The sequence below is a fragment of the Lissotriton vulgaris genome, chromosome 7 (genome assembly GCF_964263255.1).
Source record: "Lissotriton vulgaris chromosome 7, aLisVul1.2, whole genome shotgun sequence".
Classification (NCBI taxonomy): domain Eukaryota; kingdom Metazoa; phylum Chordata; class Amphibia; order Caudata; family Salamandridae; genus Lissotriton; species Lissotriton vulgaris.
Window position 1 is genome coordinate 1716277331 of NC_141695.1, and position 144179 is coordinate 1716421509.

At 44.9% G+C, this 144179-nt stretch overlaps 1 protein-coding gene across 1 annotated transcript; it reads right to left on the reverse strand.

Annotated features, from left to right (window-relative positions):
- Positions 1 to 872: 872 nt before the first annotated feature.
- Positions 873 to 67234, reverse strand: MRPL51 (mitochondrial ribosomal protein L51). Its single transcript, XM_086932886.1, has 4 exons — positions 67099 to 67234; positions 22889 to 23021; positions 18212 to 18319; positions 873 to 1166 (listed from the first exon to the last, which is right to left on the reverse strand). The coding sequence occupies exons 2-4, from the start codon at positions 22968 to 22970 to the stop codon at positions 970 to 972; spliced, it is 387 nt and encodes a 128-aa protein (XP_086789012.1). The 5' UTR covers positions 22971 to 23021; positions 67099 to 67234; the 3' UTR covers positions 873 to 969.
- Between the last annotated feature and the right edge of the window lie 76945 nt (positions 67235 to 144179).

Below are 144179 nucleotides of genomic sequence, written 5' to 3' on the forward strand. Positions count from 1 at the left end.
AATGAAACAGACGATGCAAGAGCAGTGGAATAAACCAAGCTGTGTCAAACTAATTAGATGAGATGGTAAACAATTTGTGTTTAAGGAAAGGACACAAAAATCCAATGAAAAATGGGCTGTACAAGAATAATACGCAAGCAGATATATTCCTGCTAATGTGCCTGCTAACCTGGTTCTATGTACCGCCTGCGGCTTGCAATGCACACTGCAGAGCATCCTTCTTTCTAAAGGTATTTTCATTACAGCTCTTTCCAGTCGACTGACTGACCCCTCTCCATCTCAGAACCTTCTGACTTACACAGATTTCAGGCAAATCTAGCACAGCTGCCTGGTATATTACTTTGCTCACACTAAGCAAATTAAGAGGGAGGCCATGCCTATGTAGACCAGCAGGTCACCTATATGCTGCTAAGGAATACAAGTGCTTTATCCCAGCCCGCTTTGCCAAACGCAGCACTGCCACCTAATGTGGGCTACAACGAAGTCACAACATCCTGCTGATATTCAAATTTCCTAGAATGACCCGCAGAAGTCGCATAAATCCCTGCAGTCACACAATATGGAAGTTGGGCCCCCATGCTACAAACCTCAACCAGGATCTGGGTATTTATTTAAAAATCAGACTGCCTGTCACAGAGGTGACATTTGTGATCCGCCTGCGTCAGGCCTTGATACAGCACTGCAAGAATCCGATGGACCCTAACTATTAACTGTGGAATATTTCATTCTGTATGGTATTGTAACCTGTGCATTTGCATTGCTGACGTTCACCTGAGAGTTATTTTATGCAATTTTGATTTATTGTTTAATAAAAAGATTTATATAAAAAAAAAAATCAAGACTGCCATCAGTAAAAGCGGAATACACAAAGCTGAGAAAATAATCTCTATTTGACACAAAGATCCCTCTTCCCTTCATTCCTCCACTTTGGAACTTTCTGACAATATCACAATCTTCCTCCTGCAAAAATCAGCGGTGTTTGCCATATCGGTTGAAGCGTTTGTACAGGAATCGGATGCGCTTGTTGAGATTGTGAAGGTCTTCTGTAAACATACGGTAGCCCACAAATTTCTTCTTTCGGATGCAGCGCTGCAGTTCATTGCCTTTCCAGGCCTTCAGCCATTTAGGAGCGACGATGAGATCCTTGGGGTGCGCCTTGAAGTCTCCTATATGGGAAGAAGGGAAAGACATATAGTCATCATATGGGAGGACTAGATGTACTCCATGGTTTCGTTGCATGCTTCATTGTAGGTGCAGATCCTACAGGTTGCAAAGGAACAACCCCAATAAAATGCATTTAATCTGCTTCGGGGGAGGAACCTCAGCGAGGATATTACTTACCTGTGGTCAAATGATATCCTTCACCTGGCTGCTTTTCCTCTTCTGAGGGACAATTTATTGTGAGGGATAGGATTTGAATTTCCTTTGTTAAATGTGGTTTTGTTAAAATGTCTAGAATTTGTAAAATGGGGCAGATCTGGAGAAAAAAAAATGTTTTGCCATCCTTTACTTCCATATAGAAGAATAAATAAAAAATAAATAGTATTGACTTGTTGTAGGTGTGATGTTACATCATAAGCACAGATTTTTAGCTTACATGTTTTTAAGCCACGCCCTTAGTTACATTGGCCACACCCCTTTGAGAGACTAACTCCCCTCCCCGCCCCAGTTTTTTCATCCCACTTAAAGGCCTGCTTACTCCCAACATATATCTCCTCCTTTTAGATTCATGCTCTCCCCAGCCACACAGTTCCACTCCCATCAGGAACAACATGCCCTCCCTGCCCCCATTCAGCAACATTACCGCTTGCTGGGTTCATTCCGCTCCTCCTCACTTATTTAACCCGACATATCAATCAACATGCATGTTACTGTGTGCTCCCTCCAGAGACACCACTTGGACGTCCACAATCTCATTCAAGATGCACATCTGAATCTCTTCATCAAAGAGGCTTGGACTCATGAGGCACCTGCATTCGACCAGATTTCTCCACTCGGTTCTAAAGCTTTGCACCTCCCTCAACTCAATAAAAGAGGAAAGGTTTAGATGAAATTTTAAAAGCATCCTAAACTGATTCACAAGACGCATGATCCTTTACTGCATGCAGAAATGATGGGCACCAAGATCACCACTGCTCCTTCTTGCTCACTTAGCTGCATTCTATCTCTCCTGGGTCTGCTAGTAAATGTTGCAGTCTCTTAGCGGAGTTCCTTTCTACAGTCATACTGCTCTCGTAGCCGATTTCAATATTTGGGCAGAATATCCGCCCGCCTAGAATCTTCCACCCTTGCTGACTTCACACCTTTGAGATAAGTCCAGCTTATGACTGGTGACAAACTCTGCCCACCTAAACTCAGTTGATTGAAATTCCCTCCAGCTCCCCAAACCATGGACTAATCACTTAGCCTTTATCGGCCTCTTCCCACAAATTCAACTTTCAGAACCCTCTGTGCTCTTCTCTTTCGTAACTCTTTTTTGGAAACGTTTTTATTAAAGAAATAAAGCAATTTTCATACATCAATATTGGCATGACAAATACAGATCACATTGTTTTGAATATATGCATTCACTCCTTCAATTGCAGAGGTCCACCTCCAGGCTGTTTTAGTCCAGAGCCCCTCTCCTTCTCTTGCATGGTGGACATAGCAATTAAAACAAAACCATTTAGCTGCTCTCATCTGAGTCGTAATTCTCAGGGAGCAGTGGTTCGCAGATATCACCTTGGTAGGAGTTCCAGCTCCCCCATACCCTTTCCCACTTTTTGGGGCATCCCCGGTATATAAAAACAGACTTCTCTGCAACCATTGCTAGGTCCATGTCTGCACACCACTGGGTTAGGGTAGGACTGGCCCCGGATGCCCATCTCTGCGCTATGGTTCACTTCGCCACAGTCACTCCCACGGTCACCCACCCCTGCACCATTGTATTTAAATCTGTTGGTTCCCAAATATTTATCAAGCAGTACCTTGGCTCTGGTAGTACCGTGATTCCCGTAACCAGGGAGAGCATCCTCATCACTGCCATCCAGTATCTTCCTATTGTGGGGCAGGGCCATATAGTATGGGAAAAGGTCCCTGGCTCTCCACACCCTCTCAAACATTGCGGTGTGTCTGCACTTCCAATTTTATGTAATAGCACCCTTGTGTAGTATGTGCGGTGCAGAATTTTGAGTTGTACAAGACGTAGCCTTGACGGAATTGCCGCCTCTTTCGGGGAGGCAAGTGTCTCTTGCCAATCCGCCTCATCAATGTCTCCCACATCCTTTTCCCATGCAGCCTTGACTGTTCCTGTAGGGTCAGGTCTCTTATTTATTATTTTTTATACGTCATTGAGATCGCCTTTTTTTTGGGAATGATCGGTCAAAAGCCTATCCTCTAACGGCGAGGACTCCTCTGGGGCCGCGCCTGGCGGTAGGACTGATTGCAGGGCGTGCCTAATCTGCATATAGCGAAATCGCTCAGTTTCAGTTAGGCCATAGGTGGTCTGCAGGTGTGTGAAAGGAACTACCTCCCCCTTCTTCCACAAATCCCCTACCGACAAAATCCCTATAGTATCCCACTTCCTGAATCCCTTGGAGTTGCCTAGCTTACCAAGTTTTTTCGTGTCCAATAACGGTGTTGCCTAGGTAACCACTCCTTCCCATCCCAATGCACGCTGAGCCATAAACCAAATGTGTATTGTGTGAAGTGTTGGTCCGGTAATCGAGTGCTTTCTCCTCTTATTATATAGGGCATCCAGGATACCTGCCGGCTCCAAAAGATGTCTGTCAAGCCTGAACGCTGGCTCCTCTTGGGGGACATGCAGCCACTGGTTGATCAGGACTAGGTGCGAGGCCCAATAATAGGCTCTGATGTCAGGGAGAACAATTCACCGTCATACCAACTCCTGTTTAATTTCTTCATAGCAATGCGGGGCGCCCTCCCATCCCATAACAGAGTAGTTATCTCTGCCTCTACTGCTCCGAGATACTTAGATGGGACCAGGTACGGGGTGCTTTGCAATGCATATAGAATCGCGGCAGCGCCACCATCTTAAAAAGCGCTGCACGACCAAGGAGTGTAAGAGGCAGTGTTCGCCAGTGTTTGACATCCTGTCTGAGCCGCAGTAGCGGCTGTATCAAGTTTCTATCAATAAATTGCTCCCGGTCATGTGTGATAAATATTCCTAGATATTTGAAGCCATCCGTGACTACTTGTAGTGCGCACCCTCGCAGTAGCCAAGGTGGCGAGCCCAGCAGGACATATAACAACGATTTATTCCGATTTTATCGTGTATCTGGACACTCTGCCATATGCGGCGCAGATGTCCAGCAGACAATGAATAGACCGCGCTGGGGAAGTAAGGTATAACAGGATGTCATCTGCGTATAACGAAATTCGGTCTTCCCAACCTAGTGCCCAACGTGTGCCCCTTATTGTGAGATCTTGTCTGACCCATGCCACCAGAGGCTCCAAAACTATTGCAAAAAGTAGGGGTGATAACGGACATCCTTGTCTCGTCCCTCTACCTAGGGTGAACTCTCTGGAGAGACATCCGTTAACCACCACTCTCGCCAGTGGTTGCTTGTATAATAGTCCGACCCATTTACAGAAGTTGGGGCCAAAGCCCAGATGCTGGAAAACTGCGAAGAGGAAGGGCCATTCCACCAGGTCAAACGTCATACGCGCATCTAAGGAGAATATAGCAGCATCTTCACCTAAAGACTCTCTACGCTCCATCACACTAAGGGGCCAATTCCAATACTGGAAAAATAACGTCCGTACGATTTTGATTCGGAGCCATCGCCGTACGAATCGTACCCGTCTGTCCGAGTCGCGTAGTACGATTCGTAGTCCGTCAATCCGTCCGAATAGTCGCAATCCGTACTTATTGCGAGGCTGAAACCGTGATCCGTACGACTCGCAAACATGCCGTATGACCCGACGAGTACGATCCGGACCGGGGCATGAGGACGCGATTCGTATGGCCCACGTCAGGTAAGGGTGATTCGTACGGAAAAGCGCACAATCACATACACACTGTACGGCGCGTACCCCCCATGATCACAGGAGTACGGCGCGTACCCCTGCGAACATGGGGGGTACGCGCCGTACACCCATCGCACATGTGGGACGCGCCGTACGCCCAGCGTACATGTACGGCGCGTACCCCCCATGATTGCAGGGATACGGCGCGTACCCCTACGATCATGGAGGGTATGCGCCGTACCCGGGGGGGACATTCCGTACCTGTTTTGGGGCAAACTCTGCTTTTACGGCTGTTTTCAGCTCCCGTAGGAAAAGGGTCAGACAGTGCGTACCCGACACGAATCGTACTTGCAGGGTCATAAAAAGCAGCCACGAGCCGTACAAACGTCGCGTACAGCGGGTTCCGGGGGCGATTCGTATGGAAATTCCATTTATACGGTTCCTGGTACGATTCGTACGGATGGCTGCATTGGGGGTGAATCGTACTAGGTTGTACGTACGGGGACGATTACGGGTACGATTCGTACTGGAAAAAAACGCTCCGTACGACGATTTGGAGCGCTTTTTACAGGATCGGAATCGGCCCCTAAATAACCGCCGCAGATGAAGTGCTGTGTTGCGGTGTAGCATAAAGCCCGACTGGTCCGGGTGAATTATTTCTGATAGATAAGGTTGTAGTCTCGTAGCTAAAGCTTTAGCTAATATCTTTGCCTCTGCGTTTAGCAGAAAAATCGGCCTATATGACACAATCCTGCGCTGGGATACCAGGCTTGTGTATCGCACCGATTGTGGCGAGACGTTGGTCCCTAGGTAGAGCCCCAATTGTCAAGCTTTCTTTATACATGTCCAGAAGTTGTGGCACTAGATGTGTAGTTCCTAATTTATAAAATTCTATCGGGATGCCATTTGGCCCAAGCGCCTTCCCAGTGTGCAGCGCCCTAACCGCTTGCGCAATGTCTTCCTGTGTTATATCTTCCTCTAATGCTGAAATAGCATCTTCCCTAAGGGTAGGAGTTTGTATATCGTGTAAAAATGTCAGGTTTTCTTCCACCGTTGCATCCGCTACTGGTGTGTATATCAATTCGTAATGACATGCAAGCTAGTCTGCGATCTGCTGTGGGGCCTGGACTAGCGTGTCTTCTCATGCACGTATCTGTGCAATCCAATTATTCGCCCTTTTCTTCTTTCCTAACCAAGCCAGTAATTTTCCTGCCTTATCCCCCTGGCCGAAGATAGTATGCTGAGTTTTTGTGAGTCTATCAGAGACCTCCACTCGTGTGTATGCCCTATACTCCTGTGTTGCCAAGTTAATACGTGTGTCGTGTCCTCCGAGGTATCTAATGCATGCGCTCTTTCGGCCCTCGCTACAGCCTCCTCTAGTTCTCCTATATGCGGCTGTTGATCCCGCTTTTTACCAGTAATCGCCGTCTTTCCTAACTTTTGGTGCAAACTAGATAAAGTCGTTTTACCACCATTCTCAATATGGATCTCCCTGCAGCTCACTCTGCCTATCTCCAGTGCTATTATCGTTATTAACAATTGGATCCTTCACTTGCATGATGATCAAATTCCTCTCAAAACTTCTCTTAGCCACTGTGGTGTAGCCTCAGCCCCTGGTTTTACAAGGACCTCAAGCTGTGAAAGTCCTTTACATAAAAGCAGAAACAGAACGGTGCTCTTACTAGTCTACTAAGTGCTTGTTGGGCGTTTTAGAAGTGCTTAGATCCTACATAAAATCCATCTACCAGGAGAAATAGTATGAAGATTTCACCATTCTGCATGCAAACTTCACCAGAGATCTTGAAAATGGTTTCATCTCAAACTAATCTGGCTTGCTCTAAGATTCATATTGAACATCCAAGGCCTTTCCTCCGCCTATCACAAAATTATTACCAAAGTTGCAGTAATCTCTTGCTCTTTTAAAGGATAAGCCATTGCTTACCTCCATTACCAATTAAGTAGTTTCCCAACGCCTACTCTATTTTCTTCCCATACCTCTTGACTGGACATTTAAACATAGGCATTCCTTTAAGTATGGCTCCACTCTTAACCCGCGCCAGCCCTGGTTTCCCAACTCCTAGCTAAGACAAGCAGACCCACTGACTAATCTGTCGAAACTTTCTATGGCCAGCTCTTCTCTCCCCTTTGACTGGAAACAAACACTTGTTTTTCCTACTGTTAAAGAAACACTCTGCCGATCCACCCATTTTAAGCAACATTCAACCCATATCATTCCTTCCCTTTCAGAATAAAATCTTTATAAAACATGTGTTGTGTTCCTTTCTGGAACCCAGTAGCATTGTAGAGTTCACTCTAAACTTTTTCCTTCCACTGCACAGTAAAGGAAACAGACCTTGTCTCGATCCTTAACAAATGGCAGCATGTATTAGAGGGATTATGCAGCACTGATTTTACTCAAACTGTCCACGACCTTTGATGATAGCACTCAAAATCCTGCTATCACGTCTACATCATGTTAGAGTTCAAGAAAAGTCTCTGGCTTGGACTATTGACTAGCTCAATTTACGACCCTGGTACATATATTTTCCACCCTTCCACTCTGCCTTTAGCAAACCCAAAAATGGTGTCCCTCAAGGCTCATCACGCAACCCTACAATCTTCAGTTCCTATGTAGCTTCCATAGCCTAGCTAATTCGCTCTTTCATTTCTCTTTTATACCTCATCATGCTATGGCTGGATGGTCAAAATTCTTAAAATTGCACCAATTTTCAGAACTTTCTGACTTCAGTAGTCACCGAGATAAGTCAAAACTCGTTAAAATCAAAGACGACAGACTTCAACCCAAGATGGTTGTGGCACCGGACAGACTCCTACAGCTCCAAACCAGACAGTGACTTCTGCTGCTTTCCACCGACCAGACACTGTGCATGGATGATGCCAAGAGCCCGGTAAGATGAGGATGAAGCTCCCACACTCTTTTGCAGAGGGAAAATGCAGCATCAGTAGGCTGCAGGGTGTGCACAGAGCTCCACAACAGAGGAAGCAGTGAATAGAAACCACTGGGACCGACCCAACAGGCAAACTAGTGCTAGACTGAGGCTTCAGCTGGGGGAAATGGAGTACCCTCCCCGAGCCAACAGAACAGTGGCAATATCATTGGTGTTGATTACTAAGAGGGTGCATGTCAAGGGGTGGCAGCATGGTGCATGGAAAGCCCATCAAGGGAAGACTAAAGAGAGAAAGGGGCAAAAGAACTATATGCCCAATACAACCTCGTCACCTTCGAGGAAAAATTGCAGGGGGAATAAGAGGGACATGTGCATAGAGCAAAGCCCCCACTGTAAAAACCGAAGCAGAGAGACGAATGGGACCAAGACAAGGTGCAGAGGAGGACCTATATTTGGCGGAAACTCAAAGGTCTCAAGGGAGATTGCACCCTTGAGTGTACATCCAGGCCCTGCTTCTGTGACCACACACAGATGATAGGCACTATAGCCGGCAGTGATTGAGCCAAATAGGAGTGGGGATGCTGTATGGCAGAGTAGAAAGCTACAGTGGGTGTTTGACACTGGAAAAACAGCCCATTGTAGACATGAGCAGCTACCCAGTAGGTAAAAGCCACTGATTTTGATGACCAAGCCTCGAAAGACAAAAGAAACTCTGGGGGGATGCTACAATAGCATAGGATGCAAAGGACCTACTTTAGAGGTGAATCCCTCAAGTAGGACGTTCAAGCAACTCTCTAAGTGTAAGGAGTCTTGATGCTCTCAATATACAAAACAGTTTATACATGCTCTTAGATAACGGAACCAAGGTATAATCGGTTTTCAAAAGACCATTTACTAAGAGTGGATCAATTCTGAATGAACAATAAAAATTATCCACTTCAGTTTTTAGCACAAGATTGAAAACTGCTGGGGTGGCCATCCTTTGCAAGCAAAAAGCTAAAATAATGCCTAAAGGTAGCAAGTGAGCCCCTGAAGTGAGACAGATAGTGATCAGTATGGAGCTACATGCACAGTGTTACACAATTATAAATATAAATGTGCCCAACAGACAGCATTCCCAGAAAAGATTGGAAAGGAGCAGGTGGGGAGGTCCGCGGTGATCCTGGTACGGGAAGGAACCACAATATATTGTGGGACCTGAGCTTAAGGAGATCGTCACAAAGCTTACACAATGCCAAAGTAATGTCCAAGAGACAGCAGGAAATGATCCTAGACCAGTGTATGATGGCTATTTGATGCTATTCTCCCAGTACACAAATAGACACAGTCTGAATTACCTCTCTTGTACTCAAACCACTTCTTAGTATACTGCATAAAGCACACATGGCAGTTATGTCAACCTTGGACCAGTCCCACCTAAAGACAGGGGCGTAACACAGGCCCCCGCATCCCCCGCATTGCGGGGGGCCCTGCGCTCCAGGGGCCCCGTCCGCAGCCAGGCAGCCGCGCAGCCTGCACTTATATAGCTACCTTGCTGCGGCCTCTTTAATAAATTAAATGGTGTGCAGCGCGCACGTCTCTGCATCTGCGCAGTGAGACTGGTAACCACTGTCATGCGCTTTGTGCAATTGAAAGTGCGCGTGTGGGGCATCCCTGAAACGAGAGGAACTGTGCAGCCGCCGGCCTTAATTTAATTATTGCTAGGCCCGAGTGCCCCCTTGGTTGTACGTGGTCTCGCTCTGTTCAACTGTGTGTAAGCCATCGCAGCCGGGAGCTCGCCTCTGCTGCAGCTCTCATCGCATTGTGGTGCATGGCTGCATGGGGCCCCTAGCCTGCTAATGAACACGTGGAACCAACCCCTGGTGGACTCGTGGCCTATTGCCTTGGCACTGCAGCCTGGCCCCAGGTATGTAAAAGTAAATTTAATAGCATGCCAGTCAGAATATATTTGCGTTTAAAATGTAAACGTGCATGGTATCAAAGACAAGGCCTCAAAGTAAGAGTGTGCACGTGTCTGAATTGTGACCTTTTACACACTCGTCAGGTGAGAGCGCTTGTGTGCCCAGTGCTCACCTGTCAAGATGCTGCCGCCACAGATCACACAGTCGCAACTAAGCATCGGCACTCTACAGACTAACATATGGAAGAATAAACAAAACGGCAGTGCGAAAAAGAGCGGTTGAAATACAGAGCAGGGTTCACAGGTGCAGGAGGAGCTGCCACTTGGAACCAGTGCAAGAGTAGAAAACTTTCAAAGGAAGTGAAAGATCGAGAAGGAAAACAGCGGAAAGAGAGGAAAGTAGTAGGAAAATGGGCATGAGGTTCAGATAAAGAGAGTGCAGGTGCATTTGCCTTGTGGCTTGGTCTGGTGAGGTATGTTCCACCAGAATAAAAAGTGCCCATGGACCCAGTTTGTACCCAAGGCACCACCCCATTGGGGGCCAGCAGCGCGGTCACGCACTTGGCAGTTTGGCTCCAGGTAGACAGAATGGTGGGTGGCAGCCTAGTTTTCCTTTGCAGCGCTGGCCATCAGCAGCCAAGCAAGTGGTGCATTCTGTGCCATTCAACCTCTTACAGTGTTTTGGGAAGGGTCATAGTGCAGGGTGTTGGTTTGCAGCCTGCTGGGCCCTGCCCTACTAAGGCCCCAACCAGGCTGGCCACATCTTGCCACAGAATGTAATAAAAAAACATCAGCTTTGCAGCCCTTTTCCTCCGATCCCGTGGTTTCCGGAACGGGGGCACAGTGTTTGTCCATTCTCCTTAATCCAGCCCTTTTTCCCGTCTGCAAATCACATGTTTTTGAGCGCAACCTCGAGCAGCCCAGGTTGTCAACAACTACAGGTGAGGCTTGCGTCATCCCCCATCCCAGAAACAAGGCTGGCTGCACTGTAAACCTGGGAGACAGTACAGCCAAGTGCGAGGATGCGGCCAGCCAGCAGCAACAATTTGGCAACGAGTGGTGATAAATGTGCAGGGCACTGGCTGGTGGCGCTATACAAGTTCTTCAGAGATCTCAAAACTGCGGTCATTAATTTGGCTAATGCTATTAGTTGCAACACTTTGAAATCCCAGACTAGTGTAAACATTTTTTACTGCACAATTCATTTGCAGCTCAATTTTTATACACGGGCCGACACTGAGATAAAACAGTTATTTGGTATAGATTACCAACTGCATTTTATTTAATACTACTATCAAATAGTAGAGGAAGGTGGGGTACGGTGGGAAAGGGTGCAGGGTAACTTCACAAATCACAGAATACCCCATGTCAGGTGTGAGTGGTGTATTTAATCCAGGTACTACACTGCATTTACTAAAACAAGATTTTCTTAATCCACTGCTAGTTATAAGGTGTCGCAGATGAGATATGAATATGTCACTCATAGGTGTCTTGAAACATAGAAATGTCACTCGTGTGTAATGAAAAGTTGGCAGCTATGTTTGGGCTGCGCCCGTAAGGATCGGGTGACTATGGTAAGTGGTGTTGGAGATAGTGTCACTCATAGTTGTTGAAGGTCACTCATAATTACACTTAAATTATGAAAATGTCACACATGAGCAATCTGAAACCTTGGCAGCTATGCTGGTGAATCACAACATCTCCGTTAAAGGTAATCCCCACCTGGGGCGTGAGGCTTGATGTGGTCGGACGTGTTTACAGGGGGTTGGGCACATCAATGTTTCAGTGAGTTAAGGGGGAGTTCAACTTGTAACTACACCAAATAAAACCAGGAGTTAGGTTGGTTTGTTAATTTTAAACGGGTTATTTGAAGAAGCAAAACACATTTTTAGGATATTTATTTAATATGATGCTAAAGCTCTGTTAAATGCTAGATATGGCTTTCAATTGCCTGCACCCAATTGGCACGCTATTGAACCCATCGCCTTCCAAGCACTTTAACAATGGCAGGAGGAGACCAGCAATCTGATTCAGATCCCAGAGATTAAAAGGTTTTTTTTCCTTTCTGTGCCGCTCCGTCCCTAGTAGATCCGTCGTCCTCTTGGGCACACACTACAGAGGGGCACCTTTGCCTTCACCTTCAGCCAATGGCAGGTCGGGATAAAATTAACATTCCTGATACATTAATCATTGGTGGGGCTTGGGCCCCAGGGGATAGCATAACCTGGTGCCTGTGCTTAGTGAGAGATGACTTACTCCACGTTAACCCTCCCAGCCTTTCGGAATTAGTTGTGTTTCTGGAAAATTAACCGCTGTCGCGACAGACCAGCCCAATTCTTGACATATTTCCGTCAGAAACCTTGTTTTGTGCGTCAGTTGCTGTTTGGATTTTATTCTCATATCATGAGATGTCGAAGATTCAAATAGCCTCCCATTGTACTACGTCTCCTCCTCCTACGAACCATTTGTGTCTGAGAATGTGAGGGAACCATAAACAAAACTGTGAAAATGACAGAGAAATGTACAAACCGAAGGAAATGTGGGGGAGGTCGCCACTATGGACTCTATAGATTGCATAGTGCTTGCATCCCACATCTCTAGGGGCGTAGCGAGACCTGACTTTGGAACGTGAACTGTGCACACCAATGCCATACCCTAATGCAATGTAAAATAATCCTGTAATCATGGGAACAAAATGTTGTTAAATAAAAGGAAAAGAACGTAAAAAATATTAAAATGTTTGTTATTACAGATTAGTACCAACAGACAGGCTTACAAATACCCTTAGATACTTAAACACTACTTGAGTGTGTGGATGGGGTGGGAGGTGGGGACGGCATCACCCATTCTATGCCCCCCAAGGAACTGAGCGGAACATGTCCCACTCTGAGGGACACCGATCGCACACCCAGAAGGCTTAAAGTCCAAAGGCAGTGCTGTAGATGGGGAAGCACTGTGAGGTTCTGAGTGCCTGCACTTTCTTTGATAGGCAGAGAACCTGAACTCTCAAGAAGGACCCATTACTATCAATGGGAGAGCACCAGCACTTCTCAGTGGGACAAGAGCACTCTAAGGTTGTTAACATCTGCACTTCTCTCCCGTCATTTCACGCACCAGTCAAACCCAGTGCGGCTGCAAATATGCAATTCTGGTGCCCAAGCACTTTCTGCAAAATGAACTTGTTCAGAATCTACGATACGTTGCATAACCTCTTAGGTGCTGCGCCTATACCAACGGCCGACGGCACCACTACCTCGGGAGTGCTGCCGTTGGACGTTCGAATTGCACCTGCGCAATGGAACATCCAGCACTGGAGCTGGACGTTCCATAGCTGCTAAGGTGTTAATTTCAACAAAAAGTATTTTTTTTAGCTCAAAAGATTTAGAAGTGACTAAACAGTATCACATAGGCTGCCTTGCAGATAAAGACACCTTGTAAAGGTAAGCTGGTCACCTTTCTTTTGCTGGTTTGTTTATTCATATTCCACAGTTGTATGTCGGACCATCTTGAACACAAATATCACCTGACATAAATATTGTGTTTTGAATATAATTTACAAAAATATTGTTCCATTACAAAAATATCATCCCATTGGGTGTGCATTCTATTATTAACTCCAGTGGGGTAATGTTTTTATAAATGCTATTTAGCACACAATATTTATATTATACGATACTCTGGTATCACACAGTTAAACTGCTACTACTGAAGTATTAGTATGTATTGAAATGGCCAAACACGGCCACAGAATGTTACTGCATAATGCATATTTTGCCTTTTGTGGCCACTTTATTTAATGAACCTGGCAACCTAATTTGATCCCCCTTGCATTATAATTCTAGTGGCCCTGGTCAAAGACCAAGGGGACTTGCCGTTCTTTGCCCTGAGATATATCACACCGGCCACATACATATATGTATCTAAAAACACAGTCATAATTGAGGAGAAAACTGTATTTTACATTTCCAAAATCACATCCATTCACACAAAGTTGTCATATCCAAGAGGAAATTAGGTTTTAAATTTCCCAAAAAATATTTAATTAATTTTTAAGTTACTTTTGAAGGCCCCCATTATACTGGTCAGATTGCAAAAGAATTATGAACAGACTATATTAATTAGAAGAGAGAAACTGGTTCTAAAAAAATGGCATGATGGTCTTAAACTTTTTATTTGCAATCTGGGTCAAACATTCATTTGTGTTTTATTTGTCCATTTAATGCCTTTAGAAGGCAAGAGAAAGACCTCTCAGACATGTCATACCCATAGTGCAGACTTACCAGAGTCTTCATCTTCGTTATGTTAATCTGGAACGAACACCAGGAGATGTCAATTATCCAGAGGTACCCTTTTTATGTGCACCAGATTCAAACCAGAGCAAACATCAAACTGATGTAGGTGGCTCTTGGAGCGGCTCCATATCAGAGTGGCACAAGAAGGCGTGAGGGATAAGGGCATCAGGCTCTCACACTTCAGTTTTGAGCCAACTTGATCATTTGATGCCAGGATCTAGCTTGCCTCGTCCTGGCCATGGGTGGCGACAGTTCACTCCCTTACTGATTAAATACTGTGATACTAGATTAAAATGGCCAAAAGCGGTGATTGGTTCAAGAAGCATAAGTTCTCACCCCATAGCTATAGGGGCGGTGTTGTCATTTAAACACTAAGAGAAAAGCGTAAGTGGTCAAGTTGGCGCATGCGACAACTAAGGAGGGAGAGCAGGTGGAACACAGAAAAGGAGTCACATCTCAAAAAAAGAGCACCAGAGAGGTACAGATCAAAAGAGGTTTGGGTAGAAAGCCATGCAGAATTTGTCTGTAACCCTAATCATTTAAATGCCCAAAGCTCTTTACCAGACCCAAGGTGTGAGGTAGGATCTTTGTCCTCACAGTAAATTGCAACTAGCTTGACTTGTGACATTGGAGCCCAGTCATTGGTATGTGGTTGGAGCCACAACTGTAACTGCATTTGGACACTAGTCCTTGGTGTGAGACTGAAGGCCAGTTGTCAGTTTGAGACCGGAGGCCAGTGCACAGAGCGAGATGGAGCTCATACTTGATTTACAGATGGAGTTCAGTTATTGGGGTGAGGCTGCAGATTCGCTCTGGTGTAACAATGGCACCTGCAGCCCCTGCAGTGCTGGGTCCCGAGCTCCAGGGCGCTCCGCTGGCACTGTAAATGGCTGGCCATGAGTGCTCCTGAAGGGGTCCAGAGGCATGGGCACCCCCTCCATGCACTTTGCAGGGGGGCCCCCACAAGGTTCGTTACGCCACTGCCTAAAGGTAGAACGGGTAGGAGGAGAAAGACATAAATCCTAAGGAAGATGTATGCTGTGACCCTGGGGTACTGAAGGACCCAGCCACAAGATCAGAAATGAGCCAGCAGATCAGAAATGTAAAGTAAATGACTCGCTAGACCAGTTGCCCAACAAACTGAGGGATGCATATAAAGCAACAATGAGGGTGATTGCCATGGCCCTATCAGCTAGGAGAGAAAAGAGGAAATGTTCCCAAAATCTCAACTTATGAAGGAACTAAATGAAGCGGAGTACAAAATAACACTGATTTAAGCAGTTACCCCAAAGGAAGATTTGCGTGAGGAAGGAGTGTCAGAAACTTAAACTTCAGCGGAAAGTTTGGAAGATACGTTTTATACTCTTAGCCATGAACAACATACAGCCATCTAAGGCCCCAGATCCAGATTGGCTCACAGCCACTTTATAGAGAGTGAGGTTGAGATCATGCTTATGCCAAAACCAAGGAACAATCCGGAGAAATACTAATTCTACAGACCCACTGCACTGTTGAACTATTTACTAAGGTCCTCATAAACAGACTGGACAAAGTCTTCTCATTCCTAGTCAAACCAGACCAAGTGGATTTTGTGCAAGAATACTGGAATTATACGGCAGGAGAGGGACAAATTAAGTGGCAGGGTGGAGTAAATTATGTGGCAAGAAAACCCAAGTTATGTGGCATTAATGTGGCACATTTTGTGGTTGTATCACTACACTAGTTAGTCATTTTTAACCTGGAACACTGTATGGGCATGGGCTGCACCTCACTGGTACCAGTTTAACACCCAAATATAGCAATAAGCAACAGAAAGATGACCAGTCCAGCTTTGCAGAGAACCTTCCACTGTACAGCAAAACGTGTTCCTGAATTTTTAGTAACCTATGAACAGTTTGAGCTACACACCATTTTTTGTTAAAACCAGCAGATTATGTGGCATATCATGAATTTTGTGGCACATCTACAATTAGGTGAAAATCGCCGCTCCCGCCCAATCATGTAAATCCAGTTGCACTGGTTTTGTGTAAGGAAGACCGACAAGATAATGTCTGGAAAGTTACCCATTGCACAGGGAAACCTGGCTTTTCTCATGCCTTTGGATGCAGAGAAAGCATTTGATAGGGAGAGCAGGGACATTTTTGAAGCTGTACTGTGTGGCATATAATTCAGGCACAAAACGAGGGGGTAGATATTAGCAAAATATTCACCAGACGCTAACATTTGTTTTAAGAGAACATTCTCGGATAGGACCAGGGACATCTTAAGGATTTTGGGGGCACAGGGCTAAACATATTTTGGGAGCCACTCTTTAGAACAGCTTTGAATTTATTATCCAATTTCAGCTCTGTCATGCCCTCTGTGCCCAGATCACTAACAGTGCACAGGCACACCTGTCCAAATTCTAAATGTGTTTACATCTAATATTCAGGGATGGTGACGTGTTTTCAATATGGCAACACAGCAGAAGCGGTCTAATATTTCTGTGGCACCCTCCCCATTTCTCACATGTGAGGTCCTGGTACGATCTAAAGTACTTTTTCATGGAAGATGCATGAAACAAACACATTTTTCAGCAAAATGTTTGTAAATAGATTCTCACACATCACCTACACTAAAAATACATTAAAGAAAAATGGTATTTAAAACGTTCTGTTTAAGAATTATTCAAGGTCATCAGGGCAAGACTCTCTGCAGAACAGATCTGGCTCTATCAGGGGACCCCCTGAAAGGCTGGGGCCCTGTGCCAGAGTCCACTTTGCCCATGTCTTAAAATGGCTCTGGTTGGGACTCCAAGGGGGAAAAGGTTTCAACTGATGATTCAAGTGAAGTAGGAAGCTCTGTCATATCGCCACGAACCATTCCCCCACAGAAAAAGTGTTCTACCCTGCGCCTCACTTTCAAAAACCTATCTCCAAAGTCACCTTTCATATAAAGGCTTTTTACCTGTGTATCTGTTATTTCCCGGTTGCTAGAGTACTGTATAGAGTTCCAGCTTTCCTTTCAATGTGATATGCAGATGTAGGTCTTTTCATATTGCAACATTTCAAAGAAACACAATTTCTCAGCTTAGAAGAAGTTTATTCAAATCTATTTCAATGAAAGTCAGATTGTGGTGTGTCTTAAACTAAAATAGACCATCCAATGAAAACTAATTAAAATGCCTTGAAAACAGAATTTTTAAGGAAACTATTTTATTTTGAAAATAAAAAAGTATGTATTTTTATATAAAATATGTATAGAAATACCTTAAACCCAAAATACTCCTAACACCAATCCTACACTTGGAACCCAGCCCTACTACATGCTTATCCCTAGCTTTATCTAAACATCGCACCAAACTCTTACCATAACCTTCACCCCATGTATTGCCATCACATAACCTAATCCTCATAGACTGCACCTTCATACCTACCCTTTCCTGGTTCTTTAATGTAACCCTGCCCTTGTCTCTTACCTTTATACTTTCTCTCACTGTTACCCTAACCAGAACCTTTACCACAACACTGAAGCCTAGTCCTGTTCCTTTACCCTAATCTTGATTCAGTCCTTCACATTATCTTGATTTTGGTTCAATGAGTTTCTCAAATGTTTTCCTATCTAAATGCTTTAACTGGAATCTCTCCTTTGAAACGTATTGGGATGAAATGACACGATACCAATTTGCAAAGGATCAACATTCTGAAATATCACCCATGTGCGGATTTGTATTACTATAGAACCCACTGCTCTTCTTGAAAGTATACATTACTGAAGTCTGCATTAAGCATCAAGTTGTGTATTGGCGAGGACCGCTTGGTGACCACACAGAGTGGCTAAGTGGCTCAAAGAGCACTTTAGTATTTCTATGTTTCTATAGAATGGGGTCAAAGAATTGGTTGGCTGAGGCCATCAGAAGTGTGGCCGTGAATCAAAGTCTAACAGCGCCTGTATTGGGAGCACCTCCGGACCCCTTGTTGGCCCACTAAGTCAAAACCTTCATTTGTCTTTGAGCCTTAGTGAACTTTTAGGTGCCTCTCAGCAATTTTAATGTGGAGACATCATTTTGTGCTATACCACTGTGGTCCATCAAACAAGAAATAACCAGCACCTTTTGGGCTCTGGTTTCAAGCTCTGGCAACCTCATGCAAATTCAACTTTACCTAGAATTCCAATGTTGTCGTAGACTCCAAACATCACTCTTTTCTCATTCCAGCGATCTACTACCTTTGGCTCGGGAAGGCAGCTTATGCGCTTCAGAGCAGAAGAACCTGAGAAGAAGAAAAAAAAAGATCAAAGCTAGTACATATCAATGGGTTCTGCAAACTGTGATCCCTCTGGTGCAACGTAATCTAGAAATCATGTCCATAGAACAGAAGATTAGCTACGATTATAGTTATTAAGAGGGTTCCTCTCTTCCGCCAACTTAACTTACCTCATTTATGCCGCTCTCCTAGCCAGAAGACCAGAAGACTTTCTGGGCCTATAGCGAACAAAGATTTGCTGACTGATTAAGATGAGCAGAAACCAAACCCACTCTAACGCAATCGCTGGGAGGGAGCACTGTAACAACAATTCCAGAAACCACCAATTTGAAAGCATCCTAAATCAGGTGTTTTTTCTGACAAAATCTTGGTTACAATTCAATTGGTTGAAGCATCAAATCAAAGGTGCCCTGGGAGTCTACCTTAGGGGATGAAGAGCATCACTTCGGAGAGCACTCAACATTAAATGAGTGCAACCTTTTAAGTTATCCCAAATTGAGTGCCCCCATTTTCTTTCCATCGTCTGCACAAGGTCCATGGACTGTTTGTACACAATCCCTAGAAGGGGGAGAAGTTTCTCTTAAATTAAATAGGATCTAAGGATTCCGCCTCCCTAGTGTTATACGACAACCACTAAGTACCCTGTACCCTTATCTCTGGGTAAAAACCCAGGTTACTTCCTGCTGACCTCAGTTCCAAAATCCTAATGGGTCTTATTTGTGACCCTCACATGCCCCATTGGTGTCAGATGGTCATTCATCATATGGTCTCATCCTGGTCCCTATAAACCAGGATGGGTTTTCTTTCAGGGAAACCGAGAAAAATGGACAAGAAAGTATGCTTGGAAGAACGAGGAGTAACAACCAGCGGGAAGTCCAAGGATCATCAACCTCAACCATGGACCAGCGGGATGTAAACCCTGTAGGGAATCTCACCCCATTTACTTTCTCTAAGAGCAGGCTGTTTTGAAGAAGGGCCTAGGCTTCCCACAAAACAAACCGATAAATTCAAGCTGTGATGTGAATATGGAGAGTTTTCCCCCAAAACTGGAGTAAGAACTTTTTTTAGAGATGCTCCTGCCACTCAGTGATGATACCCATACAGACCTCAAAAGACAGTCTCTCTTTAATCCTCCCAGGATGATGCCTCTCAAGGTTATAGCTTTTGAACAAGCAATGACATAGAAGCTTTAGACTTCGAAGAAATACATTATCATAACCTGACTTCAAAAGAGAGATCAGCACTTGAGAAACTAGAAAGGAGAGAAGATATTGTCAAAGCCTGCAGACAAAAGGTGGGGCAAAAGTTATACAGACTAAAGAGAATTATCTGTTTGCTTGCACCAGTGTGCTTAAGGGCCAGAGAAATTACAAGGTTCTTACAACAGACCCAAACCATACAACTAGAAACAAACATTAAAAAATGAGTCACCAGAGCGCATGGACAGGACTACAAAGGAGGCAGAGTTCCTTGTAGTTTCTAATCCACACATGCCATCGTTTTACTCGCTGCGAAAAATCACAAACAGAGGGACCCAGTTCCCAGATGCCCTACCTTTATCAACATTTGTTGATTGGTTTTGACATCCACTAGTAGCTGAATTGCAGATATTTGTAGGCACGAAAAGCTAGTCATAGCTTCGTGTTGGCAGGAAACATGGGGCAGTTGTTGCTCACAGGAGGAGCACAGTGCGAGTTACGTTTGGAGTCTGTAGCTAGGGATGTCACGTCGTCAGTTGGATTTAAGCCCCACACTGGCATGGGTGAGGTCAGCCCATGGTTGTGAGAGGACAGAGAACTATTCTTTTTGATGCAAAGAGACCAAAACCTCTGCATTTTACCTAGAGTACAGTTCTTGCCATTTTTAGGATGAAGGCATACACTCTGACAAACATCCAGGACCTGGGGAGGCACCTCTTGCGAGTCAGGCCATCAGCAGGGTCCAGGAAGGTAATTGGTGAAAGGCAGCTGGGCAGTTGCAAGGAAGGGCTCTGGAAGCTTGCTGTGTTCCTGTAGCTCAAAAAGGAGGTCAGCCACCTGACTCTTAGAGTCACTTCTAGGAGCCTTGGTCCAAAGCAAGTAAGTTTAGTCTGCCTTCGGACAGCATGACAGTCATTCTTCTGAGTCTTTAAAGGTACAGGAGTGTTCTGAGGAGAGGCTGTGAGGGAGCCACTTTTATACTCTATGCCAGCCCTGTATGAGGCGGCCACCCTCTTTGTCGAACCCTAAACTGGTTCTGGACAGTTCTGCCCTTACCCTTGGATTTGACTCCAATCTTTTTAGGGTGACAAAGGGCACGCAGGCCCAGGTGTGAGCAACATTTGCCAGTGACACAGTAAATAACTTCCGAAGTGAGAAATGGGTAGGACACAGCCTTGAGGCAACATTTTTGACGCTCAGGAAGAGTAAAATACACTCCTTGCAGGAAAACACCTTCCCCCACACCTAAGGCCTTTTTTGCCCCTGTCTGGAAGGAATAAACATCACACTACAGGAGAGCCATTAACAGTCATGTAACCCTCCAATCATGCCATGCAAGATATGGCAGGTTATAGTTTATGCTTACACAATTTTTTTACTGTTAAAACTCAAAGAAATGTTAAAGAAAAACAGACATGTGACCCTGAACACTGGCAGGAAGGCACATTTGATTATGCAGAAAAATGCTAACTTTCTAAAAGTGTAATTTTCAGAATAGTAATTTAAAAATCAGACTTTGGCATTAAGGAGGATTCAAAATTACAATTCAAATGAGCGGAAGACAAATTTCTCATTATGCTCCCAAATGAAGTTATTACTTATTAAGTGGAATATGGTAACCCAATGTTAGTCTATGGGAGAGTTAGCCTTGCTACAGTAAAAACGAATTCGGGAGTTTTTCACTGTCAGAATATGTAAAACATAAACACGTCATACAGTTTTAAACACCATACTCCCTGCTCTGTGAGCCTATAAGGCTTACCTTAGGGGTGACTTATAGGAAGTAAAAAGGAAGGTTTGGGCCTGGTAAAGGTTGTTTTTTTGGCTAGGTCGAAATGGAAGTTTTATACTGCACTAGAGGCTGCAGTGGAAGGCCTGAGACATGTTTGACATTGATACTTTAGTGAATGGCACAATGAGTGATGCAGCCTACTTTTAGCATTTACTTTACAAGTCCTGTGTACATGCAGTACCATTTACTACAGACAGATGAGTAAATTAAATGTGCCAATTGGATGTATACCAATTTTACCATGTTTAGAAGGGAGAGAGCAAGCACTTTAGCAATGGTTAGCAGGAGTAAAGTACACTGAGACCGAAACGCCAACCAAACAAGATTCAGCAACAGGAGGCAAAAGTCTGGCTCTACCCTGAAGAAAGGGTCAGTTCCAACATAAAAGGTTTTGCATTACTCATATATGAAAGTCTGAATAACTTTTATACATTGATACAAACCTTGTTATAGTGGCAGACAATTCTCCTTCACAGATCCATGCTACAGTACTGTAAACCTAGCAGCCAAAAGGCCTATGGTACTGCACATTGGGTCTACTTGGCCAGTGGATAAAATAAACATTACATTGTGCTATCTGTGCACCCGAACATTACGCATTGTATATAGAGCATCCAAACTCATCTCAAATATAACCGGATTGCAGCTCTGAACAAAACAGCCAATCAGTCAATTACTTTCAAGTTAAGGACAGAGCAGCGCTTTAATGATTGAAGAATCTCCCTGAAAATTAGATTAGGGGCTAGATTTTTCAGCCTATGATATAAAACACAAGATATTCAGAAACTAATAAGCATAGGATCATAATGAAATTTTTGTTGTTGCTTTCTTTATAAGCTAGCAAGCATAAATCATATCCTCCCTGCCCAGGCCCATCCAAGTGACAAGAAGCTGCCTCTCCTGAAAACCAAATCCCATAAAAAGTTTTTTAAAAGCCGAAAATAGAAGACCTGGTGTTAAATACCGTACTTACGAGTCAGGTACTTCTAGATGTCTCAAAAAGGGATGTGCCCTAGAGCTTCACAGAACCCATTGGGTGAAGGCAGGATCTTGCCCTATGTATGAGCAAGACGGGGTTGGGGGGTGGGGGGGGGGGGGTCCAATGATGGGGACATTTTAATCCAAGACCACCCTAGTCAAAGGTGGGTATTTCATGCTGGCAGAAATCTTTATATAGATGCATTGGGATGGGTTGATACAGCCATCTGGGTAGGGTGGAATGAGAATATCCACAAAGGCACACTGCTCTGAGGTCAACAGCAAATCCCCACATAATTATCAAAGGCACTTCTGAGTAAAACCTACAATAAAAATAAATTAAGAGTCCCACTTTTGCGTTTTCCTAATTTATTATCACATTTCATCATTGCAATATGATTGTATGGTTATGGTCTTAATTTCGACACCAGGAAGGTGGCTTCCAGCCAGAAGAATTTAGTTATTGAAACCAGAATATTTTGAACTAGAGATTCTCAGTAGCAAAGAGTGGTGGATCACAGTATAAGGGCAACAATGTGAGGCAATGGGTGCCCATGTTGAAGGCTATTGAGTGAAAGGAATGATAAAACATTAATTTTCACTTACCTAACGAAAAGGTCCGGCATGCGCTTGTCCAGGGACTGTGACATGAGGCAAAGCTCCGCACCAACTGGAAGAGTGTACCCATGGCCAATCACTAGGCCTCGAAGGAAGGAATAGTACAGGTAGAAGTGTCAAACTGTGGAAAGAAAGAGGAGCTGCATGAAATTACAATAGGCAGTATAGGAGGTGGTACTGTGCTTGCCCCACACACTATGTTCCGTATCCATTCACAACCACCCTCACTCACCTACCTCTAAACCTGCAGCTCCAAAGCTCTATCACATTAACCTCAAGTGCACCAACATTTCCATTCCCATGCGTACTCAACGGAAATGCCCAACATCCATACCACCGTCACTTCTATGCCCTATGCCAGTACGTTCAATAGCCTTCCATCGATACCCAGCATTTACAACCCGTACTCACCGTCTACTACCAGACCCTTAAACGCCATCTTCCCATAGACAAGATGCACTCATTCCATGTCTATTTCCACTACATTAAATTGCCCCCTCTCCAACCAGGCCATTCTCCATCTTACAACATTCAATGACCTCCTTTCTTTCTTCCTCCCCCCACTGTGATGATGATGGATTTATAAAGCCCTACACATACCCTGGGGTGTCTAGGCGCTGCTTTTAATATATACCGATTAGGATGGATTAAGGTGTAGAATTATGCCTTAAACAACCAGGTTATAAGGCCCTTGCTAAATTTTGGTAGGCTGGACTCTTTTTTAGCATGGTTGGCAGAGAGTTCCATAGGATGCCGGTTGTGGCCGTGAAACTCTTAACCATCCCACCTAACCCTGCTGACTCTAGGAACAATTACGTTTCCATGCTCTGCAGATCTAAGGAGTCTCGCAGGAGTTTATGGCTTCAAAAATTTCGCCAGCTGCATTGACACAAAGTTGTTAAGAGATTTAAAGGCAATGCATAATGATTTAAATTGGATCCTTTTGGCTACCGGTAGCCAGTGAAAACGGACTTAGGCTATGGAAACTGAGTCGAATTTAAAAATACCTAGCAGTATTCTTGCTGCTGCATTCTGAGCAGTCTAGAGTTTTAGGATACTGGGCTTAGGAGCACTGGAAAAGAGGGTGTTACAATAGTCCAGTTTTGAGGATATCAGCACCGATACCACAGTTTCCCTCAGGTTCATAGGTATTTCCGGAAGGATTTTCCTCAACATTTTCAAGATCAAAAACATGCCGGAGTGGCCGAGTTGATTTGTGCTTCGAAGGACAGCTTGGTGTCAAAAATAACTCCTACATTTTTGGCTTTGAGCACTGGTTAAGTTAAGGAGCCAAGCTGGACCGGCCACCAGCTATCTGTCCAAAATGATGGATTGTTCCCCAGCACCAACACCTCGGTATTGGATGAATTTAGCTTCAGACAATTATGTCAACCAATCAGCTATATGGCTCATACAGTCGTGAAAATTAATTCCCGTCTAAGTACTGCTCACCGAGACGACAGTCAGTGTTGTCCGCGTAAGACACAAGGGCAAATCCATAAATTCTTACTAGACTGGCAACGGGTGTGATGTAGAGGTTAAAAAGCGTTGGGCTCAGGGAAGAACACTCAGATTTTTCCCCCCCTGCTCCAGCTATTGCTACAGTCCTGCCGGAGGTGCGCTTTCACTGAGTGCACTTCTTCCCATCAACTGTGCTGCGGGCCGATTTCAACGCTATAGGATATTTTCCAGAGGATTGCCCCATCATCCTTTGCAGCTCTGGTGGTTTCCTCATCATGTCAGCGGCTGTGGGGAGCCAATCTGCAATTTTCAGATTAGCCACAATCATTGTCAACCACAGTATCTTAGCAATCACTAGCTCTTCATTTAATGCTCTTCAATTTCACACGGCACAGGCTGTTGTGTTAAAACTGTTGCAACATGTGCATTTAAAGTGAGTCCTCAGCCTGTTGAGGCCGAGTCCTGGATATTACAGGTACTTTAAGTCATAATACTTCCTGTTGGCTATATTTTGACATTTCACACCTTATCTACAAATAATTTGTTTAAATTGCAGTCTCTCATCAGATCACACAGCCTCCTGCTTTCTTGACTTCACCTGGCAAATCATGCATAAAATGGGCACATTGGTTCCATTTATTTGGGAACCATTCTGCAGCTATTGATGCTGGTGGTTATTCTCCAGAACATAAATTAGCTCTTTTGTATTGCAGTTTAGGATAAGCTGCTCAACAAATTTTTGATAATCTACTCGCTGCAGTAAGAACCTGTAGTCAATCTGGGTATAACCCTTGGAAAGGGTATTTGGAAGGCGTACAAAAGTTATGGAAATAAGTCACTGAGGAACCAAGTATCATTTTAGAAAGGCACAACTTTGTCAAACGCAAGCAACTTCCAGATGAAGGAATTGAGGAATACGTATTGTCTATCAGAACTTTAGCAACCACATGTGATTTTGGGTCAAATCTGGATACATCTTCAACTGTGCATCCATGAAGATACAATAATGCCTCCTAAGTTGCTGCAAGTCCACACTGTATGAAGTTTGAGATCTGGCTAAAAGCACAGAAAGGTCACTAATGTCTTCAAAAGCTTTAAATCCTGTACCATCAGTCAGTTCAATTTCAGATGTGATGTCTAACACTGAAACTGACACTTAGTGCACAGTCTACAACAAGGGCAGGTCTAATTTTCAGAAAGTCACTGCCAAGAAATCTCAGTCATATTGCTACTTGTGTGGGTCCAAGAATCATATTAGTAATTACCCTGCTTCCCCTGCACTTGGGAAAGGATGCATGTCATGCAAAAAAATAGATAATTTCTAGGCAATTTGCAGAAGCATCAAGACCCCTCTACGGATTAATATAGATGTAGAACTGGACACTGCACAGAATACATCAGCAATGTGGTTTTAACTCTTGACAGTAATTTGGTGTGTACAACTGTAAAGGGTCCTAACCGTGAAGTATTAATTGATGAATTTCCCTTGCAGGTCGTGGCGGACTCCAGTTCTTCCATCACTATTTTACGTGACAACATTCTTTGAATTGTGGGTTAATAAGGCACTTCACGCATCTGACGATAATCTGTTAGCATTTGATGAAAAACCCATTGACATGCTAGGTTGCTTCAATGCAAATGTACAATGTTTAGGTAGAGAAACACCTACTACAGTTTGTTGCCATCAAGAGTAAGAATATTGTTGGTTGGCAAGATTTAGCCAAGATGGGTTTATGCTTGGTACCTGGTTCAGACAATCCCACCAGAGTGGGTCAAGTCCACACATCTATAAGTAACATTGAGGAACCTAGATAAACATAAAGATCTTTTCTTAGATAAAGTAGGTACTGTGAATGGTTTTGTCCATCCAAACAAACTTAAACCTGATGCCAAAACTTTTATGAACAAAGTTCGCCAAGTTTTTTTTATCAGAGAGGAATTAAAATAACTACTTATGCCCTCAAGGTATCATAGAACCCATTGAATTTTCTCAATGGGTCGCCTCCATTGTGGTAGCACGTAAGAAATCCAGCGAGATCCATCTATGTGCCGACTTGAGGTTTCTTACTGCCAACATTTTAATTGTCACCCACTCCCGAGAATATAAGAAATGCTAGCCAATTTAGGAGCTGCCAAATGGTTGTCAGTCATTCATTGAAGGTCAGCGCACCATCAAATTGCTTTGGATCCCAAGTCTCAGGAATGGACAGCTTTTGTCAAACCCTTTGGTGCCTACCTTAGATTACCTTTTGGGCTGGAATCAGCTGCCTTATGTATTTATATAGTGGAGACCCTTGGGTATCAGAGCGCTTAAGTTACATTTGATACCTTGTTTGCAGATATGCAAGGTGTTCATGCCTACAAAGACAACATTTTACTTTTTGCCAGGCCCTTGGAGAAACACAATGTTTTCTTGGACAAGGTGCTGTCAAAATTCATGCACAAGGGCATGACAGTCAGAAGAGAGAAATGTAAATTCGCTACCCAACAATTAGAATATTTGGGGCACACCATTTCTGGGATTAAACCCAAATTCATCAAAATAAAGGATTTTTATTGTGCAAGCTCCTGCTTTATCAGCATTCAGAGAAGGTTGTGATTCTATTTTCACAGCAGATGCCAGCATCCGAGGTCTGGGTGCAGTTTTAAGCCAAAAGATAAATAAGAAAGAGCAAACTGCTGCGTTCACCTTTAGATCGCTTAGAACTTTTGAGAAGCAATAAAGCACGATAGAACGTGAGGCTCTAGCATTCAAAAGGGCGGGGAAAAGTTTTAAATGTACGTGTGGATAGTTTGAACTTCAAAGACCACAAACCTTTAGCTTACATTTTTTCAGGAGGCATCCACAACAGCATTTCAGCTAGATTAACCAGACTTGTATTCAAGCTACATGAATATACATTTACCATTACTCAAGTGCCAGGTGGGAAGAACTTTAGAGCCAATTGTCTCTCCTGCATGCAGTTATCCGATTTTAATGATGAATGTGAAATAGCAACTGTTGGCATTCTTGCTTTACAAGATTAGGATGTTATTTTCTCTACTGAGGAGTGCATATATTACTGGCCGTTGGCCCCTTGTTCGATGCTTAAACAACTAATTGAAAACTTATGCACAGGTATCCAGGGAACTTTTTGTGGTGGAAGGTTTGATCATGACAGTGGACATGCATGCTCCTCCTTCAAAAATGTGCCCTTTTAGTCTTGCCAAAGCACATAAAGGGCATCTGGGGAGCACTAAGACATGTATGCGAATCAAAGAACCCTACTGGTGGCCTTCTTTAGAAAACCAGGTAACGCTCACAGTTGACAATTGGCTTGAGTATCTAGTATCAGATAAACACTGGAAACTAAGTAAAGGTATCCTACATCCAGTCGCACTCGGAGGCACCTTGGGACAAATTCGTTCTTGACTTTTCAGGACCATATGTCAATTTACCTGGGAAAATGACATTTGTTATCCTGTTAGTGAATTCTTTTTCAAAAAGTTTGTACTGTTCTCTCGCAAACTCTGCTGCATCTGATTCAGCCATCAAGTTTTTATAACAGGTTTTTTCTATAGAAGGTTTGCCTAGGTCTCTAGTTACTGATAATGGCACACGTTTTGTGTCCGATCGGATGCATCAGTTTCTGGCCAAACGAGACTAATATTTGCGAGTTGCTCTATTTTCACCATCCTCCAATGGTCTGGTTGAGAGACGAAACAAGGTGATCAACGAAAGCATAAAAACGGCCATCTCAGACGGTTTGGATGTCAAATCCTTTCTTAAAGAGAAAGTCTGGGAATACAACTCTTCTCCACATTGTACCACAAAGGTTACCCCATTTCTTACGTTAAGAGGAAGGAATCCTAATTCTGCGCTGTTTCCTAATTGGTTAAAAGATCAGCTGGGTGTCAAAGAACCAATCAATCAAGTGTTTGTTTAGTATGACTACTCACCCGTAAGGGTCTCAAGGCACTGGGTGTGTGTGTGTGTGTGGGGGGGGGGGGGGGGGCTGGGGGCAGTTCCGGTCCATCAAGGAGGGGGGTCTGTCGAAGAGCCAGGTCTTGAGGTCTCTTACGAAGATGGGGAGCGATGTTGTCGGTCTGAGGTGGTGGAGTGGAAGGGCGTTCCAGGCTTTGGCAATGAGAAAGGAGAAGGAGTGGCCTCCCGATCTGGTTTTTCTGGTGTGTGGGACCACGGTGTAGGAAAGCTGGGCTGATCATAAGGGTCCTTTGGGGTACGTGGAATTAGAGTCGGCTTTTCAGGTATGCAGGTCCGATGTCGTGGAGGGCCTTGTGTGCGTGGGTGAGCATTTTGAAGGGGACTCTCACCTCGATGGGGAGCTAGTGGAGTGTGCGGAGGTGCTGGGAGATGTGGCACTGTTGACAGGTTGAGGAACAGTCTTGCAGCAGCGTTCTGGATGTTCTGTAGGTTGTCGGTGAGGTTTTTTTGTTTATTCCGGCATAGAGTGCGTTACCGTAGTGGAGTATGCTGGTGACCAGGGCGTGAGTGACAGTCTTTTGGTGTTCAAGGGGGATCCATTTGAAGGTCTTGCAAAGGGTGTGGAAGCAGGAGGACGAGACGGAGTTGATCTGGCGGTCCATTTTGAGCTCGGAGTCCAGGATGTTTTCCAGGTTGCGTGCGTGGTCCCTGGGGGTGGGCGGGTTTCTGAGGGCGAGAGATGCCACCAGGTGTCGTTTCAGGCGTTGGGGTTTGGGCCCATGGCGAGTTCTTCCGTCTTGTTGGTGTTGAGTTTTAGGCAGATGTTTTTCATCCATTTGGCGATGGCTTCCAAGCCTTCTCGAAAGTTGTCTGGCGGTGTTGGGTTTGTTGGATAATGAGAGGATGAGTTGGTTGGCGACTGCATATGACGCAATGTCGGCTCCGTAGGTTGACGATGGGGGTGAACGGAGCCATGTAGATGTTGAAGAGTGTCGGGCTGAGGGAGGACCCATGAGGGATTCCGCAGGTGATTGGCGTAGGGTCCAAGAGGAAGGGGGGGTGGGGGGCTGGGGGAGTCTGACCCACTGCGTTCTACCGGAGAGGATGGAGCTGATCCCATGAAGGGCCTTGTCCTGGATCCCTGAATCGTTAAGTCTGCATATTAGGGTGCGGTGGGAGACTATGTCGAACACCGCTGAGAGGTCGAGGAGGATGAGGGCTATTGTTTCTCCTTGGTCCAGTAGGGGGGCAGATGTAGTCTGTTGTGGCGAGGAGAACGGTTTCCTTACTGTGATTTTTCCTGAAGCCGGATTGGGAGGGGTCGAGAATGTTGTGCTCTTCGATGAATGTGGCAATTGGCTTTCTTGATCACTTTCGCAGGGAACTGGAGCAGGGAGATGGGTCTGTAGTTTCTGAGGTTGGTGGGGTCCGCTGAGGGTTTCATCGGGAGGGGGTTGACTCTGTGTTTCAAGTCGTCGTGAAACGAGGCGGATGCCAGGTAGCGGTTGAGGATGTAGCAGAGCATAGGTGCGATGGTGTTAGTAACTCTGTTGAAGATGTGGTGGGGCAGGGGTCCGTGGGGGCCCCAGAGTGGATTGACTTCATTGTGTCTTCGGTGGGGAGGGCTGTCCAGTTGTCAATGGTTGGCTTCAGGGTGTCTGAGGTTCCGTGTGTTGGTTGTCTTCGTCGAAGTTGTTGTAGATGCTCTTGATTGTGGTGAAACAAGGTGCTGAGGTCTTGTGAGGGAGAAATGACAGTCAACTCGCTGGTGGGTTGGGCAAACTCCTTGATGATTTTGAAGAGTTCTTTGATGTTGTGTGCGTGTGTGGAGAGAGTCTTCAATCGCTTTTTTCCTCATTTTTCTGATGAGTTGGTGGTGGGCGCTGGTAGCAGCTCTGAAGTTGTTGCGAGATTCTGTGGATTTGGTGTTCCTCCAGGACTTTTCAAGGCAGCAGCAGGTGCGTCTGGACTCTCGAAGTTCAGTGGTGAACCATTTGGCTTTCTTGGCATGGGTGTTTTTCTTGAGGGGGGGGCTATGGTGTTGGCGCTGTCGGAGATCCATATGGGCAGGGTTCGGGCTGCTGCGTTGGGGTCGTCATTTTCCGCAATGGTTGGGGTGGAGTTGCGGAGTGAAGAGGTAAGCTGGTCGTTCGTGATTCTGGTCCAGTTTCTTCGTGGGAGCAGGTGCTGGTGTCTGTGGATGATGGGTGTTCTGAAGGTGAAGTGGACGCATTGGTGGTCAGTCCATGGGAGTTCGGTGGTGTGGCTGAAGGTGATGGAGTTTCCTGTTGTGAAGAGGGGGTCATGGGTGTGTCCCGCTAAGTGAGAGGGTTAGGTCACGGTTTGGCCGAGTCAGATATTAAGTTTACTGTTAAAGAAAAGTTTTTACCCAGAGTTGAGATGAAACTAGCTAAAATGTCTCTGAACAAAAGCAATCCTAGCAATAATGTCAAGGGTTTCAAAATTGGAGACTGTGTTGATAAAAAACAGTAATGGTGAGAAAGGGGGATTTGGTCTTCTCTTTTCCAACAAAAGTGCTAGAGGTTGGTAAAGGAACTGCAGGGGTGGGGAATTCATATCGCCCGACGCCAGTACCAAGTGGATTTACGTAGGGGACAAGAAGATCAAATGTCTACTTTGTCCCACGGACAACTAGACATTAAAATCACGCAGCAAAGGAATGAGCTGAGACACTTTAGCATTCACAGCCAATCAATGTTACTTAAACAAATCTCATAACCTTTGGACATCTGCAAAGGCCTGTGATCGGAGGGCTGACTCAAGGCCCGTGTTGGCTAGGGAAAACATGAGCCCGCCTCCATGACAAACATTTGAATTTCCATTGGTAAATAAAGCATGAGGGTGGCCCTCTGTGCTGCTATTGGCCATAGGTAGCAGCATGATTCCGGGACAACACTTTCTTCCTTTGTGTCCTTTGTGTCCTTTGTAACAGAGACATCCTTCGGGGAATCTGAGACCATCTAGTGGCTGGAAGTTTCTTTCCCTCCCTCGAGTTGAACTTCTTTGAAGCGGAGAAGCCACACGGACGCTTGCACCCATTGTGAGTACTTACTACGGTGATCCTGCAAGTAGTATCAGTGGCGAGGTGGCTTCTGTGCAGGCCCGGCACTGCTGTGAACAAAAGTGCCTTTCGAGAGGAGCTGTTACTATGCCGGATGCTTTACTATTCCAGTTGCGCTGAGCTGCTGTGTAAAGTAAATGATTTAATGCGATCCCAGAACGTGGATTTTTTTTTCGCAGCGTAAGCCAGCACAATATATCACTGAAATTCTGAAATATTATTTGTTTTCTAATGCAAATGCAAGGGGAGAAGATGTGGCCCGTCGGCTCCACTGCCGACTTTGGTGCTGGAAACCAGGGTTTGAGCCTCGGGGAAAAATCACTTAATCTCCCCGTGCCTGAATCTGTAATGTAAACGGTGCTCATGAAAAGCGCTCCAATCAATACCTTCGGGTCAGAGTTCGCGCTATACAAGTATACCCCCCAAAAATGCATTCCCACAAATATTACTTTTCATGCCTTTTTCCAACGTAGACTGTAGTCGCCAATTAGTGTTCAGAATCAGAAGAACGTAAAATACATTAACAGGTCTACAATATCGGACAAAACCAGCAAGTGAATAATAAAAGCATGGCCTATTCTTTTTAGACGTGTCACTTAGTTAAACCACATATTAATATTTTGTAACACTCACTGGGGATTTGCGATGACAGATTTTATTCTTTACTTTTTTTGAGAAATGTTCAGATGAGAAAGAAAAATGCACACCTATCCCCTCAGAAAGAGTATTCTTGGAAACTCGACCACTGTAAAACTTTGTTGAGCGCCTAATCTAGTTCCCAGACAAAAATGGGACCTTTTTTAATCCCAAGCAGTGAGACTTCTCTAGGGTAGACAGAAGTGTGAAGGCAGTGGGGAGCCTTGGCACGGGGAACTTACTGGGGTAATGAAGTTCAGCTTGAAAGCAGTGCTTTAAATGGGCCGGTACTCACCAGTACTGAGTACCGGCACTTCTTCATTTTCTCCCCTTTAGTACCAGCACTTTTTTCTAGGAGACAGAGGGTACCGGTACTCATGGGGATCTGTCTTTAACCGAGGCAGCACGCTCCCTTTATCGCTCAACTTATACTACGGCAGCACCTTTCAAGCACTGCACGGAATTATTCAATGGAGCTAGTCACCAGGACCCAGCATGAGCTGCTTTGTAAATCAGAGCAGGGGCGTGTCTGCTGAGTCATTTGCTTATCCAAAGATCTTTCACAGTGGGCGCTAAGAGGGGGCTGTAAAATCTAATGGGTGGCGGTGGGAGGCACTATTCAGGACATAACAAAAGAACGTATGGGAAGGCTTTTACAGTCGCCACGCATCTGAATTGCTTTCTTGCACACTTCCACACTTGCTGATTCCTATTTCATCGACCTTGGACAGACCTTAAGATCAATCAAAAATGTGGAGATTGGCACCTGGTTCCCCAGTACAGACGTTGTCAGCTCTGGCCCTAACTCCGGTTTACAAATGTTCCAGGAGAGACTTGTTTATTTATTTTAAGCGTTTTTATATAGCGGGGACTTTACCCGAAGGTGTCAGAGCTATTCACAATAGGAACAGTAATGATACATGAGGAGAAAATTACAAGTAAACAAATTACAAAAGCAAACGTTAAGTTACATGAGGCAAAAGTGAATTGTGAGCAAACAAAATACAAGAGGTAGCAAACGATACATTACAGGAGGAAAAAGCGATATGTGTGCAGGTTAAAAAAGCGTACAAATTACAAGTAGAGGTATAATACAGCAATCAATGGAGGACACTCAAACACAAGAACAAACGTTACATGAGGCAATGGTGGCACTTGCGCAAGTATCGAGAGCAAACAAAATGTAAGTTAAGAGGTAGCAAACAGTATGTTACAAGAGAAAAGTGACGTGAGCATGTTACAAAAGAGTACCAGTATTGGACAGATGGTTCAGTGGGCTGTAGGCCGCCGATTCGATTTAAGGCAGGCTGAAGCAGCAATATAATCCTTAGGCGGGTGATAAAATGCATGCAGCTTTCGTGAATACAACCTTGGCATGGTCAATAAGCTAACCCCGCCCTTGTTCCCCCTTAGCCCCGCCTTAAACTCCGCCCAATGCTCCTTTTGGTGAGTACCTGCACTTATTTTTTTCCATTTAAAGCACTGCTTGAAAGCCATTGTAGGGCAATATGGACAAAGACAAATACCTAAGGCATCCCCTTTGCGCCAAATATGCGGTCGTTTCTGCTTTAACTATCTGCTGTGTGGTAATATCGATTACCTATACTTAATTTGCTATCAATAATCAATAAGAATAACTCAGAAAAATGAGAGGCAGAATCCGAGATATTGAGGTTAACTCAAAAGGGTTTTATTCCTGTAAAAGGAATTGGGTTATTGGCTCGAGCCAAGGTGGCATAACCATTCCATTCACCACACAGGGTTCAGGAAGGGAAGACAGAACACATATTGTTTACAAAAGTGCATATATATAGTCAATGCATTACAATGTATGAGCAAAACACCCTTGTTGTCTTGGTAAGGAGGGAGTCGACCACATATCCAACAATTAGTAGCATTGGTAGTCTGGTGAGAGTGATGTAACATACTAATGAAAGTGTTGTTGCGCAGCGCAAGTCTATAAGACAATTCATGAGGCGGTAATTCACTAAAAGAATGTTCAGTAGTAGCATTATAAGTAGCATGCTTGAATATAGGGTAGTATATATGCAGAAGAATACCAGCAGTGATAACCAGCAAACATAGGAAAAACATAACAAGTAGTGTCACTATGCAGCGACTACGGAGTGATTTGCAATACGCATTTTTCTTATGTTGTCTTTGTCTATCTCTCTCTCTATCTCGATCTAGGGGATACATGTCAGAAACTAATTTAACCGATTCACCTAGGGGAGGACTTAAACAATTAAACTGTCTGACTTGCTAGATCGTAATTTTTGTCTGTAAAGTTCTGAAGCAGTTTTCTCGACCAAAGGGAGTTTTGTGTCAGTTTGTGAAGGAGGGCAGGGCTTAGTGTCCAAGTCCGAAGGAAGTCCAAAGTATTTCTTTACGTGGCTGGAATGCAGCCACCCCTTCCTGCCCTCGATTTTTACAGCGGTCCTCGTCGTAAGCAGAACCAACTTCGGCGACTGCCAGCGGGGCTCCAGCGGACTCTTCCGGTCGAAATTTCTGACGTACACAAAGTCACCAGGTACCACCTCATGGGGCTTCGTCTCGGTGTTATCGGGAAAGGCTGCAGCTACCTGTGAACGACAAGATTGTAGTGCAGACATCAAGGAGGCAAGGTAATCTGTCAGCATAAGACAATCAACATCAGTTATTTTACGTGGAATGGGCGTCCCCCACATATTCGGTGGCCTACCGAAGACCACTTCATACGGAGATAGCCCAGAACGGGAATGGGCCACCATCCTCATATAGAAGAGGGCGACCGGCAAGGCAACTATCCAGTCTATACCTTTGTCTCTACAGATCTTGGAAAGTCGGATTTTCAATGTTTGATTATGACGCTCCACGAGACCTGCTGCCTCGGGATGCCGGACACAATGGAACTTCCACTTGTAACCTAACAGGAGTGTAATATTTTCTACAAGTGCGGATGAGAACGGCTGACCATTATCTGAGTACACGATACGGGGCAAACCATACCGCGGGAAGTATTCACGGACTAACTGCTTGGCAGTAGTCGGAGCAGTATAATCGGGAACTGGGTATGCCTCTATCCATCGGGAAAGAGCACACACGACTACGAGGACATATTTAAAACCTCGGCAGCGTTCCATCTGGATATAATCCATCTGGAGGACTTCAAAAGGGTGATCGGGAGGCTGAAATCCACCTTGCTCTACGGGGATGCTTTTACCTGGATTGAACTGACCACAGATCATGCAAGTACGCACTTTCTGTTTGGCTGCTGCCCGTAAGTTTTTATTGGACCATATGTGTTGAATACTATCTAGCATAGCTTTCTCTCCAAGGTGTGCGGGACTATGTATTGTATTAATGATGACTTGTACCATAGAATCGGGGAGAAACCATGTAGATTTTCCCTTCGTCATCCATCCCTGGTCTGTTTGGACCCCTCCTAGTTTAGTCCATTCCTTAATTTCATCCGGTGTTGCATGTGACTGTATGTCGATTACATCATGTGCGGGATCCCTAACTGTCATGCAGTGTGCTGGAACCCTTATTTGTGTCTGATCAGTTACATGAGTTCGGTTCTGAGCAGTTTGCTTTGCTGTTCGGTCTGCCAGGTCGTTACCCTGGGAAATGGCATCAGTAACCTTAGTATGTGCCTTACATTTCATGATAGAGATTGCAGTGGGTAGATGTATTGCATCTAACAGAGCTTGAATGAGGGGACCATGTTGGATGTTGGCACCGTGAGAAGTTAAGTAACCTCTCTCTCGCCAGAGGACTCCGAAGTCGTGTACGACTCCGAATGCATAACGTGAATCAGTATATATGTTGACTCTCTTATTCTTAGCTTGAATACATGCTTGTGTCAGAGCAATAAGCTCTGCAGCTTGAGCTGATAAAGTGTCAATACAGTTTGTTTCAATGACTTCTGTGTCTGTCGTGACGGCGTAGGCTGCCACTAATTCACCTGTCTTTGTTCTCATACATGAACCATCCACATAAAGTGTCAGGTCTGGATCTGGTAACGGAACATCTGTTAAGTCTTGTCTAGGCTTTGTTGTGATAGTGATAACTTCAATGCAATCATGTGCTAATGGATCTACTCCATTTAATGGCAATAACGTGGCTGGATTCAATGTACTGCAGCGTCTGATTTCAATGTGTGGCTGAAACAATGTCAATTCATAACCTGTCAATCTTGCGATAGTCAGGTGCTGGGTTTGAGTCCGATTCAAGAGGACTTCTACAGAATGTGGAACCTGTACTGTCAATGGATGTCCTAACACGATAGAATCACTCTGTCTAATTGCTAAAGCTGTTGCTGCAACTGATTTCAAACATGCTGGAAGGGCTTGTGCTACTGGGTCTAGTGTACTGGAAAAATAAGCACAAGGCTTGTGTGAACCTGCTTGTTCCTGAGTGAGGACTGACAAAGCAGTACCTTCACGTTCTGTGACAAAAAGTGTAAAAGGCTTACTGTAACATGGTGTTGCTAAAACAGGTGCTTGACATAAGGCTTTCTTTAAGTCTTCAAAAGCTTGTGTATGTTCCTGAGTCCAAGGGAGGACAGACGTAGTCGCTGCCCCCTGTGTCGTTAACTGAATGAGTGGCTTGGCTAGAAATGCATATTGGGGAATCCATTGTCTACAGTATGAGGTGAGGCCTATAAAGGCCCGTACCTCCTTTAGTGTTCTGGGCGGTGACATGTTTACAATTAACTGAATGCGATCAGGTGTGAGCTGTCTCCCCACTTTGGACAGCAAGTGACCCAGGTACACAACTTGCTGAACACAGAATTGCAGCTTCGAAGGAGACACCTTGTGCCCCTTGTCGGCCAGGAAATTCAGAACAATCAGGGATGCATTTTCGCATTCGGGTTCGCTTCGAGCGGTGATCAGCAGATCATCGACATATTGAAGCAGAGCAGTGTGAACTGGCATATGGATGCTGTCGAGTTGTTTTTTCAGTGCTTGACTATAGATACTGGGGCTTTCTGTGAATCCTTGAGGTGCACGGGCAAATTTAAAAGATCGGCCATTTAAACTGAATCCGAACAAAAATTGGCTTTCCGGGTCTATAGGAACACTGAAGAAAGCATTCTTGAGATCTATTACAGTAAAGAACGCTGCTTCGGAATCAATAGCTGTCAATAATGAAGAGATATCTGGGACCACAGGGTACTGTGGTACAATGCATTTGTTCAATTCGCGCAGATCAATAACCAATCGATAAACAGGGGGAGCATTTGGGTCAGTACGTTTAAGAACAGGAATGATAGGAGAATTACACACATTAGAGTCCGTTTCCACGACCACTCCTTGTGCGATGAGCTCGTCAATGATTCTCAGTAAAGCCACTACAGCATCCGGGGGTAACTTGTATTGTCGAATTCGTGGTAATACCACTCCTGCTTTGAGTGTGACTCGATATGGGGTTATGTGCATGCAACCTACATCAGTGGGGCCCTGCGCCCACAGGTGGGCAGGGACTTTCTGTAGTCTGGGATCCATATCTCTCAATACATAATGGCCTTTGAAATCTCGCAAAAATAATCGTACTCCCTCAGGAGAACAACAGATAATAGCTCCTAAAGCTTTCAGTGTTTTTATGCCTAAAAGATTTTCTGGACATGATTTCGTGAGCAATAAATCTGTAGTCCGTGTCAGAGGACCTACTGCAAGAGGGAGGGGTTGTGATACTTCGTTAATAATGGGTTTTCCTGAAAATCCGAGGGACACGTTCTGTGAGCCTGAGAGGGGTGCCCCTGGTACTTCATCGTGACTGATCGTGGTTCTGCTTGCCCCTGTATCAATGAGAAACTTTCTGTCTTTCCCTAAAACTTGACTGTGTACATAAGGACCATTCTGATCTACAGGAACTTCAATAAGAGGCAAGCGGAATTCACTCTCTAGGCTGTCTCATGTGTAACGTTGGTAATCAGGGTAATCGTTCTGTGCATACTGATACATTTGCTGTGTCGTGGTTTGTGTTGCAGTAATGGGCTGTTGCTGAGGTATCGCTACTGTCTGTGAAGGAGCCGACATTGGTGCGATCTGCTGTGTATTCTGGGGTACTTGTTGTGAAGTCTGATCTTGTCTAGGAGGACGCGGTCTCTCTTTTGTCTTGCCCGTGGCAATATTATGTTTCAGAACGGGACATTCATTTATATAATGACCTGGCTGCTTACAATAATTACATACACCCTTTACAGGAACTGACGCATTACTAGCTTGGTTCGCACCCTTTTTCTGACCATCAGCAGGAACTGACTGAGCAACTAACATTTTCATTTTCGTATCTTTCATACGTCTCTGTTCATGTTCTTGTTCTTCTCTGAGTCTATTCTGGTGATACTGTAACATTTGTAACATTTGCGAAGGAGTATTAGCTTGCCAAGTGCTTTCTACTTTCAGTACTCTATTCTTAACCTGGGGTAGAGAATTCTCGACTAATTTCGTTACAAAAAGATGTGGATATGACTCGCTACTCGGTTTCAAACCACTGTTAATACCAAAACATTTCTCAAATCGTGTGTAAAAATCACTAGTGTCTTCATCAGGTTTCTGTTTGCATGCTGAAATTGCACCCCAATCTTCCTTTTTCGTACTCAATAAACGTGGCAACACCTGTATTAATAAACCTGGTAATGCTTTAACTTTATCCCCAAGCCCTAGGCCTGGCACTCGGGTATTCTCTTCATCTTGTAATGCAGCCCAATCAATCTTTGCATTACCCACCTCCCATTCTTTTTCTTTCAGTTTCTCGTATATGCCTGGAGGCAACAATACTTTCAATATTTTCATAAGGTCGGGATAAGTGTAATCGCCCATTAATAACATATCCTTTATTTCACGGTGGAAACCTGCAGGATCTTTATCGTGACTGGGTACTAGTTTCTTCATTTCCAATAATTCGATTTTAGTTACAGGAGTATACACAAACACGCGTCTGAGCGTGTGGTCTGCGTTCTGCACGGGGTGCACTTCTCGCAACGGATTCTGTCTATCCATGTAATACATGGTCTTTCGCTCCATAACGGGTACTGGGGTAACCTGCGGATTTAAGAATGTATTATACTTGTGGCGGTGTTCTAGAATTACTTTAATCAGGTCAGTACTTAGACCTCTCCATCTGTTCGTGACCAGTTCAATTAGTATATCGCGCAGGGGTCCTGGATCAGAATGTTGACTTTTATACAATAAGAGCAGATGCTGTATCATGTACATACCAGCTAAACGCTGTTCACTCGGTGTCAAATTCAGAAACGTGTGCGCTAGCACATCATCACCATATTTCTCAGAACTGTCAGCCCATTGCACGGCTGACCTGGCTAATTCTTGTTCATCCATGGAATCAAGTTCATGATACCCCATGCGCTCTTGAAGTACTCGGTCGGTGGCTTGGAATAAGTGTTCGGGAGTTTTAGGATTACACATGGCTTCCTGATATATTCTTTTACATTCCGGGCGCACTAGACGCACCGGATCTTTAAACGGTCTTCCTTTACCTACATACGCTATCATGTCTCTAACTGGCATTTGTTCTTGAACTAGTGTTTGTGCCTGTACTGGTGTTTCTGGTTCTTCCTCTGCCTCCTCCTCGTCGGATTCTTGTTTGTCTGAATCTACTGCTGGTTCGGTCTTTCTTTGCTCATGCATCTTAGTTATCGAAGTTCTGATCCTTCGGTACATGTTATCTATACTGGCTTCCTTGTCATGCTGTCCATCGGCTATATGTCGGCCCCACCTATGGAGTGCTTTCAGGTCAGCCGGGTTCGCACCCGGCCTATCTGCTTCTCGAATAAAACAGTTTATAAGAAACCGTAATAACTTGGCTTTAGTTTCCACTTTCTGATGGGCCATGGCCTCCTTAATGCATTCAGGCCCTACTCCTGTCTGCACAAACTTATATATTTGATCCATATGTTCTGTCATTCCAGGTAGTGTCATTAGGAAGTTCGTGACTCGACGTAAACGTACTGATGCGAGTAACATTTCTATGTCATTCTTTTTACCAGGTACCGGGTCATATCTACAATCTTCAAGGCGATCTCCATAAATTGTAATATCTGTTTTGGGTGTACGCTGTTGTGACACCTCTCTAAGACTCAGGCGAGGGTTTGGTGGTGGGGTCCGGTAACCTGCCCCTCCGGACGCGCCTCCTGAGGCACCGGCTCCGAAAGGGTCTGTATCAAGGGAAGTAGGAGGAGGTGGAGGGAGAACTGGAAGACCAGGAGCAGGAGGATTCGGGGGAGGAGTAGCTTGTCGGGGAGAAAGGCCATAAGGATTCAGACCGTTAGGCGCAGGCGCGGGGGGCAATGGAGCTGGGGTATTAACATAGGTGGGAACAACATCGTCTAAGTAGGAAGAAAGGAAAACGTCCTTTGCTGTCCTCGGATGTGTTTTAGTCGGGAGCAATGGGGGTGGTAGGTCCTTCGGTATTTCTGGAGAGGCCTTGGGCAGGCCCTTTGACAAGATGGGGAACATGCCATTCATAAGCGTATTTCGCTGTCTGTCTACTTGTTCTAACTTCACTCTGATACCTTCCTCAACTAATGCGTTTTCTCGGACCTTTTCGGGGTCCTCCTTACTCTTCTCTTCTAATCTATGAGCTTTTTCTGTGCGCCTGTGCGACTCTTTACGCCATAACTCGATGGCATCTTTCTGTGACTGTCTAGCTTTCTTTTTCCATAACGCTTCCTCTACTCTCATGATGCAATCCGCATCCCATGTCCCAGCAGCGGGCCATCTCTGATTCTCTGACAGTTCTTTAGTGTAGTCTACCCATAAGTCAAGAAATAAAACAGCATCTAAGCCATGCTTATGGTACATAAAGTACCCTGGAGTGTCCCTAGGTGGAATGGGAACAGCTTCTTCTAGAACCCCCTTACGGGTTTTTATTTGTCTTAATTTGGAAAACAACGGCATTCTGAAATCTGGCTACTAGGTTCTTACTCAGATGTGGACACTAACATGCTATACATAAGACACGTTTAAGCACAACAATGAAAATCGAACATTCACTCATACCACGACATTTGAATGACACATTAAAACATTTCAAAAACAAACCACATTAATCGATAACAGTGACAAGTGCAACAGGATGTACCGCTAAACGGCACAGATACACCTTTTACAGGTGCAAACTAGATGTACTGCTATACAGTACAGATACACTGCTGAACAGTGCAGAACAGGTTCGTGTACCCGAACCCGACTTGACCGGCACAAACTAATGCGCACGTCAGGATGCGTCCCTAGCAACGGTACTCACCAGGAAGCACGGAAACAGAAGGCCTCGGAAAACTCTGGACTGGACTCGACTCGGACTGGATTCGGACTCGACGCAGATACTTCGGAAACTTCGGAACCTGGCGGGCCTCGGTATACCACGGATCTTGCTCTCTCAGCTAGGCTCAGGTCGGGATCCTCCGCACGCCTCACCGCCTCGTCTGGGTGTTGATCGCAGCCTCAGTCACCTCCGTTGGCCTGAGGGAGATACAGGAAATCCTGCGGGTACGCGTAAGTGTCCGTCCGGCTGTGGGCAGGGGGCTAGGCCTGCAACACACCACCGGCGCGTGGGGTGGGGGAGGGGTCCCTATTCGGGCGCCAGAACTGTGGTAATATCGATTACCTATACTTAATTTGCTATCAATAATCAATAAGAATAACTCAGAAAAATGAGAGGCAGAATCCGAGATATTGAGGTTAACTCAAAAGGGTTTTATTCCTGTAAAAGGAATTGGGTTATTGGCTCGAGCCAAGGTGGCATAACCATTCCATTCACCACACAGGGTTCAGGAAGGGAAGACAGAACACATATTGTTTACAAAAGTGCATATATATAGTCAATGCATTACAATGTATGAGCATACAGTAGGCGTAATAGTAGGCGTGACTGCTGAAAAAGGAGAGATAAAACATGAAAACGTCACAAAAGAGGCATGGCAATAGGCGTGCATGAAGGTGTACACCGGATACGTCATTTAACATGATGTCACAAGTAGGCGGAACCACTAGAGAATCCTGCAGTGTCAGCATAATTATATGGCAGAGATGCGCGCGCAGCTGTTTGACGTGGATCTGACGTGTAACTGGAGGGCGAAGGGGACTTGACTTTTAGCACTACAAGTGTAGACATAAGTGGAGACATAAGTCTGGGATGTCAGATCAACCTAGTCCCAAATCGTATCTGATATCATATGTTTAAGGAACAGTAGTATCTGGAAGGGAAAAGGTCTCTAGACATAGACTACCCTATTCTGAATATGAATGCGTGTACATGTGTCTACATGTCGGCATGCGGGGTGAGGGGGCATGGGCCTACCATGGCAACGGAGTCTATGAATTACTTGCACGGAGACAGAAGAGCCTGGCCCTCTGCTCCTGTAGCTGGGAGGATGTTTACTTGAGCTACGAGACAGGAATGTGTTTTCGAGGAGTGGAGCAGATAATTCGAAGGTTGAATACAGTCTTGGCAGGCAGAGGTTAGGCTATGCACCGGAGTCGCGCAAGAAGTAAGGTGGGGGCCACTGGCACAGAGGTAGCCTGGGCTGCGGCCCTCGGAGTCAGGAAACAGGAGAGAACTCGAAAAAGGCTTCATGGCAGAATCTGGGCCTACTTTCGCCAGAGCTGAAAAACGTGCAAAGTGTACCACAAAAAGACGGTGGCACGGCATAGATAGGAACTGAATATTCAATCCGTTCATGGCGGATCTGAAAGAGGACAAGTTAAAGATGGACGCAAATGTATTTGCGTCTTCGTAGCTGGCACAGGAGGGAAATTACATGCACTGCAAGCTAGTACATGGAGACGGTGGGGTTCTCGCTGGGGAACACAACTTGACCAAAAATTATATTTCCTCAGCTGTCTGCGAGCTTGTGTTCTATCTATCTGTCAGAGTGTGTGCGAATCAGTCTGTCACTGGTTGTCGTTGTTTGTTTCTGTGCAGATTTCATTTTCTCTCTCACACACACACAATTTTCTCTCTCTCTCTTATGCGGTCTCTCTCGCGGTCTCTCTCTCTCTAGCTCACACTTCTGCCAGACTGCCAATTAAAAGAGATGCAGCAGCTCATAGTCGGGTCACTATTTTCAGTCCACTGGCTGCTGTGGGCAAGGTTGTATTTCCAAGAAATAAGTTTGTAACCAGAATCTTGTCTCTCTCTTCTTCGTATGCCTATCAGCCACACCATAGTATGTTCGCCATTTACCTCCTCCGTCTGCTTTGTGCTGAGGGCCTTCAGAGTATTATCTGTCAGTTAGTGTATTGATTCAGGGATTAATGCACCTACTGCATAGATCTTTGTGAACGTTTGCACCACAGGTTCCAATATTAAGGAAGTACATCCATATTAGTAGTAGACTGACAATATGATTCTATACCAGCAAAGTTCTGGGGTTAAAATTTACGAAAAAATACAGATTGAAATGTTTATTTTCGAAATATACAAATAGCACACGTGTTCATGCCAGCTAACTGAAATTGGTATTATGTTGGACAAGTGGATTTCTTTACAGGACAAGTAGATTTCAGTAACATTTTGTCCATTGGTCAAGTACATTTCTTCAAATATTCCACACCCTTGGATCTGTGTTACTGGAAAACAAAGGTTGATGTAAAGTAGTCAGATTATCTGACCAACAAGCTCAAATAATTCAAATTTCAATGTCAATAAGATCAAATAATTAGCCAAAAGAGTACAAGGTCTTCCTCAGATTGGACACCATGTGTTCAACCTTAGTTAGATGAGGAAAGCCATGAAAGTAATGCTCACGCAAACAAAGGGGTCGTTCTAAGTCCTCACACATTTTCTGATGTATCGGTTACCTGGTCTTGTGAAGTTAGGAGACCAAATGGATTCAAAGATTTTATAATGTATTAACATTATTGTTTTTATTTTTTTTGCTGCATTGCTTCTTATTTTGTTCAGAGGAAGTTGATGTGGTATTGATATGTACGCCATGCGCCCGTGGTGTCTCTCGCGGTACACTCACTCACTTTCTCATGAGCTCTGCCTCGAGACACACCACCACAACAGGTTAACATTTCTTATTGATATGGTTCAAAGATGTATGCGCTCAGCGCCCGTGGCAGCAGTAGCCGATGAGCGGATTTTCTGTTTCAGGGTCAATTAGACTCTGCACTCCTAGCTGCGCTGGCCGGTTGCTGCTCATCGTGGGCAAAGCTCTGTACTTCAATAAATCACTTTACCACACTTCGAGTCAGTGCATCTTACTACAATCACCTACCTTGTAATCCATCCTTAACGTAACACATGCATTTATTTAACACACCGCACTTGTGAAAGAATTAAACACAAATCGTTATCTTTTGGTGTCAAGGAAACATCAATTCTATTGCAGGACCGGAGGCTTCCGATTATGCTTCTCAATCTTTACTAGAAGCTCACAGCAGCCAATGAAAATGCTTGCTTTTCATTATAATAACATTAAACACTACATATCCCATCATGTCTCACATATAGGCACGCCCCCCTAGTCCATAAGAGGCCTCTGCCTGCCGCCATCTTCCTCTTTCTTTGCTGCTCACAGCTGAGCTAAGTGCACTTTGTTTTACTCCCTCTGCTGTTATCAGTTGGATATGTTATGGCATAAATATATGTTAATTACAGCTTTGTATTGATCGATTATGTCCTAGAGTTGGGACTTATTATCTGAGTCCTTTGTTTATAAGGACGTATTATCTGAGTCCTTTGTTCATACCTTTGTTTACTTGGGAGTTTATTGCACTGGCGGGAAGCCTCGGTGCTCCGCCTTCCTCATTCTTTTACTTGTGGCTGAGAGGCGCGCTCATCGGCGCGAAAGTAGCTGCGGTCTCCGACCGGGGACAGACGGGCTCCGGTTTCACTTGAGCCGCTTTGGTAGTCCCGGAGAACCCCCCGTACACAGGCGCGCTTCGCGCAGGCACATTCGGCATTCCCTAGTGGCCGATGACGCCGGTAGAGGCCGGGTGGCTCTCGGCCGCGACGGGCGCCAAAACGCACTGATTTTGGGCTACTTTTCAGTAGGAATTCCGTCGCGTTTGGGCTGCACATCGCGGCGCGACCCTCAACTGACGATTTATAGCGTTTGTGACAGCGTTTTGACAGCTTTATATGCTGGTTGCCCCTCTGTCCCTCTGATCGCCTGGAAAGGTTATAAAATATAAAAAGGGCCTATATTGAGTGTGCACACGCTCTTGGTAATTGGTGTTGGCCTGGGTCTCTGACCCCTGTTGATTACAGCTTTGCTGAGGGGGTTGAAGGACTTAGTGTGTGAGTGTGCTAAGAGGGCTGACCACCCCCCTAGACCCTCCTTGTGGCTCAACCTACTGTTTCAGGACCCTCTAGTGGATTCATTCCCCAAAAACCACCCCATAATGTCGGAATGGGAGCAGTATAATGAGGAATATGCAGAGGAGGAGACTTTTGAGACTAGGCAGGCGGCTGCCTTGGAGGACAATCTAGTGAGTGCATTGGATGCTTCGGTCCAGTCCTCCGTCAATAGGGCTATGGAGACTACGGTCCCACAGACGGTACAGCAAGCCCTTGCTTCAGCCCTTCGCCCTATAAGAAGACAGCTTGAGGGCTTCGCCAAGAGGCATGGCTTCGACAAGCCACAGAAGAAGAAAACTGAGGCTTCCACCTTGAGTCAACCTTCGGGTAACTCTGCCACATGGCCTCATGCTCAGGCCTTAGCTACCTTGCCAGACATGGCGGACCATTCTTATTCAAGCGGCAAAGCCAAAGCTAAGTGTAGGGTCCATGACACTGACAGAGACACTGACACCAACACAGACACGGATACGGATACCTCAGAAGAGCGTCACCCTCCTAAGAAGGCTAAGAAGGCGCAGGCAGAAAGTCTGGCACCGGTTCATACCCCATGTACCTTTGACCCTTCGGAAATAATGCACCCCAGGTCACAGGACGGGGTTCCGCCTACGGCAGTGGTGGCATATATTCACGAAAACCTCCGGAAGGGCTTCCCGAGGGAAGTGAGGAACCGTTTAAAATCGGAATGCCCCAGGCCTGACATCCCTAATAGGGTGGCAGAAACGCCTGAGATAGACGCAAGCCTTCTAACTTTTTTGAAGAAATTTACAAAAGATCCCAAACGAGGTTTGGACAGGGCTTGGAAAGGTGCCAGGACAAGATGCTGGATGCTATAGGCCCTTTGGCCAAGATTTTAGAGATGGCCTTGGCGGCCAAGGAGGCTTCTACCCCTGTGGACCCAGATGTGTTGGCCGGATGGACCCAACGAGCCCTCTGCTTGTTAGGCAACGCAAATTGTGCCATCTCTTCGGAGAGGAGGAAGTCTTTGCTTATGAAAATGGATACCAACTTGAGGGAACTTGCGGACGCAGAGCCGGGGCCCCTTGCAGAGGGGCAATTATTTGGAGACCAATTCGTCAAGGATGTCTCCAAATACGTTGGAACCTTCACGGCACTAGACAAGGCCCAATCGGGCATCAAACGACGATTAAACCAGGGAGTTTTTAACAGGGCTGGACGAGGCGGGGGACGCTCGTCAGGCCGAGGAGGTCCTCCAGGCTCCCATAGAGGAGACTTCGGCAGAGACAGGAATGAGTGTGACTCCACCCGTGGTGGAACCTTCTATCCCTCCCGTAGGAGGTTCAGCAGGAACCGGTACCAATCCAACAATAACAGGGGGAATTTCAAGCACCAGCAGATCTCAGGTGAGAATAGCAGATATTTCTCTTCTTCCTTTGGGGGGGGGGTCGAACAGCACTGCCTGGGGCAGTGGAAGGAGCTTACACAAGACGCTTGGGTCTTGCAGACAGTTCAAGGTTTTCACTTGGAGTTTTACTCGCGTCCTGTTCAATCGGGCATACCGGCAGGTCTCCATTTTTCCCAACTAGATCTCAGTTTTATAGACGAGATCGCAGGTTTGCTGCAGAAACACGCGATAGCACCAAGTCCTCAAGGTCCTCACAGGTTCTGCAGCAATATCTTTGTTATACAGAAAAAAGGGGGCGGAAACAGACTGGTGTTGAACCTCAGAGAATTCAACCAGTTTCTTACATACAATCACTTCAAGATGGAGGGCATCCATCTTTTGACAGACCTTCTGCAGGTTGGGGACTGGATGGTCCGGCTGGACCTGAAGGGTGCATATCTCTCTATTCCAATATTTCCCCCACATCGCAGATTTCTGAAGTTCCAGTGGAGAAACCAATGGTACGAATATTTGGTTCTGCCTTTCGGGCTCTCCTCGGCTCCTTGGTGCTTCACCAAGGTGATGAAGCCAGTAGTGGCGTACCTCAGAGAGCGAGGTATACGCCTCATCATATATCTGGACGATATCCTGATAGTGGATCAGTGCCAGCAGACTCTCTTGCGACACCTCACGTTGACCACAACCTTATTGCAGGATCTAGGCTTTGTGATAAACAGCAAAAAAAATCGGTCATGGTTCCCACTCAGGTGATAGATTTCCTAGGTTTCACAGTGAACTCCGTGACTGCTCAGCTATGCCTCCCGAAGGACAAGCTGAAGGATCTAAAGAGGGAGATCAGGAAACTGCTGAACAGTCAGTCAGTCTCCCTCAGAGGAATTGCCAGAATGGTGGGAATACTAGCGTCATCAGTCCAAGCGATATTCCCGGGCCCTCTACATTACAGGGCTCTGCAGCAGTTGAAGATCAGGCATCTTCAAAAGGGTCTCTCGTACTCGGACAGCATCCCCCTCACGCAAGAAGTGAGGACGGAGTTGCAATGGTGGTTGGGGCACGTCGATGCCTGGAACGGCCGAGCAATCTTCGGCTCCCTCCCAGAAATCACGATAGAGTCAGACGCCAGCCGCTGGGGCTGGGGCGCCCGTTGTGGAGACATCTCCACAGGAGGCAGATGGTCTCCGGAAGAGCTTTCTCTTCATATCAATTGTCTAGAGCTACTCGTGGGGTCGTTCGTGGTGCGGACGTTGTCCCCGAAGCAAACATCCTGTTGTATTCTTTGGACAATGTGTCAGCAGTGAGATACATCAACAAGTTGGGCGGCAGGAGGTCGTCCATGCTTGTACAGATAGCCAAAGACTTTTGGCACTACTGCCTTCAAAATCAGATATCGATAATCGCGGAATATCTTCCGGGTCCGTCCAATCAGGTTGCGGACTGGAACTCGAGATACCTCAGGGACTACAGCGACTGGAAGTTGCTCCCGAGGGTATTCCAGTGGCTGGAGACGATTTGGGGTCCGTTCAGGACGGATTTATTTGCGTCCAGACTAACGTACCAGATTCCACAGTTCTTCAGTTGGAGGCCGGATCCGTTGGCGCAGGCAACGGACGCATTTCTCCAGGACTGGTCGGAGGGGGTACAGTATGCTTTTCCCCCATTCTTGCTGATCCCCAGAGCGATGTCGCAAGTGATCAGGCAACAAGCGGAGGTGGTCATGGTGAACGTCGCAATCATGGTTCCCTGAGCTGATGCAGTGGAGCTGCGACCTACCTAGACTCCTCCCGGAGTCGATGACGCTATTGCTGGGCTCTCATCAAGAGAGGCACCCTCTGATAATGGAAGGCAGACTTCAGCTGATGGCCTGGAGGCTTTCAGGGACCAGTGGCAAGTGCCAGGGGTTTCGAGCAGGGCTTCAGATTTCATCAAGCAAGCCTGGGCACCATCCACGAGAAAAAGATATTCCTCAGCCTGGAAAGGTTGGGTGGAATGGTGCGTGGAACGACACCTGAATCCCGTGGGGGCTGAGTTATCCCATGTGCTGAATTTCCTATCGGATAAAGCATCCGAAGGTTTGGCCTATAGATCAGTCAACAACTTCAGATCAGCCATTTCAGCGGGCCATGTCCAGCTGGATGGGAAACCAGTAGGTATGCACCCTATCGTGTGCAAATTACTTAAAGGCATTAGGGTGGCAAACCCTCCTAAACCAAAATACTCCGGATTGTGGGATGTATCTCTGGTTTTGGACCTATTTAACAGATGGCCAGCAAATTCCCTTCTATCCAGAAAGCAGTTATCAGCTAAATTAGCCATGTTACTCTGCCTTTAGGCATGCAGAAGATCGTCCGATGTACGCGCGCTGGAGTTAACAGGTAGAGTATTTACTCCGGAAGGAGTTTCTTTTACCATAGTTAGACGCACTAAGACATTATCTACTCCTGTTTCATATAATGCATTTCAAGAAAACGAAAAGTTATGTGTTGTTAAATGTTTGAAAACTTATGGAGGAATGTACAGCGGCTATTAGGCCTCAGGGCTGTTCGCAGCTTTTGATTGCTTTACAAAAGCCCTTCAAAGCAGTGGCTGCGGCCACCATTGCCAGAAGGCTTCGTTATGTTATGAAAGAAGCCGGCATTGACATCACCATTTTTGGTGCGCACTCTGTCAGAGGAGCCATGGCGTCAAAGTCATTCATGTTGGGTTCCAGCATTCATGATATAATGCGTAGTGCAGACTGGTCGTCGGAATCGACCTTCAAAACATTATTATAAGCCGGTGGGGGATATTACCTCTGTAGTTTTTAATAAGCGTTAAACAAGCATAATCTGAAGCCTCCGGTCCTGCAATAGAATCACAAATTTGCTAGCATTCGCGCCAAGAATTTGCAATTCTATTAAGGACACGGAGGCGAGGATTATCCCACCCGGCATGTTATGTATAAATGCTTGCCCACCCAGTGGTTATGGTGGTTACAGTCTCATATCCTTTATTCCAGGTTCTGACAAGAAGAACGACTGAAGGTCAAAGAATGCCAGGATACTACGCCTGAAGATGTTTGGTTCTTCCACGTTGGAGGAGTTACAAGGTTATCCAAGTTGTTGGAGTCAAGTCAAGATTTATATAGCGCGCTACATACCCAGAGGGTCTCAAGGCGCTTGAGGAAGGGTGGGGAATTACTTGTCGAATATCCAAGTTTTAAGTTGCTTTCTGAATGCTAGGTGGTTCTGAGTAAGGCGAAGGTGAGTGGGAAGTGAGTTCCAGGTTTTAGCTGCCAGGTAGGAGAAGGATCTGCCTCCCATGGTGGTTTTGTTGATGCGAGGTACAGTGGCAAGGGCTTGGTTGGAGGATCGTAGCTGACGGGAGGGGGTGTAGAAGGACAGTCGTGTGTTGAGGCATTCGGGTCCAAGTTCGTAAAGTGCTTTGTGTGCGTGGGTTAGGAGGCGGAAAGTAATCCTCTTATTGACGGGGAGCCAGTGGAGGTTTTTCAGGTGACCAGAGATGTGTTCTTTACGCGGGATGTCAAGTATGAGCCTGGCTGAAGCGTTCTGGATGCGTTGGAGTTTTTTCTGAAGTTTTGCGGTGGTACCGGCGTATAGGGTGTTTCCGTAGTCCAGGCGGCTCGTGACCAGTGCGTGGGTGACCGGTTTTCTAGTTTCGGTGGGGATCGCCTTAAAGAAAGAGGAAAATGGCGGCAGGCAGAGGCCTCTTATGGACTAGGGGGGCGTGCCTATGTGTGAGACATGATGGGATATGTAGTGTTTAACGTTATTATAATGAAAAGCAAGCATTTTCATTGGCTGCTGTGAGCTTCTAGTAAAGATTGAGAAGCATAATCCTCGCCTCCGTGTCCTTAGCCCTTTAAGTGCTGCCGTCGGCCAACGGTCGTCGCGAGAACTACCTTGCCAGTGCTGCGCACGACTGTTGGCCGACGGGGCTGCACCCGTTATTAGAACGTTCAGCATTGGGCGCTGAACGTTCGACGCTCCTAAAGTGTTAATAGAATTGCAAATTCTTGGCGCGAATGCTAGCAAATTTGTGATTCAACATATTGCAATACACAACGCTTAACCAGGGAACCAGAGTTCAAATTCCTTCTTCCACACTTTACCAAACTGTATGATATATACTAGCCGAATAAAATAGCTTTCCTTCACTATACTTTGTATTCCATGAAAGTCCAATTTGAGGAGAGCACCTTAAATAAATTAAATTCGGCATGTGCGCTATGGAGAAAAACAATTCAAGGTGTGCTCCTCGCATACATGTAAGCTCACTCAAACGTCATTGTGGCATCCACTAATATTTAATAGCAGTTTTAAATATATTGGCTTTATTTTTTATAGTTATATATAGTGCGAACTTGACCCTAAAATATGGCTGTGCTATACAGGAGCACCAGTTACATCACAGAAGGACACATTCATTTTTTTGCAGCCACGGGAAGTTTAAGTGATTATGTAACTCACTGAAGGGAAATAATCTGATATTCTAAACAAAAACACACTTCAGAATGTTGAAGAAGTAACATGTTCAATTAAAAGCACCTCTCTCCGCTACTTACAAGGACCTTCAGTACATTCTGCCGGTGTTCTAACTAAATTCGCACCCCCGTCGTTTTGTACACCCCCTACGTCAGAGGGGTGCCGATTCATGCAGGTTCTGCCTGCCTATTCGTGCTCCCCCGTCTGGCTGTGCATACCCTCACTCACTTTGCGCATGCGTGTTTCGGTGTGTATGTTGGCTGTCAGGCGCATTATCCACGCCCGTCTGGCTGTGTACCCTCTCCTTGCGCATGCGTGTTAAAGGAGAAAAAAATCGCCGAAATAATCATCCTGAAACCGAAAGGGGATTGTTGGTTCCTCTGTGTAAAGAGTTAATGTCTAAACCCAAACATGTAAGCCAGACATTAAACTTTCAAGTGCATTGCTTCCTTTGATTGACAGAGATGCTTTGCAAGACTTTTTCCAGAGCTCTGTTTGGAGCTTGATTCAGTCGGTTTCCTTGTGGCTGCGCCTCCTTCAATGTGCGAGTATTGGCCAATCAGCTCTAAACTCGATAGGTTCTCTTTTATTGACTGCCCAACTGCATTATGGGACATGTCGTGTATATATATATATATATATATATATATATATATATATATAAAATCCCTTATCCCGTCAGTCACACTGACTACATATTGGACTACTTTACAGTAACATTGAACTTACACTTTGTAGACAAAATGAAGCAATCCGCAGAGCGGTTCTCAGTAGCCAATGGACAGACTTCTTGTGTCAGCTTGGTATTCATGAGGTTCATGTGGGTCCACATATACCTTTTTTCAAAACTCCGTGGTGCTCCTAGACATGGCACTTAATCATCCCAATGTATAGATAAAGCAGATTATTTGACTCCCTGGGTAAATTCTCATACATTTTAGATTCATTCAACTCACCCAAACCCTCTATTACAGTGTTGAGCCGTAATATAAGAAAAGCCTCGTTTTGCATCAGTCTCCTCCCCAGGTCCCCTCCTCTTGTTTTTGGTGGTACAACTGCCAACGCTGTCCAATAGAAATCTTTTTCTGAATCATGGTTCTCTATCACATGATTGACTAGTGGGGTCCTCATAACCGTGCGCCTTATGTGTGACTTGTGTTATATGATTCTCTGTCTGGCTTCTTGGTTGGTTTGCTTATATAAAGTTTATTGCAAAGGCACTTGATTGCATATACTACGTCCTGAGTTTTGCACTTAGAGAAATCACTGTGTCTCCATTTAATATTATTGTGTACAAACTGTGTGCCTCCAATGTTTTGGTTGAAGCATATGCATTTATTATGCACATTTGTTATGTTTCTACGGGTGTCTCCGATTCCACATTTGTCTCAGATTACCCTTGGAGTGTGGGTGGTGGTATATATGCCCGTACTACTTGACTTCCTACACTGCGATCTTTCTTCAGTACGAATAACGGCTTCTCAAATGATTCATCTAGTTTGGAAGTCAAATGCCAGTTTTGACAGACAATTTTCTTAAATTGATTAGTCTGTGGACAAAACGTTGACACGCAAACAAGCCAGTCTGTTCTCTTTTTGTCTTTTGTTGTTAACAACGTTTCCCGGGAGTCCACCACACCCTTTCCTAGAATTTTTCAACAAGTTCTTCAGATAGCCACGTCCTTTCAGTCTACTCAATAGATTCTCAGCATGATGGGAATAATCCTCTTTTGCAGAACAATTCTTATTATTGTTAGAACTGCCCGTAAAGCAAGCTGTCTCTAAGATTGCGAGGGTGATGGCTAGAATAATGGAGAGCCTTGTTACCATCAGTTGGTTTAGTATATAGTGTAGTTTTCAGTGTCTCATTCTGAGCGACTACTTCTACATCCTAGAACGTGATGGTTTTGTAGCTGCTGTTGAGGCCAAACTTTAAATCGTCTCACCTGTTTTACCATTTGAAAAATTGGTTCAGAGAATCTTCCTGGCTGGTCTAAATGCAAATCTCAGCCATTTAGAGATGTGTTGGGCATAGGGGTTGTTCTTATACACAAAAAGATGATCACACTGGGCCATTTAGCCAACACCAGGAAAGGCCACAGGGTTTAGGCGGCAGATCGGCCCAGGAACGGCCCGGCAGTCAGGAAGGTCTGGGGACATCGGCAACTATGCAGCACGGTTTCCGGGAGACATCGACCCCGACATCACCCGCTCAGAAACACTGGATGAGGGAATAATCGCAGGAGTCGTAGGTCAGCTGGCGGAGCTTCAACACCAGGCGGCCATTTCTGTCCGCGGCTTGGCCACGCTCCGCCTACTGAAGACTTCACTGTTATTTCTTTAGTTTTTGTTTATGTTTCTGATGTATTGAAAATAATAAAATATATATTTTTTTAAAAACAAGAAGCACTGATCATACTGACCTCGATAGTTGATGAAGATCTGACTCAGCTGTCACAGTATCATACACTGCCAATGTGCGAGCCCTCTCCGCTCGAACCATGAGGGCCTTTTTTGACTGTGTCAGATCTCTGTTGATCAATTTAGCACAGGCCTATAGACAGCCAAGATTGTACTGGGAGGTGCTGACCCTGCCATTTAAACAGGGGGAACTGCACACGCCTGAAATTGAATTGTATTTCTATTGCACACTCCTTACTTGCCTCTTGTGGGGGTGGTGGCGGATAGCTCGGCGCAATGCCCTTTACCCTTATTGGCATGTGCAGTGCCGACATGCCCTAGGGACACGATCAACACCATTAAATGTATTGTATTGGCATGCGACTGGCTCTGCCGCAAGAGTCAGCTAGACTACAACTACGCCTCCAATTTGAAGCTAGCTAATAATCCAATGCTACCTCTCATGTTAGATGGCCGAGTTCAGCAGCAGTTGGGGAGAGATGGGCATGGTGGAAAGGGAGATTTAAATCTGAGTGGCTTGTTCATTAGTTTGCAAGATATTCGGGCTGGCATACACTGCTAACTGCTTGTCTTTCTCTATTACCACTTGTGTGGTGTCTGTAAATCAATACACAACTCCTTACTTAAAGAGCCTGAGAGTTTGTCAGCTTTATGGTGTGTCCTTGGTTTCTTCTTCCCAAGAGATTGATTACAATAATATAACAATGTACGTGCAGAACAAGGCACTTGTGATCACCACCAGAGAGCCAGAAAAATGGCAGCCTGACTTGGGAGATGATTTGACTGAAGTACTGTTGCGCCCAGATGGTCATGCCTTTGCCTAATTACTGATTATGTCTCATCCATATTAAATTCTTACATAGATTACATTGTATGCCCTCTGGCTTGCATAGGATAGGGCTGTTGACTGAATACCGCTGTGTGCGTTGCAGCATAATCTATGCTGACTTGCTGCACTTGGCTTGGGGATATGGCTGGGTGGCAGAGTCCTGGGACTATGTTCTTGACTGCATAGACAAAATACTATGTTGCACCATTCAAAAAACAACACTGGTTGCCCTGTTGGGCTATGTGAGAGCTATCCCAACAGGCTACTGCAAACTTGCAGCCATGATGCTAATTTTGGTCATTAGAAGGGTGGTGATGCATTGGGGGACACTGCTCTATGTAAAAGGTGCTAGCTGCAAGATCTGAAGTATTGTCAGGAGAGGCTGGAGGAGTACTGGGCACTTACGCCAGTTAAGTCCCATGCCTGGGACATATGGAGCCCCCTCTGTACCGTTTTAACTCTACAACCTGAGCGAGATCTGAAACGCATGCGGTCACGGCATGAAATTCCTCCTTGAATACTGGATTGGCTGTAAGGCAAATGATAATTCCTGTTGCCACGAGTAAGCTGACGCTACTTCTGATATGTGAGGTATACATGCCTATTTCTGCTCTTGTATTTGTAACCGGAGTATGCATTTTACTACTGTCCTATGGTGGGAACTTCATCAATCATTGTTTTGTTCTGCTCTGTTTTTTTGTTCTAATTTGCAACTTATAAAACGTCAATAAAAGAAATTGTATTCTAGACTACACTTGAAGTACCATAAAAAAGTAACATAAAGGGCTAGACCTACCAATAGCCCAATCCCATTACCAAATAATCAGTCAGTTGGCAGTGAAGAAAGTTCAATTGTTTAGTAAGCAAAATACTCTATAGAGGAGCCTCTCCAACCCTCATCCATCAGGTGCGCGGAGAAGACTGCTGGCTCGTATTGAAACATGCGATTATATACTTTTTGGTTCGACACACAATCACTGTAAAAAGAAAAACACCAGTTGACCCTCGAGCTCCAGGGAAGGACCATATATGGCACATATGATTAGTTCAAAGCTTAACTATTTATTACTGGGAAGGTCAGGAGGGTGACTCCCTTTCGTCTTGGTGCCCGGGAGTGTAGGCACGCCACCTCCAGGAATGCGCTTATCGCTCCCAAAGCCAGATGCGACCTTGAGTCCCAGGACAGTCGAGAAAACAGTTTACTTTCAGCTGCTCTCAGTAACTCAAATGAACTGGGGCTTGACAACTGCCAGAGAGTAACACGTGATCAACACTCACCTCGTGCAGTGCCCTCCACCTCGTGCAGTGCCCTCCACCTTATGCACACCCCTCCACCTCGTGCACACCCCTCCACCCGGTGAGGTTTGTTACTGTCCCACGCAGTGTTGGATGAAGGGTACCGGTTCTCGCGGATCTCGTCAGACGTAAGTACAGACGGTGACGTCACTGTGACAAATCCAGGTTGTAATGCCTGAGAGTGATCTATTGCAGCATGAATCACGGCCACGTGAGTGTGCAGTGAATGAGTGCCGGCGACGTCAGAACGTGTAGTAAATAAGTACCGGTGACGTCAGTGTGCAGTGAATGCGCGCCGGTGACTCCAGTGTGTGCAGTGAATGAGTGCCGGTGACCCCAGTGTGAGGAAAGAAGCAGAAACGGAAGCAGTCATAGGCTGCAAGCGAGTAAACCCGGGCGCTGACATGTGCTGAAACCCTGGCCATTGCTGGCTGATTCTTTGGATATGTTGAGTTGTTTGTTAGTGAACACACAGGTGTTTATTGAGTGACTGTCCCTCATTCTGGTCCCTCAGGGGGGTCATGCCCCCTCCCTCTGGTGGGGCCCAGCAATGCCTGTCGGTGCACGGACACGTGCGCACAGCACACTGCCAGCATCATAGCAACGGTGTCACGACCTCTGACCCTTACAGGGAACATTGACACCACATTTCAGTGACAGATCTACCAGGCGGGGGCATCACAGGAAGGGATACGTTGAACTAGATTAAACTCAGTAAATAGGAGTCGCAGAGTTTAATCTGGGATTCAGCAAAGCATTCTTCCGTCATTGAACCCTTCATCCATCACCGGTGTGATGTGCGCTGCGGGGTCGTCATTCTGTGCCTGACATTTCTATCTGGCACTAATTTAACCTAAATCGTGACTGTAGCGCCTAGAAACCAGTCAGGATTGTGAGCTGTAGACAAGAATGTAGTCAGCAAAGTGTGATGAAATGCGGCGCCGCTGGGTTTTTCTCCATTTCTGCAGCGCGAGTCCGTGGTGTTAGCACGTTTGCAGCCGGACACGAAAGGTGCAAGGAGACAGGACTTCGCCATATAGTTGGAGAGCTTCGGTTTGTGCGCGGATGACGCAGTATTCAGCAGGTCTTCGGCATGGCGCAAGTGAAAGGCAGCCACATTTTACTTACACAACACACGAAAAGAGTAATCCAAGAGACAGATTTTGTTTTCTTCTTTTCCAAAGTGAAACGTCACAGCAGGCCTGCTCCTCCATTGTTACTGATGCAACCAAAATATCAGCACCTGTCTTGTTGTTTTGGGTTCCAAGTGATTGTGCCCGTATTAGTTCGCTTAGCTTCTGCGCTACTTGCCATATAGGTCTCTGATCATCAGTCCAAAATAGTACAACGGCTGTGCGTCTGGATTTGGGGTGCAGTGGCGCCCCATTTGCTTTGTTGTATTGTCTACTTTCACGTGGCAAAGGGCAGACCACGTCATCCAGGGAGCACGCAAAAAGGTTCAAATCGTCCAACAAGGAGCATAATGGTTTAACTATCAAAAACAGGGTGTGCACGGCAACTTCGGTGAATATTTGTGAAATTTACTGCCCACCTGCACGTAGCACCCACAAACGAAAGGAATAAGTCAAACAATTGATCTACAGTTTCCAATGGACTTGAAAATGCATTTAACTGCAGTCATTTAAGCAAAATGTCTATAGCAACGTTTTTATTTAATCTTTCAGTGGACCCCTGAGGAAGGATTTCGAAAAGTCCGAAATGCATTGGGTGACATCATCACTGTATATTAAGGATGTTCTATGTTTGACGCATGCCTGGAAAAAGGCCTGTTGTGGCATATCCGTGGTATGAGAAGTGTTAAAAAACATTGGCCAATCATGTGTGGATAGCACATTGGAATTAAAGAACTAATACAATTCAAAATATGGAGTAACATTGATTTATTAGTAAAATGAACAGAGAAAATGGGTACAAGCAAGTTAAATTTGTGCAACGGCTGTGCGTCTGGATTTGGGGTGCAGTGGCGCCCCATTTGCTTTGTTGTATAGTTATACATCCAACATCTTTTAACATCATATCAAATGGCGATGTTCCTACTCTATTTCTGCAATTGTGGTTAAATCATATAATTTCTACATTGGGGTATGTGCCAAGAAGCACATTTTACCAAGGGGAGACCACATCCATAGTATCTATCCCAATATGCCTCAGTAATATGGACACTTCAATCAAACTGAACGCATCCATGACCCTGACAAGGACGGGGGCTGGGGGCCCCAGAGAGAGAGGAGGCAGCACAGAGCACTGCTCAGGACCCTGACAAGGACGGGGGCTGGGGGCCCCAGAGAGAGAGGAGGCAGCACAGAGCACTGCTCGGGACCCTGACAAGGGTGGGAGTGGGGGCCCCCAGAGAGAGCATTCTCCAGGGAAAAGCTCATATGAGAAGGGATGAGGCAGCAAAATGGTGCCCTCAGGTAAGCTCTTGTTAGAAGCACCATGTGGGCATCCGCAGGGGGGACAAGGGGGGCCGAGAAGGGTGCAAGGCAGAGGGGAGAAGGGTGCAAGGCAGAGAGGAGAAGGGTGCAAGGCAGAGAGGAGAAGGGTGCAAGGCAGAGAGGAGAAGGGTGCAAGGCAGAGAGGAGAAGGGTGCAAGGCAGAGGGGAGAAGGGTGCAAGGCAGAGAGGAGAAGGGTGCAAGGCAGAGGGGAGAAGGGTGCAAGGCAGAGGGGAGAAGGGTGCAAGGCAGAGAGGAGAAGGGTGCAAGGCAGAGAGGAGAAGGGTGCAAGGCAGAGAGGAGAAGGGTGCAAGGCAGAGAGGAGAAGGGTGCAAGGCAGAGGGGAGAAGGGTGCAAGGCAGAGGGGAGAAGGGTGCAAGGCAGAGGGGAGAAGGGTGCAAGGCAGAGGGAAGAAGGGTGCAAGGCAGAGGGAAGAAGGGTGCAAGGCAGAGGGGAGAAGGGTGCAAGACGGAGGGGAGAAGGGTGCAAGGCGGAGAGGAGATGGGTGCAAGACAGAGGGGAGATGGGTGCAAGGCGGAGAGGAGATGGGTGCAAGGCGGAGAGGAGATGGGTGCAAGGCGGAGAGGAGATGGGTGCAAGTTGGAGGGGCAGAAGGGTGCAAGGGAGAGGGCGAGAAGGGTGCAAGGGAGAGGGCGAGAAGAGTGCAAGAGGGATGGTGATGAAGTAAAAAATGTGCCCCCCTCCCCTGGAAACATTTCTGGGGAAGCCCATGGCAGCGCACACTACTTTGTGAGAGAGATTGGAGAGAGAGTGGAGTGAGAGAGAGAGTGGAGCAAGAGAGAGAGTGGAGAGAGACTGTGGAGAGAGAGAGAGTGGAGAGTAGAGAGTGCGGAGAGAGTAGAGAGAGTGGTGGAGAGTGAAGAGAGAGAAGGGAGAGTAGAGAGAGAGAGAGAGAGTGGAGAGGGAGTGGAGGGAGAGTGGAGGGAGACGGAGTAGAGAGAGAGTAGAGAGAGTGAGTGAGAGACAGTGGAGAGAGAGACAGTGGAGAGAGACAATGGAGAGAGAGAGAGAGAGAGAGAGAGAGAGTGGAGAGAGAGTGAGTGGAGAAAGAGAGAGATGTGAGAGCAGAGAGAGAGTGAGTGGAGAAAGAGAGAGAGAGGTGAGAGCAGAGAGAGAGAGAGAGAGAGCAGAGAGAGAGAGAGGATAGAGAGAGAGTGGAGAGAGAGAGAAAGGGGAGAAAGAGTAGAGAGAGTGGAGAGAGAGGAGAGAGAGTAGAGAGAGTGGAGAGGGTGGAGAAAGAGAGAGAGTGGAGAGAGAGGGTGGTGAGAGGGTGGTGAGAGGGTGGAGAGAGAGTGGAGAGACTGAGAGTAGAGAGAGAGACAAGGGAGAGTGGAGAGAGAGTGGAGGGAGTGGAGAGAGAGTGAGAGACAGTAGAGAGAGAGAAATTGGAGAGAGAGCCAGTGGGGAGAGAGAGAGTGGAGAGACATTGGAGAGAGAGAGAGAGAGAGAGAGAGAGAGTAGTGTGTAAGAGAGTGGGAAGAGAGAGAGAGAGAGTAGAGTGTAAGAGAGTGGGAAGAGAGTGGAGAGAGAGTAGAGTGTAAGAGAGTGGGAAGAGAGTGGAGAGAGAGTAGAGTGTAAGAGAGTGGGAAGAGAGTGGAGAGAGAGTAGAGTGGGAAGAGAGTGGAGAGAGAGTAGAGAGAGAGAAAGTGGAGGGAGAGCCAGTGGAGAGAGAGAGCCAGTGGAGAGAGAGAGAGAGAGAGTGAGGTGAGAGGAGAGAGAGTGAGTGGGAGGAGAGTGGAGAGAGAGTAGAGAGAGAGAAAGTGGAGGGAGAGCCAGTGGAGAGAGAGAGCCAGTGGAGAGAGAGAGAGAGAGAGAGGTGAGAGGCGAGAGAGTGAGTGGAGAGAGAGAGAGGTGAGAGGAGAGAGAGGTGAGAGGAGAGAGAGGTGAGAGGAGAGAGAGGTGAGAGGAGAGAGAGGTGAGAGGAGAGAGAGTGGAGAAGAGAGAGTGGAGAAGAGAGAGTGGAGAAGAGAGAGAGTGGAGAAGAGAGAGAGTGGAGAGAGAGAGAGTGGAGAGAGAGAGAGTGGAGAGAGAGAGAGTGGAGAGAGAGAGAGTGGAGAGAGAGAGAGAGTGGAGAGAGAGAGAGAGTGGAGAGAGAGAGAGAGTGGAGAGAGAGAGAGAGTGGAGAGAGAGAGAGAGTGGAGAGAGAGAGAGAGTGGAGAGAGAGAGAGAGTGGAGAGAGAGTGGAGAGAGAGTGGAGAGAGAGTGGAGAGAGAGTGGAGAGAGAGTGGAGAGAGAGTGGAGAGAGAGTGGAGAGAGAGTGGAGAGAGAGTGGAGAGAGAGTGGAGAGAGAGTGGAGAGAGAGTGGAGAGAGAGTGGAGAGAGAGTGGAGAGAGAGTGGAGAGAGAGAGGAGAGAGAGTGGAGAGAGAGAGTGGAGAGAGAGAGAGAGAGTGGAGAGAGAGAGAGAGAGTGGAGAGAGAGAGAGTGGAGAGAGAGAGAGTGGAGAGAGAGAGAGAGTGGAGAGAGTGTGAGACTGGAGAGAGTGTGAGACTGGAGAGAGTGTGAGACTGGAGAGAGTGTGAGACTGGAGAGAGTGTGAGACTGGAGAGAGTGTGAGACTGGAGAGAGTGTGAGACTGGAGAGAGTGTGAGACTGGAGAGAGTGTGAGACTGGAGAGAGAGAGAGTGGAGAGAGAGAGAGTGGAGAGAGAGAGAGTGGAGAGAGAGAGACAGTGGAGAGAGAGAGACAGTGGAGAGAGAGAGACAGTGGGGAGAGAGAGACAGTGGGGAGAGAGAGACAGTGGAGAGAGAGACAGTGGAGAGAGAGACAGTGGAGAGAGAGACAGTGGAGAGAGAGACAGTGGAGAGAGAGACAGTGGAGAGAGAGACAGTGGAGAGAGAGACAGTGGAGAGAGAGACAGTGGAGAGAGAGACAGTGGAGAGAGAGACAGTGGAGAGAGAGACAGTGGAGAGAGAGACAGTGGAGAGAGAGACAGTGGAGAGAGAGACAGTGGAGAGAGAGACAGTGGAGAGAGAGACAGTGGAGAGAGAGACAGTGGAGAGAGAGACAGTGGAGAGAGAGACAGTGGAGAGAGAGACAGTGGAGAGAGAGACAGTGGAGAGAGAGACAGTGGAGAGAGAGACAGTGGAGAGAGAGACAGTGGAGAGAGAGACAGTGGAGAGAGAGACAGTGGAGAGAGAGACAGTGGAGAGAGAGACAGTGGAGAGAGAGACAGTGGAGAGAGAGACAGTGGAGAGAGAGACAGTGGAGAGAGAGACAGTGGAGAGAGAGACAGTGGAGAGAGAGACAGTGGAGAGAGAGACAGTGGAGAGAGAGACAGTGGAGAGAGAGACAGTGGAGAGAGAGACAGTGGAGATATAGAGAACAGAGTTGAGAGAGAGAGATAGAGTGGAGAGAGAGTAGAGACTGACTGACTCAGAGTCTGAATACCAACTGACGGAGAGACTGATTGGCTGAGAAACTGACAGAGATAGAGAGACTGACAGAGACTGAATGACTGACAGAGAGAGAGACTGACAGACTGGCTGACAGAGAGACTGAATGACAGAGAGAGAGAGACTGACTGAGCGAGAGAGACTGACTCATTGAGAGTGGAGAGAGAGAGGAGAGAGTGGAGAGTAGAGAGTGCGGAGAGAGAGTGGAGAGAGTAGAGAGCCGAGAGAGCAGAGAGAGTAGAGAGAGTGGTGGAGAGTAGGGAGAGAAGGGAGAGTAGAGAGAGAGAAGGGAGAGTAGAGAGAGAGAAGGGAGAGTAGAGAGAGAGAAGGGAGAGAGAGAGTGAGTGAGAGACAGTGGAGATAGAGAGTGGAGAGAGAGACAGTGGAGAGAATGGAGAGAGACTAGAGAGAGAGTGGAGAGAGAGTGCAGAGAGAGAGAGTGAGTGGAGAAAGAGAGAGGTGAGAGCAGAGAGAGGGCAGAGAGGGGAGAGAGAGAGAGTAGAGAGAGAGAAGGGAGAGAGGGAGTGGAGAGAGAGTAGAGAGAGTGAGAGGCAGTGGAGAGAGAGACAGTGGAAAGAGAGACAGTGGAGAGTTAGTGGAGAGACAGTGGAGAGAGACTGGAGAGAGAGAAATTGGAGAGAGGGCCAGTGGAGAGAGAGCCAGTGGGGGGAGAGAGAGAGAGAGAGAGTAAGAGAGTGGAGAGAGAGTGAGGCAAAAATATGTATGCTGTCTGCTGCTGGGTCACTGCAACGAGGGCAGGTAATCCCTGTAGTTCCTCCCCACTGTGCGATGCGAGCCGGGTGTAATAAAGTTGGTATAGAGTTTTATAATGTTGGGATTGAAGCGGGGCAGAGCAGAGGACAGAATAACCTAATTCCAGCAAGTCCGAAAAATATCGGCTTTGTATTCAATATCATCCAGCTTCAACTCTACCAAGACAGCGTAAAAACTACGAATAGAACACTCCCCTCCTTGTTCTATAGCTTCCAAAATACTATTTTTAGCAAAACCAGCCTCTCCCCCTTTTTTCCTACTGAAAAAACTCCTGACCTGCAGATATTTAAAAAAACTCTGCCTGGCGATGTTAAACTTTGCCACAAGGTCGGAGAATTGTAGTAACTTATCATCTGGGCCCAGCAAATCTCCTATTTTTATAATTCCTTTTCTAGTCCATTCTGCCATGATATCGTCAGCAAAGATTGAAGGTGGGAGGGATTTATTCCTGAGAAGTCTTGTGTATCTATTAAATCTACCCAGTCCACATTTCTTTGCTACAGCTGTCCAGATACTATGTGCCGCTAAAACAGTCTTAAACCGAGTAAGTTTATAATATGAAGAGTCAGTGTACCTTAGGAAAGCGTTCTCCGTTTCTGGACCCAGCACGATGGAGTACACCATGGTCGAAAAGGCATTAACCTTCAAATCTACTCCACTCGCTCCAATCAAACCCTGCATATATTGAAGAGCCGAAGCCCAATAATATAATCTAAGGTCTGGAACCCCCACCCCCCATTGCCCTCGGTAAAGTCATAAATTTATAAGCCCGCCTGGTCTTCCCATGTGCCCAAATAAACGTATTCAAAATTGCCTCAACCTTATTAAACCAAGAGAGCTCAAACATTAAGGGTATTATTCTACAAAAATAAAGAAACTTAGGGAGTATAAGCATTTTAATAACGTTGGATCGACCCACCAGTGAAAGTTTAAGATTGTTCATTCTAACCAAATCTAAGCTTACTTTTGTCAGTAATGGGGTCATATTCCGTTCTACCACTGTCTCAAGGTTAGCCGATATTTCAACCCCTAGATAGACTGCTGCCGGAACCACTCGTATATCATCACAACTAACCATTGAATTCTTAACGATTTGTGTTTTGGTGCTGTTAAGCCTATAGCCTGAGATTACGCCAAATTTTTGGGCCTCCTGTTCTATTTCTCCCATTGCCATGGATGGGTCCGGGGTAATTATAGCAACGTCATCTGCGTATGCCAACACGTTAATTTCTAAACCATGTAAGCAAAGGGGGAGGATTCTAGGGTTAGAATTAAGATAACGTAAATAAGGGTCCAAATAAAGTGCAAAAAGAAGAGGAGAGCTCTGACATCCTTGCCTTGTCCTCCTTTTTATCTGTACCGCAGCCGTAAGTTCTCGGTTAATTTGAATTCTAGCAGTTGGTGAAACTGACAGAGAGAGAGAGATACAGAGACTGACAGAGACTGAATGACTGACAGACTGACAGAGAGAGAGACTGACTGACTGAAGAGACTGAATGACAGAGAGAGAGAGACTGACTGACTGAGCGAGAGAGACTGACTCATTGAGAGAGAGAGAGACTGTGATGGAATTGGGGTCACAGTGTGTACGAAGCTATTGTCTACTAATAAAAATGTATTATCATAATGTGCTCTTTGTAGTTACATCTGCTTTTGAAATACTGCATTGTCGCTTTGTCTAATGTTTTAAAACGGAAGCCAGAAGGAGCAGTAGATGCACTTTTGTCAAAACTGAACAATGAGTGGGCCCGATGTTGTATATCATGACAGGGGCGTATCAATAGCCTGCATCCCTGCAGTATGGCGGGTCGCTGGCCTGAGAGCTCTAGACTGGCACGGAGGATGGGAGGGGGGCCCCCTCCATGTAGTTTGCAGGGGGGCCCCCTCAAGTTTCTTTAGACCACTGCATTAGGAGAATACTGGGTGTTGAGCATTAGGAGAATACTGGGTGTTGAGTATCAGGAGAGCCCAACAGGTGTACCCCCATTTTATTCTTAAATTGGAAACAAACCCTTACTAGCTTAAAGGCAGCTTTTTGGGGTGCCTTTTATGGCTACGAACCACTAGAGGTCATATGGTGGCATAGAGTTGTTACCTTGGCCTAGTTAGTAAGGCAGGCGTTTGGCTGTATTTAGGCCCTAATGTGACTGTGTCTGGCCAGCATCATGGATCCTTTTGTGCACCTTAAAAACCAGCATTGCAAAAAGCCGATGCCAAAAAATCTGGCTGTAATCTGTGAAGGTTTTCCAAGACCCTTTCTTCGTGACCAGGTTGGCATTTTTAATTATGCCACTACTGTTAGTTTTGTCAATACTTGTTTTGCACACAGCACACACAATTACAACACAGACCCAGATACAGCTAACATTTAAAAAGCTGCTGGCAGGCGTCTGTGAATCCCATAACCTCCCCCCAGGGATTGTAAACATCAAAGGGCCTTCATGTTGAGCTCAAAGACCTCATAATAAATCAGGTCTTATCTCTGGGAAGCTCATTCCTTAGCTGCCCTCTAGGCAGGGACAGGAAGGCAGGATTACAGTTCCAGCACAAGACAAGCATTTGCAATGTAATAGGCCTCGCATTTACGCTAGTTTAAGCCCTTCGCTGCGGCGGCAATTCCGCTCCGTCACGAGCCTCGGGTGGGCTGTGCTTGTGACGGAGCGGTTCCGTCACGGTCCCGCCCGCTCAATAGAACGCGCAGGCGCGTAATCAGCGCTGCGTGGGCCGTGACGGAACCGCTTTGTCACCAGCACAGCCCACCCGAGGCTCGTGACGGAGCAGTTCCGTCACGAGCATGGGAGGGGTTAAACTATTGGCATTGTAGATGACAATGCCTTTTATTTATCTTTTCAAAAACAAAAATAAAAGGCATTGCCATTTGCAATATTAAGAGCATTTTTAATGCTTGTTTTATTTATCAGCCATGCATTGAAAATGCAGGCAGGTGGAACCACTACCTGTTTCCCCGTTTGAACATAATTGTATTTTAAGAAGCTGCTTGTTTTAAACAAAGCCCTCTGATGGTGCCATTGGCTGCACGCAGATCTCGTTGTACTACTTGTGGGAGTGGGTTGTAAATAAAGGGTTGTAGGTGAACGTGGCTCATTTCAGCATCAGATGTAAGAGGCTGGCATAGGCTGTGGTGGTCCAAGGCAGTGCGCATGCGCATCCCACCCTTCCCGCGCTCTCGAGGACTTTTGTCCCCGGTGTTCTATCGACCAGCAGAAGAGTGAGGAACTTAAAAATACATGCATCGAAGACATGGACCATAGTGCGGCTGCGCAGAATTATGCGCATGCGTGAAAACGCGGGGGTGTACAGACAGATGGGGTGAGGCTATCGATAGAACACCGGTGTTCTAACTATATGCACCCTTGTCGTTTTGTACATCCCCTACGTCAGAGGGGTGCCGATACATGCAGGTTCTGCCTGTCTATTCGTGCTCCCCCGTCTGGCTGTGCACACCCTACGCGTGTTACTCACTTTGCGCATGCTTGTTTCGGTGTATGTTGGCTGCACAGGCCACACCAGTCTGGCTGTGTACCCTCTCCTTGCACATGCATGTTAAGGGGGAATAGCACATCCATCATGCTGTCATGCGCTAGTGCACTGCAGAACATGCCCACTACTACCACGGGGCACTTGGAAGCCAGGAGGGCAGATCATGCAAAGGCAGCACTGCTGTTGAGGAGGTGAAAACAGGCCTCTTCAGCAGCGCGGGCTGCACCTGGCCACACTATGCTTTAAGATGCCCCTTGGTTCATCCCCCCCATTCCCTAGGGGAGGGGGTGGCGATAGAGAATGGAGCAGGGAAGGAGCTGGACCAGCAGACCCCAAGTGTGGGGTCTGCTAAGTCATAAATGTCATCTTAAGAATTCGGCAGGGAGATACGGTGGGTTATTTAAGCACAGTCGTCGGTCACAGGGCCCTCTTTCTCCTGAGAATTGTACCAGAGAAGAGAGGTGCTGTTTCTGCATACTGTGAGGTGAGGAGGGGGGTGGGGTGGGCTGCAGGAGCAGGTGGGCTTGGGTGGGATGAAGTGGCGAGGAACAGGGCGAAAAGGGGAGAAGTGGACAGCTTGCAGGGTGTGCTGATGGTCCGGGGCACACAGGCAAGGGGCAGCATGGACAATGCAATCGGGGGAGGGGGGGCTGGGGCTTTTCACTGTATGCAGGCATAGGGGACATGAGGGAAGGCTGTCGTCTTTCGCCCTCAATGCATTGAAGGCTGGCTAAATTCAGAGTGCCCCTGGGCAGACTGCTCTTCCCCTTTCCCTCCAGTGCTTCAGTCTAGAGACCTATTACGGTGCTCCTGTCAGGCTATTATATACCGCATTGTGTGCCCCCTGTGCAGGCTGCTCCTTCTCTGTACCTCTGCTGCTTCAGTCTATAGCCCTAGCGCCGTGCTCCTGGCGGAATATTGTACATTGCACTGTGTGCCCCTGGGCAGGCCGCTCTTCCCCGGTCCCTCTGATACCTCAGTTTTCAGACCGAGATTCTACCTCCAGAAGTAGCTGTGTCATATGGGCATGTTGGTATGCGGTGAGAGTTATAACTATTGTGACTGCGGGCGTCTGGGTATGGCAAAGTAAAGAAAAGCTCAATTTCTCAGGGTGAAGACAAAATAAACAAGGCGGGGGGGACCGGAAAGGCGAGCTGCATCTGCAAGCCGTGAATGGGTGGGCGCCTTTCTTTGGCGGCGGGGGAGCTTGAAAAAGCCCCCCTCGCTCCCCGCAGCCCTCCTCACCTTCGTGCGGGCCTCGGCCGGAGCCTCGGCCAGGCAGGAGCTCTCCCTGGTGAACCGGGGTTAACGCTGCTCAAGCAGGAGTAGTGTTCGGCCTGGATCTTGAAAGCGCATGCGTACAATCACACGCATGCGCACTAAACCAGCAGAAGAGTGGGGAGCTTAAAAATACATGCGGCCAAGACATGGGCCATAGTGCGGCTGCGCATATTTATGCGCATGCGTGAAAACGCGGGGGGGGGGTGTAAAGACAGATGGGGTGGGTCTATTGATAGTACACCGGCCTCCTCCGTTGCCCCTCATTGATCTTTAGTAAGACGACAATTGGCCGTACTGTTATCACTTCCGGCTCTCATAACAGCCAATCACACGGCTGAACATATTCTAGGCGTCATCTGAGAGCAAAAGGGGCTCGTACAGCGTAAATTGATCCAGGATTGGATATTTTTCCGTACCTCAGCCAATCCTAGTGTGCTGCTCTCAATTCAGAGGTTTTCATTGGCTGCATCGCTCGCGCATGCTTTTGTGGACTGTGGTGTATATACGATGTTTTACAATTGCTAGCTGCAGGCAACCACGCAGTTAAATCTGGCTGAACTTCCTTTGTGTCGGTTAATTATAAGCCGAGACGTGCGTGGGCCTATCATCGAAACGTCTGGCGACAGCTTGTTTCGGCATGTATAAGTTCTCCTGCTTCCAACTGTCAGGAGGGTGGGGGAGGTGGTAAACTAGCATTTGAAAGAAGGACCAAGTCTGGCGCTTGATGTTGTCCGATGCTGGGTCCCTGGCCATAGAGTTTTTGCGGTGACATTTTAGATGACGTATTGCTCAGTGCACGATTGACAGTCGTCTCGATACAAGAACTATTGGGGGGGTTTACAGGAATTAAATATATATAATATCAATGTACAAGTCCTTAAAAAAGTGGGGGATGCTGACCCAAAAAGTGACGTCAGACACAAAAGGTGGCTTGGCCCCGATCTCCCCCCCCAGAGAGGCCTAAGAGTGAATGTGTGGTTCCATTTGCTCCAGTTATCGAGCTCCCGGTAAAATAAGTGGGGGGACGCCGTCCACCCGATTGGTACCCCGATTCGAGCCCTGTATATAATATATATATAGCCACTTGGCTTGGTTATGTTGGATGTGTCTGTGCTCTTTGGCGGTGCGCCCCGTAACACGGCAGAGCCTCTCTGTACAATTCCTCCAAACTTTGGGTAAGTAAAGAATCGCGTCAACACGATTCTTTACTTAAAGTTTGGAGGCTATATCTCGACTGGTTTACCACAAAGTAGCAAATTGGCACCCATGGAAGTACTTCTTGAACAGATGCAAATTTACAACTTTTTGGTATGAATAAACTTTGGCAAGTAGTAGGCTTAGAAAGCTGCACCAGTCTCCGGTTTCTAGACATACTGCTGGCAAACACCGAAAAGGCGACAGGATGAATGCTTTCAAATAGTCCAACCACTGGCAATCATTTGGTGGCATTTCGAACGATAGTTTTTCACTCATTTTGCAACACTAGTTTGGCCGATGGAGAAAAGGTAAACCTGCCACCCTGCCTTTAGTCCAGTCTCCAAATTTAGAGTTGTCTGCCGGTCCTGTGGACACCTCTATACATTGGCAGGAAGTGTTGTCACAGAGGTTCCTGTCAATGGAGGAAAAGTTTGATGGGTGGCTCTGTCAAAGATGATGCAATGAAAAACTACCGTAGATTGGGGGTCTGAAGGGATAGTTTATAGACCGCTAGGTGGGCTTTCCCTAATATAAGCTCAACACTAACTGGCACACCTATAGTCTCAAACATATGTGTATGAAAACATGTAAGTGGTGGTCTCTCTAAGCTCCTTACTTAACCATCGAAGTAGTAGCTCCCAGTGTTGACTAGGTTTTCCACACTGGTAAGGGGGACCCATATGATGAAGCATGTCACCCTTGGGTGAGTAAGGGTTCTTATCCTTAAGGGATGTCTCCCCCAGTCATATTTCACTTGTAGCATTACGTTGGTTTAGAGAGACAACCACTTACATGTTTTCATACACATATGTTAAAGATGATGCAATACCAAAGGGGATGATGGACGGAGCGTTTGAGCAAATCAAACAGTAGAAACTGTGGAAATAAGAGGTGATGATTGCTTGTGGGCACTTGCCATATGTAGTTGCATCTTTGGTTTTTCCATTTGGTTTGCAATGATATTGAATAGTTTCTCCTTTGAAAGGTTACATTAAGATTGCAGATAGGTTCAGTTCTGTTCAACTACGTACTTAGCTCTTTTGAACGTGAGATACTGTCTTATGGCCTGCTATGTGGTCCTTTTGGTTTATCTGGTAAGATTTTGAGAAGTAAATGTCCAGTATTTGTAAAGCGCGAACAATTACCCGAAGGTGTCAAGGCGCTGGGGGCTGTCGGGAAGATTAAGCGAGCTATTGCCCAGAGTCACATGGTGCTAGGCAGACCCCTGCCGCCGGAGCCTGGGATCGAACCGTCATCCTCAGTGTCCAGCGTCAGTCACCCTGGCCGCTGCGCCACACCTCTTCCACAAGTGGCCCATCTCTGTGATTTGCATTCATCATTTTGTTATGTATTTGTTGGAAACAATGACATTAGTCATATGTTTGATGGGGGATTTTTCTGATTTGGATCTCTTTTTGATCTTAAAGGGTCCTGCAGGACTTCTGTCGCCAAGGCCTGAATTTGTGACAACACTAATTTTTGTGAACAAGATCATATAGCTTCTATGATGGATCACATTTGAAATGTCCAGGTCTCGATCACTTTTCTAAACTGTAATTCTTAGAAGCTCTCATCGTTGCAGATAGAGAATTCCTTAGTTTGGCGGCTTGCAAAGAGAAAGTAGTGCCATCTATAATTTTCTTCCAGTAAATAGGAATTATTAAATGTGGTGGCAGCCGGGAACATACTTTTTTGGTTCAAAGTATTTGGCGAATTTTGATTGAAGAAAGTTCGGTTCTTTGCCATTTATTGCTCTGTGAATGATGTAGAGTAACTTGAAAGGAGATCTTTCATTAGAGGGCTATTGTAGAGCCTTCAGGACTCTAGAGATGCAGATTGGTATATTTACATTTAGAAATAATCTTGGTGCTGAGATCTAGATGCTTTGCATCTTTCTCATGGTTGAGAGTGCAATTTTAAAGAAAAAAATCTGCTTGTAAAATTTTGTTTAGAGGGGATGAGTGATGATGTCTGTATTTTTCAATGAAATCTGAGATGTGGAGAGGTACGTCTAAGGGGCTTATTACGAGTTTGGCGGTCCACAGACCGCCAGACTTGGGGTCGCGGCAGTGGCTGTCTTTCGACCGTCCTATTAGGAGCAGGATGGTTGGGCTTCCCTGGGACCACCGTAACTGCCAGGGTCTTGAGGCCGCAATATGCTTGGTAATATGCTTGGGCCAAGCATATTACGAGTTACCTCACGCCACACTTTTCATGGGGGTGCGGATGCCATGAAAATTGTGGCAGTGAGGAAACAAAGGGGGCCCTACATGGCCCCCTAGTGCCTCACGCCTTGTCGATGCACTCAGGGGGCATAACATGTGCCCCCCTGTGTGCATGCACACCAGTACCTGCACGGCATGAACTGCAGCAGTCCATGCCGTGCATGTACTGCCTTTGACGTTCCCATTGCAGTGCCTATTTCATAGGCACTGCCCCTGGAACACCAAAGAACCGCCCACCAGATCCGGAGAAAACTTCTGTTCTGGTGGACGGTCCCCACACGAGTTTGCCAGCGTGGGGCAGTTTCACTCCTGCACCACCCAACTAATAATAAGGTCCTAAGTGTTTTCAATGTGTAGAAGGTTATCAATTAACTACAGTGGGCAAAATAATATGATTGTGAGATGTGATTTGAGTTTGATAATGAATCCTTGAACACTATGCATTGGTAGATGCTAGGCAAAGAACAGCCAGGTAGATTACATACTATATATGAAGTACCGAGGATGGCATGACAATAACTTAGATTAAACAATTGGGAGATTAGTGACCAAGCTAAAAACGAACTTAGTAGTTAACCCCTTCCATGGTGGTGACGAACCCCAGCCGTCACGCTCTGCGGCGCTCGTGTGCTGATGACGGCTGGGGTTCGTCATGGCCCGCCCCTGTTCTTTTGTTTACCGCACAGCGGCGGAAACGGCCCAGCATGGAAGGGGTTAAAGGACAGAAAATGTTGTTGCATTAGCATTTTATAAGTTAGTTATAAGAGACTGAGTGTCAATCAGAGAGCAAGTACTAGAGAAATAACTTACTGCAATTACTCTCGAGTGTGATTACATTACAGCGTCTACTCCCTGTCAGCTGATGAGGCCAGTTTAGAAAACTAAAAAGGGTGAGTTAGGCTTCGTTTGAAATGCTCATATATAAATACCATTTATAGCAGCAACGGATGCTGCTGCTATATATATATATATATGAGCAGAAAATGGGTTGATGGTGTACGGTGTACACACAGAATGGTGCAGGGTCTCATTTATAGAAAATAGTGTGCATGGTTTGATGTGAACACAAACTTGAATGGTGTAGTGTCTCCCTAGACACTGGTGTAGTGCCTCCCTAGGTTGAGACCAACTGACATACAACTGTTTCTAAACTCCAAGTAGTAAAGTACTAATTCATATTTTTTCATGTCCTACAGATTTCTCATTCGTTCAGGTAGGAGAGTCTTATGCCTCCTTTTTTCACATACTCCTTTAGAATTAGTTAGGGGGAGGCAAGGAGGTTTCGGAGCCCAGTTGAAAGCAGAGTGACCCATTGGACATTACCTGAATCGACTGAAACATGTCCCAAGTCTACAAAATCAAAAACGTTTATGATGCAGGGAAGAGAGATGGAAAAAGTCAAAAGTTTTTCATATTTTGGTAACCTTTTTAACACACAGTTTTCTTGGGACCCCCTGTTGCCTTTAAGAGAGCAGCACCCAGTTAGAGCCTCTGATGCACTTTTCTGGTTTGCTGCCAAATTGGGACAGAAACCTGAAAAAGAATTATTAGCTCTTTATATAGCAAAATACCCACCCATTGCCTCTTACGGGGAGGAGCATGGGGGTATAGCAGGAGCAATAAGCTTCAAGTTGCCGAGAATAATTCTATCAGAAGACTCATGATGGTACCAAAAGTGCACACCCAAAATTCTGACACTCTGAATTAGGGTTGGAATATATAGAGTACAGTATTGTCCTTGCCCCTCTGTTCATATAGGTCAAGATTTGGCTATCTGAAGATTTAGCCTTTTCAAGAGACATTATCAAGAATTGTCTGGCCGGCTATACTGTTGATAAGATTCCCTGGTTTCATTATTTGAAATGTACGTTGCTCGAGATTGGCTTACGGGACTACTATGAAAACCCCCAGAACATGACCTCATGAGCCCAAGACAGAATAAAAATGGCCTTTTCTATTAGAGCATCATCCAGGCAGCTTTACCTTGCCGTGAGGGGAACGGCCGACTCCTAAGCGAATCCCAGCAACAGCCCAGCCGTGAGGGGAACGGCCAGTGAACAGCACACCACTGCCGAGAGGGGAACGGCCACAGCGGGACTACATTCCCCAGCAACCCCGGCGCTCCCGTGACGCTCCTGCTGCGCCCGCAAGCGCTTAACAGCGCAGAGTATCGAGCGGGGTGCGGGGGCATCATCCAGGCAGCCTTACCTTGCCGTGAGGGGAATAGCCGACTCCTGAGCGAATCTCAGCAACAGCCCAGCCATGAGAGGAACAGCCAGTGAACAGCACACCACTGCCGTGAGGGGAACGGCCACAGCGGGACTACATTCCCCAGCAGCCCCGGCGCTCCCGTGACGCTCCTGCTGCGCCTGCAAGCGCTTAACAGCGCAGAGCATCGAGCGGGGCGCGGGGGCATCATCCAGGCAGTCTTACCTTGCCGTGAGGGGAACGGCCGACTCCTAAGCGAATCCCAGCAACAGCCCAGCCATGAGGGGAACGGCCAGTGAACAGCACACCACTACCGTGAGGGGAACGGCCACAGCGGGACTACATTCCCCAGCAGCCCCGGCACGCCGGCGCTCCCGTGACGCTCCTGCTGCGCTTAATAGAGCAGAGCATCGAGCGGGGCACGGGGGGCATCATCCAGGCAGCCTTACCTTGCCGTGAGGGGAACGGCCGACTCCTAAGCGAATCCCAGCAACAGCCCAGCAGTGAGGGGAACGGCAAGTGAACAGCACACCACTGCCGTGAGGGGAACGGCCACAGCGGAACTACATTCCCCAGCAACCCCGGCGCTCCCGTGACGCTTCTGCTGCGCCCGCAAGCGCTTAACAGCGCAGAACATCTCCCGTGTCGCGGGACGCGCGCGGGCACAGCCCGGGCAGAGGGCGGGTCATCTGTGGCCGTCAGAGGCCAGAGGAGGTCGGGTCGGGCAACCTCTCTTGGTTTTGCGGGACAAAGGATACGACCCAAGGGATACGCATCTAGAGACTACCTATGAACTCTCTTGGTTTCTTCAAAGGGACTAAACACTGGTAATTAAGATACCCACCTGACTACTTCTGGTGTATTGCACAATAGTGAGTTGCATCATGTCTTCTAAAGAGGCCGCTAAACAAATTTTGTCTCAGAACGGTTCAATTAAGGGGACTTTGCACCACTATCTAACCAGGGTATCATCGGCAATAGAGAGAGTAGAACATAGTCTTGCCACAGAAATTTCACCCAGTTTACGATCCCGCACGATGCTAACAGACTTTGCTAACTCCTCCCTAATGAGGGAACTAAATTAAATCTGTAACAGCAGGTACACCTCAATAGAACCGGAAAAGGAGCAATCTGGTGCTCCAGCAAGCTCAATGGAGTATAGAAGCCCCCAGTTTAGTGCATCACCTCAATTAAATAAAAGTCCCCTGGAAACCCACCTCCCAATAATAGACATAGTTAACAATCAACCGATAGTACTCCCTCAGGTCCCTCTTGCCAACAGAAAGCGTAAAGGTGCGGAAGACATAGGGAGGCTAGCGAAATAACAGAAAATAAACTTAAGTCCCCCACTGGTCATTGCCACCACCCCAGAAATATCCAAGGCATGTCCAACATTGGAGACTCCTGTATCTATTTTACCATCCAAACTATTGGCCCAGCTTGAAGAACTGGTTACAGCCTTAATATCCCCGCTGGTAGTAAGGATGGATAGAATAGGGGAAAAGGTCACGATGATAGAAGAATCCATCAAGGCAAACATGCCTACAAATAGAATGTCAGGGCACAACCAAACTGAGAACCCAGCTGCCTCCAACATGCCTAGCAAAATGGCCCAATACCGACCATTCACCACTAGATTATTAGCTTCAAAAGCCAAGGAAGTACCCAAAGAATCACCAAAAGTACTGAGTTCTGCTCCTAGAGCAGGGCAGATTAACGTAGCTACGATCTCTGGGGGGTCTTTTGCTAATCAGGGCAACATGCTAAGAAAAATCAACTGTATAAACCTACCTCCAGAGGCAGCACCTTATGTGTGTGTCCTTTCGGGAGTGCCCGAGCTTCCAATCGGGAAAGTTGAAGGTCATCAGGACCTTAAAAACAAGGTATCATTTTGGCTAACTAAAAATAGACCCCTTCCACCTAATATTGACGGTAGTATCCTAAATGTTAGAAGGGTGGGGTGGGTAGGATCCCGTCCCAAGGACTTAGCTGGAGACCTGGTAATTGTAAATTTCAGGGATAACCAGGTCGTCCCATTTCTTCGTAGGTGGCTACCACAAACAGGAGACAGGCCAATAGCAACTCGGGAACTGTGCGATTTCTATCCCAGAATTGCTTATCCGTCACCCTCAAGATGGTGTGTAGAGGACAACTACTTGAAGGGTAGGAGAGGTCCCGTACCGAGCAGTCACCGGATACCTACCTACTACCGTTTCGACTTACTCTATGGCTTACATATGCTGAACTGATAGGATAAGGATATTGTCACAATTACTGCCCATGTATGTATGTATGTATGTATAACACATTTGTAAAGCGCATTCTGTCACCCAACGGGCATCCTGGCGCTGAGATCAAACAGATCCTGAAGCACGGTCAATGAGAAATCAACAGGAAGAGAAAACTACCCTGATCTAGGAAACACGTGTGTTTTTAGTTCTTTTTTAAAGGAAAGAAGGTCTCTTGAACATCTGAGCAACAGTTGCAGATCATTCCACAACTTAGATGCTGTGAAGCCAAAAGAGCGGCCACCCGTTCGCTTTCTCCGAATCTTAGGAACAACAGCCAAATAGGCAGAAGCAGATCGGAGAGATCTAGTGGGGGTGTACCAGGAGAACATCTGTAAGGGCACCGGTCCCGATCCATGCAAAGCTCGGAAAACCAGGCATAAAGCCTTGAACTCGATCCGCTGAGGGATGGGAAGCCAATGCAAGTCTCTAAGAGCTGAGGAAGACGAGTCAAAGCGGCGACGGGAGAGTGCTAACTTGGCCGCGAAATTCTGCACTCGTTGTAGCTTGCCTATTGCCGTAACAGGCGCCCCCAGAAGCAGTGCGTTGCAGTAATCGAGTCTGCTTAAAATAATACTACGCACTACTTCTGGTGTAGCATGGGCGGGGAGCAGAGGGAGACTCTTCCTTAGGGAACGCAACAAACCCATGCAGGTTGACACAGTTTTGTCAACGAAACCATCCAGTTGAAGATTAGGTTTAATTGTCACTCCCAGGTTCCGAACCGAGGTAGCTGCTGCTGCCGTTCCCTGAAAGGAGGGAGGCCAAAAGTCCAGTGGTAGAGGTCGAGGGACCCGGTCCGCAGAGCAGTGCAACACCTCAGTCTTGGAGCTGTTAAATTGCAGCGAGTTGTTACTCAGCCATGTTGCCGTGGTGACCATACAATGGTGAAAGGACTCCTGAGACACTGCATTCTCCCCTTCGAAGGAGAAAATGAGCTGGGTGTCGTCAGCGTAATTGGTGACTGAAATGCCAAACAATTTAATTAACTTGACCAGGGGGTGGAGGTAGAGATTAAAAAGAATGGGGCTGATGGCCGAGCCCTGGGGTACTCCCTGACTGACCCTTTTGATGGTAGACTTAAAGGGGGGCAGGGCAACCACCTGATGTCTGTTGGCCAAGTATGATACAAGCCAATCCCGGGCCATGCCAGTCACCCCAGCCTCCTCCAGTCTCCTGGTCAGTATGGCATTACTGACCGTATCGAACGCTGCCGACATGTCGAGCAGCACTAGAAAGGCTGCTCGTCCATAGTCGGCACACGAACGAAGGTCACTCAAGACAGTCACCAGAGCTGATTCGGTTCCATGCGCTGGTCTGAAACCAAACTGCGACGCATCCAGACAGTCATTAACTTCCCAAAAACTGGACAGATGTTTCGTGACCAGTTTTTCCAGAATCTTAATTGGAAAGGGAAGTAATGAAATGGGTCTGTAGTTAGCGGGGCATAAGGGGTCCAGTGATTCTTTCTTCAGCAATGGAGAAACAACCACTAGTTTCCAACTGTCCGGCACCTGGGCAGAGCCAAGAGATTGGCAGCAGATTGCGTGGAGAGGAGGGAACAGCTCTTCCCTAAAGACTTTCCAGAGTTTGTGCGGAAGTACATCAAGAGGAGAACCAGAGGATACACTGTCCGCCAGAGCACCAAACTCTGCGAAAGACGGAAGAGGAAAACTTTCCAGCCTGGCTTTCCCCGCCTCCATCTCAGATGTAGGTGAGTGAGCAGCCCCTGGTGTCATGGGACTCAAGTTACTCAAGATGGTCGCGATCTTGTCTTCGAAGGCCTTGGCCAACGAGTCACATAGTAACTGAGAGGCTGGGATAGCTGTAGTAGCACAGGCCGGTCGTGACAGCTCGTTGACAATTTTAAACAAAGCCTGTGCTTTGTTTGAAGCTGACAGTAAAGTCTCCTCCAAAAACCTTGCTTTTGCACACTTAATCTGTGTCTTATAGGCTGCCAACTCCTGTTTGAAGAGAACCTTATCCGATACCAGATAATGTCTCCTCCATTTCCTCTCTGCTCGTTTGCACTGCTGTTTAAGTTGGAGGAGTTCCCTTGAGAACCATGGCATGGCAGTTTTTGTTCTATCTCGCGTTTTTCTTAGCGGAGCCAGCATATCCAAAGAGGTCGTAATTTGCTGGGTGAGGGCATTGTAGCTTTCCTCCACATTGTCTGCCAGCTGAAAGGCTTCAGAGAGCAGATTTGGGAGAGTTACGCCTCTCAAAAGCCTGGACCATTGTCTCCCAGTCCTAGCCATTCCAGTGCTACTGGTCTTGGAGCAGCCCAACGGGAGAGCTACGGAGAAGAGGACTAGGGCGTGGTCCATCCAGCATTGCGGAAGGATGTTTCTGACCCTTACCTGACCGGAGTCAGCAAAGACCAAATCCAAAACATGTCCCCTCTGGTGAGTCTTAGAGAGAACCAGCTGCTCCAGATTGATGCTGCAGCAAGCCTGAATCAGATATGTAAAGGCTGAGTCCGTTGGCCCATCTGGCCACAGATTGAAATCCCCCAATACCATCAATCTGGCATGGGAGTTGGAAAGGTCATAGATCAGGTCGGTAAGGTCGGACACGGTAGATGTGCCGCCAGCCGGGGGTCTATAACACAAAAGACCAGTGAATAGTACCCCCCCTGTCCCTTCAAAGAGAAGCCCATCAGTTCGTATTCCTTGATTTGCTTGATTTCTAGCTGGGAAAAGTCCAGTGAGTCCCTGTAGATCAGCCCTACGCCTCCTCCTCTAGCCCCAACACGAGGGTTATGTCTTAATCCTGTATCCTGGGGGGCAGGCTTGTCCTAATTCTATACCGCTATCTGTCCTCGTCCATGTTTCTGTCATGAATAAGGCGTCTAACTCATGTTGTTCTTTGAGTAGCGATATCTCTGTGTGGTGCCTGCACAAAGATCGCACATTTAACAGACCACAAACCAGAGAGTTTTGATTTTTAACAGTAATAGAGGGCAGATGATCTCCCAGTACCACAGGGTTCATTACTAGAGGATCTTCTTCCAAATGAGTTAGGGGCGTAAGGGAGACAGGGGCAGCATTTCCGGTCGCCAGCGCGCCCTGTGCGCGAACGGGCGCAAACTGGCTTACCTCTGGCGCACCTCCGGCGCGCCTACGACGCGCCCGCTGCGCGCTGGGCCCTCCATAACTATTTATCACCGTAAAGCGCGGGAGACCGCCTATGCGATCATCTAGCCCGCCAACCAAGACGACGCCTAGTCACCGGCCCGCTTTCCCAACCACTCACCCAAGATGGCGGCTAGCGCCGCGATGAAGCCTCCCAGGTAGCCCTACTCACTAAATCCCACAAATGCGGGTGAGTTTTCCAAAAATTAACGTGCAGGTAAGCTTCTCTAATTCACCCCTCCAAATACAGGCGCGACTGCGCAAATTACAGCACTAGCGCGAAACACGAGCAAAAGCCAAGCTATGGCGATTAAAATTAGAATTAGAGTTAAAAAAGCTGGCAGAAGCAGTAACACGCGTGCAGGTTCTAAGAGATCTACCTGCTGGTGTAGAGGATCGCCTTAAATGCAGGATGCGAGGGCAGAGCGCGGGAGACCGCCTATGCGATCGTCTAGCCCGCCAACCAAGATGGCGCCTAGTCACCGGCCCGCTTTCCCAACCACTCACCCAAGATGGCGGCTAGCGCCGCGATGAAGCCTCCCAGGTAGCCCTACTCAATAAATCCCACAAATGCGGGTGAGTTTTCCAAAAATTAACGTGCAGGTGAGCCTCTCTAATTCACCCCTCCAAATACAGGCGCGACTCCGCAAATTACAGCACTAGCGCGAAACACGAGCAAAAGCCAAGCTATGGCGATTAAAATTAGAATTAGGGTTAAAAAAGCTGGCAGAAGCAGTAACACACGTGCAGGTTCTAAGAAAACCCATAAAGAGAACCCATAAAGCACAGCCACTTTTTCCTGTATGAAGCACTTTATGGTGATGCCAAATGTAATGAATTCGAATTTTAACTGATGTTGCCAAGTGTTCTTTCTTTATAGATTAAACATAGCTTTACACGCCTTTTATATTTTCTAAGCATTTTTAAATTGTTAAATCTCTTTGTTGGATCGATTTCTCATTGCTTGTTCACAAGGAATCCTGATTTGGATAGGGAATCATGTGTAAAACTATGTTTAATATGAAATTTTATGCTGTATGCTTTTGTGGTTATTAATTTTAACCGAATAAAGTACGTTGAATTGTGAATTATTAGAGCTAACAATTGTCACCGGCAGTCGCAGGAACATTTTGGAATGCTTTGTCCTATCTGGGCTAGTCATATGGCTAATCATTTACAACTTTATCTAGTTTTTAGCACAAATTCACAATATAGATTTACCATATAAGTTTTCGATTAGGTACAGTGCACTTCTTGGCAGCATTTCCACATCAAAGAGGTTGGTCAGACCAGCTCATGCCCTGTCCTTGTGACAATTTGTGTAAACAAAGCACTTTGCACTTATATTATTTTGCGCACTTTATTAAAACAACAAGTACAAGATTTTTACTCCTACTATTGAGAAATCAAGGTACCTGTACATATAGAAAAAGCTTTAAATATAATTTCTTCTCTATTGACATCTGCACTGCGGTTGTGAACTTTATCGGGGGGGGGGCTCTTGTTATTAGAAAGCGCTAAGGGCAAGATTGTTAGGGCAATGATTATCTAATTAATTGGTTTACAACGTTTGAATAAGGTTTACAATTAGGGCTGTTCTATATAACCGTCTTAGGGTTGCATCTTCCTTTTACATTGTCTTGTACATGAATTGTTTGAATGTTGGGTTTCAATCATTGTTATGGGGACCGAACAGTTTGAAGATTTTACCAAATCCGTGTCAAGATGAGTGGAATTGATGGGAGATACCCAACCTACTTAGGTTTTATAGTGTAAAAAATTATGTATAATACTGTAAGAGCACAGTAAGTTTTATCTTCGCCATCCCAGGAAGTTGTTGAGCTGCCCTTATTAAAACAAGCATTGGCATAGCCAATAGATCTCGCCTTTTGGACTTTGTAAGTGTTTAGCCATGCAACATATTAGGCATTACGCTATATTAGCTATTGAAGATATCAACGTTTGTGGTGAATGATCTATGATACACTGGTCCTTTTACTACCAGGCATTAATTAAAGTCCTTTGACAGTGTTAGCACATCTTATGTACTTAACCTTTATGGTCATTCTGCAATAAAATATGACATTAAAAAAAGCTAGACAGTGAGTGCATCACTAATGAGGAGGAAATAAAAGTAAAGGGTGCGCTCTCCACTTAACGATGTGGCAGCGTGTCGTCTTCGGTTCTGCTTAGCAACTCAGAGTGACTGTTCCAAAGGGAACATGCGACGAGGATAAACAAACAATGTCACTTTTCATATTTCTTTTACTGTGTCAGATCTTTAATTAGGCACAGATTTAATGTGCTCATCCTTCCTGGTACTGATCCGCAAGTAACTTGAAGACAGGCCCTTGTTGGTCAATGGTCTATAAAGGAGTTGTTTTTAAAAAAGAACCCAAAAGGCCCTCATACTGCCAACAGCATAGGAGAGCAAAGAGTGACAGGAAACTGATCACAGAGCAACAAAAAAGCAGGGAGTGAGAGAGCAAAGAGTGAAAGAAAAGCAGTCATAGAACACGTCAAAAGTAGAGGAAAGAGTAAGAGAGCAAGAGTTAGAGGAAAGTGGTCACAGAAAGTTAAAAAGAGAGAGTAGAAGAAACATGCCAGCTGGAAGAAGTAAGTAGGCGCTCAACCGGGTGACCTCGAACAGTGTTTGAGGTGGATCTGCAAAATGCCTCAGTTGGGGGAAGCCCTGGCCCTTATAGTGAAAAGGCAGAAGACAGTATAATAAAAATATATTAAATAAATGTGGGCAGCATTCAGAGAAAATGTCAAAATATTAATCACTGACACGAACAATAAAGCCGATTTTGCAACATGCTATGTGAAACTCGTGCAGCCTTAACATTGCTCTATTTCAGAGACCGCTCCACAGCCTATGTATCAAAAATATGCAGTTTACGTCCCAAGCCCGTAAAAACAAAGAGAATTGTTTATTATGAGACATGCAAGGACAAATAGCAAAGAAATACTTCTGCAGACGAACCTTATAAGATTATTGCAACGTGAGGAATAGCTCTGGTTGTAAAGGTTCGAAAACATTGTGTATTTTATTTAATTGTGAATAGGATACGCATCCAATATCTGTACATTAAGCGAAGAGTGGTTCTGCCACCTATCAGCTTATAAAAAACACCCAACTTATTTACTCAATTTGCCCCTCTTCTCAGATGAGACTAACATTTAATGCAAGAAATCAAACTAACTCCCAAAAAAGCACATGTACTTCTGAATTATTATGTGATTTTATAACCAATTTGGTGAAAACTTTGCAATCAAAGCATTGAGAACAGGACATATATATATGCACACATAGACATATGATGTGTATTTACACTTGTTGAAACCTAACGTCAAGTGCAAATAAACCTATTTACATATCACAACCAATGTTCCCTCTAATTTTTTCCTCTGTGTGCGGCAGTGTAAGTTCTCTGTGCACTGCAACCAAGACTATGTGTGCCTGGAACCAGACGGCGCGTGGGAGTGCAGCGCCAGATGTCATGCCAACCTTTTGCTTAAAGAAGTGAAAAGAGAGTGCATTTCCACACACGCAGCGCCACATGAATGGTATTAAAGCAGGTTTTCAATTTAGATACACATGCCATGACATGAATTGGTTACACATTTGCACTTCCCTTACATTTAAATTATGACATTTTAAAATTTGGACCATATTTGCCTACATTTACTTTTAACAGCAATGGTTCTATATACTTTTAGTAGCTGATCTCAATGAACTACCATTGACAGAATGTCCAGAATGTGAACATTCAGGTTCTAGTGCCCTGTGGACCACAGTTCTTAGAATCCAGAGTGCATAAACCCTCCGCCTCCAGTGTCAAAGAGCTTATAAATTCACAGGCTTGGAGATTGTCCTTGGTACAATTAACATCCTTTTTGTGCTATGGCAGCTGTTCTAAACAATGCAATGCACCCCCTCCTTGGAAAAAAACTTACAGGAAGGTGTTTTTTTTATAAAGAAACAACCTGCTGCATGCTTGTTAGTAAGTGAAAACATCTCTGATGGGGTACTGGGGCTGGTATCAGAGAACGTTCTTCTAACCCATGCTCCAAAGTTAGTGTTTGGTTACTTAAGCATTGCGATTGACATCTTTTCACTCGCTCTCTCTTTTTGAACCACTGCGGACTGCCTGATTTTCTCTCGTAGAAGCCAGTGTGTCTGTCCTTTTACCCTTTCCTTGCCAGTTTATCTGCAGATGGCTGGATCCTAGCTTGACCATAAACATTCAACGAAATGCAGCTATTATTAGTCTGTCTTGGGGAATAGCTATTGGCTATAAGTAATTTAAATATTCCCAATCAGCTACATGCCTATTAAACCCTGTTTAGCTGAGTGAGCACAAGCACTTTAGCACTGGTTAGCATAGGCAAAGTGCAGAGTTCTAAGGCCAACAACAGCAAAAATCCAGTACAAATTGTGGTTAAGTAGGTGAAACATTGTGAGGAAGCCCAATTTAAGACTGACATGTCTAAAATGCAGTAATTCACAAAACCTTGGCAAAATCCCACAGTTTGTAGAATTGTATCAATTTTTCCATTGACAGTAGTAATGAGCAACCCTGTTCCTATTACGTTTCATGAAACCTATATTTGATGTTTTGTAACAACAACATTTTCATTGAAAAATCTTTTATCAACTGAGATGATCAGGGAGCCTGCTGCTGTTGGTGTACCCAGGCACTCAGTGTCCCATATTGCCTTGCTGCACAGATAAAAGGAGGAGGGACCACATCTGATTCCCCCATGCTGCACGCTTTCCAGCTCTTCTTCCTCCTGCAGCATGGGACATGCACGGGCCACACTAGTGCAAAGGGCCGGCCAAGGGCCGGCCCGTCCTGCACCCGTCAGCACCAGAAAGAGCCAGGGCAAGACCATCTCACTTGGCTCTATCATCAGACATCTACTGTTGTTCTTGGTAAGAGTGTTTAGTATCCTTTGGGTTTAGTTCTATGATAGCATATGTCTGATGGCCCGTCTGACAAGAGGTTCATGCATCCTCTAAATCAAGAGGAGAGATTGCTGGGTGCTTGTGGGTGAGCGTGGGCCAATGCTCTGTTGCTGTGCGATAACCCTCGAGCCAGATCCTTTTCCTCATGGCCTTTTATCAGACTAATCCTTGTTCTTCAGCCTGTTAGTTTGGACAAGAGCAAATGTAAGGTGTACTCCAGACACTTGGACCTTTGCATTTGGTCCCTTATTTAATTGAAGTGAAATGAACCAGGGTGTTGCTGTATGGCTGTGGATTTTTCCACTTGCATCACTTGAGGGGATACAGTAACAATTGTGCTGGGAGGTGCCAACGCTGAGGATGGGATTGAAGTTATCCCTAACATCATGCTAACAGCACTGTTGTTAACCTGCGGCACTGGCCAGTTGTACCATTTCTATATTTTGAGGAGGACTCTGCGCCCCAGTGACACTTGCGTTATGAGGCACCAATACTGAGGAGGGGATGGTGTTCTCCCTTACAATGTGCTTACAGCACCGCCAATTTGTGGTGCCAGACACTCGCACCACATAAGTGGCCTAATGAATTTTAAACTCTGTTTGTGACCTTTGATCACTAAATTGCTATGCATACTGACCAGAGTGCCCTTGGAGTCCATTGATTTTAAACTAGCCCTCTTTTGCAAAACTGCCTAAGACTTCATTCCAAAAGGGGCTCATCATATTACGTGAAAGAGTAATTTCTAATAATATTTCACTTGGGCATATTTTGAGTGTTTCAAGTTGACCCACTTACGAAATCTCAGTGCCTCCCAGCTGTGCACTGTTAAGAAAAGAAAACAAGCATTGGCATAGCCAATAGGTCTTGCCTTTGGGGCCTTATAAGTGTTTCGGTATCCAGCACAATATCCTTGGTGCAACAACATCAATTGTTGCATGGCTTAACACTTATAAGGTCCCAAAGGCGAGACCTATTGGCTATGCCAATGCTAGTGCTATTTGCTCTTGACTAAACTGAGCATCTTAAAACATGGGCAAAGTGGGCCCCGTCCCCAGGGTCCCAGCCTTTCAGGGGTCCCCCAGATTGAGCCAGCTCTGTTATGCAGAGAGTCTTGCCTTAATGACCTTAAATAATTCTTAAACAGATTGTTTTAAATATCTTTCCCCTTTAATTTATTTTAGTGTGGGTGGTGTAGTGGAGTCTATTACAGACATTTTGCAGAGAAATGCTTCTATTTTTCAGCACAATGCAACATCCATTAAAAAAAATACTTTCAAAACAGGACCTCAGATATGAAAATAGGAGAGTTCCCAAATGTTATTTGCAATTAATATTAGTTAGCTGCTACAGTTTTGTAATATTAAAAATACACACCACTATCCCTGAATATTAGATGGAACACATTTAGAATTTGGACCAGTGTGCCTGTGCACTGTCAGTGACCAGGCCAAAGAGGAAATGTAAGAGCTGAAATTGGATCAGAAATTCAAAGCTATTCTGAACAGGGCCCCAGAAAATACACTTGGACCAGCCCCCGCACCCTCCACCCTCCCAAAATCCTTAAGATGTCCCAGTCTGTGCAAAAAAGTCACTTTAAATAATGTCTAATTCTTACATTTATTTCATATGAAGTGTCCCCCGTAAATATTACGTTTATCTCTTTGTAAGAAAAAAACGTTATCAAGTTTAATCCTTGCTGTTACTTAACCATTTAAGTACCAAGAACGATATACAAATGTCTCTTTTATGGCGAAGAGATGGGGTAGAGTTTTTTGGCCTCAGGCGCAAGTTTCAAAATCTTTTCCTTCCATGGTGAGAAAGTGTCTCTTTAAATGCCTCACAGTGTGAGCCTGTGCACACGGGACGCAGCGTTAAGTGTTTGTACAACCCATTCACATAGCTGCTCAGTGGCGGCTCATTCAGGATAATTAAAAATTTGCAAACATTTGTGACAAGAATCTTCAATTCTATTAAGGACACGGAGGCGAGGATTATGCTTTCTCTATATCTTTACTACAGACAGCAGCCAATAGGAACACAGTAAAGAAAAATGAAAAACTACCATACCCATGAACACCTGGGCAACCATAGAGACTACATCCCTATATAAACAACCATAGAGGACAAGACTTCCTCTTTCTTTGTCCATAAACAGTTAATCAGAAAAAAAAGTCAAAAGTCAACTCAAGTATCTCCGAAGAACATCCTGAGAGAAACATCCAAAGGCAACAGGAAGATCGACCAGCAGAAGACGTCCCAAGGAACCAAGGACCAGGAAACTGGAGCAGCAGAAGGCAACATATCCAGAAAACGAACTGCCGAAAGCCGAAGAAGGAATGCACTGAAGAACAACTTCATTTCTGATCAGAACCTGAAAGAAAGACAGAGCCGTAATACACAATCCCAATTCCATGAAAAGCAAAGGTACAAAGGGTAGGGAAACAGTGCAATAAAAACAATCCAGAATGGTGCCATAACAACATATAAGCATACATGAGAGATGCAGATAAAATACATTCGGGTGGGATAATCCTCGCCTCTGTGTCCTTAATAGAATTGAAAATTCTTGTCACAAATGTATGCAAATTTTTAATTCTATGGCAATGCAGGAGGCTCAGATTATGCTTGTTCAAACCTGAACCACCACAACAGAAGCAATATCCACAATAGGCTTGAAATAAAAGGTTTTGAACACAGACTCGGAAGACCAATCAGCGGCCTTCATGATGTCAGTGAGACTCACCCCTACAGAAAACGCTTTAAAAGCCATGGCTCCCCGAGCGGAATGGGCTACGAAAATGGAGACATCAATTCCAGCCTCGGACATGAGCCAACGCACCCAGCGCGCCAAGGTAGCAGGCGCCACAGGCTTAAAGGGCTTCTGTAAAGCAATCAGCAATTGACCAGACAAGTCTTGTCAAAAAGGAGCTGCACTTACCTCGTAATCTTTTATGCTTTGGACCACACATAACTGGATTCTGTGGAAAAGCAGGATACGTGACAGAATAGATATTACATTTGGTGCGCCTAGAGATGGAGAAAGTGACTCCGTCCGGAGAGAACGAATGACCAGCCAGATCTAAGGCCCGCACTTCCGAAACGCGCTTGCAAGACACCAAACATAATAACATTGTCAACTTTGCCGAAAGTTGCTTACGAGACAAGGAGGAGTTGGGAGGCCAAGAGTCCAGAAAAAGTAAAACAATGGAGACATCCCAAAGAGCAACATACTTTGGACAAGGCGGTTTTACCAGCCGAATGCCTCGAAGCAGCTTGGAAATCAAGAGATGTTCCCCAACAGGCTTCCCATCAACAAAATCATGACCCGCAGAAACTGCAGAGCGAAAGGAATTGACCGTCCGATAAGCAGAACCAGAAGAAGCCATGGAAGCCAGAAAATTAACCACTAAAGTAGCATCTGCTGAAGCGGGATCCTGGTCCCGTTCCGAACACCAACCACACCATCGCCGCCAAGCTTAAGCATAACGCTTGTGTGTGTTGGGGGCCCAAGCTTTACCGATAAATCGTGCAGCATCTCTAGATAGGCCTGGGACTTTCCAGCATTCCCCGAAATCCGCCACGCAACCAACCGGAGCTGACCCGACTGAATTAGGGGATGCGGATTGAGCAGAGGGTCCAACAACAAGTTCTGCTTCTGGGGAAGAAGGAGCGGCGTCGAGCAACTCATCTCCAGAAGATCCGGAAACCAAGCCTGAGCCCTCCAAAGAGGCGCAATCAGAATGATCTCCGACTGAAAGTGCTTTGTCCGAGCCAAGACCCTCGGAATCATTGCGAACGGGGCAAACGCATAGCAGAGATGAGGAGGCCAAATCTGAAGAAACGCATCCGTGGCAAGAGCCTCCGGATCCGGACGCCAACTGTAAAACCTGGGCAGTTGGGCATTGAGGCGAGAGGCGAACAGGTCTATCGAAGACTGACCCCATATGCGAGAGAGGCCCCGAAACACCCTGGGATGAAGCCTCCAGTCGCTGAAGTCCAGCAGATGGCGAGAGTTCCAATCGGCCACCTGATTCTCGCGACCCGGGAGATACTCCGCAATAAGAGTGATCTTCCGTTGAAGGCAGAAGTGCCAAAAGTCTTTCGCAATTTCTGCCAAGAGTCTCGACCTTGTCCCCCCCAGTTTGTTGACATACTGAACCGCAGAGATGTTGTCCATGGGGAGGAGTATGCAACAATTCGTAGCATGGGGAGCAAGGCAACGGATCGCAAACGAGCCCGCCAGGAGCTCCAAACAATTGATGTGAAGACTCAATTTGTTGCACGACAAACGACCCCCCGTTGTCACAGACCCACAACGGGCTCCCCATCCCCAAAGACTGGCATCTGATTCCACCACTATATCCGGGGTAGACCCGAACAGGGCTTTCCCGTTCCAAGCCTCCATGTGGTTGAGCCACCACAACATCTCCGACTTGGCGTCCGTCGAGAGAGGTACAAGGTCGGAATAGCGAAGACCTTTCTGTAAATGTCTGATTTTGAGTCTTTGAAGGGCCCGATAGTGCAAGGGACCCGGAAAGATCGCTTGAATGGACGAAGCCAGAAGGCCGACGATCCGCGCGATCGATCTCAAAGACACACTCGGTTTGGATAAAAGTGATTTCAACTCCCTCTTGATGGACCTGATCTTCTGGGAAGGCAAGAGAAGTTGACATGAGATCGAGTCGACAAGGAAACCCAAAAACTCTATTGACTGAGTGGGATGCAAAAGAGATTTGTGAGGATTCACTAGAAATCCTAGAGACTGCAATAGCTCTATTGTCCAGGACAAATGGGTTTGTAATTGGACCGGACACTGAGCCATCAGAAGGATGTCATCGAGATACACTATCAGACGAACACCGCGCGCCCTCAATGACTCCACTACCGGCCGCAGAAGATTCGTGAAGCACCAAGGTGCTGACGAGAGGCCGAACGGGAGGACAGTGTACTCGAACCACATTCCCAACCATTGAAACTGGAGGTAACGGCGATGAGGCTTGAACATTGGAACCGAATTGTGCGCGTCCTTCAAATCCAGGCGAACCATCCAGTCGCCTTCGCGAAGAAGATCCCTGAGAAGGTGGATTCCTTCCATCTTGAAGTGGCGATACGCCACTCGGCTGTTGAAATCCCGGAGATTGAGGACGAAACGAGACCCGCCCCCTCTCTTCTGAACGAGGAAGACCTTGCTCACGAACCCCTGCGGATGACGCGAAGTTCGAACTATGGCCCCTTTGGCCAGAAGAGAATCGATTTCCTTGGATAGAATCTCTTGGTCTAGTTGGGAAAAATGAAGGGGTGAAGGAAGATGCGTCTGACATGGAGCACTATAAAACTCTATTCTGTACCCCAGGACTGTTTGCAACACCCATGCATCGCTGGAGATCACGCGCCAATTGTTTAGAAAATACCGCAGTCTGCCCCCTAGAACAACCTCTGAGTAAGGAATGAGGCTCACCTGAGTTGGAGAACTCCTGACTTCCCCTTGGTTTCCACCATATCGTCATTTGTTGGACTGCCCACGACCTTTGCGGGAGGGGTAAAAGTTAGACTTGGAGCCGGAGTAGGAGGTATTTTAACTACCGCCCTGATGGGACTGATTGCCACTTTGCTGGCCGGAACCTCGGCCGAACGAACGTCCCCTGGAACGTCCGGCCCTCCCAAAAACCAGGCGAAACGCCCTCCGGAGAGAAGATTGAGCCTCATCCAGGCCACTGAACGTCGCGACAAACTTGGTCAACTCCTTAAGAAAAGGTTGTCCGAAAAGCAGACCCTGAGCAAGGGGCCCAGACTCAGAGGAAGTCAACTCCGTCAACCTGGGATCCATTTTTAAGAGGATGGACCAGCGAAGCTCTGTGGACAGAGCACAATTGGCGTTCCCCAACTGGCAGACAGCACAGTGAGCCCAGCCAATCAATTCGTCCGGATCGATGAGCAAATCGAACTCTTTAGCCTGATAACCTAAATCCACCAGAAGCTTGGTAAGAGGGGCAAGTAAGTCTAAGAGCTTACCCTGGCACAGGCGCCAGGACCGATCAATACCCTTTTTAGGTTCTTTAATGAATTTTTTGAGGTAAGTGAGGATAGTGGGGTCAACCTCCGGAGTATCAGACAGCTTGTCCGCCAAATCAGGGCGAGGACACTCCGAGCGCAGACGTGTGCGCACCTCTTGATCAAAAGGCTCTCGAATGTGGGCCTGGACATATTCCGCGACCTCCGGAGAAGGGAGCCAGGACTTGGATTTGGGATGGACTATGTCCGATGGCTCAAAGGTTAGCACCTGAGGCCATGAAGGTGCGTCTACAAAATGTTCCTTTTGAGACTTTTTAGCAGGGGTAGGTACAAAAAGATCTGAAGAGGAAGATGTGGATGAAGACTCATCAGTGTCAGTGGGAGTATGGGAAACTTTAGACGCCTTCTTAGAAGAACTGGTAGATTGTAGGGTTCGTGCCAATTTTGCAAAATCTAATAAATGCAGATTTTTAGGGGATTTAGAAGAGCGCCTGGTGGAGGATGAAGGAAGCCAACCCTGTTGCGTGGCATAATCCGTCAAATGACGTTTAAGTGGACCAATTGCGCGGACTTGCGCAGTTTTAACAGATTGTTGCACTCCCTGGTCAAGGGCGTCCACCAAGTTGTCTTCAAAAGACTCCTGTTGTTCCTCATAATAATAATCTTCATCCTCCATGTAGTCAGCCATGCTTATGCAATGAGCGAAAGGCTGTAAATTGAAATATAAATGCCCACAGAGGAAGAACACCAATAGTCAGAAAAACACTCACTGACCACCACAGGGGGAGTGACAAACCCCAAGCAAGCCAAGTTTAAATCAAGAAATTAAGCGTGGAGGGAACTGGCTCGCTTATTATGGCCACTCTAGGCAATGCCTCTAGCAATTTTCCAGCCCCAACCTGTCAATAAAGGCAAGGGCGTAGTGTAGGGACTCCCTGGCAGGCTGTGGGCGAAGGCCGAAGAAAAACGCTGCCTCAGGCGTGTGAAATTCCCCGTCACAAACGCGGAGCGTCAATAGAGGGCTTCCGCGCATGCGCAGAAACCCGCCTGTGCAATTCCAGGAAGCGGAGTGTCGCGCGACCTCCAGAGTCTCCGTTCCCACTCCACAATAAGACGCGGGCACGAATCGCCCGAGTAGCAGGAGAGAGGCGACCCGTGCTCTCAAGGACAGAAAGGCAAACCGGAGGGGACACAGTAGCGGAAACGCTACGCCACAGAAACGAAAATTAAGTACAGAAAGTATCGGCAAGGTAAGCGCCGAAGCGGCGTGGCTGCAAAAACAGTAAGTAAGCAAGCAATAATAAGGCAATTGAAAACATACAGAGCAATAAAGTAAAGAAGGAATGACTTAACTGGCTGCGAAGCAGCAAAGAAAGAGGAAGTCTTGTCCTCTATGGTTGTTTATTTAGGGATGTAGTCTCTATGGTTGCCCAGGTGTTCATGGGTCTGGTAGTTTTTCCTTTTTCTTTACTGTGTTCCTATTGGCTGCTGTCTGTAGTAAAGAAATAGAGAAAGCATAATCTGAGCCTCCTGTCCTGCCATAGAATTATCAGCCCCATTCAGTGACCCGTTTTAGGAATGTCTCACCTGGAAAAGAGCAGTCCTCGCCGCTGCATTACTAAGGCAAGGGCTCCAGTCGCCTACCTGTCTGCAGAGAAGGCCGGGCGAGGGAGGGTGTGGATGAGAGTCAGGCCCGCAGTTAGGAAGTTCTCAATTACCACACCAGAGACAAGATTATTTTATGGTCGTGACGTTTGACAGTGTGACATGTAATGTAAGAGACTGTGAAAAAGATGAAGGTGTTTTTGTTCACCTGAAAAGGGAAACGTTTGTAACATTTTACGCATATCAAGGATGTCACTTACCATAATGCAAGCTTGGAAAATGCCCCCTTGTTAAAAGTAGAAGGCAGTCGGAATCTCTGGAAAGTGGGCTGCCCGCACTCTTGGGTCCGCACCGGGGTCACTGTACCTGCTGCACAGTGGCCACGCACCTGAATGTATTGTTGCTGCTTGATATTTATATAGCGAATGCACTGTATGCAGCCTGACAAGGGTAATGTTTTTATAATTTTAAAGAGACTATACCAGGGGGGCGTGGCTTGCGCGCCGCTGGGACATGGCGGGTCGCGCTTGAGCTCTCAGGCGAGTGGGGGCCGGCGGAGATTATTTACCGCTTCCTGACTGCCCCTCTTCGCTGTAAAGCTCTTTCCAGGTGCCGGAATATGTCAGGAGTCGTCTGACATTCATTTGGGCGAATTCTGCTGAAGGCTGCATCTTTTCCCCAGTCAGCTGCTGCGACGCTCGATCTCTTCACGGGCGGCCGCCATCTTACCGCTTGTGGCGGAGACGGCGTTTTCTCCTCAGAGGTGCCGCTTTTATTACAATGTTGCAGGTGTGGGGATAGCCTGGATATTTTTTCATCACGGCTCTGAAATGGTAACATCTTTTTTCTATTTTTTTATGCTCATTGGGCTGCTTGGCTAGATACTATGTTGCTCTCTATTTTCTTCAGTGATAATATCTATGGATGGATCTGCTTTTGCCTCACGATGTTTTTGATGTAACCTATTGAGGTCTATGAGGTTCTACCATATATTTTGCTGCCTGCTCACCTTATAAGTCCGCCACTGTCACTGCTTTTAGTGCTTCTCACACTTGGTGTGCTGTATTCCTTGTTTTTGGGGTAACTGCACAGTTTTTTTTTTTCAACTGGCTGTGTATTTTTTCTGTGGGTCTGTCTCTTCATGGCTGCAAATATGGGCCGTCCCACAACTACTAAAGACCCAAAAGAGGCTGGCACTTCACTCAAACGTCTTAAGTCTGTGTCTCCTACACCTGAGACTGCTCCGTCAGACACCACCTCTACTCTTGACGCAATATTATCGCGTCTTAACGAGGTGCATGATATTGCACAATCTACAAAGACTAATACGGATTTACTACAAGTGGAGGTGTCCGCTATTCGGAATGACTTCAAAGCTCTGTCTCTTCGAGTGTCGGCCACGGAGTCACGTATAAGCTCCTCAGAGGATAATATCCAGAAGCAAGCCAGGTCTCTCAGCCACTTAGAGCGTTCAATGGCGGCATTGCGTAAAGACCTCACTGAGCAGGAGGACCGTAATCGTAGATCTAACCTACGCATTTTTGGTCTGCCGAAAGATGCAGAGAAATCATCTTCCTCTATGCTTGATTTTTTGTATCATTGGATTCCTGATACGCTACAAATTTCATTTCAAAGAGACTTTGAGATAGAAAGAGCACATCGTGTTCCAACTTTTCGTTCTAAGTCTGCCACCCAGCCAAGAGCAATAATTTTTAAGCCACTGCGTCATCAACATACTGAACAAATTCTTTCGCACATGCGCAGGACTAAAAATGTCGTTTGGGAAGGTCATCGAATTTCAATATGTCAAGACTTTGCCAGGGACACAGTCATAAGGAGGAAGGGCTTCCTCAATCTTCGGAAACGTCTTTCTGAGATGAACATTCCCTTTTCCTTTGCTGGTCCCTCCAAATTCCGCATTTCTTACAAGGGACGTTCCAGGATTTTTGATGAGCCGGCGGATTTAGCTACCTTCCTGGACAATCAGATGGAGATTCAGATGGAGATTCAAAGGGCGACTTCCCAGGCTCCTGGTGCTTCGGGCACTTGAAATGTCTTCTTTAGTCTCCTTTATGGTGGCTTTCTATATTTTGCTGTTTCCTCTTCTCTTTCTTGCTGTTAGCATACTGCTGTATTGACTTTTAATTCCGTTATTTCAACTTTTCTTATCTCTCATCTCGGTCATCTTTTCTTTCAACTTACTTTTCTATTTTCTTGTTACTTATCTCTTAATAGTTACGTTGCTTTTTCTGGTATGTGACATTCTCTATCTTTCTTTTTTTCTTTTTTCTCCTCCTATTCTGATATTTTCCTACCTTTCTTCTCTCACATATATAATGTTATATACAATTATAGTGTATTCATTGAATATGTAGTTATTTTTTTAGGATTTACATATTGATTGTCATGCATTAATCTATTGTTCATGGTTTCTCCTCTTTTATTTATAATGCCTTTTGTTTTGCTTCCTGTTTCTCCTCTTTTCAGAGCTTCCTATCCACATTCTCGCTATTTTATTTCTTATCTGTCGTCCTTCTCTGTTCTTCCTGCGTATTTCTTCAACATTTACATTCCTTTTTATATTACAGGTCTTTTTCTCTCTTTTTTTATATGCCTACTTTCCTATTTTCCTACATTTCTTTTCCCTTCCATCTCTACTTTCTTCCTTCTGTGTCTCAGCTTCATACTCTTGTCATATACAGTTATAGCTTGTTCTTTAATTATGTTATTATCTTGTTAAATATGCACATTATCTGTCTTGCATTTATCTACTGTTTCGGATTTACCTCATATAATTAGTGTCTTAGTAATTATTTTACTAGTATAGCTTATTATACATATATCTCTCGCTAGGGTGTGGTATGTTGCATTTGGGTGTAATAATCTCTTCATTATAAATTTTGGTATTTGCTTTATATGTTCTCTTATTTCTATTTTTTCTTTCTTTATCTACCTAGTTGGCTGTTTTCTGACAGTTCTTTTCTCATACATCTCTATTTTCTTGCTTCTATCATTCATCCTCATAGTAATGTCATATGCAGTTATAGCTTGTTCCTTAATTATGTTGTTAGCTTTTAGAATATGTATTGTACTCGCTTCGCAATTATCTACTGTTGAAGTTTTTTCTCGCATACTTACTTTGTTCTTATTTATTCTACTAATGTTGCTTATTATAGATATTTCTCTCGCTAGGATGTTGTTATTTTACACTAGAGTGTAGTAATTTTTTTCATTATCAGTTTTATTATTTGCATTATAATGATGTTTTGCGGGACTATGTGTTCCTTGTTACCAGTTCCGATCTTCCTGCTATCCGCTACTATATTTTAGTATTGGGCTACTGTTTTACCCACTTATGCTCCTAGTACGGGACCCTTGCTCGCCTTTTCCACGTTCTCCCTTGCATGTTGTTGGTCTTTTTTAGGCCTCCCCTCCTGCTTCTTTTCTCTCTTCTTTCTATTCTCTTTTCCTCTCTTCTTTCTCTTCTTTTCTCCTGGTCCTCCCACATGGACGCTCCCTCAGTGTTTCTTTTGTTTAATGATTGCTGCCTTGTATTTCTGACGTTGGTTCTTTTTCTGTTATCAGTGTCGTCTTCTTTTTACCCCTCTTGTTTTACATGCCGGGTTTAAATGTGTTATCCCTTAATGTTAAGGGTTTGAATCACCCGGTGAAGAGGTCGAAAATTTTGGATTACTGTAAGTCTCTCTCTGCAGATTTGGTTCTTCTTCAAGAGTCCAAGATCACTAATAGAGAAGCGTTGTTTTTGAAGAAAGAATGGGTTTTAGATGTTTCTTGCTCTGATGCCTCTGGCAAATGGAATGGGGTTGTTACTTTAATCTCGAGGAACTCAGGTTTATCAATACTCTCTTCTGATCATGATTCTGATGGTCGGTGGTTGTTATCTAAATTGTCGGATGGACAGCACGATTTATATGTTATGAATATCTATGCCCCGAACGTTGATGATCCAGCTTTTTGGAAATCCATTACCAAAAAATTAAATAACACCCCACACGCTGGTAATCTCATTGTTGGTGGAGATTTTAATTTACCGATGGACCCTCTCTTAGATAGTAATTCTTCGTTTCAGTTTCGCCCTCCTAAATCCCACAAACAAATGCTTAACATGTGTTCCATCTCTCATCTTCACGATCTTTGGCGTCTCCATAATCCCACTGGTAGTGATTTTTCTTTCTTCTCTTCGCCTCATTCCTCCTTCTCTCGTATTGACTATCTCCTAGTTCATTCTTCTCTTGTTTCATCTTCTTCTTCTCCGCTTATACACCCTATTTAGGTCTCTGATCATGCTGCGGTCACTTTTAAGCTATCATCCTTTGCCCCTAAATCACGCGCTCGTTCATGGAGATTAAATACTGAAGTCTTGCATGACCCTTCTCATGTTGATGAATTTTCTACGGCTATAGATACTTTTTTCCGTGAAAACGAAGGCTCTGTCTCTTCCCCAATCGTTCTGTGGGACTCCTTTAAATGCACTTTCCGGGGTCAGGTCATTAAATGTATGTCCAGACGTAATTCAGCTATTAAGAAAGAACTTATAGATTTGTCAACTGAAATCAAGACTCTGGAAGCTTCCTTTCGGCATTCTAAAGATCCGACTTGCTTACAACAAATTAAGCTACTAAAATACAAATATAATACCATTGTCACTAAAAGGGCTCATATTGGTGTCCAAGCACAAAAGTCCAAGAAGTTGCTATTAAAGAATCGGGCTGGGAAACTTCTGGCTGCTACCTTAAAATTTCAAGATTTCTCTTTTAAGTCCTCGCAAATCTCTTCTATTACGGACCACACCGGCTCTAAACGATTCCAAACAGGGGAAATTCTTGAAGTTTTTCGCAACTTTTATAATAAATTATATACCCCTTCTAACCAATCCTCTTTTGACCAATGTCAAGATTTTTTGAAATCGGTTCCGATTCAGTCGGTCTCTGAGGAGGATCGTTCTTTTCTAAATAAACCCATTTCCCCCGAAGAAATAGTGTCTGCGATCAAGGCTACTCGTTCTGGTAAAGCTCCTGGCCCTGATGGCTATCCAATATTATTTTATAAAACTTTTCTCCCTTCGCTTGTCCCTAAGTTGCAATCGGTCTTTGATTCTTTTGTTAAGGATGGATCTGTCTCTGGTACAGCTGCTGAAGCCACCATAGTTGTGCTCCCGAAAGAGGGGAAAGATCATTCGGATCCTAAAAACTTCCGACCTATTTCTCTCCTTAACATGGAAGCGAAGATTTTTGCTAAAATCCTGGCTAAAAGATTAGAATCCTTTATTCCCCATCTTGTACATCCTTCCCAAACTGGTTTTGTAAAAGGTCGTCTTGCAAGGGACAATATACGCACATTCTGTCATATTATTGGTGCTGCCAAGCGGTCTCAACTTCCTGCAGCGGCCTTGGCCCTTGATGCGGAAAAGGCCTTCGACAAGGTCTCTTGGCCATTCCTTCGAGCTGTCTTATGCGCGCATAACCTCGGAGACTCTTTCATTAATATGGTAATGTCTTTATATTCCCAACCTAAAGCTAACATTAGAGTCAATGGTGCTACGTCTTCGTTTTTTGATCTTCGCCAAGGCACGAGACAGGGCTGTCCCTTATCCCCACTTTTATTTTTATTATCTATTGATCCTCTTCTTCGTTTGATTGACCTACACCCTAATATTAAAGGTTTTTCTTTTGGTTCTCACTGTCTTAAAACTGCTGCATACGCGGACGATGTTCTTATTTTCTCGGATGATATCGCCTTGGCCATCCCTGCTATTTCTGACACCATTTCCTTGTTTTCAACGGTCTCGGGTTATACCCTAAATAAGGATAAGACAGAGATGTTCCCTCTGAATGCTTATTGTTTTCCTGCTCATATGGGCTCGGCTGGCTTTAAGTGGCAATCTAAACAGCTGAAGTACCTAGGAATTTATTTCTGTTCTACTCTTCATGCCACCGTTGCTTATAACGAATCTCAGACTCTCCTCAAAGTGCGTCGTCTTTTGGATTCATGGTCTCCGAAACATATCTCATGGTGGGGTCGCTTACAAACTCTAAAAATGATGATCACGCCGATTATTAATTTTGTTTCCTCCATGCTTCCGCTTAAATTATCCGATTCCTTTTTTCGAGAAATTGATGGTCTGACTTCTAAATTTCTGTGGAATAACAAACGAGCTCGATTAGCATATAAATACTTGCGTCGACCTTGTGATATGGGAGGTTGTAACTTTCCTGATTGGGAGAAATACCAAACTGCCTTTTTGGCCTCTCAGGGTGCTTTTTGGTTTTCTCCTCCAACTCGTCATGTTCCCTCTTGGCTGCTCATAGAACAGGAATTAGCATCACCTCTACCTATTGCCTCTTTCTGTACTACATCTACTTTGCATATTCTGTTTTCCCGTTCTATCATTATTGATACAATTGCTGCGGTCAAGAAATTAGATAGGAAGGTGGCTATTCCCCTGCATAAAACTAGGTGGTCATCTATTTGGAGAAACTCCAAAATTAAGCTTAATATTTCTTCCACCCTCATGTCATACTGGGCAGGAAAAGGAATCTCTCTTGTTCAGCATCTGTATAGTGATTCCGGTGATCCATTACCTTTCTCTACCTTGGCTCACAAACACTCTTTAACGAATCTTGACTTTTATACCTTTCTTAAAATCAAGGTAGCTGTTTCTAAAGTCCGTCTTCACCCCTCCTCCTCCACCATCTCGCTCTTCCACATTTGGCTCAAATCTGGTCATGTTGCCTCCAAAATCTATAAATTTCTGTCCTCTGCTTCGCTTCCTGAACAACGGTTGCGCAACAAAAATGGTCACGCCATTTTGATCACAACGTCACGGACCATATTTCGTCCGAAGCTTGGCAATCTATTGGTAAATTGGCTCTCCGTAATAAAATTGCTCCTTCCTTAATGCAATCTAAGTTTTTCTCGATCAATCTCCTCCATTGGACGCCTGTGCGTCTTCATTCGCTTAACCTTAAAGACGATGATCTTTGCTGGAGTTGCGGTTTGGTGGCTGGTGATTTTCCCCATATGTTTTATCATTGCTCCTTACTTAAACCTTTTTGGGACCTCATTCAGAAACATTTATCTCTTATTTCTAACATTGAGCTCCAACTTTCCTTTCCTTTAGTTTTATTAGGCCCCTTGGCGGCTCCCATTCCTCTCCCTTTAGACCCGTTGGAATTACAGTTACTAGATCTTCTCTTGACTGTAGCGGTCAAGATCATTCTTATGGAATGGAAATCCTTTTCGGCTGTCTCTTATCATACGTGGTGGGCGTGGGTATCCTTTTTACGCAGTGCACACACCTCGGTTGACCAAGCACACCTTTCGCCTTCCATTTCTAAAGGGGTTTGGACGGCCTTGGGCGATTATATGGAGTTGTCCTCGAAAGGGTTAGTCCCTCAGTTCCCTTTTGATTTGTCTGTCTAATTGTTGTCTATTTTGTGTTCTACATTGGGCCAGTCCTGTGGGAATCCTTCTTCTTCTTATTTCTTCTTTCCTGTCCTCTCTTCCCTTTCATCTTTTCTATTGCTTTTTCTTTTCTTTCCTACTTTCTTTCTTTTCTTCTGTTTCCTCCCTTGCCCCCATCCTCGAATCAGAAGGTGATACGTTTATTGTTTGCTAAAAGCTTATACATGATCAGATCCTCTACCTGTCATCGATTGCTTTTTAATTTTATCTACAGCTTTTTTATTTACTTCCCAAGTCGAACACATGTTTGTATTTTTCTCTTGTATCAAAATGTATCACTTATGTTGTATTTGGTTTTTACTATTGGTATCATTATCTCTCTTAATAAAATCTTCTTGAAATCAAAAAAAAGAGACTATACCATATTTACAAAAAGAACTGAATTTTGTTGTGGTTTATTTTTAAATGACAGGCTCAAAAAACTAAATGTGCTCGCTTGTACTGTCCAGCGGTTTGTAATGTCGTGCGACGGCGGTTGTTGACGTGGAAGGATATTTCGGCATCCTTCTTCCTTCTCTCTAACTTGAATAATGCAGAGCGGGGGTCGGCTGGCGCCTGAGTGCCATTACCTTCAATTAAGCACGCTCTCCTGTCTCTGCTGCCAGTGGTCTGGGCTTGCGCAGGACTGCTCCACTCCTGTCTATCCTATTGTCTGTCGCTTCAACACCTGCAGGGCTGATTGTGGGCCTTTGAGTTAGTATGTTAATTGCAGCGCACGTGTGCGCTGCAATTAACGTGAATACGGTCTCGCAGGATCAGATGTTGTGTGCACGCTAAATACAGTACACTGTGCGCTTGGTTTGACTTTGTGCGTGCGCGCCCTGGCATGCGGCCTATTGGGAACAGTGATCACAACACAATATGTACATAATAAATGAACATATATTCAAGACAAAACATTTAGACACAGTGTGAGAAAAATGAAAATCTGATTCAACCCGACTTGTAATCGATCTGATTATTCTCGATTGTTATGGGTGAGCAATAGCACTTGAAAATATGCGTTAACGTTTCGACCCCAGATAATATTGCGATAAATTGATCGTCAAAAGGGGGTTCTTCCTCAGGACTATATGTAGAGTCTGTGTGTGGCCTCCTGAGATGAATTTCCAGTGACACAAAGGGAAAGAGAGCTCGTACGCATTAATTAGCCTGGAGTCCGTCATGAAAGCTTTGCCGGGAGGCGATCGGCCCTTGCAATGTGTGCCCATTTGAGAAGCATTGAATAAATACAGAAGACCCCAAGCGCCAGACGCCGGAGAGTTGCAGGCACACTGTGCCATTGAACCTAAATACAACCAGCTGATAAGGAGAGCTTTTTTGATTCAGGTCAATCATATACAGTCAGTTAAAGCTGCAGTGCTGCCAGTACCTTTAATCTGATATCCAGGTGGAATCTTTATCCCATCTGGATATAAGTTACCTGAAACAATACGTTTTTTAATATTTGAATCCAAGAAAAAAGGGGGTCTCTAATAGTAGAGTTATAGCAGGTATCAATAGGAAGTTATCATGACAAAACAACCAAATGTTATTTAAAAACGAATTAGCTATTAGTTGGGAGCAAAGGGACTGGGGGATCCCTTCTTTCCTTCTGCCAACAGTGCAAACTGTCTGCCTTAAGCATCCTGTAGGCTGGCAGTTGCTGCCATTGCTGCACCTGAGTGGAACTATGGATAATTTGCCTGAATATTTGCATGATGATAGATGCTGATCTAGGCTTGAAGAGATTTCTACTCTTAACTTTTACAGGGAAGGTGAGCTGCAAACTATTCCTGTCCCTCCCAGGTATAGAGAATAAGGATGATTACGACAAGGCATCAGCAGCCATCCCTCATTGAGCGCACCTCGTTCATCAAATCACCCATGACTGTGACCCTTTGTAATACAAGTGCAGCTTTTTCAAACTGAGATTGCAGCAGTAATGATCTTTACAGTGATTTGTAAGCTCAATTCATACAAGGATTCTTATCAGAACGATCTGCTCTCTGAAGATTACAAGTCTGAGAACCAGGAGTGAGTCTTGTCTTTATCCTTCCTATTGTCTGGTCATGCAAGCTGTCTCATGCATGCATTATAAAAATGGAAATGCTGCTAGCAGAAATTGCAGTCAAAATGGACTCTGAATATCCCATTTGAGGGAAGCATCCTTTACAACGAAACTTTTACATCGCAGTGCTTTTACAACGCAGGTTTTACAACGAAAACCATTACAACGCATTGCACTGGGGGGCGCTCAAGGATAGAGAATAGTTTTAATTTACTATGTAACACCTTCCCTACTATCCACGGGGACTGGAGTTGGAATAGTAAATTAAACTATTCACTATCCAGCACCCCAAAGCGCTATGCGTTGTAACAGCATGCGTTGTAAAAACTGTGTTGTAACAGCATGCGTGGTAAAAGCATGCGTTGTAATGTCATACATCCCCCATTTGAACATGCTGAAAGCCTTGGCCAAGAGCGACAGAGGAGGAGTTGGAAAATTGACGTCAAAAGGCCCAACAGAACAGCCACATTGAAGAGGGAATAAGGTTGAAGCTCATCTACTTGAAACACCCATCTAATTGGTGAAAGTTCGTGCATGACAACAAACAAAAGAGTGTGCTTTGTAATTGTAGAAGTCAGCTGGCTGTGCTCAGCCCTGTAGATGCCCAGAAATAAAGAATATTCATAATATCTTTCATGGACTGCTCTGCAAAGTCAAGAGTTGTCCAACCCAAGTGTTTACTAGTGGTACAATTGCTGAATATCACAACCCTAATAGACACCAAAGCAGCCCTACATTTCATGGCATGGACAAGCTGAATTTCAACATCTGAAACCTGGACACAAGCCTTCAAAAAACCCACACTTGAACATTCCGCTGTGAAGTTTTTAAACTACTCCCATTGACTAAAACATTTGACACCCCTATCCAACACAGTTAGAGAACTGTAAAAACTAAGGGCCAGAAGTATCAAAGGGTTTTGCCCATTTTGTGTCTATGGGGAAATGTGTTGATACATATGGCCCTAAGTTCTATGTTACTGGCACTGATAGTAACATGGTAATCAGCTACAGCAGGGTGTTCAGTTGTCTGTCTGTTACCGTTTGCACATGATGAGATTCGTGGTCTTTTCAACATTTGTTCCTTGGTTTAGGCTGTGAACGAGCCCTCCACATGATTCTCTTCCACACCAGGCTACAAGTTGAAGATTAACTACAAAAGGCAGAAGAAGGAGAAATCCTTGAAAAGAGACCGACCTATGAGTATTCCGTATCATAATCATCACTGAAAACCCCAAACAACTAGGAGCCATGAGGACATGCTTAGAAACATGAGTCCACCCAAAAAAGCAATTAGAGATAAGTACCTCAGATCCATCATTGATGACCTTTGGGCTGACCTAAATGCTGGAAGGTGTTTCTTCAAACTAGACTTAAATGACAGAGCTCAGTATTTACCACTGGATAAAGGAAGCTGCTACATCCTCATCTTATTACCTTTTTTAGATCGAGAAGTTAAACTTCAGCATTGTTTTAAACCTTCCATCAGCCACAGAGGTCTTCCAAAACACCAAGTCATATATTGCAACCTCACCTCACTTCTTCAAGATAGTTCCTGCACTCAGAAGCTCATTTTTCAATATCCTCCTTTATTTAAAATATGGGCATGAGGAATAAAAGAGCATCAAAATGTCTCGGCTTTCACCTTGTTCACGACTATGGTGCCATCTTAACCATCAATTTAGAAGAAGAATAAATACAAAAGAAGCACTGCACACCACTTCAATAATGGCACCAGATTGGAAGGATTCCAATTGCACAATAAAATAAAGAAAGAATCCATCGTTGAGGATTAATACTGCTTAATTCAACTTTGTCTTTTCAGTTCCTCATCCTGCTGTTGGTTATTAATATGTACAATATTAAAAAGGGAAACAATCACTAGTCATAATCGCTCAACGTAGTGCATTCCTTTACATGTTTTTAGAAAAATTATGTATCTTTTTTAAACCAGTGCATAGTGGCTCATTTGAAATCACGTGTCCACCTTCAAAAAAACATTACATATTTGCTTAACATGCTCAATCAATCTCAAGTGGGCTAACATCCCAAAATATAATCATATCACATATACCAAATTAATCAAACCGTCTATCCTGTCTTATTTTATAAATCATAGCAGAGTTCATTCCAAATTTCTTGTTGTCATTCAGCCTGGCAGTGTCTGTAGAAATTAAAAAACATTAAACAATTTGCTTATTAGCAATATGTACATAGCCAGTAGGTAGTTATAGTTAGGGCCAACTTTTCCCATAGATGAAGCTTTTTTGTTTAATAATTAACTTTGGTGCCGTTAGACAACTCTTCACCAACCTTTCAAAACAAGTACTCATGTTAGTTCAGCTGCTGACCGGAACGTTTTGGGGTGATTCATCAAGTGCGGGCTAAAAAAAAGTGGGGTTCCAAAAAGCTTTTTCCACATGCAATGTCTTTGGAGACTTACAATTTTTAGATTTGGCTACAGCCCGAACTGTTGAATAGAATTATACCAAATTGGGGAGAAAGGTAGATCTTGGTCTAGAAAGAGACCTTTATGTAATTGGGTGTAAAATTGTTCATAGGATAGGAGTTATTAAAGAAAGACATTTATAGATGTGTAGGGATGTAGATCTGCAGGTACCAATTGGGCAAAAAAAACCCCTCACCTACTTACACATCATACCTTAGTCGCACATGGCTGATGGCTATGCGCAGCATGTGGTTGAGTGCAGGCAGGTGGTTGGCTGCAGGGTCTGGCCGTAGAATAGGCCCTGCAGCCATCCCCCAAGTCCGAAGACCAGGTGCAGTAGTGGTTGTATTAACGGATGGTAATTTAAATATAACTTTTCGTTAAAAAAACATAGCAATTCACTGAAACAAAGCAAAGGTTATAGAGACCTTTATTTTTATTTATTTTAAAAGTTTTGTATAGTGCGAACAAGACCCCGGAGGGTATCGGAGTGCTTCACAGTAGTGGGATGGGGGATAAACTAAGGGAACATTGAGGTAAGAGGACTTACATGATGAGCTAATAACATAGTACATAAATGCTAGCAGAACATGCCTTAATACAGTACGGCAAAACGTTACTTAATAGGTAAGGCCAAGAGTCACAGACAATACAATTGTTAGGAAAACAACCAAAAGGGACATTTCGATAACAGACGAGCAATACTCAATTAAGGCAGGGACTTGTTCATTAGGATTGTTTTTACTTCATGTTTGAAATCCGACGTGTAGGGGATTCTGCAAATTGCCGGTGGGAGAGAGTTCTAGATCTTAGGTGCTGCTCCCAAGAAGGCTCTAAGTCTCGTTTTCGTTGTGCAAAAAGTCTGCGGTTTGAATAGCAATGGGTTTGCACTTCTGGAAGGTCCGACACCACCTGATATTTCCAGTTTTTGAGCCAGGTATCCAGGTGTTTTGAGGTGGAGGGCTTTGTGCGTCCAATAAGCAATCTTCAAGTGTATTCTCGCTTCGTAGGATAACCACTTAAAAGCTCTTAAGGCAGGAGAAATGTGATAATTTCTTTTTGTGCCAGTGATCAGTCTAGCCGCGGCATTCAGTGAAGCTCTAAGCGGGGCTAAGGTATTTTTAGGGAGGCCATAGAGAGTCGCACTTCCGTAGTCAAGCCTCGGTAGGGACAAGTGCTTGTACCTCCGGCTTGAAGTCCTCTTGGGGGAGGAATGGTTTTAGGTTTCTAAGAATCTTTATTTGATGAGTCACACCCTTGCACATCAAACTAATGTTTTTCTTCAAGTTCAAGTGTTATTCAGGGGTGATTCCAAGAGGTTTTGCTGAGTCGATGATAACCGGGGAGCAGTTGAAGGTAGTGAGGTGTTTCATCCAGAGGTCGATCTTGAGGGTGTGCTTAGGGGGGAAATGAGAAGGAATTCTGTTTTGGTGTTGTTCAGCAAGATATGGTTTTCAGTTAACAAGTTTTGGATAGTCGTCAAGGAGGAGTTGAGTGAGATGAAATCTTCAGAAGAGTTGATTTTCAGAAAAAAGTTGCATGTCATCCGCATACATATGAAAAAGAATGTTCATGGACGATAGAACATTTGCTAATGGTTCCAGAAAAATATTAAATAGTATAGGAGAAAGGGCAGAACCTTGAGGACCCCCATGGAAACTGGAGAGGAGTTCCATGTGGCCCTGTTCTTAGTGCTTCTACTGATAGGCTTTTGACTCTCCAAGAGGACATGCTGAACCGTACGCTCAAGTGAAGTGAGAAGGGCCCTCTTACCTTCAAGGTCAAGGCTGAAGAAGTTAGTTTTCTCCATAAAGAAGTTAGCCAGATCACTGCAGGAAAAAGACTTGTCTGCTGAGTCGATGTGATTGGAAGCTATCACTGATTGCTGTTTTGCCAATATCAAAGAGTTTATTGGGGCGATTAGAGGCTTGTCTGAGTTGGGATCTGAAGTAGTCTGCTTTAGTCAACTTGATTTTTTTATGTTTACCTACACAAAACCAAAGAAATTCAGTAGTTCTACTTATACTTATCTGAAGAAACTATAACATGTGCTGTTAAGTAACTTTAGCAAAACACACAAGATGATGGACGGAATGTTGCACAATGGCAAAACATTTACCCCCAGTCACAGATCTGGGTTTAATCCATCATTATTTTGCTCACCAAGCCACCCCAGTTCAGACATGGCCATATGCAAATCAGGCTTGACCCTGTGCCTCATGGGAACAGTCCAGCCCGAACTGCCAAGCCATGTCTTCCCTGGACCGGAATCAAGCATCCTAGGACCGGTTTCTGACTATCAGCCGTCTTCAGCCAGGATAGCTTGACTCCAGTAGCGTAGTGAGCACGGGACCCACGTCTGGGCATACCCTTTCCACATAGGGTGTACAGCAAAACACACAAGATGATGGACGGAATGTTGCACAATGGCAAAACATTCACCCCCAGTCACAGATCTGGGTTTAATCCATCATTATTTTGCTCACCAAGCCACAACAGTTCAGACATGGCCATATGCAAATCAGTCTTGAGCCTGTGCCTCATGAGAACAGTCCAGCCCGAACTGCCAAGCCATGTCTTCCCTGGACCAAAATCAGGCATCCTAGGACCGGTTTCTGGCTATCAGCCGTCTTCAGCCAGGATAGCTTGACTCCAGTGGGGTAGTGAGCACAGGACCCACGTCTGGGCATACCCTTCCTACATAGGGTGAACAGCAAAACACACAAGATGATGGACGGAATGTTGCACAATGGCAAAACATTCACCCCCAGTCACAGATCTGGGTTTAATCCATCATTATTTTTCTCACCAAGCCACCCCAGTTCAGACATGGCCATATGCAAATCAGTCTTGACCCTGTGCCTCATGGGAACAGTCCAGCCCAAACTGCCAAGCCATGTCTTCCCTTGACCGGAATCAAGCATCATAGGACCGGTTTCTAGCTATCAGCCGTCTTCAGCCAGGATAGCTTGACTCCAGTGGCGTAGTGAGCACGGGACCCATGTTTGGGCATACCCTTCCCACATAGGGTGAACAGCAAAACACACAAGATGATGGACGGAATGTTGCAAAATGGCAAAACCTTCACCCCCGGTCACAGATCTGGGTTTAATCCATCATTATTTTGCTCACCAAGCCACCCCAGTTCAGACATGGCCATATGCAAATCAGTCTTGAGCCTGTGCCTCATGAGAACAGTCCAGCACGAACTGCCAAGCCATGTCTTCCCTGGACCAAAATCAGGCATCCTAGGACCGGTTTCTGGCTATCAGCCGTCTTCAGCCAGGATAGCTTGACTCCAGTGGGGTAGTGAGCACAGGACCCACGTCTGGGCATACCCTTCCTACATAGGGTGAACAGCAAAACACACAAGATGATGGACGGAATGTTGCACAATGGCAAAACATTCACCCCCAGTCACAGATCTGGGTTTAATCCATCATTATTTTTCTCACCAAGCCACCCCAGTTCAGACATGGCCATATGCAAATCAGTCTTGACCCTGTGCCTCATGGGAACAGTCCAGCCCAAACTGCCAAGCCATGTCTTCCCTTGACCGGAATCAAGCATCATAGGACCGGTTTCTAGCTATCAGCCGTCTTCAGCCAGGATAGCTTGACTCCAGTGGCGTAGTGAGCACGGGACCCATGTTTGGGCATACCCTTCCCACATAGGGTGAACAGCAAAACACACAAGATGATGGACGGAATGTTGCAAAATGGCAAAACCTTCACCCCCGGTCACAGATCTGGGTTTAATCCATCATTATTTTGCTCACCAAGCCACCCCAGTTCAGACATGGCCATATGCAAATCAGTCTTGAGCCTGTGCCTCATGAGAACAGTCCAGCCCGAACTGCCAAGCCATGTCTTCCCTGGACCAAAATCAGGCATCCTAGGACCGGTTTCTGGCTATCAGCCGTCTTCAGCCAGGATAGCTTGACTCCAGTGGGGTAGTGAGCACAGGACCCACGTCTGGGCATACCCTTCCTACATAGGGTGAACAGCAAAACACACAAGATGATGGACGGAATGTTGCACAATGGCAAAACATTCACCCCCAGTCACAGATCTGGGTTTAATCCATCATTATTTTTCTCACCAAGCCACCCCAGTTCAGACATGGCCATATGCAAATCAGTCTTGACCCTGTGCCTCATGGGAACAGTCCAGCCCAAACTGCCAAGCCATGTCTTCCCTTGACCGGAATCAAGCATCATAGGACCGGTTTCTAGCTATCAGCCGTCTTCAGCCAGGATAGCTTGACTCCAGTGGCGTAGTGAGCACGGGACCCATGTTTGGGCATACCCTTCCCACATAGGGTGAACAGCAAAACACACAAGATGATGGACGGAATGTTGCAAAATGGCAAAACCTTCACCCCCGGTCACAGATCTGGGTTTAATCCATCATTATTTTGCTCACCAAGCCACCCCAGTTCAGACATGGCCATATGCAAATCAGTCTTGACCCTGTGCCTCATGGGAACAGTCCAGCCCAAACTGCCAAGCCATGTCTTCCCTGGACGGGAATCAAGCATCCTAGGACCGGTTTCTGGCTATCAGCCGTCTTGAGCCAGGATAGCTTGACTCCAGTGGCGTAGTGAGCACGGGACCCACGTCTGGTCATCCCTTCCCACATAGGGTGAACAGCAAAACACACAAGATGATGGACGGAATGTTGCACAATGGCAACACATTCACCCCCAGTCACAGATCTGGGTTTAATCCATCATTATTTTGCTCACCAAGCAACTTTAGGCCACGAGTTATTGTTTCTTAACATAAGTATAATTATAACTATACCTGGTGAATTTCTATAGTTTTGTGTGGATAAAACGTAAACCTAACTATAACGTCCCTGTAACCTTTGTTTTTTCAGTGAATATATATGTGCAAGTGTGTATCTTCTATTATTAGAATTTACATTGCTGGTTTGGTGTCTCATGTGTGGTTATCACATTGTATTCTTAACATCTTGAGAAACTGCCTATTTGCTAATTGGATGATAGTGCGGAACACTCAGTGGCTGGAGAGGAGAAAACTGTCTTAGAAATTGTTGGAGGGATGAATATGCAAAAACAAGGACAGAATAGGGCTGGGCTCATTTTAAACAGCCAAGGAGAGGAATGTGAGTTTTAGTATATTGCTTCAATATGTAAAAGAAACACATCTAGGATTTTGTTTGACTGCATTTAGGCATTGTTATGTCTTTTCTTTGCATTTTGTTTTACATTTATATGCTGGTGCTAATGCTCTCATCTTTGCAATACTAACTGCTTGCTATTTCACATACTCTAAAATAGTGGATAACAAATATTTATTTATACACTATTGTTCTGTTCTTGCCTTCTCAGAACCAAGAAGGGACACCACATAAAACAGCCCCGATAAGGCCCCTGGCAGTTCTGTGAGTTCTCCAAACTTGATCTGTCATTGTTAAATAGCTTACCGGTGGGCTGGAAAGAGCCCAGGCTGTTTTCCCTAATCCGAGAACCACATTCTGTCAACATGGACTTGAGGGCCCAGAGGAATTTACAAGAAAGGCCAGTTCCCGAGATTGCGTCAAGCAGTTGTCATCAAGTGGGACTTCTCACATTGACTTCTCTACTTTTGTGGACATTGCTTCTAGGTCATCACAGAGCACATTATGCTGATACTCTCATCTACCTGACAAGCGAAAAAGGAGCACAGCAATTGCTAAAACTTAACTTTGATTCTTATTTTGACTCACAATCAACAACCAAGCTGACTCAGAAAATAGACAAGACAAACATACTGAAGATCAAGTATGCTAGTCATGCATTTGGTGTGTGTAATAAAAGATGAAATGACTCTCAGGAGGCAAGCGGAGTTGGAAGAAGAAGGAGAGCGTTTATTCATGAAGCTTACAGGTTCAGGGTAGGTTCTTGAATGCCAGTTAACTGCCCAGCAACTCTACATACACAGCGCATCTCCATTCAAACATCAACACACAACACGCGACTCTCACACGCGACACAGACTCGCATGCATACATCAACATTCAAGAAACAACATACCAGCCCGCACGCATGCACGCGACAATACACATTCAAATCACAACACGATATTTGTTGTTGTGAGTGACGCGCATGAGCACACGCGCGTCATCACTAACAACAACCACACACTACACACCTCCCTCCCTTTTTTTTTTTTTTTTTTAAGACAAAACAAAATCGTTGAATTTTGAAGGAATTCTCCGACATCTTGAACTCCTCAATAATTCTTGTGAATCACTTTCAGTGGTAACAGTAGGTAATTCACTGTCAGTGGTAGCGGTAGAAGACTCGGATGACTTTGAGTCATTAACATCAATATCCAAATATTCATTGAATGAATCATCCTCATCCAAAACTGTATTTGATGAAACATTTCCGTGAAACTCCTTTCTACTATTATATCTTGAGACTCTGCTGAAATGCCATACGCTACCATCAGTTACTCTCACAGCGTTCCTGAACACTTCAACAACTTTAACAGGATCAGACCACTTTGCCAACCCTTTATGCACATAACTGCCTTTCTTCAACCTCACTAAATCACCAACATGTACAGGTACACAACTCCGTGTTCTCTCCCTTGATAATTCTTCCTTCATCTTCTCCTTATAAGCATTAACTTTCCTGCGAATCTCCTCAAAATCCACCTCAGCAAAATCAATACGGTTACTATCCTTATTCTTTAACCACCAAGAAACTAAATTAGTGCTAGGTTTACGCCCTCTTAACATTTCAAAAGGAGACAGCAAGGTAATAGCATTGGGGGTAGTTCTATAAGATAGTAACATGGACTGCAAAGCCTTGTTCCAGCACAAACCACCTTTGACAGCTAGTTGGATGGCTTCCTTGATAACTCTATTGAATCTTTCTATTTGACCATTGGCCTCAGGATGGAATACTGCTATCCTTCTGTGGAAAATGCCACATCTACTAAAATACCTCTCCATTTCTCTACTAACAAATTGTGGACCATTATCCGTCACAACTTCTTGGGGAATGCCTTCCCTGCAGAAAATTTCATCCATAAACTGTATTATAGTATCACTAGTCACTTCTTTGACTGTTTTTATCTCTGGCCATTTAGAAAAGTAATCTATGAGTACTATGCCATATGAATGTTGTTGTGGTAAAACACTGAATGGACCAATTATGTCAATCCCAATCTTATTCCATGGTGATGTCGGTAAACTGACAGGTTGTGGTATACTGGGCAAAGCTTTGGCCGTTTTGTCACTGTTAGTACACAAATCACACAATTTCACTTGTTGTTCAACAAAATAATCTATACCCGGCCACCAGAAATTATTTTTCAACCGTCTTCTAGTAACCGATATCCCAAAGTGCCCAACATGAGCTAAATCCAAAAACCTTTTCCTGAGACCAAAAGGTGGAATAAATTTATCGTTCCTCAACAGTATACCATTTTCTATGGCTAATTCATCCTTGATCATGTGATAGCTCATTAAGCCACCTGTAAAATTTTTCCCTTCAGGCCAACCATTCAACACATATTCCTTCACTTTTGTGAGTTCTAAATCTTTGTTCATTTCTTCATTCCATGATTCCTCTTCAACTATTGAACTTTCACCAAACACCAAATTAATGTCATTGTAAACACATGCTACCTCACATTCATCTTTATCAATCACATCAGTATCACTGCATGGTAATGGAAGCCTTGACATGCAATCTGCATGAACATTCGATTTCCCAGGAATATATTCTAAGGAATATTGGAAATTTTGCAATCTTGATGATAATCTGGCCAACCTTGAAGAAAGAGTGCGTCCTCCACCCGGTGACAATATATGTACTAAAGGTTTGTGATCAGTTTTTATAGTGAATTTTGTTCCCCATAAGAAAGGTCTGAAATGTTCAGCACCCCAAACACATGCTAGGAGTTCTCTTTCAATCACCGAATAATGACGTTCAGTCTCTCTCAATGTTCTTGAGGCATATGAAACAATCCATTCTTTACCCCATTCCTCTTGAATCAACACAGCACCCAACCCACAATTACTTGCATCAACTGTCACTATACATTTCTTGCCAATTACAAATGGTTTAAGACAAGGTGCTTTGGTGATCATTGACTTCACAGCATTGAAAGTTCCCGTCATAGTTTCTGTCCACTCAAATTTTGCATTTTTCTTTAAAAGCATCCTGAAAGGTTCAATTACACACGCATAGTTCTGGATAAATTTTGAATAGAATTCAACAAGACCCAAAAATGCAACTAACTGTTCCTTGTTCTGAGGAATAGGGGCTTTGCTGATGTTTTCCAAATGTGAGTTTTTAGGTCTGATGCCATTAGCACTAATACGATGTCCAAGATATTCTACTTCATTTCTCCTAAATTTACATTTGGATGCACGTAATGTTAGCCCCTTCTTGGCCAAGGCATTTAATACTTCAAATAGATGGTTGTCATGTTCAATTATGTCCTTCCCAAAAACTAAAATGTCATCCTGAAATGCGATCGCCCCAGTTAAACCTTCCAGTGTCTCTTTCATTAGCCTCTGAAAAACTGCAGCTGCACTTGCTAATCCAAAAGGCATCCTGCAAAATCTATATAATCCTTCAGGAGTTATAAAAGCAGTTAAGTCCTTTGAGTCTTCATGTAAGACAACTTGATGATACGCACTTGCTAGATCTAAACACGAAAAATATTTTGCATTGTTAAGTGTAGATACCATTTCGTGTAGGTTGGGCAAAGGATGTGAGTCTACACAAATTGCATTATTTAAACTGCGCAAATCTATACATACACGAAGATCTCCCCCAGATTTGATCGAAATTACAATGGGAGAAACCCATGGAGACGATTCAATGGGTTCTATGATGTTCTTTTTGCACATGTCATCGAGAATTTCCTTCAACTTTCCTCTGTAAGAAAGAGGTACATTCCTCACTTTATGGCGGACAGGTATAGCATTTGCATGTACTTTTATTCGATGTTCAAACCCCTTATATTTACCTAGAACATCACAAAATAAATTGGGAAATGCTTCTTTAATTTTTAGAATCAAATCTTCTCCAGTTTCACTATGTACAGATTCACTTAATCCAGAGTCAATTGCATAAACAGGTGGATCAGCACTAGGATCAAGTTTCATACCTAGCTGATCAGCATGTGGCCAACTCAATAATGAATCACCAGATTCTGTTATATACACCTTCCCATGTGCAGAGTAGTTTTTAAATTTCAGTTCAGCGACAAAATATCCAATGAGTTGCAATTTATGTCCTGTATATCCACTTGGTGTGACATCCGGTGGTAATAGTTTGATATCAGGCCAATTAGATTTGAACAAGATATTAGGTAAAACTGTGTACCATGAGCAAGAGTCAACAAATACTTTGGTAGTGATTCCATTAATGGTGATTAAACATGAAGGAAATTTCTTTACTTTTTGTTCTTTAGTTATACACATTATGGTATTCACATCAAATTCGCAATCCCTTGAATTCTCCTGTTCCTGTTCTTGCACTAAACTGACTTTCCTTGGTGCTGATCTGCAAACTTTTCAAAAGTGCCCCTTTTTTTCACATCTTGAACACACTTTATCTAAAGCTGGACACAATCTTGAATTCCCCAAATGGAGATTACTTCCACATCTGAAACAGTACATGTTATAAGTTCTTGTATCTGGTTTCTGCCACATATTCACTCTCTGATCAGGTCTTTGCCATGTATTCATTCTCTGATCAGGTTTTTGCCATCTATTCCTGTATTCATTTTTATACTGGTTATCATTCCTTGTAATAGTGTATTTCCCATATTTCCCTGAATCTTTAAATCTCTCACTCTCCTTGTTTACAATTGAAACATCAGATTTACTACTATTCTGTGAACGTATCTCATCTACAAATTTTTCTGAGTGCTCTATTGATTTCGCAATTTCAATTGCTGCATTTAAAGTCATGTCTGAAGTTGTCCATAGCCTTTGTTGTATTTTCTTGTTGTTTGTGCACATGAGAATTTGATCTCTTAAAACCTGGTCATAGTTAATGTGTTCAAAATCACAAGTTACTGCCAATGCTCTCAATGCAGATACATAGTTGTCTATAGATTCATCTGCTTGTTGTTTCCTTGAGTAAAATTTAAATCTTTCCATAACCATATTGATTTTTTTTCCATACCTAATGGCTAATTGTCTGGTAGCAATTTGGTATACATCTAAATTAGAGGTGTCACTTAATGGAGGAAGACTTTTGAATTCTTTGAGAGCTATTCCACCAAGACAATGCTTCAATAAAGCTAGTTTCCTTTCTGCTTCACACTCACCTTCCTCTAAAACTTCAACATACGCTAAAAACATAGGTTCCCAAATGCCCCATTCAATAGGAGGATCACCCTTGCTAGCTAAAAATAAGGGAGGAGGTTGAATTCCAGTCATGGTTATTTAAACAAGGGATTTAAAAGTTCAAAAGAATAATTATTTATAATAACTTGTAACTCACAACGGTGTGTGCAAGTCACAGATGTCACTTACTGTCAATATCACCTTGTAAATGCCTCTCTCCTTGTAAAATCCAGTTGTTACTGATCCACAATGAGGTGAACAATAAAGTATTCGTTTTTCCCTTTTTTTTTTTGAAAGAGTCTGGGTCATAACCAATGAAACGAGCTCTTAGTAATCCATATCTTGTGATCCAATCAGGAGCGCTGAAAACCATCCAATGAGAAATGCAGGTGCGAAATCTCCCAAGAGTTGCAGCCAATGAAAACGATTTAATGTGAAAAAAAAAAAAATGAAATTCTTGAAAAATATATTCGTTGCACGCGTAAATACGTGTTCCCGTTCGTCGCCAGTGTAATAAAAGATGAAATGACTCTCAGGAGGCAAGCGGAGTTGGAAGAAGAAGGAGAGCGTTTATTCATGAAGCTTACAGGTTCAGGGTAGGTTCTTGAATGCCAGTTAACTGCCCAGCAACTCTACATACACAGCGCATCTCCATTCAAACATCAACACACAACACACGACTCTCACACGCGACACAGACTCGCATGCATACATCAACATTCAAGAAACAACATACCAGCCCGCACGCATGCACGCGACAATACACATTCAAATCACAACACGATATTTGTTGTTGTGAGTGACGCGCATGAGCACACGCGCGTCATCACTAACAACAACCACACACTACAGTGTGCCCCAGCCCCTCTTCCTGATGGTACCAAAGGAGATAAATGCCTACATGCAGCCACAGTGACTTCAATAATCTTCCTCTAGAACCACGCTCCAAGTTTGTACAAAAGCAAGGTTGTCTTAAGACGATTGAAAGAACCATGAACTGGCCCACACAGGTTCTCATGGAATTGTTAAGACTATGGCGCACTTGCTTATTAAAGGTATGGTTTCTGAACGTCAACAGTAGAGGACATGATGTTTCAGTATCACTTCCATAAGGTTAATCATCTAGAAATGCTGAACCTCAAGAAGCAATTATCAGTGAGGAAGAATGTCGACACCATTGGACAAAGGTAAATGGTAATTTTTGTTCCACCCTTGATGGCTGTGCCTGTATCTACTGTTGTTTGTGTATATTGGCACAAATTATCTGGTTACGGAATTTGTGTCATCAAAATCACTTGGGAATGTAATTTCCAAGCTAACAAAAATATTTGAAACACATTGCATACCATAAGTTAGTGAGTGATGGAATGAGCAAGTAATGGAGTGTGTCAGACGCTTATGGAGAGCCATCAAGCCAAATGACATTTTCATGTATAAGGGTTCAAGCAGAGGGAGTCTTAGACTGTGAGGACTCTTTGAATCAGGACTGGTTGCTATAGTGAATGATATTGCAAGGAAGCATATGGAAGAGAAGGAAGCAGAACAAATAAAAATATAGTTGAAAGACCATAAAAAGAAGTAGAAATTTCAAGGACACATGGTGCTCACATTTCAAAATTTCAGAATGGGAGATGGGGAAAAAGCAGACACCTCTGGTGGCTAACAGGACCTGGTATTCGAGTATTCAGAGACCATTCCCTGGAGGTTCTCAGGACAGAGCAAGCTAGGCCCTCTGCATTGACTAGGTAAAACCCTAAGGCATTAGGTTGTATGTCCACTATCAGTAGGCACAGCCTAGTGATCTGTGGCAAAAACCATTGCCAATTCTCCTACAAAAATGAATATTGAGACATATGCAATCCTATTCATATTACCTGGGAAGTCCTTGCAGGCAACCAAGGCCAGGTCTGAAGTCCCTGCATTCTGTGATGTCTCTGCATTCCATGATGCCCCTGCATTCCCTGAAGTACCTTGGATTGTCACTACCTGTGGAACTGTGAAGTCACAGCAGACTGTGAGGTCACTGCTTGGCAAGTAACATTACCATTCCTCTGCTTCTGATAGGTACCACATGGATCTTGGTGTCTACCCAGATTCCCCCCTCCCTGGGGAAGTTCTCTGTCCCTGAAAGAAGACCCCTCCGAAGGGCTAATGGTCACATGACCCAGACCATCACTGAGAGGACTCCCAAAAGAACGTCGGAAGGGGAGGGGCTTGAGGAAGAAGCCTCCCCTGGTGATGTCACTGGCTGTCACCCTGACATTCTTCCTTATGTCTGGTGAGTCAACCGCTCATTCGCATGCCTGCTCTGTTCCTCGTTCTCGTCCCTATTATCTAAGTGCCTGTCACTTAGCTTTCCAACCCAGGAATGCTCCCATAAATCTCACCCAGTCTCCTGAGTCTCACCTCCTGGCACTCCTCAGTGTCTGATGACTCTCTTGAGTTTAGATCCTACCTACCACTCATCCTATGCCACTCTCCGTCGTCATACCATGGGAAGGATGCCAGTGCAACAGCAGATATGTGAATATGTTCAGCACATCCTATGAAAAACTTCCCCATTCACTTTGCAAATGCATGTGACACCTGTTTTCGAGCTGCAGCTTCTTTGGAGCCCAGATTGACTTTAACACTCCATGGAGCTCTATATATTTTCTATTGGAAGGGGCATGTTATTTTAATAGACACTGGGCTAAAATGAATACTCCCTTTCTTGGGTGTCAAAGAAAGTCAGACAATTTGGAGATCTGTCAGCACTGTTGTGAAAATCTTAATTTTCAGTTAAAGCCGAGGGCATGATTTGTAATTGTATTTATATAATGCTTGCTACCTCTGACGAGGCGTTGAAGAGCTTTCGGTAAGTAGCACGCTAGTCCGGAACCCAAAGTGGTTTAGTGGTGGATTAGTATAGGGAAATAAAGGTGTTGGTTGGAGCAGTGGATATTTTAGTCTGTTAATTGGACTGAATAGGATAAAGGATGGATAGAGAAGGAAAGAGTCTAGAAAGTTTTCTTTTTTAGATTATGGTAGTAAAATGAGGTTGGGGATTAGTCAAAGGAGGGAAGAGTCTAGAAAAGGTTATTAGGGAGATCATATATATATATATATATATATATATATATATATATATATATATATATATATATATATATATATATATATACACATAGCTACAGCTACATACAAATGCATACATGTGTATGGAAAATACTAAATAGTTATAAGGTTGTATTATATTAACTCTCATATATGGATAAATAATTAGAAACTCATACGTTCAAGTGTTGCTGTACATTACGCTGATTTATGTATTGTTATGAATGTATATTTTTTATATATTTATATCCAATATTTCAGTAGTGAAGCAATTATAAATAAAATAGTTATGATCATATCTACACATTGTGGTATAAAATAAATAAAACATAATCAAATAGCTTATATGTAAGCTATGGAGTGACTTATATATGTTAGACATTACATAATATATGTATATATATTTTAGCCATAAGAAATATATACATTTGTTAAGCAGACCTGTAGGAATATCTATATATAAACCATAAGTATTATATATAATTGTACAAAGAGCTGCACATAGCTAAATACATACATATAATCAAATTATACTTGTTTACATGCACAGGCATATGGTGTACATTTGCGTTTTTTAATATGGTGGTCATGTAGGAAAGAGGCAAGTCTTCTGAAGATAAGATAGTTATCACTGGATCTTATGTTTGGAGGTAATGAATTCAATAGTTTGGATGCTTGATCAGAGAAAGAAGTACCACACATTTTTTTTTCTTGTATGCTGGGATTTTGTGTTGAGGTGCCAAATGGAGCGGTAATTCATTTGTTGTATGTATTTGGTGATTGTATTCCTTATGAAGAGCGGCCCTGTTCCATGTATAGTTTTGTGGGTGATACAAAGCAGCTTGAAGGTGGATTTCTGTCAACCGGTTACTAATGTAGACCTCTTAAGGCAGGGGAGCTTTGGGCTTGTGGCTTTACATGTAGGAGTAGTCTGGCAACAAGGTTCTAAATTCATTATGGTTTTTTCACAGTTGATAAAGATGTTCTGTCATAGAGGCCATTGGGTAATCAAGTTTAGACAGTACAAGAGAGATGGTGGCTTGGACATTGTGTAGAAATCTTTGGTGGGGGAAGATGCATTGCAGAGTTTTAATTGTAATCAAGCTTGAGCTTGCTAACATATCAACTTGGGCATTCAGTAATAGCTTGGATTCCATGGTAATTCCAAGGTTTCTTACTGCCCTGGATTTTATTTAGAGGGTTTTTTATATCGCGCTGGCAGGACCCGTGGGTATCAGAGCCCTTTACAGCAAGTACACAGGTAATAAGAAAAACAGACAGACAGAACAAATGGACATCCGTTCAGAAGGCAGTTAGTAGGGTCGAGAGTTCCTTGATTGTAACTACGGTGTACTGTTCAGAAGGTTAACGGTGCAGGTCGAGGAGGAGATCCTTTAGTTTTTTCTTGAAGGTCACGAAGGAGGGGTTGGTTCTGAGATCTGCTGGTAGGGAGTTCCAGATTTTGGGGGCATTGCCTGAGAAGGAGCATGCCAGGGCTTTTTGTTTATCCCTCTTTGGGGGAATGAGAAGTAGGTTGTTGGTGCTCTCCAGGTTTCTTGCCTGGCCTGCCTTCGTGAGCTTGGCTGTCAAGTAGACTGGTTTACTAGTGTGAAGGACTTTGTGGGTGAGACAGCCAGTTTTGAAATGGCAACGAGCTTCAATTGGGAGCCACTTGAGATCTCAAGGAGTGGGAGATGTGATTGTGTCTTTTAGCTCCGGTGACCATCCTTGCTGCTGCATTTAGAGTTGTTCTCATGGGGGCTAGGTGGGATTTTGCTATGCGTGTGAGGGGAGCGGTCCCGTAGTCCAGTTAGGATAGATCCAAGGATTGGTTGCAGTTTTGAGGTCATTTGGCGGGAGGAAGAGCTTTAAACTGGATACTTTAGGAGGTGTCACAGGTCGTCAGGCAGGCACAGAGAGAGTCATAATTTTTCCACTCGCATTTTAATTTTGGACTAATTCAATTTAGGATGGCTCCATGATTTTTGAGTTTGAAATGTCTTTGGGGCTTTCCTCTTTAAGAAGCATTTAGTGTCATCTACGTAGTTATAGCATGTGATGTGAAATTAATTGATCATTTCCGGTAATGACTTCATGCAGATGTTGAAAAGCATGGGTGAGGCGATAGATCCTTGAGGGCCCCCTGCTTTTGGGAGGCACGGTTTGGATGAGAAAAATGGAGTATGGATGAAATGTGTTCTGAAGGTAGGATGTAATCTAGTCGAGAGCAGTCCCCTCTATGCCGTCTTCATAGAGGCATAGAGTGGAGTGGTGTGGCTCACTGGTTAGAGGCGGCAGACCCGGAAGCAGAGGACGGCCCGGGACCAGGGTTCAATTCCCGACGCGGCATGGTCGTGGACCAGGGTCAGCGGACTCGATAATTCTCGCCTCGGTGCCTACTCTAACCAGGGATCACACTCTGCAACTCTGGGCATTAGCTTGCCTCATCTCCACAACGGCCCCCCACATACGCCGGGGATGCCTGGTTTCACCTTGGAGATACCCAGTAGGGACAATCTCACAGGGAAAGCCAGGACGGGTTCCCCAGCGGTCTACAGCGCGGAGATACCCCATGTGGGCTGATTCAAGCGCTTTACAAGACACCATTACATTACATTACATAGAGTCTTTGGATTAGAATCTCATGATGAACAGTGTCAAAGTTGCTGAAAGGTCCAAGTTAAATAGTGTAGCGACCCCCCCCCCCCCCCCCCTCCCCCCCCATTTCGATCTACTGTGTTTTTAAGGTCGTCCCAGATGGCGGTGAGGGCAAATTCTGTGCTTCATCCTAAATGGAATCCTGTTTGGAAGTCAGAAAGTATGGAGTTATCTTCAATAAATTGTGACATCTGGGCAAATGCTGCTCTTTCTATCAATTTCCTAAGGAAAGTCAATTTGTAATTGGTCTGTAGTTCTTTTGTAGTTGTTTGTGTCATACGGGTCCAGGTTTGTTATCTTTAATAATGGGCCTATATATGCATTTTTTTTAAAGTCTTCTGGAAAGACTCCTGTAGTTAATAAATTATTGATGCTTGTTCTAACTGGTATGGCAGCAGAGGTCGATAAAAGAATATTCTTGAAGACTTGTGGTGAACACGGGTCTGAAAGGCAGTCGGCTGGCCTTCCTGCTTTGACAAGATCTAGAGGCTGAGTTAGCATACCCTTGGAAGGGATTGATGGAAATGGGTTGGTGCTGGTGATTTTCCTTTGTTTTAAAAAGTAGCCCAAAATGTCTGCATTAGATGTGTAATGATTAGCCAATTTGTCAGTAAAGTCTTGAGAAATGGGATGAGTTCCTTCTGTGCATTTAGGTTTATGGAATTCAGTGAAAATTTTATTAAAAAAATCTTTATTTGCACATTTAGCATTTTTAATTTTGTTTGAATAGTACCTTTTTGGGATTGTGATTGTTGGCCCAGTATATTCTGTTAAATTTGTGTAGGTGTAGTTTGTCTTGATTGGTAATTGTTTTGAGACAGGTTCATTGCAGCTTTGCAATGTGTTGTTCTAATTGTTTTTAGTTCTCCATTCCTCCAAGATGCTTGTTTTCTTTTGTCCTGGTTAGTTCTACTTAATGGTATTAGGATACCAAAAGCTTCCTGGTGCCACTGATAGAGTTTTTGAATGGAATTCATTGTATCTAAATCTGTGTTGAATGTTAGTTGTGTTTCTAAAGTCCGCAAAATTGAGTTTGTTCCACAGTTGATAGTGGTTGCATGTAAAGGTGGGTTTAGGTGTGTTGGAATGCTACCATTTGTTGTTCTCACTATGTGCCTGGAGTAATCCTTTCAATCGTAACAAAATCTAGATTTGCAAAATTTACATCTAGGATGTGTCCAGCGATGTGTGTGGGTTTGTGGATGATTTGATGTAGGTTCAGTGTGTCTAGACCAGTGATGATAGTTCTTGGAAGGGGCATATTGGGTTTGTCGAACCATATGCTTCGGTCACCAAGGATGCATAGGTAGGAGTTTAATGTCATAATGTTTAAAACTGTCTAGAACATGTCTGGGAATGTTGCATTGCTAGGTAATGGTCTGTAAAGAAGGAGGAAGTTACATGAGGAATTTATTGTAGGGTTGCATCTGGTGACAAAGGCCTCACAACCTTGTATGGAAATGTTGAGGTGAGGTTTATTGCTTGACTATAACAGCTAGTCTGCCTCCTCTCTTGCCTATGCAATTTTGTGTGACCGGTTGATCACTTGGAGAAACAGCTTCATGCAATACTGGAGCCATGTCAACTCACAACCATGATTCAGTTATGAAGAGTAAGTTAGGTTGTGTGTCAGTGAATTGGGCGTAGATGTGATGTTTTTGCTTTTAGAGAGTTATTAGAGCATATATTAATAGACGGCCTAGGGATTGTGTTTTGGTGGTGGTGTGACTTTGTTTTCTAGAAGAGTAAGTAGCTTTCATTGAACATGTAGCAGGTGTATTATTAGTGTTGGTATTAATTGTATCAGAATAGCAATAGTGTTGTTTGTCTATTTCGTAATCCTCATCCAGCAGGCTTAGAAGGCATTTTGTTGGGTCTGTGTGTGCATGTGGTGGAGATGGCGGTTAAGAATGGGTTGGTGGGCTGTGTGGTTTGGTTGTGTAATAGACAGAGATGCAAGTTGTGTAGAGAGGTATGTTGGTTATTTCATTTTTTTCCGTCTGTGTAGGGTGGAAGGTGTATGGGGAAGGGTTGGTGGTGGAGCACGTGGGTCATGTTTTAAGGCTCTAAATTGTGCAGTGTATGAGTATTGTTGTGTTGGAGTGTTTGCGGTAGGTGTTGGTGAAACTAGAAATCTTTGGATTGAAGTTGGTTTAGGAACTGTATTATTTGTGTAATCATGAGGGTGAGAGTGGGTGTTTGTTTCTATTTTGTGACAAAAATAGTATGAAATAGTTTGTGCGTGAGATTCTGATGTGCTGGTGTGAGTGTTATATTTTGTTTTTGTGGAGTAGTGAAATGAGATATTGATGTAGTGAATTTCAGTGAATGATTTGGATATAAAGCCCTGTTGGTGAGTGGAAATTGAAAGGTAAAGGGCGTGGTGATATACGGAGGAGAGTGTATGTGTGTAAGAGCGGATGGACAGGGGTTATGAGTGTTTGTATTAGATTTGGTAGCAGGAAGTTGTACTATGTGTTGTGGTGTGGAGTGTAAGGATTGTTTGGTTGTGTGTTTTTGGGAAAAAGAAGAGGATGTTGTTGGTGGATGGTATGAGAGAGGGTTGAGGATAGGTTTAGTGGTAATGGAAAGGTGTCTGTTAGAAGTAAGTAGAGGGTAGAGCTCATGTTTTGCATAAGCAGGGAGTGTGTGTTTGATTAAGGTTATGTATAATAGAACAGAGTAGCGGTTTGTGTGAGAGTGAAGTGGCCATTGTGTGGCAGTAGGGGTAGAAGGGTGTATAGATGTGGTTTGGGAGGTATTGTAGTGGTTGCCAAGACATTGATGTGCTTTGAGATTGTTGTAAATGAGCAGTGTGTGTTTCCTGAGATTTTGTTTGTATGTTTGAGGATGTGGATAGCTTAAGGTAGTTGCCGATGAATGGAAAAAGGGCAGCATTTCTAGCTCGAGGCCTGACCCGGTCCTAACATGCAACTACCCCTGTCCTCGACGCCTGGGCTAAGACACCCTGAGCCGTAAGGTTAAATAGCCCTAGTGATCGGGTGACTATGGGCCAATCAGAGCCCTAGCCCCAACCCTAGATCCACTGGAAGCCTTGGCCCTATTAACCAATCACAGCCCTAACTCTATCAGCCAATCAGAATACAAACCCTAAGCCTAAGGTCCAATGGAAACCGTGGCTTTATAAACCAACCAGAACACGGGTGCTGCAGCCACTAAGAAACCTATTTAAAGACCTAAACTTAAGAGGCTGAGCGAATGTTGGGGGTGGGTGCGGGGGGGCAGAGGCCCGATCAGGTGCCCAGTGGGCCAATCAGTAAAACGGAAACTGGTGTGTGTTGTAAATTGTAATGTTGCTTTCCATACTTCCCCTTAGCTTTCTGTTCCCTGCTGATGTGATTTGTGGTTGACAGAGAGAGAGAGTTGGAGCTTGTGGGCTGAGCAGCAAGGATGCTGCTCTTGGTGGGGCTGAACTGCTGAACCTATTATCCTACTTACCATCCTGTAACTAAGCTTTATAAACCTCTTACATACAACCTAATTCATGGCTACCTTTGGACTTCTTTTGGATTACAACAGTGTGCAAGTGGGCTGGGAGCTGCTCTTGAGCACACTATCTCCTTGGATGCAGACAGGCCCAATACATGCTTTGCAGCTCCTGTTTAAACCTGTAAATGTAAAATGTAAATTGATACTTGTATAGCGCACTACTCACCCGCAAGGGTCTCAAGGCGCTTGTACGAATACCGCTGTGGAACCCATCCTGGCTTTCCCTGTGAGGCGTCCACTCCTGGGCACCCCCAAGGTGGAGGCCAGGCATCCTTAGCGTTGTGGGGGCCGTTGTGGAGATTAAGCAAGCTATTGCCCAGAGTTGCAGAGTGGGACTCCATGATTGGAACCAAATGTAAAACTAAATACTACTTTTGTTGCAGTTAAACACCTTGTTTTTCTAGTAAAAAACGAGTGCTACATACACTTTACAAAGACAATAATTTCCAAGCACAAAATGGGTTAAGCAGTCTATTAAACACTCGGTGTAGAGCTTAGGGGTGTATGTAACTTTTTAGTTTCAAGGGAGGGAAGGGGTTAAGGGTATTTGCCTTCTAGTAGTCCTAGCACAGTTAAGGGAAAATACAGAAAGAAATTTAAACAAACCCACAGTGAAAAGCAGTAGTATTAAAGTAAAATTGCACTGCATAGTTTGTGTGCTCTTACCATCTCTTCTTTGAGCTGGATCTCTTAGCTATTTAGGCCTAGGGCTCCAAAATAGAGATGTCTGCCTTGAACATCCATCGACAAACTTAAGGTATTGACCATGTGTTAGGGGAGGGCAGAGGCCGGGTCCGGTGCCATATGGGCCTATCAGCAACTTTAAACAAAGATGGAATGTGTTAAACAGAACATGAAAGCAAGGGGAGGGTCTCCATAGTCACCAAACATAAAACATACTCTACTGTAGAGGAGAGGGTGTGACAAAAAGTGGCCAAACACACACTGATGCCTCCCATAGTGGAAATCATTTGAAACATTACAAAACAACCATATGTTTGTATTCCCTTTGAAAACAATATTAAAGCAGCAAATTTAGCAACATAGTCATGTTGGTAGGTACAATGAAATTATTGTAAACGAAAAAAGGTCTTCGCACTTTGATTGAAAAATAGGTCTACAGCCATCTTGTTTTTCCTCAATGCTTACCTTTTATCAAGAGCGGCCCAACTAATGTGGTGCATGCGAGTAGCAGAATACCATTGGTGCGAGCCTTCAACAATTTTATTTTATAGGCTGCATGAGCAAATATTTTATTGTTATTAATTAACTTTATATAAAAAAATGCTTTAGTAGCCTTCTTTTTTTCAGAGTCCCTCGCTTCATTCTGGTAAATGTTTTTTATCTTCATTTAAACTAAGTATGAGCGAAATTTGCGAATTCGTGGTCCGCGAATTCGCTTGAAATCCCCCCAAAAAATCAGCAAATTCACGGATTTTCCTGCGAAATTGCAGATTTTTTTGCGATTTGCACTGGAGTACTTTCTACTGGCTAATCCAGTAAGTGCTCCCTCGTTGGGTAAATGTATAGTGCTTTTACTACACTGCAGCTGCGTAAAGGGCCAGAAGATGTGTCTCCAGTGACCATATGTGCCTGTAACAAACACGCACACATGGTCACTGGACACGCATGTTACCCCTCATGTAGTAATGAAGCACATGTCCCTATGCCTCGAGGAAGTAGCTGTTGCATTGTGGTACTTGTAGTCACGATTTTCTGATGGGCTACCCAGTACAAAACCTCTTGAAGTATGCAATGCTAGTAAAAGTGGGAAGTGTAAAGGCAGTGTCGTGAACAGACTTGTTCAAAGTGGAATTCCCCTGGTCACTGGTGTAAAAGGCACAATACTGTTCCGTGCCATAGTGCACAGACAGGGCTTGGCTGCATAAACTATTCGTGCAAAGAACTTGGAAACCAGAGAGCTCTGACATCCTGCTCTGGTAGCCACACGCCTTTAGGTTCCTTTGAAGTAAACCACTAGCCCAGCTCGATATACTGCCCCTTTCCCCTCCCCCCTTGAATAAGGTCTTATTTCCACGGCGACCACCGCTCAGGGCACAGACTACTGATGGCTGGTCCGGATGGATGACCAGAATCTACCACATAACAGGGGCGGTTAGGCGCCCAGTGAGGGGGAGTCTACGAAAAGAGAGTGAGAGAAAGAGAGAACAAGAACAAGAGAAAGACAGAGAGAGAGGGGAAAAGAGAGAGAGAGAACTAGAGAAAGAGAGAGAGATTGAGAGAGAGAGAGGGAGGGAGAGAGAGAGAAAGAAAGAACGAACGAAAGAAAAAAGAAAGAAAGAGAGGAAGAAAGAAAGGGAGAGACAGACGGAGAAAGAGCAAGAAAGTGAAAGTGAAAGAGAGAGAAAAAGGGAAAGAGAAAAAGAGAGAGGGAGAGAGAAAGAAACAAACAAACAAACAAACAAACAGGGAGAGAGAGAATGAGAGAGAAAGAAAGAGTGGTTGGAGTCATTTTTAACAGGCCGCAGCTTCCAGGTCGCACAGGGAAATTTTAGGTCCAAAGAAATACAACTTAAACAGGGAGTGCCACAGGGCTCCAGTCTCAGCCCCACTTAATTTAATCTGTATGTGGCTCCAGTAGGAGAGATCACGGACAGATTTGGGGTTGAGTTAGTGTCGTATGCAGAAGACACGCAACTGATTGCAACACTGACGCAACCCGAGGAGCAATGTGCTGCCAACTTCTCGTTCTGTATGCAGGAGCTCGCCAAGTGGATGGCTGACAATTGCCTCCAATTAAACGGAAACAAGACGGAGGTGTTGATTGTAGGCAAGTCACCATCAGTATGGACCTCGGCCTGGTGGCTGGATGAGCTGGGCGTATTGCCCACACCCAGCAATCCAGTGAAGAACTTAGGAATCTGACTAGATAACAACATATCTTTCGACCACCAGACCAAACAGGTGGCGGGCATTTGTTTTGGCATGTTACGGGTCCTAATGAAAACACTGGATCTTATGCCTGTGCTGGTAAGACAAACCCTGGTCCATGCCTTGATAACATCCAGACTGGACTATGGAAATGTCCGATACCTAGGGGCCAGTACAAAATGCTTCCAGAGACTACAATGCATACAAAATGCAGCTGCTCGTCTGATCCTACAGCTACCCAGAAGAGCGTCAGCAAAAAAAGCACTGAGGACCCTACACTGGCTCCCGATTAGGGAGCGGGTGACCTTCAAGGCCCTTTGTGTAGGGCACCGCATCCTCCATGGAAAAGGTCCGAGGTACTTGCATAGCCTCCTTAATCGGTACAAGCCCACCCGCCAGTTAAGATCTTGTGGTACTGGGCATGTTCAGGTCCCAAAGTTTAAAAGAGTGAGAATGGGTGTACGATCTTTTAGAGTTCTGACCGCCACGCAGTGGAACAAGCTGCCAAAGAGGCTGCGACTGGAAACATCAGAGCTCATCTTCCTGAAAGAACTCAAAACGGTCCTGTTCCCCAAAGAATAGGGCACGAACGAAGACAACCCCCCACTCATGCCTGGACACAAGTTGAAGCGGATGGTAAGCTATCAGCGCGGGGACACACTTGCTAGTGTAACCAAGCGCTTTATAAAATTTATAAATAAGAGAGAGACAGCGAAAGAGCAAGAAAGTGAAAGAGAGAAAGAGAGGGAGAGAGAGGGGAGAGAGGAAGAGCGAGAGGGATCGAGAGAGAGAAAGAGAGGGAGAGAGAACAAGAGAGAAAGAAAGAAAGACAGAGAAAGAGCAAGAAAGTAAAAGAGAGAAAGAGAGAGAGAGAATTGGAAAGAGAGAGAGAAAGAGAGAAAGACACAGAGAGGGAGAGAGAGCGAGAGGATGAGAGAGAGAAAGAGGGAGAACGTGAGAGAAAGAGAGGATGTGAGAGAGAAAAAGAAAGAGAGGGAGATAGAGAGAAAGAGAGAGAGAACAACAGAGAAAGAAAGAGATAAGCAGAGAAAGAGGAAGAACTTTGTTGTACCTTGAATCATCTCCTTCTTAGCTGCTCAGCCAGAATGAATGTGATGTCTGCGTGGAATGTTGGAATGCTTGATGACAGAGAGAGTAGAATGTGAGTGTGCCTGGTTGTGTGTGGAGAATGACAGTTAAAGAGAGTGGGCTGAGCAGCAACCATGCAGCTCCTGGTGGGACCTTTCATATGATCTACTTAAGACCTCTACTTGACCTCAACAAGACTTCTATGGAACCTGTAACTAATAACCAATAAACCTCTTACATGGAAAATACCTCCTGGCTACCTGTGGTCCTCTGTGGAATTTACCTTACAACATTTTGGCGACGCTCTGAAGGAAACCCTGCGTGTTTTGGCCATAAAACTACAGAATGTGAGGAATTACTGAACTTTATTTGGACAAGAAACTAAGCAAAGTAACTAAAAAAAAAGGAAAATCACACTTATGCCAGGTGGCAGTAGGAAAACGGTCTACGTTTCGACCCTGAGGTGATAGGGGTGTTATTCCTTACGGAGCGGGTCTTCTTCAGGACGGAGGGGGCGGGCAAAATTCATGAGTGCGAATGCGCAAGCGCTATGTTGCCTTTAACGCTGGAAAAATCCAAGAGGGGTCGGGCCTCGTCTGTCTTGAAGGGTCAGGCTAGGAGTGGAGGCGGTCAGGCGTACCGCATGGGCTGATCGAGAGATTCTTCTACCGATGCTCCAAACTGCCAAATGGTCCGCCGCTGTAGCGAGCGACCTGTTGCAGAGACCGTGGTTAAATCCCCACTAGGCACCCGGGATTGTTTTTTTTTTATACATAGGGGTGGGGGCTGTCCAAAATGGGCATGCCAATGCTACCACCCCCACAAAATTGCCACAGTCGTTCTGCCTTTCCCAGGAGGCAGATGGGGCAATAGTTTTCATGTGTTTTTTATACGCAAGAGTGAGGCCTGCCCAGAATGGGTATGCTAATGCCCCCACACTCCAAAAAGTCTTCCTGCCCCCCCCCCACCCCCCACCCCCAAAAGGCAGATCTGAGCAATAGCCCCTTATCTGCCCTTCTGGGAGGGGGCAAAAAGCCCACTAGGAACCACAGATATGTTTATGGACATGTCAGGGATGTGCACCCATAGGCACGGGTCGCTCCCCTTTTTTTATGCACATATTTTAGCTGGTTGAGTGATATTTTTAGTCTCATCTACCCTGAAGCTGGGGCCCGAAAACCACTAGAAACCAGGGACAGTTTTTGTGTGTGTGAACTGGAGAATGGCTGACAGTCTGCGTGTGCTGACCTTTGGCTGGCATTTAGCGGGTGGTGTGTGTGGGTTTGCACTTGACGAATGGTGTGTGTAGACTCACCCTTGATGACGGTGTGTGTAGATTGGCGCTTGCCGGGTGGTGTGTGTGTGGAGTGGCATTTGGCTAGCAGTGTACATAGACTGGTGCTTGGGTGATGGAGTGCATGGATGTTGCTTGGCTGGCGGTGTGCGGGGATGGTGCTTGGCTGGCGGTGTGCGGGGATGGTGCTTGGCTGGCGGTGTGCGGGGATGGCACATGGCTGGCGGAGGGAGGGGATGACGCTTGGCTTGCAGTGTGCGTGAATAGTGCTTGGCTGGTGATATGGGTGGAAAATGGTGTGCATTTAATGACTCTTGGCTAGTGGTGGCTTGCATGGATCCCCCAGCATTTTCTTACCTAGAACCCCCAGCAAACCTCCAATTTACCTACAAATTCACATTTGCCTCACATTTCTGTGTAGGTAAGTAGTAGGATCACATTCCCCTTGGTCTCCTTAGAAAAATGATACCTCACCTTTGTGGGTGCCCAAAGTAGCGCCAGCCTAAAAACATATAAACAAACTGCCCTTTTGGACCCGCCTTGGGCCCCCCTTGATCTGTACACATTTTTGTCCCTTCCATGGTATAGGCACTTGGCCCATCCACAGAAGTAAGGTATCATTTTTATCGGAAGACTGAAGGGAACGTTGAGTGGTAGGAAATGTGAGCTGTGCAGTGATACCACAACTTTCCCACACAGATATTAGAGGAAAATTTGACTTTTCAGCTAAATTAGAGGTTTGCAGTGGATTCTGGAAAGGAAAATGTTGCAGGATCAATACAAGCCACACCTCCCTGGACTCCCACAGGTGTCTAGTTTTCAGAAATGTCTGTTTTTCTAGGTTCCCCCAGAAGTCTACAAGCCCAGGACCAAAAAAACACAGGTGTCCCCATATCTATCACAAAACGACCTGGTTTTTCAAGGTGGGGGGGGGGGTCACCTGCATTTTTGGTCCCGGGCTTAGCGTCCATCTAGGGAGACCTACCAAACCCAGACATTTCTGAAAACTAGACACCTATGGGAGTCCAGGCTGTGCGGCCCGCATAGATCTCCTAACATTTTCCTACCCATAATGCCCTGCAAACCTCAAATTTAGCTAATAAAATCAAAATGTCTTCACCTTTCTGTGTGGGACAGTTGTGGGATCACCAGGCCGCCACAAATTTCCCTGGGCTCCCCCGGGTGTCTCGTTTTCAGAAATGTCTGGGTTTGGTAAGTTTCCCCTGATGGCCGCCGAGCCCTTGCCAAAAACCCATGTGACCCTCTTAGCAAAACCAGGTTGTTTTGTGATAGACCATTTTGATATCGCCACAATATGTTTTGGACCCTTCCCTGCCGCGGGCACTGAGCTCACCCACACAAGTGAGGTACCATTTTTATCAGGAGACTTTTGGGAATGTGGGATGGGTGGACATATGTGGATTCACACAGATTCCAGAACTTTCCATCACATTGGCTAATTCCTAGATCCCCTCCAGGGCAATCCACAAACCCAGGGTACATTTCAAATTCCCATGATGTTGGAAGAAAAGGACTCAAATTTGGCATAGATACCTTAAGTGGACAAAAGTTACAGGGGCTTGAGCGCGAACTACCCCAAATAGCCCAAAAAAGGGTTAGCACAGGGGTGGGGAGAAAAGCCTAGCAGCAAAAGGGTTAGAAATAAAAACATTTACTTTCGAAGGAAAATATGGAGAAAAAAAAGATTTTTGTTAAAGTCTTGAAACCAGTAACAGATCAATCAATGCTAAGTGATTTCACAATACATGAGATGCACAATTTAGCTAGTTTGACAACCTTCGAATTAGACACAGAATTTTCAGAATGTGATTTTGTTGAAGAATTGCATATTGAAACTGATTTAACCCTGGATAGAAATTTAACAAACAAAAGCTAGATTCATCCCAAACACAGGAGACGTTCAAATGATAGATGCTTTTGAATACAGCGTTGAATGTGAAAAAAAAACTGGGGGTAAAAAGGTCATGAAAATCTAAACCAAAAGGAAAAACCGACATTGGAAGATATAAAACACAATACAAGCATTGTGACAAAAAGAGCAGATAAAGATATAAACGTAATGCCAGATTTAAAGATTGGCAGAGGGTACTTCATCACAAATGTGATGGATATCAAGTCTGCCCTATTACAAGTACCATAGTGTATAATGCATTTGTAATAAGGTGGATTGGGCATCTGTCACATTTGCTAAGGAGTAACTCATCCATCATACTACAAATCAGGCCCTTAAAATGTTTATGTATAATGAATTATGCAAAGACACCACATTTGAGATGAGAGTACGCACAAAGAAGTGAAGCTAGATCCCACGATCGAAGATTTCAAAATGCTAAATGATATAGTAGATAAATGGCAGCAGAAAAGCACACTTTTTCAAGAAAAATTTGATTTCCTACTTTTACTAAAATTAAAATCAATCAATCACAGAAATTTGTAGAGCATGCTACTCACCTGTAAGGGTCTCAAGGCGCTATGGGGGGGGGGCCGCTACTGCTCGAACAGCCAGGTCTTGAGTTGTTTCCTGAAGGAGAGGTGATCCAGGGTCAGCCGTAGGTGAGTGAGGAGGGAGTTCCATGTCTTGGGACGGTGGATTTCCAAAATCGTGGGACGGAGGCGAGGCTGGCGGATCGGAGCTGGCGGGTGGGTGTGTAGAAAGTGAGGCGGCTGTTGAGGTTTTTCGGGCCCATTTCGTGCAGAGCCTTGTGTGCGTGGGTGAGCAGTCTAAACGTGATCCTCTTGCTGATGGGGAGCCAGTGCAGGTCTTTCAGGTGGGCGGAGATGTGGCTGTGGCGAGGGATGTCCAGGATGAGTCGTGCTGAGGCGTTCTGAATGCACTGGAGTCTTTTCTGGAGTTTGGCTGTGGTTCCAGCGTAGAGGGTTCCCGTAGTCCAGACAGCTGGTGATGAGGGCCTGGGTGACCATCTTCCTGGTTTCGGTGGGGATCCATCGGAAGATCTTACTGAGCATGCGCAGGATGATGAGATGGCGTATACTTACTTGGTCATCGTGAGGGAGGAATCCAGGATAAATCCATGGTTGCGCGCGTGGTCCGTTGGTTTGGGTGCGGTGCCCAGGGCAGGGGGCCACCAGGAGTCATCCCAGGCGGAGGGAGATGGTCCTAGGATGAGGACTTCCGTCTTGTCTGAGTTCAGTTTCAGATGGCTGATCTTCATCCCTTCTGCGACGTCTCTCATTCCTTCCTGGAGGTTGGCTTTGGCTTTGGCGGTGGCGGGGTCGTTGGTGAGGGAGAGGATCAGCTGGGTGTCATCAGCGTACGAGATGATGTTGAGGTTGTGTTTGCGGGCGATGGCTGCGAGAGGGCTCATGTAGACGTTGAAGAGGGTGGGGCTGAGTGAGGATCCTTGCGGGACGCCGCAGATGACTTCGGTGGCCGTGGAACGGAACTGGGGAGGCGGACTCTCTGGGTTCTTCCGTGGAGGAACAAGATGATCCACTCCAGGGCCGCTCCTTGGATTCCGGTGTTGCTGAGGCGCTGTATCAGGGTACGGTGGCAGACGGTGCTGAAGGCTGCTGAGAGGTCCAGGAGGATGAGGGCAGCCGTTTCCCCGTTGTCGAGCAGGGACCTGATGTCGTCGTTGGCTGCAATGAGGGCGGTCTCGGTGCTGTGGTTTGCTCGAAAGCCGGACTGTGAGGGGTCGAGGGATCCGTTGGTCTTGAGGAAGGCGGAGAGTTGTCTGTTGAAGGTCTTCTCGATGACTTTGGCTGGAAAGGGGAGGAGCGAGATGGGGCGGAAGTTCTTCAGGTCCGTGGGGTCCGCGGTGGGTTTCTTGAGGAGGGCGCTCAGCTCGGCATGCTTCCAGCTCTCCAGGAAGGTGGCGGATGCGATGGAGCTGTTGATGATGTTCCGGAGTTAGGGTGCGATGATGGAGTCTGCTTTGTTGAAGATGTGGTGTGGGCAGGGGCCGGTAGGGGAGCCTGAGTGGATGGTGTTCATCATGCGGGTGGTGTCTTCGGTGCTGACAGGGGTCCAGGTGCAGAGGGTGGTGGTTGGGGGTGCTGGTTCAGCGGTTGGGTGCGTGGTTTGTGCGCCGAAGCTGTTGTGAATGTCGGCGATCTTGCGGTGAAAGAACGAGGCGAGTGAGTCGCACAGGTCTTGCGAGGGAGTGATGTCGGTGTTGCAGGCGCGGGGATTTGAGAGCTATTTGACGATGCTGAAGAGCTCCTTGCTGTTGTGGGTGTTGTTGTCCAGTCTTTCTTTGAATGCTGCCTTCTTGGTGCTGCGGATTAGCTGGTGGTGTTTGCGGGTGGCGTTCTTGAGGGCGGTCATGTTTTCCGCTGTCTGGTCGTGGCACCAGGCTTTCTCAAGGGTGCGGCAGGTTTTCTTGGAGTTTTTAAGGTTGTGGGTAAACCACGAGGCTTTCCTGCTGCCGGCTTGTTGCGTGTTTATCTAGGTTCCTGATCGATACTGTGACCTTATGCCCCTATTCGGCTATAAATCCATTTATTCCCTATATTGGCATAACCGTTCAAGTGCGATTTTCAGAAAAGTCATCTCTGGCCTCACACGAACAGAGCCACATTCCAGCATAGTTCTCTGCCACTTCCTTTGCGACCAATTAGTGCAATGACAGAGCAGAAGTCACTATCTGATATTCCTAGATTAACACTCCGAGTTCTTCAACAAGATAAAAACTCAGCAAACCTGGAAATCCCCGCTTGCTGTGTTTTGATTAGTAATGGAACTCTAATGAGCAACTGATAACTATCACTTCCTAGTGACATCTTTAATTGACGTCTTATGTCCAGCAAACTTGCGTCAAACCCGGCACCTGTCAGGTATAAATATTACCAACGTTGCCTTAAGCAATGAGCTACTGTTGCTGATGCTAGCTGCCTGCAAGACCCCGTGTTGGTGAATCTAGCACCCTGTCGCTGCAGCCTGCTGTCCCTGTGGTGGTGAAGCTACTGATACCATTATCGCTGCTAAAGCGCGAACTATGGTGCAGTACGCTTAGGAGCTGAACAGCCGTCCCTCTGCGAAGACATCCAGCAGATTCCAGCTGCCCGCGGACGCTGTCCCCCCTCCTTCCTCGACGCGCTGAAGAGACCCGCTGCCTTTCTCCTGCAGAGAAATCCAGCCCCGGCGTTTCCGGTCTACCCTCGCGGGTGACTGGGATATCGAGAGTGACCCCTGAAGGAGATACCAATCCTCCATCATTCTATTCAGAGGTATGGTGTTGACAAAACCCTTAGACGAGAATTCTTGAAATAAACCTTGGCAAAACCAACTTAACTTAAAGCTACTTACTTACTCCCCTTCCACGTGTTAGGCTTAGGTCAGGCACACTGGGGTAGGCTTAGTTAGAAGCACCAGTTGAGTATGTTAGCCTAATGTATATATGACTGTATATATGTTTTATTACTTTTAAACCATTGTATGGCTAAGAAACCATATCAATGCTTTTACAGTTCTATTTCGCAATCCTTATCTTACTGTACGTACTTTTTATAATAACAAGTCTTGCAATTGTTGCAATACATTTCTCTTGTACGAGAAGAAAGACTGTTCAATAAATGTTAACCCTTTATTGACAAAACGCCCGTCTCTCTATTCTCTACATCTCGTGAAAGTAAACTGCACTAGACTGACTGAGTGAAATACATGTCTATTGTTTCACACGACCCTAGAGATTGACTCTTGATCTGAGGAGCAAAGTTGTCATGTTGCACGGTTGTTGGAAAGCTGAATCCCTTCTTGTCTGTGCCAAGGAAGCTGATCACTTCCTATGCAGAGAAGAAAGTTTCCAGTGACCTCTGAGCTAGTTGGTAACACACCCAATTAAGTTTAGCATAGTCAGTGGAGGCCTGGAATATCCGCAGTTCCACGTCGATACTACTGTTTATGTTATTCCAATGCGCAGGGCCTAGTGGGAAACTAGGAACTACACTACATGGCGCCCAACGTTTGGTAAGGCGATAAACTAACGCAAGACGTTAGAGTAACTCAGTTGTGCATATTTCACACAGACCCCTTTCTCCCGTAAATACTCCAATAGACGTCTGGAGTGGGTGAAAGGTTAAAATCCGCCCGACCTTAGTAGGAAGAGATTCCTATGTAAAGCTCTGGTTTATTCAACGTTGAAGGATACAGTGTTCCAAAATATTGTGCACCTAATCTTTGTCTCCTTGGAGACCTACTCTGCAAACCTTGCATTTTCACAATGCCAGAAAACGGAACCCCTGGGGCCGCAGCAGATGCGACTCAGCAAGGTCCCGAATACACAGACCCGGATGCTATAATCATCCCGGTCCACTTAAGAAGATCTATAACTTTAAAACTTATAGAAAACGGACTGACACCTCAAGGTGGTACAGTAATTTTCGTGATAGAGGCTCACGAGTATCGGCAGACAGAGGTATTCTATTCATGGATAAACTTTCCAGCGGTAAACGCTAGAACAAAAGAGTTTCACTATTACAAAATAGAGGAACCTCCGGAAGAGTACGCTCCTTTCGAGGAGATTGAAATTCCACTTAAATTTCAAGAGCACCTGCTCTGGTTTAATGGCGCCCTAAAACACAATGATCACATTACCAGGCTCGGTCCACTAGGTAGACCAGGAGCAACGTGGCCGGTTCTAGCCAGCTACACACCACATCCTGACATTGTAAAAATGTCTAGAGAAGAGCTGTTAGTACAGCTAAACACATTAATAAAAATACATAGGCAATTAGTCCAATATGTAATGCGGACTGCAACAGTCCAACCAGCTGTTAATACATCACAGCTGACCCCTCATCAGGGGAACACAAATAAAATTACACCACAGAACATACAGTCATGTCTTGGTAAATCACTCGTAAAACGGGAACAAATTCCTTTCTGGTTAGCACAGAAAATCACTCAAATAGAGGCAGTATTTCCTGATACTACCCCTATAGAGAAACACAGAATCTTGACCATCTGCCTTCCTATGGGAATCGCACCACACGTGGAGGACTGTGACACTTGGGGTACAGTCTTTGCTTCCATTTACACAAAAACACACGGTGTTCCGTCTATGGCGGTAATACCAGAGGTGCTAAAACAGATTCAAAATGAATTCGGTCCAGAGCCCGCTTTAAATCTGGGTATGAAATTACTGAAAGACTTCAAGCAGGTCACGGCTATATTATTAGCCAACATAAAGGGAGAAGCAGCATCTGTGGCGATCCGCCAGAAGTTGAAGGAAACAGATATAAAAGATCCTGTTGAGCTTGCCAAAATGATAGAAAAATGCTATGAAGAATTAGGTAGAGAGAGCTTGGGTGGAAAACCAGTTAAGCCCCAACTGCCCGAAAATCCTGAAAAATTATTTATTAAAAATAATTTAAACACTCCTAAAAAGAGCTGGGATAGAAATAAACAATCCACTCCCAAGGAAAAAGTTTTCCAGTCCAGAGGAAGGTCTCCTCGACGGAGGGAAAGAACTCCGACTCGAGAACGCCAGTCTCCCCAGAGGGAGCCCTCTGAGAAAAGATATAACCTTAGAAATAGGGATAATCAGAAAAAACCTGATAGATATCAAAGTATTGATTCACGTCCCTCTCGATCTTTTCCACAGAATTCGGAAAGAAGAGGACGGTCAGACCCAGGAGAGCACACCAAGTCCAAAGACAAGGAACCTGCTCAGAGTAAAAAATCTCAATTTCAGAAAAAGAAGGTAGCCAGTATTAGAGTAATCAACCATGCCGAGAATACTGAGGACACAGTTGAAAAATGGGGAGTGGGCATTGACAATGTTGGACAGTGCAGCAGAAATCAGTATAGCGCGCAAGATCTTGATGAGTCATCTGGAGACAGTGGACACGAATGAATACATTCAGGTTGAAACTGCCGACGCCAGACTTAGCGAGCCCCATAAAATATACGAAATAACATTGCGTATAGAGGGTGATAAGACTAGGAAAATTAAGGGTCTATTTTGGGATAAGCTCTCAAAAGGCTATGATATTCTGTTAGCTGAAAAAGATTGGCCCCCGGAGTTTGTCAGGGAGTGCCCTCGTGGCGAAGAAGTGATTATGCCTGCCTTCTCGAATCACATTCCGATTCACAAAAAATATACATATGCAAGGAAATGGGCAGTAGCCCAGGCACCTGCATTATATAAAAATCATGTAGGATGGGATGAGGACTCACCTCCTCACAAAATCCAATTAAAAAGTGAACCAACTGCCCAACGGCAGTATCCCATAAAGCAAGAAGCTAAAAAACAAGTCAGGGAGATCTTAGATCAACTTGAGTACCAGGGGGTGATTGAAACATGCACCTCTCAAATGAACAATCCTTTGTTTCCTGTCTCCAAGCCAGACAATTCATATAGTCTAGTTTTGGACTACAGACACCTTAATACATGTTGCAAAACCTTTGCAGTACAAAACTCGCATAGTGCAGCCCTAATGAATAATATAGTTAGGAAAAAATATAAAACGACATTAGACATATCTAATGGTTTCTTTTGTCAAAACATTGCACCAGAAAGCAGATATTTGACCGCTTTCTCCGCATTTGGGTCGCAGAAAAATTCTGTCGACTCCCACAGGGGTTCAAGAACAGCCCAGGACTATTCTCAGCTAGGGTAACAGAGTTACTACAAATCTATGATGATGAAGCATTATCTTACGTAGATGATATTTATCTCACGGACGACGACTTGGATACTCACTTGAAAAGAGTGAACACCATTATACTTGGGTTCGCAGCAGAGGGTTACAAATTCAACTTTAAAAAGTCTCGAATTGCCCATCTGACAGTACTATTTTTAGGGTACGAATTATCAAGTGAAGGGAAAAGCCTAGCGGACAACTTCTTAGAGAAGTGCGCTGTACTCCTAGCTCCAAAAACGCTGAAGAATTTACAATCCATTCTAGGTTTTCTGAATTTCGGAAGAACATACATTCTAAATTACGCAGAGAGGGTTAAACCTCTCTACGAACTAATTAAACCTGATTTTAAACAAATCAATTGGACTCAAAAACACACAGAAATTTTGAGATCGCTGCAAACAGACATGTTAGCAAAAACAAAATTAGATACACGTGACAACACACATGATCTTGTAATCCGAGTCATCCCAGGAAGATGCGGATTCACATACCTGACCTCTAATGAGGAAGAAAAGGTACCAATAGCTTACAAATCACATTTGTACACAAAGGCTGAAATAAAATTCAGTTCATCGGAAAAAATTCTAACTGCGGCTCAGACTGCTGTAGCGAAAGAAAGGCCCCTAGCACAAGGTAAACGAATAATAATCGTAACACCTATACCGGCTTTAGAAGCGGTAACTAAGGCAAGCATTCCTAATGCTAAAGCTTTGCATCCGAGATGGATTCAGTGGGTTAATTCTCTTGCTGCAACAGACGTAGTTTACGAATTTGATCCTAACTTAAAAACACAGGAATTTTTACAATATGAATATGAATGTCCTCTGCCAATTGAAATCCTGCCTCTCGAAGAATACGGAAGTATTATATATACTGACGGATCAGCACAACCCGCAGTTGGGGGTAAGCAGGCTTACAGTGCTGCGTGCGCGATTGTTAAAGGTCGCTGGCACAAAGGAAAATTCAGACCACTGGTCACTAAAACACAATCTCTAGGAGATTGCTCGGCTCAACGAGCTGAATTAGTAGCCTTTAAGATGGCGCTAGAAAATACCGATCGCGAATTCCCCACACTAATAGTGTGCGATTCTTTTTATTGCGTACAATCTTATAATGAATACTTGCAGAATTGGGTGGAAAATGGTTTCAAAGATGCAAAAGGTGGCACAATAAAGCATAAAATGCTTTGGGAACAGGTAGTTCTTTTACAGAAAGAACTACAAAAGACTCACGTGATACATACACTGAGTCATCAACGTGATGGCGTTCACGTTGCAGGGAATTCATTGGCTGATGAAGCTGCGAAGGCAGCTGTGCAAACGGCTTCCGTAGCTGCGATAATTCGGTCACAAACAAAAATAGACAGCGATATTCTACAAGCTGTCAGTGCGTCAGTAAAAAACGATAAGAAAACACTCCCAAAAGGCTTTCCTGAAAAGTACTTGTACTTAACGGATACAAATAATGTTCCTTTTGCTCGAATCCCTGGAGTGGGGGATAGAGTAATTCCAAACAGGGAACACAGATTAGGACTAATCAAAGCGGCACACGAAGGGCTTGCTTCTGCACACGCTGGCGTTTCCGCAACAATATCACTATTAAAACAGAGATATTGGTGGCCTCGCTTGAGAATGCAAACTAAAAAGTATGTATTAGAATGCAACACATGCCAAAGGATAAAAGTATCAACAGTAAAACGACCAGCGCAGACACCCCTTCTCATCTCGGATAAACCATTTGCCTTCGTTTACCTGGACCACTGTGGTCCCCTACAAAGGGACGGTAACTATAGATATATCATGGTAGCAGTGGATTCCTGTACGAGGTTCATATGGATGTGGCCCCAGCGCTCGGCTGACGCTAGAACGGTTATAAAAGATTTGCGAGTCTTTATCGGCACATACGCAATTACCACGTTCCATTCTGACCAGGGTCCTGCTTTCAGCTCTCGAGCTTATAAGGAGGCCATGGCCAGCATGGGACTTGGGTTGCGGTATTCTTGTCCGTCGCACCCCGAAGGGAACAGTGTGGTAGAAATAAAAAACCGTGACATAAAGCAATCTATAACAGCGAAGGTATTAGGTTCAGGCGCTGGGTGGGTCAAACATTTAATAAGTGTCCAGACTAGTCTTAACAACATGCCAAGAAATTCTCTAAAAGGTTTCAGCCCATACGAACTATTGTTCGGAATTAGAATGCGTGTTCAGGACCTCGATAGTCAGATGTCAGTGGTACAAGAAGAAACAACGCACTTTGATGTAAAGGATCGTTTGGCTGTTTTACAGGAACTGAATGAAACAAGAAAATCATTAAGCAACATAAAGTTAAAGCAACAGCCAAGTACCACTGACGAGGCACCACCAGCAACAGCCCCAGCAAGGCCTGTCTGGATTCCAAAGATTGGGGATCTAGTCAGAGAAAAGATCGCGGTTAAGAAGGAATTTGGGCCTTCTTACAGAAAAGCAGTACCTGTCTTGGCAGTCACCGGAACAAGATCAGTTGTGCTACCGCCCCTTGCTGGTAAAAAGGAGAACAGAGTCGTGTCTATCGATCTGGTAAAACCACAAGCATGTGGCCTATAATCAACAGTAGGCCCAGTGGACTCCCAAGAAACAACAGAATACCCAAACTTGCAACAATTCAAGAGGTTCAAACTGAAAGACTAATCACATTCGATCAGCCTGCAGTGCACAATGAAGGACTATGCAATAATGCCATGGAACTCGTGCCTCTTGAAACACAGATTGAAACAGTTTGTCAAGAAACAACACCAGTCTACAATGATGTGGCATCAGAAAGTGCTACCGAGAGACAGATTGAAAGAACAATCCCATCAATTGACAGAACTGCCTCTGGTTATTTCATCAACTTCGACAACTTCTCTGAAGATTTAAACGGCCCCGAAGTGATGCCAGAAACAAAAAAGACTTTTAAAGAAAAAGCAACGGAACTCTTTCATCAACTGAAGGAAATCTACCTAATTTCCCCTTGGATAGAGTTCTGGTTCGGTCTAGGTGTATTTTTCCTCCTGCTTTGGCTCATCATGGTACTGTGTTTGGGAAAATTCATTGAGGGAAAATATATTACAATGGACACAGCAAGTCAGAACATCAACCTAGTCCTGAAACCACACAGATCATCCCACGTGAAGAAAAGAGAACTGTCAACAGTAAATGTCACAGCAATTCCAATACCTGGTGGGGTAGTATGGGAGAAAACAGACTATGAGATCTATGGTCCAGTCGAAATCCTGAAATATCCTCATCAACTAAAGGTTTCCTTAAGTGACTTTGTGACACCTAGTACATTCTCTGATGATTGGGACTTTAACAGTATTAATGACATGATGTCTGATTTAGTAATGTCAGCTAGATTCACAGATCATGATTATTTACAAGGTTCATCTAGTTATGAGCAGCTATTCTGTTACACCCACTATGGGGATCATTACTTGCATAAATCTGCACAGCCTAGAAATGTTTTTATGTATAATCAATGGGAACATTGTTCTACACCACCTAAAAGCAGTTCTAAAGCATTTTTTGAGAAATTCAAATACTTCTCAGGGTTTAACACCAGTGATGCAGAAACGTTTTATTACAAACTGTTAGATAAAACAGGAATGAAAACAATGCTGACAAATTCTAAATTGATATATTCAGAAGCATTTTATGACAAAATGATGACATTTGGTTTTCATTATTGGAAAAATAATATTGAAACGAAAACAATTTGGGGTACAAAAGATTGGCAGGTGCAAGGCATAGAAGCACTATTTAGAACCTGCATGATACCAGAACAAATGTTATTTTTAAATGACACAATACACCAAACATCTTGTCTTGGCCTAGCTAAGATCAAAGACCTTAAAACACCGTCTATACCGAAGCCAATACCTAAGAATACAACCACAGATATGGAGTTAGACGTGTCACAAATTTTACATTTCAACAGAACACATCCTGATTGGAAAAAGTGGTTAATCTGGCCTACTGACACAAACAGCTGTCAAGATAGATTCCTGAATAAAACACAGGGGTTAAAAATGACCAGATTAGGACTCGAGATACTCCCAGAGACAACATCCAGGGATTATAACAACATACAGTGTAGGGAAACTCTGCCTTGAATGGCTAACATCATCCACACTGGCTGAAATTAAGCAACACTTGTCTTTACTAAAAGATGGTGCTGATTTGCGCGATTTCATTCTTGGACCACGCAAACAGCGTCAAAAGCGTTTCATAGCGACCAGTATCTATGCTGCTTACAACGAGGCTTGGAAAGTAAAGCAAATTGAAACTGCTGAAAAAATACGAGAAATTGATCGTATTAATTTGGAGAAATCACTTTCTGTAGTAGACAATGGGTTAATGACTCTGTCTTCCAGAATATATTCGTTGGACAATATTGTATCCTCTGCCTTTGATGTGATAGACAGAGATTTGCTTATGTTACAACATGGCCAGTCTCAATTACGCTCTATTATAGAACTAGGCTGGACGCTGCAAAATCTTCGTTCAGGCTATGTGCCTTGGCGTTTAATCAACACAACGTCATTATTTTCCAGTTTTAACCTTACTGATAAACAGATCAGTTTGGCACAGAAAGGAGCAGACTATACAATCCTGAGCATAGAAAAACTTGAGAGATTACCATTGACAATGTCAGAGAGTCCTGTCATTGAATGGATAATACACGGAATTATCACAATTCCGATAACAACTTTCCGATTTAAAAAGTGCCTTGAGTACATACCTGCTGGCCAATATGAACAATTGGGTAAAGGATATGTAAAATCTGAATGGAAATTACCATACACTCATTCTTGCTATAGTGACAGTGACAAAAATGTATTTCTTAGTGGTGAGAACTGTAAACATTCACTAAGCGGTATACTTTTGTGTCAGGGTATTAATTTACACGGAGCATGTGATGGAAATTCAAACAACCTTTCATGCCACCAGCTAGTCACACCTGCAACTCAGATAGAGCCCTTCTTTATGCAACTTTCGAACGGGAGTTACATTCTTAGAACGGATCACAGATGTTGTGGCCTCGTGCCAGGGAAAAGTTATCTAGTAGAAGTAACATCCATGGTCAAATGCTGTATGCAAGCATTGTTTCCGAGTGGGCCTACAGACACAGTGACTCCCATCTGGCCTCGTCTGAATCTCTATTCTATACGAATTGATACATTAAGCAAAATGAAATCTGTACTTTTACAGACAACAGTGCCTATAACGTCATCTAAAGAGACGTATGATCTTCTAGTTGCAAGGACAGCTACTGAAGTTCATGACCTTTTATCAACAAATTGCCCCGTGCATTTCGTAGAAATGTTCAGCCAACTCCTTAACATGTCTAGTGCAACAAGCATCCCAGGCATATTTAAGACAGTCTTTACGGGACTCCTAACACCCTTCCAGGCAATTTTGGGAATCGTTCCTAATTTTGTACACTCTGTTTTTGGCGGCATACCATTATTTTTGGGACTCGTAGCAGGGATTTTATTTTTGACCCTCCTGCTTCGTTATGGCAAGCCTCGGCTCAGACATAGCTCCCATGGGAATGGAAGAGGCAATCCTAGCAATGCGCTACTGGGACAGGATAACTAACGTCCTTGGATTGGCCAGGCTGAGAGATCTAAACATGACCTGGTTCCTTTCATTCAGACCGATATGGCAAAATTGCATTTTACCTGTGCTACGGTGTATGCTTTGCGGCGATGAATGCGTGTTGGACATCTGTCTTTCACTTCCATCAGCAGTACCAATGGACGTCAATACTTTGCTCAGTCCAATAACGGCTCACGCATTGTGTTGTCCTAAGCGGCTACCAATCCTATTAACGGCATTCGTGGAGACTCCTGTGCTACAACCAAGTGGTAACAGTGGAGCGAGTGACAAAAGCAACATCATCCAGGTACAACGTTCTGTGAGCATTGCTGGTCCCGACTATGATGACAGCAATCATTCTCACACCTGCCAAGTTACAGCGCTATCTAATTTGGTTGAACTATCACCTGATTTTGTAGACCAATTCTTTGAGAGCCTGTCTGATACGATGTTCTCACCCGTACAGAAACAATAACTTTGGAGAAGCTTTCCGACACACAGCGTTCCCATGAACTCTGAATTCGGCCTTCAGTTTTGATCAACAAAAACTGCAAAAAGCTTTGGAACTCTATTTCCCCGTTCAAGCATTAATTCTTTTGAATTGGACTTTTTTTTTAATATTCACCTTTTTTTTGGCACGAACAATTCTTTGCTTAACGTAAAAACTATTCTTAGAGAACAGAAGCTTCACACTTCTATTTCTAAACACATCTAGAGACATAACAATATTACACCAGCCTCTAGCACATGTTATTACAATGCATTTTTATGTGATGATTTATCTCGCCCTTCTTCTGTCAGAGATACTTCATGTGTAATTCTTCATGCATAATCGTTCATTGATTTCATATGCAATTATTTTTGAATGATTTCTATGCTTCAAAAAACGTACAGTACCTAAATTTCATGTATTTTAAGTACGCCTATTTCGAATGCATTTATGTATTTTGGGGTGGGCAATGTTACACATGCATCTAATTGCTTTAGTTTTAGTAATTTGATGGACATGAATACGTGGAGTGGGTGTTGCGTGTTTATCTAGGTTCCTGATCGATACTGTGACCTTATGCCCCTATTCGGCTATAAATCCATTTATTCCCTATATTGGCATAACCGTTCAAGTGCGATTTTCAGAAAAGTCATCTCTGGCCTCACACGAACAGAGCCACATTCCAGCATAGTTCTCTGCCACTTCCTTTGCGACCAATTAGTGCAATGACAGAGCAGAAGTCACTATCTGATATTCCTAGATTAACACTCCGAGTTCTTCAACAAGATAAAAACTCAGCAAACCTGGAAATCCCCGCTTGCTGTGTTTTGATTAGTAATGGAACTCTAATGAGCAACTGATAACTATCACTTCCTAGTGACATCTTTAATTGACGTCTTATGTCCAGCAAACTTGCGTCAAACCCGGCACCTGTCAGGTATAAATATTACCAACGTTGCCTTAAGCAATGAGCTACTGTTGCTAGCTGCCTGCAAGACCCCGTGTTGGTGAATCTAGCACCCTGTCGCTGCAGCCTGCTGTCCCTGTGGTGGTGAAGCTACTGATACCATTATCGCTGCTAAAGCGCGAACTATGGTGCAGTACGCTTAGGAGCTCAACAGCCGTCCCTCTGCGAAGACATCCAGCAGATTCCAGCTGCCCGCGGACGCTGTCCCCCCTCCTTCCTCGACGCGCTGAAGAGACCAGCTGCCTTTCTCCTGCAGAGAAATCCAGCCCCGGCGTTTCCGGTCTACCTTCGCGGGTGACTGGGATATCGAGAGTGACCCCTGAAGGAGATACCAATCCTCTATCATTCTATTCAGAGGTATGGTGTTGACTAAACCCTTAGACGAGAATTCTTGAAACAAACCTTGGCAAAACCAACTTAACTTAAAGCTACTTACTTACTCCCCTTCCACGTGTTAGGCTTAGGTCAGGCACACTGGGGTAGGCTTAGTTAGAAGCACCAGTTGAGTATGTTAGCCTAATGTATATATGACTGTATATATGTTTTATTACTTTTAAACCATTGTATGGCTAAGAAACCATATCAATGCTTTTACAGTTCTATTTCGCAATCCTTATCTTACTGTACGTACTTTTTATAATAACAAGTCTTGCAATTGTTGCAATACATTTCTCTTGTACGAGAAGAAAGACTGTTCAATAAATGTTAACCCTTTATTGACAAAACGCCCGTCTCTCTATTCTCTACATCTCGTGAAAGTAAACTGCACTAGACTGACTGAGTGAAATACATGTCTATTGTTTCACACGACCCTAGAGATTGACTCTTGATCTGAGGAGCAAAGTTGTCAT

What these genes read in the sequence shown, in the direction of transcription:
- MRPL51 (XM_086932886.1), bottom strand. Translation starts at nt 22,970, where the DNA reads ATGGGTACACTCTTCCAGTTGGTGCGGAGCTTTGCCTCATGTCACAGT. An exon ending in ATGCCGGACCTTTTCGTTAG is followed by an intron (nt 18,320 to 22,888) that starts GTAAGTGAAAAT and finishes TCTTCTTCTCAG; the next exon opens with GTTCTTCTGCTCTGAAGCGC. An exon ending in CGACAACATTGGAATTCTAG is followed by an intron (nt 1,167 to 18,211) that starts GTAAAGTTGAAT and finishes CTTCCCATATAG; the next exon opens with GAGACTTCAAGGCGCACCCC.